At 40.3% G+C, this 118,681-nt stretch overlaps 7 protein-coding genes across 7 annotated transcripts; 3 read left to right on the top strand and 4 right to left on the bottom strand.

Annotated features, from left to right (window-relative positions):
- Positions 1–12,121: 12,121 nt before the first annotated feature.
- LOC121160254 (olfactory receptor 2Y1-like) lies at positions 12,122–13,051 on the top strand. The gene has a single exon (XM_040985903.1). The coding sequence runs from the start codon at positions 12,122–12,124 to the stop codon at positions 13,049–13,051; it is 930 nt and encodes a 309-aa protein (XP_040841837.1).
- Positions 13,052–16,986: 3,935 nt separating this feature from the next.
- Positions 16,987–17,955, bottom strand: LOC121160225 (olfactory receptor 10-like). The gene has a single exon (XM_040985871.1). The coding sequence runs from the start codon at positions 17,953–17,955 to the stop codon at positions 16,987–16,989; it is 969 nt and encodes a 322-aa protein (XP_040841805.1).
- Positions 17,956–27,140: 9,185 nt separating this feature from the next.
- LOC121160224 (putative olfactory receptor 2W6) lies at positions 27,141–28,097 on the bottom strand. Its single transcript, XM_040985870.1, has one exon. The coding sequence runs from the start codon at positions 28,095–28,097 to the stop codon at positions 27,141–27,143; it is 957 nt and encodes a 318-aa protein (XP_040841804.1).
- Positions 28,098–40,141: 12,044 nt separating this feature from the next.
- On the top strand, positions 40,142–41,074 carry LOC121160253 (olfactory receptor 2Y1-like). Its single transcript, XM_040985902.1, has one exon. It carries the CDS (start codon positions 40,142–40,144, stop codon positions 41,072–41,074), a length of 933 nt encoding a protein of 310 aa, XP_040841836.1.
- Positions 41,075–50,487: 9,413 nt separating this feature from the next.
- Positions 50,488–51,420, top strand: LOC121160252 (olfactory receptor 2Y1-like). The gene has a single exon (XM_040985901.1). It carries the CDS (start codon positions 50,488–50,490, stop codon positions 51,418–51,420), a length of 933 nt encoding a protein of 310 aa, XP_040841835.1.
- Positions 51,421–65,699: 14,279 nt separating this feature from the next.
- WDR36 (WD repeat domain 36) lies at positions 65,700–97,716 on the bottom strand. Its single transcript, XM_040986143.1, has 23 exons — positions 97,507–97,716; positions 94,636–94,663; positions 93,075–93,175; positions 91,636–91,753; positions 89,909–90,041; positions 88,121–88,175; positions 86,795–86,927; positions 86,393–86,568; positions 85,953–86,073; positions 85,513–85,578; positions 83,774–83,860; positions 82,508–82,653; positions 81,249–81,363; positions 79,962–80,127; positions 79,644–79,752; positions 78,983–79,062; positions 74,492–74,599; positions 73,861–73,958; positions 72,752–72,897; positions 71,174–71,293; positions 70,943–71,024; positions 68,990–69,177; positions 65,700–68,017 (listed from the first exon to the last, which is right to left on the bottom strand). Exons 1-23 carry the CDS (start codon positions 97,666–97,668, stop codon positions 67,868–67,870), a joined length of 2,688 nt encoding a protein of 895 aa, XP_040842077.1. The 5' UTR covers positions 97,669–97,716; the 3' UTR covers positions 65,700–67,867.
- A 16,346-nt stretch (positions 97,717–114,062) lies between these two features.
- On the bottom strand, positions 114,063–118,182 carry LOC121160223 (thymic stromal lymphopoietin). The gene is made up of 5 exons (XM_040985869.1): positions 118,088–118,182; positions 117,323–117,494; positions 116,695–116,739; positions 116,002–116,136; positions 114,063–114,173 (listed from the first exon to the last, which is right to left on the bottom strand). Exons 1-5 carry the CDS (start codon positions 118,180–118,182, stop codon positions 114,063–114,065), a joined length of 558 nt encoding a protein of 185 aa, XP_040841803.1.
- Positions 118,183–118,681: the final 499 nt, after the last annotated feature.

Raw genomic sequence — 118,681 nt, 5'->3', positions numbered from 1 at the left:
TACTCAGGCATTAAATGCAATTAAGAGTTAGAATTTTCACTGTCTTTTACCAAAGTCTACTAATCTAGACGCTACATAAAGATCTATTAGATAAATTAACTATCAAACCACCTGCACAGAAAAAATTTGTTTTGACTTTTGCGTCATTGTATAAGACTGAGTTGAAACATGTATTCAATGAAATAATAAAGAGCTTTGTAATGATTTTAAAATCATTTATCCCGGTGTAGTAGCCTAGTGGCTAAAACCTTGCCCTGCACATGCTGAGATCCCATATGAGCACTGGCTGGTGTCACAGCGGCCCCAATCCCCAGCCATCTCTTGCTGTGATCTGGGAAAGCAGTTGAGCACGGTGCAAAGCCTTGGAACCCTGCAAGCATGGGAGACCCAGAAGAAGCTCCTGGCTCCTGGCTTCGGATTGGTTGAGCTTTGGCTTTTGGGGCCAGTTGGGGAGTGAACCAGCAGATGAAAGATCTTTCTCTCCTTTTCTCCGCTCTGTATATCTGCCTTTCCAATAAAAATAAATAAAATATTAAAAAATATATTCAGTAGTTTCTCTATGCTATCTTCATCAGTTAATTCTGAGATTGAAATAGTCTTTTGCTGCTTTCTGGGGGAGGTGTTTGTAACCTCATTCATTATGCCTGTGCCTCTTTTGCTCTTGGCTGTTGCAATTCAGATTAGTGAATTTTTCTTCTGAGGGCCCATAGTTTTAAACTATGCCATCCACAGGTCTACAGGTTGACTTTATCGATCCCATTCAGTGCCCAGGCCTTGGCTCCTGCTTCATGCTTCTGCCATGACCTCGGCAGCCGATTCTCCCAGGTCTCCACTGTCTGTCCACTGTGAGCACATGTTGTAGCTGCCTGTTCAGCCTTTCTTCCGCTGGCAATTCCAGCAGAACAAGGATGACAGTGGACCCAGCTGTGACTTTAAACTAGATCACATAGTTGTCAGTGACAGCTGTCTACAGATTTTTTTTTCTTTCCTTTTCTTGCCAGAACCTTTTGGCAGTTAGGTCTGGGGGCACCCTGGATCCATATTGGATGGAGCCCATGGGATGCCAAGTTATTGTTTTTCTGGTTGGACCAGTGCAATAGAGTCTCCTCCAGCCTTCAGGTGCAGTAGTTGCTTGTCACATCTCTGCTACTACATTTACATTGCCTGCCCTGCCCCATGGCATCACTCTCCTTTCTGTGGAATTTTTACTGCAAACTTTTCCCCAACTATGCCCTAGGAATGTAATTGTTCTGCCTTTCTTCTGTTACTAAAATTAGTGCATCTTTTCCCTATTCAGCTATCTTAGAATTTTTGGAGCTTATTGCATTTCATTGTTTGTTTGTCTGCTTTTATGCTGGTGCTACAGCAGTTTGAGAAATCACTTACTGTTACATAGCACAAGTGTTGCCTACTCCCCTACCTTTTTTTGGCTTGGGTGTGACACAACCTGAGGCAGCATAGTCAAAGTTTTGCCAGCTCTGATGTAGGGTCCTTTGGTGATAAGTATGGCAAATATATAATGACAAAACCTACTGTAAATCACTTTTTGTTATATGGCCATTCTGATATTAATTCTACCAACTCAAGAACACAGAAGTGCTTTTTAAAAATTGGGGGGGGGGGGCCCAGTGAGATAGCGTAGTGGTTAAAGTTCTTGCCTTGAATGCATTGGGATCCCATATGGGTGCCAGTTCTAATCCTGGCGGTCCTGCTACCCATCCAGCTCCCTGCTTGTGGCCTGGGAAAGCAGTTGAGGACGGCCCAAAGCCTTGGGACCCTGCACCCACGTGGGAAATCTGGAAGAGGTTTCTGGAAAGAACTTGTGTATCGATAATAAAACATACAGATCAGATATGTGGCAACTCCTGGGGCCTCAAGAACTTCTAGCCAATTATGATTTTCTATAATTCCCTCAGCAATCTTCTGGTTAAGTATTTTATTAAGGGAACATCTTTATACTTCCTTAGCTAACTGTGAAAGATGCAATAAGGAATACTTCGTGAGAATAATGAGGTAAGACAGTGCTTCTCAGAATGCTCGCTGTGAGCGGCAATGTCTCAACGGTCCCAACCATCAACATCAGCATCTCCTGGGAACTTATTAAAAGTGCAAGATTCCTAAAGCTCCACTGAGACTTACTAAAACAGAGGCTGTGGAGGGGGAGATACCAGTCTGTGCCTTAACAAGCTTTTCTGGTGATTGCAAGACACCCAAGTGGAATTATTGGCATCAGATGTGTTTTTCTCCAACTCTTGGTTTGCTTCTAAAATATGCGTTATGAGGATTGAATGAGATCACCATGTGAAGTCTCTAAAGTATAAAGTACCATGCATTTTTAAAACATATTTTCTCTTCTATCAAAGAATAAATTGAGATGGGAGTATACGAGCATCAACTTTATGATTAACGCAATTTGAGTAGGTAGTCATGAACTGGCAATGACACCATCAATATCCCATCCCGCTTGTTACCCATTATGCAAACTGCTTACTAAACTTGAACATGAGTTTCCTTTGTTACATGGATTGAAAGAAAATCCAAACAGCACTATCCTACTGACTTTTATTTATGCACACTTAAGAATAAAACAAATAGCAGTGTAGTTGTGAAGTCCTCAGAAGGCGTAATGAAAGCAAAGAGGGAAGTGATGATCTGATGCTATTGCACCAGGGGGAGTATTTGTCAACACGTTGTGCCACTTCTTCTCCTTACATGGTTAGTTCCTTAGTTCCATCATCTTCCAATGGCCCAACTTTCTCTCCTTATGGAGCCTTGACACGATTACTCTGTCTTAGATAACTTTCTATCTTTAGTGTGAGTGGTTTTATTTATTTTCACATTAGTTGGTTAATGCTTTACTTGATTCTTAATCACACTTGGTTATGGGTGCCAGGGATACACAACAAGTAAGTTAGGATGGATAGATGATGATCTTATGAAGGTTAAGGTAATAAAGAACTCTAGATATTTCCACAGAAAAATCCCCCCAAAGAGACAAAGTTCTTAGAGAAAAGCAGGGAAGCAGAATTGTGCCACGTAATCAAGGTCACTTCCAGAACAGCTTGGTTACTTTCCCCTTTGGTGCCATTTTCAGTGACTGCTTAGATGTTTCCTAAATTGCCAGCTATTTTTAGTTTAAAAATGGACAGCTAAACCACTGAGAAGACATCTTACATTTTGGAGACCACCATGCCAGTGAAACAAGCCAGTCTCAAGAAGACAAACATGTTTTCTCTCACTTGTGGAAACTAATATACAAGATTCAGAAAAAATAATCTATAGAAGTGAAATTGACATCTTGAAATTTGATTATGGTCAGTACATTATGGTCAGTCCTAATTTAATGGAGAATTAAATTTGTAATTACAAATTGAAGAACATGCCATTGCTGAATGAAAAGATACATAAGAAAGGAAGGAGAAGACAGAATGAGAAGTATCATTGCTTTTTAAAAAATCATATATAAGAAACACATGAAATCTGTTCCATTTCTATAAATAACGTTGCTTTTATGCAGGATTCTCAAATGAGAACCAGAACACCATGTCAAGTGTTTTTGTTTTTCCTCTTACAGATCACTCAGAACGTGAAGGTAAGAGCGGATCTGAAACTAGGAGCTTTTTGCAGTTCTACATCGGCGCAGGGTTCCAAGGCTTTGGGCCATTCTGTGCTAGTCTCCCAGGTCACAGAGAGCTGGGACAGAAGAGGAGCAGCCAGAACATGAACTGGCGGTACAAGGCAGAAGTTAGCCTATGTGTCACTGTGACGGCTACCATCTGTCCGCCTGGATCCCATGTGGGCACCGGTTCTAATCCTGGCGGCCCCACTTCCCATCCAGCTCCCTGCTTGTGGCCTGGGAAAGCAGTCGAGGATGGCCCAAAGCCTTGGGTTCCTGCACCTACATGGGAGACCCGGAAGAGCTCCTGGCTCCTGGCTTCGGATTGGCTCAGCTCCAGCCTTTGTGGCCACTTGCGGAGTGAATCATTGGACAGATCTTCCTCTCCGTCTCTCCTCCTCTCTGTATATCTGCCTTTCCAATAAAAAAATAAATAAATAAAATCTTTTTTTTTTAAAAAAGGATCGTTTATTTCTTCTTTTCTGTTTTTGTTAAAAGATTCGTATTCTTGTAGATCTTAGGCATAAGACCATTGTCTAATGTAGGATTTGCAAGCATTTTGCCTGTGGTGTAAATTTTTACTTCAGATTTTCATTATTCCTTTGCCATACAGAAACATTGTAGTTTGATGCAATCCTATCTGCGTGTTTTATCTTATATCTGCAATGTAGGTTGTATACTAGAAATCACTATCTAAAGTAATGTGACGGATCTTTTTCTTCATTTTCTTCTACTTTTTCATGTATTGTCTTACACTGCTAATCCATTTTTTTTATTTAATTCTTGCATAATAGGTGAGATGAGTCTAATTTCATAGGCAGTTGTTTAGCACTATTTATTTGTGTGTGTTTTTTGATGGTTTTTGGCAAAACAAATGCAACCATGACCTTTTTAGACTTGTTCTTGTATCTATCTGAAAAATTTCCCAATGAATACCTCTAAGATGAAATTCAGGATGACAAAAGATGATCAGAGTCTTAACACATGGCTATCCCATAATTTACTCATTCTGTGTTACTCTCCTTGTCTGTTTATTAGAAATTGCCCAGAGCATATTGTGTGTGTATGCTTGATTTAAATGATGACTTACAAATTAATTGTATTGCTTCACATTCCTGCAGAGAAAAACATGGTGAATAAATATTTTACTCATCCTCCACATCCTGAACAAGGATACTGCATGATTTGCACTTCTTCTAAACCAAATGGATCTTTGTATAAATGTTGAATTAATCAACATTTCATCCAACTGCATATAGTGTAGAACTGGCATTCCAAAGAAGTAGGGTAAAATGGCACATCTCAGAATTTATGACTTGCTTCATTTTAAACTAACTAATTTAGAGTTTATAAATTATACTCAGTAAATCCAAGAAAATAATTAAAATTTAAAAATTTAGATTATTTTTCTAAGCTTGTTTTCATTTAGATTATTTAATTTTACACTTTCTTTTATTCTTAATATAGATGGTCACAGCTGTAATTCAGTTTTGATCACTGTTTTTGTTGAGTTCCTTGTGCTGTACTTAGTTTTATTTTTCTTAATATAGTTTATCTTTTGTTCATCTTTTTTAAAGTGTTATTTATTTATTTATTACCAGAAAGGAGGCAGATCTACAGAGAGAAAGAGAATATAGAGAGAAAACCTCTGTCCAGTGGCCACTCCCCAAGAGTCTATAAAGGCTAAAGCCAAGGCAATCTTAAACCAGGAGCCAGGAGCATCTCCTAGGCCTCCTACGAAGGCGCAGGGTCCGAAGGCCTTTGGCCATCCTCCAACGGTCTCCGAGGGCACACACAGGGAACTGGTTGGAAAATGGAGCAGTCAGAACATGAACCAGTGCCCAAATGGGATCCTGGCGCCTACAAAGCAAGGGCCTAGCCACTAGGTCACTACACAGGGCCCTTGGTTCATCTTTTTATACAATTATGTTGCCCACTTTTCCAAGTGTCTGCCAGTGTAATCTCTGTACTCAGAAATTCTCAATTTTTGCTTTCTTTGTAAGTTAGTCTCTTTAGTTTCATTGAAATAATTTCTTTGCAATTATAAACATCAATAAATGCATGCAAAATTATTTAATAAATATATATCAACATTATTCATAATAACCAAGCTATAGAAAAAACTCAAGTGCACATCAATAAATTAATGCATGGAGTAAATAAAGTATATCTATAAAATAAAATATTATCTAGTCATGAAACAGAATATGCTGAAACATATTGCTACATAAGTGTGGAAAGTGTTGAAAGAAAAACATACAAAAAAATATACCTTATTTTAAAGATCCAAGTACATAAAATTTCCAGAAGAGGCAAAACTATTCAGACAGAGTCTTTGGAATTGAGAATGAGAAAGATGAGTGACTGCAAACGAATGGGAGATGTCTTTTTGTGGTAATGAACATATTCTTGAATTCTGGACTCATAATTATTAGAGGCCATTGAATTATGCAGATTAAATTATGAATTATGTGATATTTGATATATGCATTATATTTCTAATAACATTTAAACATTTTATTTATTTGAAAAATTGAGTTGCAGAGAGGAAAAGTCAGAGGCAGAAAGATCTTTCATCCACTGGTTCACTACCCAAATAGTGACAACAGCAAGGGCTGGGCGAGATCAAAACCAGGATATTCATCCCAGTCTCCCATAAGAGAGGCACGTTAGCCTTAGCTTTGTCAGAAGTATAGCAGCTGGGACTCGAACTGGTGCCTATCTGGGATGCTTGTCCAGCAGGTGGTACCAGCTATATCATAGCTCTGACCTCTAATAAAAACATATAGAAGAAATACATAACAAATGAAACTTAATTGTAAAAATTCACTCACCACTTCCCTATCTTTACCATATTCATCACTCCTCATCTGCTGAGCATCACAAATATGAAAAATTAGAGGCGTGTGCATACTTTTAAAGCTTCTGTGATCATGAAAATGGATCTCTGCAGATTCTCACAGAATCTCCCTTCCCTTCCCTTCCCTTCCCTTCCCTTCCCTTCCCTTCCCTTCCCTTCCCTTCCCTTCCCTTCCCTTCCCTTCCCTTCCCTTCCCTTCCCTTCCCTTCCCTTCCCTTCCCTTCCCTTCCCTTCCCTTCCCTCCTTCCCTTCCCTTCCCTTCCCTTCCCTTCCCTTCCCTTCCCTTCCTTCCCTTCCCTTCCCTTCCTCCCTTCCCTTCCCTTCCCTCCCTTCCCTTCCCTTCCCTTCCCTTCCCTTCCCTTCCCTTCCCTTCCCTTCCCTTCCCTTCCCTTCCCCAGTTGCTAGTAATTGTCATGCTGGGAACCTGAGGTCTCCAGGCTGAACTTGGTAAACAATTATTTTGCTTTTCCAAAACAGACCTTGGCAATGTCCCCAGAGCAGAATTGAGGAATTCTGCCTCAGTGTCAGAGATGTTTTGATTATATAACATACCACGAGCTGATTAGAGTGAGCTAAACATTGTAGTGAGAAGGGTTTTCTACTTTTTAGGATATGAACCTCAGCAAAGGGAACTAGACATAAGCATGGAACTCCACAGTAATTAATCACCAATCCAAGTGCTTCACCCTGTGGAAGAAGTCAGAACCAAAGAGGAGAATGTTTTTCAGACTCCTGCAGGTGTGATAAAGTCTACTCATCCCAGTTTTGAAGCAAGAACTGAGGGAGGTCAACATTGCTTTGTTTCTTTGCATTCTGGGTGAGAACTTACTGGATGTTCTTTTATGGCTTCACATTTAAAATTCAGAAAACTAAAAATACTTGGTTAAGTAGTTAGAACTCAGTTACTCTGTTGTAAGTCCTAGATCTGCTTTCTTTCTTTTTTTGTTTTTTTTTTTCAGCACAAGTGCCTTTATCTCTTTCTGCTCTACCCAAACATTTATCTACCAACTCAATGGCACACAGCGTATCAAGACACATCTTTTCCTGTATCTGTTGCTCTTGAACAGCACAAACTTAAATACCTTCATGTAAGATGTAAGTTAAAATAGTTTGAGCTCCTCCATAAAGCTCAAGTTTTATCATGCTAAGGATTTACTGTGCAACATAAATTGTGGGCATCACAGTCGGAGTCAAAGAAGGGAAATCAGGAGCAGACAACAGAAGGGCATTTATTCTACTTAAACACACTGTTTTGTGTGAGGAGTTAGAGTTAAGACAAGTACTCTGCTACTTCGCATTGTTTTGTATCGATTACTCCGAATGAGCACAGATAGTATTTCTGTAATCATACAATACAACATTTGGATGAGTTACTATCGTTATTTTATAGCAGAGTCCTCCTGATCACTCTAAAGAAATGCAAAATTGGATTCCTAATTTGAGAGATATGGAATTAAAAGGAGTAAATGAAACTGTGTATTTAAGGAATCTATGGGGGAGAACACATTTCTCTACTGTTTTGTTGTCTGCTATGGTGTATTTGCTAGTTTGCATAAGAAGATGAACTAACAGGCAATTTTTTTGTTAATTCTAGGGAATGATAACCCTGAATTGGACCATCTCTCCAGTGTCATAAAATTCCCCAAGTATCAAAGCATCAGAATGTGAATATAAAAGGCATCCTAACATATAAACTCATGTTGAAATTTAATCACTATGAGGTACTGAGAGGTGAGCTAATGTGGGATCATAAAGAGATAAACTAGGTTCCTCTTTCGTGAAAAGATTAATGTATTCATACAATTACTGGATTACTGAGTTAATCTATCATAGAAGTCATTTGGATAAATGTTTTCTTTTTAAAGCTTTACTTATTGTAATTTGAAAGACTGATTTTACACATACAGGGAAGATAAAGAAGGTCTTTCATCATCTGGTTTATTCTCTAAAATGCCACAATGACCAGAACTTAGCCGATCTCAAACTAAGAGATAGGAGACTTTTCTGTGTCCTAAGACTTGGGCCATTCTCTGCTGTTTTTCCAGGCCATTATTAGAGAGTTGAGTTGGAAGTGGAGGAGCCAGGAAACTAACTGGTGCCCAAATGGGATACTGCTGCCACAGGGTGGAAGATTATGTTGCTGCATCATCACACTGGCCCCAGGTTAGATGCCTTATGTGCTGTCATTTTCTCACTGTTGAATTGCCTTTGGTCTGTGTAAGCAAGAAGGTTATCATCAGATATGGACCCATGGAATAATGATCCTAGGGTCATCTGACAAAGTAATACTTTTTTTCTTTATGATTTATTTATTGTGTGGTGTTGTGCTATTACCAACATCAAATTTACTAAGATACATGAGTTATTGAAGTCTGGAGGTCAGCTGTAAGGAGGAGTCATAACACAAATGAAATCCGCGTTGAAAGAGAAGTACCCAACAAACACAGAAGGATGGCCAGAGAAGAAGGATGACAGAAGGATAAAGGAAGATGTTTTAGCCAACAGTAAAATACTCAACACATAGAAAGTTGCGACAAAAACGAGAATTAATCCCACAGTAGTTTTCATGACAACAATTGAGAATAAAATTCATACAGCATTTAATGGATTGAAGAGTGGGAGGTAGCTGAAACATTGAACAAAATTCTTTTTATACATTTTCCTATTATGGGCAAGAAAAAAAAGTATCTAAAAGGGGAATAGGGTGAAAAGATACTCCTTTTCTTCCGAAAACTTATACATAGAATGTTTTTTTTTTTTTCTGAATAAAGTCAGCAGAGATGAGAATGGCCAATAGATAATAGCAATGCTATGAATATTTAATATTTAATCACAGTAAATTAGACAATGGGTTATTTTTTTTTTCAAAAATAAGAATTGAGAGAGGGAGAATAGCAAGAACCAGAATGGAAATGAGAGCAAGACAGAGAAAGATGTTTTTCAACCGATAATTCATTTTCCAAATGTCTATAACAGCTGGGACGAGAATCTACGAACTCCTATCAGGGTTTCGGGTCCAAACTGTCCGAACCATTGCCTTATGTTTTCCAGAGTGCGAATTTGTAGGAAGGTGTAATCAAAAACAGAATTGGAATTTAAACCCTGACAACCAGTGACTTGTATTATATTTTCAGAAATGGGTACAAGGAACAATGTGATATAATTAAGGAATAGGTGTTAGCAAGAAAATGTTTGGCATCATGGTTTGGGGAATAAATGACACATTAAAATGAAAGTATGTTGCTGATATAGAGAGGCGAGAGTGTAGGTGAAGAATTGAGATAGAGCCTCTGTAAAAAAAAAAAGCTCATGTTTGAGATTTTTGTGAATGAAGATTTGTGTATCAGATAAGCTATGAAGAAATGATATTTCAGTTTCCCTCAAACTTGAGAAGTTAGTATCTTGTGTTTTTAATGTATTTAGAGATAGTATTTGTTGATGTTCAATAGTGAACAGACAATATCGGTTTGCGTTTAGTTTTCGGTCAGCACAATTGCAGCTCATCTTTGTCTTCTTTTTAATAGCTGCCAAATGAGCAATTTGATTACTTCATTCTAAACTTATCTAACTGAGATTTTGGAAGTAAATTCATTTTTCCCTATTCAACTTCTTAATCTACTATGGTATTCCTGTGTTGGCTTGAAGTTCCTTATTCCATCATATTGAAATCATTGGGACTACTATTCCAGTATTAATAGTGTTTCTATGTTTTTAAAACTAAAATGTTGCTTAACAGCAGATTTATATGCACTATAAAGAAAACAAATACAGATGAAGAAAGTTAGTAAATATTTAATGAAGTAGTATGGATGTATAAATTATTTCCTATTTCACATGAAAGAATTGTTGAGATATTTACATTCACCAATCCCGGCTCCTGCCTCAGGAGTGCACTCACCTAACTCATTCAGACCCTATTTAGAATTTAACACAAAACAAATTCAACCTGAAGAGCTAGCAAGTTTTTATCCTTATCCTACTGTCACAATTTATGATTTATTTATTTAGACTGGAAAGTTAGATTTACAGAGAAAATGAGAGACAGAGAGAAAGATTTTCTGCCCGCTAATTCACTCCCCAAGTGGCTGCAACGGCTGGAGCTGAGCCAATCTGAAGCCAGGAGCCTCTTCCTGGTCTCTCACATGGGTGCAGGATCCCGCCTTTGGGCCATCCTCGACCGCTTTCTCAGACTACAAGCAGGGATCTGGATGGGAAGTGGAGCTGTTAGGACAGGAACCAGTGCCCATATTTGGTCCTAGTGCATGCAAGGTGAGGACTTTAGCCACTAGGCTACCACATTGAGCCCTTACTTCAGAAATTTATCAAATTGTGTGAGTAGCTATTCCGAAGGTTTAATAGAAGAAATGACTCTTCATGAGACTGAAACATAATCAAATATTTCACTCAGCTTTATGTATCCTGAATGATATTAACTTTAATATAAACCCATTCTGTGTTATAAAATGCATTACACTATGTATTTTTATATTCAGCATGCTTTCTTGTACTGAGGTACTGATTTTTCAGAGATTAATAAAGATGTGTGATTCAGCAACTGTGCTAAGTGCTAGTGACAAATTCCATAAAGTCCAATAAAGAGGGAACAACTATTTCAGGGGAGATGGCAAAGGGGCATTTTTTAGGGGAATAAATATGAAAGGTTATTCTAGGCCTCATGACTCCTCACAAAAAAATTATTCATTGTTAATTACTTTTTAATTTGCGAGGAAATTGATGTATACTCTTCAATGCTGTCATGGTCATAAACAGCATTTCCAGACAGTTTCAATTGAGTAGAAAGAAACAGATGAGTATACAGAGTTGAAACTTAAGAAATATCTGATAGGTAGATAGTAATTTCCTAAATAGTTGCTTAATCGAGCACAAAAAGGAGCAACTAGCAACAATCAATATTAGCATCGCTAACTCTCCATCCTTTAGGCTCTCTTAGGGGTTTTCACAAGAATGAGTTTGGTGCTGATATGTGTGCTTTGAGGGAGGGACTATTCAATATCTTTTCAGGCAAGGATATATCAGATATAAGGCTTGCCTAAAGTTGTGGAAGAAATTGACAGCCAGATTACCACGCAAGCAACATGACAGTATTGATAACCCAGTGATTTCCAGTCTATAGAAGAGTAAGAATAGACAAAATGAAACTGGATAGCAACGTAAGTAATAAAATGGCTGATTTAGTAGTATTTGAGGAATATTGCAAAAATGTTTTAAATTGTATTTATTTGAGTGACAGAGTCACAGAGGAAGAGGCAGAGAGAGAGAGAAAGAAGAGAGAAAAAGGGTCAAAGAAAGAGAGAAAGAGATCTTTCATTTACTGGTTCACTCCCCGGACTGAAACAATGGCAGAAATCAGTTCCGTTAGGACCCAGGGGCTTCCTGTGGGTCTCCCCTATGAATGTTGCAGTCCAAGTATTCAGGCTAGCTTCTGCTGCTTTCCCAGGCCATTAACAAGGAGTTGGATCAGAAGTGGAGCAGCCAGACTCCAACTGGTACCCATATAGGATACTGCTGTTGCAAATGGGGCTTAGCGTGCCATAGCATGCCACCAGCTCCACAAAATGGTATCCGAATCTATGTTTTCCGTAATTCTTCAATTGTCTTTTGCTTTTTTGGATAGGCAAAAGGCAATGGCAAATCTCAACACCAGTTTTAAGGAAGGCTTCATTTTGGTGGGCTTCTCAGACTGGCCTCAACTGGAAGTTTTCCTTTTTGTCTTTATTTTGATTTTCTACTTTCTTACTCTTTTTGGTAACACATCCATCATAGCGCTTTACCAACTGGACATGCGATTACACGTGCCCATGTACTTTTTCCTCTGTCATCTCTCTTTCTTGGACCTCTGTTACATCACCAGCACTGTGCCCCAGCTTCTAATCAACCTGCATAAACTTGACCGGACCATCAGCTATGGAAGATGTGTGGCCCAGCTTTTCATCTTCCTTGGCCTGGCCTCCACTGAGTGTTTGCTTCTGGTGGTGATGGCATTTGACCGCTATGCTGCTGTATGCCATCCACTTCAATATGCAACCATTATGCACCCTCGTCTCTGTCAGACATTGGCTATTATATCCTGGATGGTAGGCTTTATAAATTCTTTGATTCAAACAGGTCTCATGATGGCTTTGCCACTCTGTGGCCACCAGCTGAACCATTTCTTCTGTGAGATGCCTGCCTTTCTGAAGTTGGCTTGTGAGGACACAGAAGGAACGGAAGCCAAGATGTTTGTGGCTCGTGGCATAATCTTGGTTGTTCCTGCTGTACTCATTTTAGGTTCCTATGTATGCATTGCTCAGGCAGTCATGCGGGTTAAGTCAATGTCTAGACGCAAAAAGGCTTTTGGAACTTGTGGGTCTCACCTTTTAGTAGTTTCGTTTTTTTATGGCTCAGCCATATATACATACCTCCAACCCATCCACAGTTATTCTGAAGGTGAGGGAAAATTTGTTGCCCTTTTCTATACAATCATTACCCCCATTCTCAATCCTTTGATTTATACATTAAGGAACAAGGATGTGAAGGGAGCTCTGAGCAAGGTATTAGGAAAAGGAAGAGATTAGAGGTTCCCTAATATTTTCATACTCCCCAAATGGCTACAATGGCTGGGGCTGGGTCGGCCTGAAACCAGGAGCCAGAATGGTTGTCTTATGCAGGTGGTTAGTGTCCACACTCTTCTATTATGCGCCGCTGCTTTTTCCAAACCATGAGCAGGCAGCTATATCAGAAGTGAAGCCTGAGAGTCAAAACAGTTCCCATGTGAGATACTGGCAGCACAGGCAGCAGCTTTACCTGCTATGCCAACAGTTCTGATACTCCCTATTTATACACAGTAAGGCTCATGTTATAAAGATTTAAATCACACAACCAGGTTCACGGAACAAATATAATGTTAAGGTGATATCTGAAGTTTTCTATATTCTTAAATCTAAATTTAGTGAGCTACTGATACACACATAACAGTCTTTTTTTCTTGCAAGTATGTTTTCATGGTAGATAGGTCATCCATGTAGGGCCCTATACTCTGTGTCTTCCTTGGATTTTCTCATGTCAATGGTGGCTACATGATCATTGCAGGTAGTATGTGCCTTTAGTCTTTCAGTATCAGTGGAGTATTTCCAAATTCTCAGTTGCCCATCTAAGAGAGCAAGTTAGACTTGCTATGTGAATTAGCATTTAAACTCTCGGCACCTATGTCCTTTGTGTTTTAAAGCCCCATTAGCTGCTACTTGAAACCTGGATGCTGTATGTCCTTTACCTGCTAAACCACCTACATGAGATTTGGGTTAAGAAATAAGGATTGATAGAATACTTGAAGGGAAAGATGTGGGGGACTTAGGATAAAATGTTTCATCCTAGACTGGCTTTTCATATGAAAAGTGAAGGGATAATTTAACAAAGCAGAAATAATATATGCTTAGAGCATTTTTATTACTACAGGCTCTAAACACTGTTGGGTTAGTGTTTTTTAAAATGAAAATATCAGAAGACAAAATACTACTTGTACATTTATGTGTATTTCATGGTATTTAAGTGTATTTCAATAAAATTATTTTTTGTTTTTATTTATTTTTAAATGTGTTATTTTCCATGGTACATTTCCCCTTTGCTCTCTATTTTCTCGTCCTACCACTTTGCTCATGTTATTGCAGAAACACAGTCCTTGAGTAACATTTACAAGTTCAACAGTTTGCTATTTAAGTACATTATGGAATTGCAGGTATAGACAAAGACAAGAAATAAAATTATTTTGAAAAGTTAATGAAAGATATGTATTGTGAAAACATTGTGTTGCTTGCAAAATATTGGCGTCAAAATTAAAAAATGAATAAAGATTTCATTAATATTACTTTCATCATGTGTACTTAAAATTTGCAAGATTATCTCAGAGATAATTGTCCACTTTTGCTGCATTTACTCAACATGAATGGAGGTAATCACTACATCACCGAGACACAACTCAGAAATAAAAGATATTACAGTTGGAAAGAGGAAATGGAATTTCTCTACTTGAAGATGATACACTCTCACATTTTACAGATACCATTCAAATGATCAAAGCAAGCAAATACATTCAGTAAAGTTACAGGACTGAAAATCACCATGCTGAAATGATATATATTTTTATAAATTAAACAAACTATCCTAAAAATAAATCTGGAGGCAAATTCTATTTTCAGGAAAATGAAAAAGGAAAATCTGTAGGAATAAATGTAACTGAGGAGGTGAAACATGTTTAACATTAAAAAATGAAATAATGGTGAAATAATTTTTTGTAGAAACAGATATTCTTTTTTACTTTTGATGATGTTTACATAGCTGATGGGCGTGGGAGAAGTCCTGGCTCCTGGCTTCAGATTGGCTCAGCACTGGCCATTGTGACCACTTGTCCTATTACTAGGATGATGCACAAGCAAGATATCTTTTCATTGATCACACAATTTGCAAAGCAGTGACTGTCATACTTGTTCAATGATTATCTTTGACGAGAAAGGGTAAAAACTTCAAATAAATGACTAAAAGTTTCTTTCTGAATTTCAGTTTCTCAGAACATTACGTATTCTGACATCATCCTTCCTTATGTCAAAACTGACACTGTTGAACAGTGGAGGGTCCAAATGTGTTGTGTTCTCCTGCCCTTAATGATTTCTCATTGCATAATTTTAGATGTATCTGAAATATGCCCCTTTTGAAATACAAAATAAAACAATGGAGTCTTTATTCCACACCATAGAGTTAAAAATACATACATTAACTATCCAAGTGAACAGGACCAATATGTTCTTTTTATATCTCATGGAAGTGGAATATTCCACATTGAAATTCTTATGTTTCATTACTATTATCTAAAGCAATTTACTATAAATTTTAATGAATCCACTCTATAGGACCTTATGCTTTATGTGAGTGCTGCCATCACAATAATGAATGCAAAGCTGTTTAAGAAAAGTACAAAAACCCAATCCCCACTTGTCAATACATAACTAAAAATAGCAAATTATTATAGCTTGTCAGGCAGTAGGGCAGTACTACACACTATTACGTATATAACACGTAACTATGCAGGGTGTAAGTTCCTGTTATTATCTAAAATACGATATATTTCCTTGAAACAAAATAAGAATATGCTTTGAGAAAATACATTTATGCATACATTTCATATATTACATATCATTTATATTTTTTGTTCAGTGGAACTTTTAGTGAAAGTAACTTGTGCCACTTTCACAATGAAATAAAAGTATTTCCAAAATTCCAGTTATTCAGATATTACTTTTCTCAAAAGATTACAACTCTAAAAATATAACATATTTTCAAAGGTTGTAAGCCATTTAATGATTGCTCAATATTAATTTCTAGAGGTATTTAATATGCAGGACAGTGAGGAATAATAGCACAATCTCACATTTTATTTCTTCTCCAATCACATTTTTTTTTCGAAATTGAATTTTTACCTATTAAGAAATAACTTCCAGATAAACAGAATAGAATGTGGTAGTAATGATTTAACATCAGGATATAGAAACATGGGCCGCACCTTAACTTCGTAACTATGACATAAAATTGCCTAAGTTACTTAACTCTTAGTTTCAGTATAAATTAGAAGAAATTATAACAGAACAATTCATAGGGAAGCTGTTCTTTGGCATGAATCAATCACGTGATTGGAGTGAAATGATAGTGGTAGTGGTAAAATTTCAAGAACCCACTTTATTAACATACTAAGTGTTTAACATGGTTTTTCACATTCTTCTGTCTCTTGAATTTGTCCCTGTGGGGGGGAAAAAATCTTACATTCTCTTTCTTGTTTGTTTCTGTCACCCTAAGTTTTAAAAAGATTTATTTATTTTAATTGGAAAGGCAGATAAACAGAGAGAAGGAGATACAGAGAGAAGGATCTTCCATCCGCTGGTTCACTCCTAAATATCTACTATATGACAGTGAGAATCAGTGAAGCTCATTGATGTTGGTTCCTCTCAGTGCTGTCTTAATGATTGTGATGCGTTTTTCAAGTAATAAATGTCATTAATCAGTGAAACATGACACAATTGATGAAGTACTAACCTTTATAAAATTGTTGTTTGTTTCAGGTACCATAGAGGTTTTGCACAACATGTGACCCTCAGAATAGATTAATTAGAAAATTGGTATTGAGCCCTGGTGTCTACAACTGGTACAGTACCATCTGTAGAGAATCATGTAAAAAGCTTTTACATTCCAAATGAAGTCTTCCACCCCACTCACACTGCCATCTTTCCTATTTGGCCACACATAATCTTGTCAGTGACATTCCTTTGGAACATTTATAATACAAATAAACACTCCCTCGGCCACAGTATCTATAGATATTCAACCAAAAATCATTTATAAGAGATTTTAACATCTGATAACAAAAGCAATGAAACCTGCAAGCATAATCCTTACTATTTTCTATGTTAACAATGGCACCTTAAAGAATAGGGTAGATTTCAAAATATCAGTGATCACACAAAACATTCTATGAGTCCTCTTTTTTCTTCCCATTCCAAGTTTTGGCTCTCCCTAGTGCCTTCCGCAAAGCTCCCTTCACATCCTTGTTCCTCAGAGTATAAATCAGAGGGTTAAGCATGGGAGTTACTATAGTATAGAAAAGAGCAACAAACTTCCCCTCACTCCCAGAGTAAGTTTTCACAGGTTGGAGATAAGTGTAGATAGCTGAGCCATAAAAAAGGACAACAACCAAGAGGTGGGACCCACAGGTCCCAAAAGCCTTTCTGCGTCCAGACATCGACTTGATCTTCAGCACTGCCTGAAAAATGTGTACATAGGAGGTTAGAATTAATGCTACAGGGACAATCAACACTGTGGCTCGAGCCACGAACATCCTGGCCTCTGTTCTTTCTGTGTCCTCACAAGCCAGCTTAAGCAGTGCAGGCATCTCACAGAAGAAGTGGTTTAGGTGATGGAGGCCACAGAGTGGTATGGTCATCATGAGGCTTGTCTGAATCAGAGAGTTCATGAAGCCTCCCACCCAGGAGGCAATACCCATTAGCTGGCATAACCGAGGGTGCATAACGGCAGTGTAGTGGAGTGGCCGACACACAGCAGCATAGCGGTCAAAGGCCATCACCACCAACAGCACACACTCAGTGGATCCCAGAGCCAGAGACACAAAGAGCTGTGTCATACAGCCACCATAGGTGATGGTCCGGTCAAGTCCATGCAGGTTGACCAGAAGCTGTGGCACAGTGCTGGTAGTATAGCAGAGGTCCAGGAAGGAGAGGTGGGACAAGAAGAAGTACATGGGCGTGTGCAGACGAAGGTCTAGTCGGGAGAGAGCAATGATGGTGCTATTGCCAAACAGAGTTAGAGAGTAGAAAATTGAGATACAGACCAAAAGGAGGAGTTCTAGTTGAGGCCAATCTGAGAAACCCACCAAAATGAAGTCTTCTCTGAGACTGCTGTTGACATTCCCATTGCCTTTCATCTGTCCAAACACCGGAAGGCAATTGAATGCTTCCTATAAGAAACGTGAATGAAACTATTATTTCACAGACACTCCACAAACACTTATAACTCGTAGGTGCTATTTTCCATTTTTCTATGCAGTTCTTTCCTGTCTAGTCTTCTGCACTTACCCTTTTTAAAGTAGATACCAATTTATTTAGGATAGTATGTCCTTCTTTCGAGCCATGATTCTGTTTGTTTCATGCCTTTATCTAATGTTCCCTTGTAGAATTTAGAGACAATCGATTACCTTTTCCTCATCATCAAGAGTATAATATGATGCGGACAAACTGCATGTATTATAGCTGTCTATTTGGAAACAAACAAAAAACAAGGTTGATATGGAGGTGTAACTAACACAAATTCAACGCATAAGCAGTGATCACTTGATTGTTGAATTTTACCAAATACAAGCTAAGACCGGATAAAAGTTTCAATACTTGTCCTCAAAAGCTAAGAAGAAAATTAAATATATCTCCTCACCATCTTTACACTGATTCACCGTTCCATTGCACAGAATCTCAAACTGTTTAATGAAGCCCTGGTCTCATTTCTTATTGGTAGTAATATGTGCTTCTATTGTCTCCTGCCTGTAGTATCTGGATTTCCATTTTTATATGTCTGGAATCCTTAATCCATTACGTCCACGGTTTTCTTGCTGATATTCTTAGCTGTTATCATTCTGCTCCTCACACCCAACTTGGGAAGAATGCAATATTATACAATTTCCATAACTAAATCTAGTAAATAAACTGACTTATCATTTCTGTTATTGCATTTTAATACCTAAAGTGCACTCTGTATTTTTATTTGACTGGTACAAAAAAAGATATTCACAGTGAAATCTCTAGAAGCCCGAACTCTGAAAGAGGCTGAATCTCATTGTAGTTAAGTTTAGTTTCAAAAGTTACATGTGGTGATAGTATTGATTCCTTTGGATTAGTGCCTTTTTGTGATGTGTCAACAGAGTGTCACAATATGGACATATCCTTTCAAAGTGTTTTTCTTAGTCCCTGTTCTATCATATTGACCTTTTGATAACTGAAACAGATAACTCCCTTCTCTTTTAAGTCATTCTCCTTGTAAAAACTCCAACTGTTACCAGTTGATTTAAACTTACAAAAGCCAGATTGTGCTTCAATATTAAGAACATTTAAATTAAAAAAGTATTAGTCAAAAAATAGGCAACTTAAATACTATAGTGACAATCCTTGATAAACATCTATTTGACAACAGGTGCCATGGCATAGCTGATTAAGTCTCTGCCTATAGCATTCTATAGGGGCACTGCTGGGTGTCCTAGCTGCTCCACATCTGATCCAGCTCCCTGCTTATGGCAAGGGAGAGCAGTGGAGGATGGGCCTTGACACCTATATAGGAACATGAGATACCCAGAAGCTCCTGGCTCCGGGCTCAGCCTGAAAAGCTCTGGTTGTTGCAACCATTTGAGAAGTGAGTCAATGAATGGGAGATTCTCTCTACTTCATTTTATGCAAATCAGCCTTTCAAATAAAAATAATCTTTAAAAATGTGTTTGAATGGTACAGTTATAAACAGAAGAGGAGATTGAGAAAGAGAGAATTTGCTATCTGCTGAGTCTATATCCAAATGGCCACAAGAATCAGAGCAGCACTTACATTCTAGAATATTACTCAGCCATAAGAAAATTGAAAAGCCAATGAAGTAGTCACAGGATGTGGTTAAGAACTTGCATTTTCTAACATATTGGTCACTCAATACCATGTCAATTAACTCCATAATGTTGCAAATTGTTGTTGATGTTATGTTGTGGCTTTTCATTGGACGGGATGATATTCTGCCAGCTCTACTTTCAGACCAGGGATGGTCTTCCAAGGAAACTGTTGAATTTATCTGGACAATAAGATGCTGGACTCTATGCATGGTACATGCCCACAATGAAGGAATCATGACTGAATATGAACTGTAATACTGCAACAATGTGGAGGAATCCAACATGGGGGGAGGGCATGGGGAGGAGTTGGGGGAATCCCAGAGCCTATGAAACTGTTTCATAAAACCAAATAAAAAGTGCTCCTTTGGCAGCACATATACTAAAACCAAATAAAAAAATGTAAAGGTAAAGAAAAAAAAAAGCAAAAAGCAACATCTTTAGTGACAAAATGGACATAATTGGAAATAGCTATTTTCATCTAAAGTAAACAATCTGAAAGGCAAATATGTATTTTCTCTGATATATGGCAGGTAATATGGAATACAAACTGTGCAGGGATGAAATGGTCACTTTGGAATAGGATTGTGTATTCTCCAGTGGAAGTATGGTCTTGTACTCCTTTTGCTAGTTGAATATTATGATGAGTGACAAATTAAGCCTGAAAATGCCGCTGAGGAGTGCGAAGGGAAGAAGGAGCATTGAGAGGGAATGGTGTGGCAGGAAAACTGGGAAAAGGGGAATCAGGACAATCTTCCTGAACTGTGCGTATGAAACCCACAAAATCTGCTCTTCTACATTCCTAATACTCTTTAACAAATTATAAAAATCACAAGCTTCTATGCTTTGATGCTAGGCTCTGATGGATACAGTTTATTTGAATATCGTATCTTAGAGTGTTAGGACTTGAAATTTAGAAAAGGATTTTAAAATTGTTTTCGAGCATAACACAGCAAATGCACTCCCCAGTGTTTACACACGTGGAGGCAAAGAGGTGCAAGGGTGATATCTGTGAACATAAGTGTGAAATGTCAGGGTGGGTGACTGACCAACACAGGAAGAGACACTTTCATTGATAATTTGTCTTTATATAAATTCAGCATCTCTCTTTCCTTAAACCAGGTACCCAACACAATGGACTGCAGTAATAATTCAAAAGTGGGATAATTTTAATTCTGAATTTGAATTGTGAAGGGAGAGCAGCTTACCCAATAAGGACCCACTAGGAGTTTAAGGGAAAAAAAAAAAAACAATTCTATTTACCTCTTTCAATTCTATTGATTTCCAAGTGCTGTGAAACTCACCAGAGTCTGGTCAAATCTAGAGACACTGTTGCTCCTCGGTTCTAACTTCTGTTGGGTGAGGAGCTTGATTCGAAGCTTTCATCTTGGGGAACCGTGATTGCGTGCGTACGCTTTCTCCCATTATTGGCAAACGAGACTGCCATGGCTTAAAAGGTAGCAAATGGGAACTTAGCCATTGTCCTTTTCTTACTCTCTGTAACAAATTAAACTCAGCAAGAACTTGGGGTTTTATCAAATCACCACTGAACCTAATGCTGACTATGCAGCTCTCCCCAGGGACATTTTCCAGGGACTCTACTTGAGAGTAGGGAAAGAAAGAGTATGTGTGTGTGGCCTTGGAGATCTCTGGGCCCTGATGTGCCAATTAAAAGCAACTGGCCAGCATTCCAAGATCTGTCTTGCAGCCTTCATATATTTCTATTCCCCATACCCTAGACAAATTAAACTAATGTATTCAGTTTCTGCATAACACACCCTCTCATGTGGCTCAGAATATCAAAATTGGAAATTATTTCTTGCAGCAATGGGGAAACAATTAAAATCTGTAAGTGGAGCTGGGTCAAGCCAACAAAAGTGTTCAAGAATGAAGGGAAACTATTAAAAGGTCAAATATAAAGGTTATTGAAGTTTCAGAAGGTGCAAAAATAAAAGTTGAGTTAAAAATATATTTAAAAACATAATAGGGCCCAGTGCAATAGTGTAGTGGTTAAAGTCCTCACCTTGCATGCGCTTGGATTCCACATGGTCGCTGGTTCTAATCCCGGCTGCCCTGCTTCCCATCCAGATCCCTGCTTGTGGCCTGGGAAAGCAGTCGAGGATGGCCCAAAGCCTTGGGACCCTGCACCCGCGTGGGAGACCCGGAAGAGCTCTTGGCTCTTGGCTTCAGATCGGCGCAGTACTGGCCATTGTGGTCACTTGGGGAGTGAACCATCGGAAAGAAGATCTTCTTCTCTGTCTCTCCTCCTCTGTGTATATCTGTCTTTCCAATAAAAATAAACAAGTTAAAAATAATAATAATAAAAATATATTCAATGGAATAATAAATGAAAACTTTCCTTCCAGATTCTAAAAGGCAAAAAAAAAAATTATCAGTCCAGAATAATGTATCACTCTTAAACGAAAAGCCACAATACAAAATCAACAACAGGAAGTAAAAATAGAAATTTACAATGTCACAGATTTCTCAAGAGGTTTGGATAGTTCAATAGTCCTGAATTGCTGACGATCCTTCCACTCCAATAGTGTTGAAATCTCTTCCGAATCCACTGGTTGCTATAGTCCAACTTAGTGTCTCCGTCTGCCCACATATTCACTGCCAACGACTGGCTGGGGTAATTCGTTCTGTCCTCCATCCTCTATCATGGTGCCAGGTGTCCTCTGGAGGCTCCAATGTACTTCCATATCCTCCATGTACATTTGAATATGCTGTCCACTGCTCTGTCTGAGCAACTGAGCAACTGAGGAGGCCCAGCTCTGACACATGCACTCCAGGATCAGACCATGGAAACTGAAACTCTCTTCATGGTTAGGGTTCTGAGTCCAGTGGTTCAGTTAGTAGGGAGTCGCCAAAGAAACCTCATGTGAGGCCATCCCAGACCTGATTCTTGTCTGTTTGCCAATACAGGGTCCGGTACAGTTTGTCACCCAAATCAGCCTACGCACACACTGGTAGTTGGAATTGCTTGATCAGTTCTGTCTTCAGTCCCATGTTTTACATAACCCAGTGGGTGTTGGAGCCCAGCCTGATCATGTCCACCACATACTCGGCCTTTATGCAAACCGGTGGGAGCTGCAGTCTAGTGGGAACAACCCACAAAACCCCCACCAGGCCCGCCTCTGCTCTACATACACTTGCCAGTGTGTACAGCAGACTGGTCCCGTCTGTCCTACATCCATTCAGCTCTCATACATGTTGATAGGCATTGAAGCCCAGTTCGTCCCAACCAGCCCCACTATCCAGTTCACACTGGTACCAGTGGGGGCCACCATCTATCTAGGCAATGCCTGTGCCTGAAGTATTTGGCCCCTGTGCCAGCATCTGCCATCTGATGCTGCAGCAAAGCCCAAGCAATCCACATCCAAACTGGCTTATGCATGTACCAGAAGGCACAGTCAGCCCAGCCTGGCTTTTCCCTGATCCAGCTCACATGTGGGCCATCAGATGTTGTAGCCCTGCCCGGCCTGGTCTGCCCCAATCCCAACTCTCATGCTCACCAGTGGAAGTGGTGGCCCAGTAGTGGAGTCCTCACAGCCCTCACTGGGGCCATCTCCACCACCCCACATGTGCTGGTTGGGCGTTGCAGCCCAGTCTGGCACAGCCCGCCTCACCTCAGCATTTTCCAGTGGGTGCTGTAGCCTGGCCAGGCCCACCCCCAATTCCAACTCACGCTGGTGGGGACTACAGCCTAGCCCAGCCCTGACAGCCCCCAGTCTAGGCCTTCATGTGGACTGGCTGTTTTTGTGGCCTGATGCTGCCTGACCCATACTCCATTGTGGCACTTGGATTTGCCAGTTGGTGATATAGACTGGCCCAGCCTGGCCTGCTCCCAACCTGTGCCAAATGTATGCCAGTGAGTACCGTATATTTTGGCCTGGTCTGGACTGCTCCCCATCTTGGTTCTTGCATTCACCTGCAGGGAGCGTGTTCCAACAGAGGAGTTACCCAAGCTACTCCATCAGGATCTCTCCCAGTGCCAGATCTTGTGCACACTGGTCAGTCCATGGGCCAGCCCTACTTAGTCCACCTCCTGTCCTAGCAGGAACAGTGGCCTTTCTTCACCAGCCTTCACCCATTCCAGTTCTTATTGTTGCACGCTACAGCCCAGCCACGCCTGGCCTGCAGCCAGACACAGCTTACACATGGCTCAGCCGAGGCAGAGACCTGGCCTAGCCTATCCTATACTTAACTTGATTCTCTTGAGCACCAGTGGGTGCTAGATTCTAGTCCAGTCTGGCACATCCCAGGCCCAAGCCACACCCATGCTGAGGGATTCTGCAGCTCTGTCCAGACCAGTTCACAGCCTAGTACCTGTGAGTGTTGGCAGGTTACATGTTCACACCTAGTTCAGCCAGTCCCCACCCCAACTCCTAAGCTAACCAGCAGGACTTATATTTCCATAGGGTTGGGCCCACCTATCTCCCACAGAATCTACTCCTTGGAGCTGGTTCTCTAGTGTGCTGGTTAGTGTCATGGCCCTGCCATTCCCAACAGGGGAATACCTGTCCCCTGTTTCGATATTCAATCAGATACTGGGACTAGCTCTGCGCTGTGATCTATGAAAAAAAAAAAAGCTATGATCTAGATCCATAGCTTTTGTGTGGTCTGGCGTGTGGTTGTACCACAAGCCCATCTCAGGACTCCTATGTTGGCTGGCAAATCAGTCTCACCATTCAGATCTTCCATTCTCTCCCCTCCAACCACCAGGTCTCAGTACCTCACTTCCCAGCAAGTACAGTGGCCCTGTTGTTAGGTGTCCCTCAGGATTCATTCCTCACTTATATGTATGCTGTACATAATCATGGACGTCCCTAGGCAATATTTCATCACCCTAATCCCCCAGAGCCCATCAGCAGGTGGCCAGTGGGCAAAGTCAGGTGCCCGATGAGTGCATTGGCCACCTGAAAAAAGATGGTGTCAGCTGCTTAAAAAAGTAGCTGGGGGCAGGCTGTGCCCTCTGCTCACCAACCAAAACTGGCTCCTTTTAATTTTAAGAGCAGTAAACAGTTAAGCCTTGGAGCTGGCATGGTAGCCTAGTGGCTAAAGTCCTCACATTGCATGTGCTGGGATCCCACACAGATGCCAGTTCTAATCCTGGCTGCCCTGCTTGTCATCTAGCTCCCTGCTTGTGGCCTGGGAAAGCAGTCGAGGACGGCCCAAAGCCTTGGGACCCTGCACCTGTGTGGGAGACCTGGAAGAGGCTCCTGGCTCCTGACTTCAGGTTGGCTCAACTCCAGCCATTGTGGCCACTTGGGGAATGAATCAGTGGATGGAATATTTTCCTCTCTGTCTCTTCTCCTCTCTGTACATCTGACTTTACAATAAAATAAAATAAATCTTTTTTTTTTTTTAAGTTAAGCCTTAATGAGAAACACGGGACAAAATCTTGGATTTTCCTCTGGTTCCTTATTGGCTTGTGTTTTCATCATTGGAAGCAATTTGAGAAAGAATTAGAACAAGATTAACTAATTTTCCTCAGCAATACTCTCTGCCTACAATATAAACTAGAAGGCAAGAAAAAATTTTCAAGGAATACTTTCTTTTTTTTTTAAAGATTTATTTTTATTATTTTTTTTATTGGAAAGGCGGATATACAGAGAGGAGAGACAGAGAGGAAGATCTTCCGTCCGATGATTCACTCCCCAAGTGAGCGCAACGGGCCGATACTATGCCGAACCGAAGCCAGGAGCCTCTTCTGGGTCTCCCATGCGGGTGCAGGGTCCCAAAGCTTTGGGCTGTCCTCGACTGCTTTCCCAGGCCACAGGCAGGGAGCTGGAAGGGAAGCAGGGCTGCCGGGATTAGAACCGGCGCCCATATGGGATCCCGGGCGTGCAAGGCGAGGACCTTAACCACTGCGTTACCGCGCCAGGCCCAAGGAATACTTTCTTAAAGTAGAATATAGTACTACAATTGTACCTCTTTTGAAAATGGAGAAGCAATGGGGAGAAGTCCCTTAAGGATACTTCCCAAATGTGCACAATGACAAAAAAATGGATATTCCATGTCCAAGTCTCCAAAATGGAGGGTCTCAATCTATCTATTCCTGAAAGTTCTAAAAGTTGTAAGCTGAGGAGGAATTGAAAATTAAAGAGCTGTTAGATGAGCCTGAGAGTAGATGGCACAATTTACATTTGAAATTACAGTATCTGTGTCTTTCACTCTTTCTACAATTCTGAATTTCAACTAAAAAGATTTGAATAAAAAGATATGGGACAGAATTTTGTTGCATTGGGTAAAGCACTGCCTGTGATGTCATCATCTCATATAAGTACAAGTCTAAACATTGACTGTTAAGCAGGTGGCCTCTTGCTTTTCAGAGTTTTTAAAGTTAAAATTAAGTATCACTCATGACTTACTTGTACTAAAGTCCAAGAATCCAGTGACACCTGGTCAAGCACTAACCAGCCCTGCAGTGGAGCCAGAACCCAGGAATAGTTTAGCACTGGGTTTTAGCCATACTCTAAGAGTGGAGGAACCAGTGCTTTAGATGGCTGTACAGGTATAACACAGGAATCTTACGGAGTTATGTTTTTGCCTACCTTTCTATACTCTCCTTAGGTCTCTTAGAGACCTTTACAACCATATCTGACTACCTGACTATATCCATTTCCACGGCCTCATGTTCAAAATGGTTCATTTTGTTGTTTTTTTCCCCCCACTTCTCTCTTTCTTTAAAAGTCAGTGAGAAATTCTGCTTGGAGACTTGTTGAGATGGATTACTTTTTGTGTACTAAATTCACAGTTCTCTTTGTTATAACTCTCATTATCATGGAATTTATAATCCTTGTTACACTCCCAGCAAATATATCCATCCCTTTAACTAAAATAGTTCCTCAGGAGATAAGTTCAAAACTCGATAAAATTTGGGATATTTTACAGCTTTGAACTGAATAGTCACAATATTCTTTTCAGCTTAAAAAAATCAGGAATCTATGATATCATATAGAGTCTCTGCGTATTAATTATTTTTCATCCTTTGTGTTTGTTTTCCCAGTGTTTCTCTATGGTGGATGAGTATTCTTTTGTGTATTATAGACTATACCTTCTAAGTTAACAATGCTTTGTCACTCTATTGGTGGAGAGATGAAGAAAATGGAGGTCATATAGAATCTGCTATGGTCAGTACAATACTTACGAATGTAACAAAAATATTACCAGCATTATTGTAACATCTAGATATATTTTATGGCATTTAAATAAGTTATTATTTATTGAGATTAAAAAGGAAATAGCAATAGGATGAAGATTTGCTGGTGAGAATTTCCCTGGACAAAAAAATTTCTTTAAGAGATGGTTAAATTTCTTATGGTAAACTCTGTTCCTTGAAATATCCCAGAATTAGCCAGAGGACATAGAGGTTTGACAATTCTATCCAGTGGAGAAAGGAAACAAGTGCAGGTATTCTGCATGGTGTCTCCAGATCGCTTCACTTGGCCTTACAGTTCTTGATCTTCCTAAACTTGCTCCTTCCCCATAACTTTCCTAATTGCTTTCTTCACATCTTTGTTTCTCAATGTGTAGATCAAGGGGTTGAGAGTAGGGGCCAGAATCATGTATAGTACCGCCAGTGCTTTGCTTTGGTCTTGCGAGTAGTTGTCTTTTGGTTGTAAGTACAAAAACATAATGGTACCATAAAAAAGTGAAACCACCATCAGATGGGAAGCACAGGTTCCAAATGCTTTTTTCCTGCCCTCTGCTGAACGCATCTTCACTACTGCCCTGCCAATGCACACATAAGACGTCAGGATGATGGAGACGGGCATGGCCAGGATGATAAGCCGAGCAATAAACATTTTAGACTCTGTTGGGCCAGTATCCACACAGGACAGTTTAACAATGACCAGCAGCTCACAAAAGAAATGGTCCACACGCCGATTTCCACATCGAGGCAGTACGATAGCCATTGAGGACTGCAGAAAAGAGTTGGCAAAGCCAGAGGACCATGAAGCTGCTGCCAAGAAGTAGCATAGCCTCGGGTGCATGATGCAGGCATAACGCAGAGGCCAGCAAACTGCAACGTAGCGGTCAACTGCCATCACCGCAAGCAGCACACATTCAGTGGATCCAAGTGCCAAGGCCACCCAGTACTGGACCATACAGCCAGCATAGCTGATCTTCTTGCTGCCTCCCCACATGTTCACCAGCATCTGGGGGACAATGCTGGTTGTAAAGCAGAGGTCGAGCACAGAGAGGTTTCTGAGGAAGAAGTACATGGGTGTATGCAGTCGAACATCCAGGATAGAAAGTAAGATGATGGCAATGTTACCCACAAGGGTTATGCTGTAGAATGTCAGGACGAAGAGGGAGAGGACCAGCTCCAACTCAGGCCGGTCAGAGAAGCCCACCAAGATGAAATCTCCACCAGCACTGTCATTGGATATTTCCACTTCCATCACTGAGGATGATCCCATTCCATCTGCAACAAGATTGACGATGCTATGTGGGCAATGAATATATGTAATGAACAATCATGGACCCTAGATATGGTCTATGTTCTGTGGTTTTTTCCTTTTGTTCAATTGACTTCCCCTTGCCATTGGATAAAAACATTAAAGGGCTTATTGCCTTCATTGTCATAAAATATTTCAACCACTTTCAGGTGCAAAAGAATCTAAATCAACTAATATGAAAGGTGACTGCACAGATACTAAAATCTCAGAATCTCATTTATACTCATTGTTGCCCTCTTCCCAAACAGATCTCCTTTCAGGTAATCCCTGTGCTTTAGATGGACCATGAACAACCTGTGTATCTGCCTGCCCCTTCTTTGCCAGTGTTTCAACAGTGATACAAGGTCCTCCTGTTTGGGCCTTGCACAAGGATGAGAAAGGAAGTCCCAGCAAGCTCTTAATCTCCCAAAACAGATTCTTGATTTTCAAGCCTGGAGATGTGTAGTGAGATGATTACTCCTTTAGAGAAAATGTGTGGGTTCTTCAGAAACCCCTTTAATGGTCTAGAGGACATGAAAACCCCTAACCTGAGTTGATGTGTCCCCTTATGACGCTGTTTCCAACACCTTTTGTAACTTATGAGAATGCTAGGTCCTCTTCCAGAATCCTCTTAGTGATTCATTTGTTCCCATGGTTGCTTCTGTAACCCTCCTCTGATACACAGCGACCCCTTTTCATCTTTTGTCTTAAAATTACAGCAGCAACCCCAGTTTGTTAAGCTTTACCGCTGTGGCAGATATTGCCATTTTCTCCTTAAACATCCTGTGCAAAAAGACAGACTGGCTTACAGTGCCTCCTGAGACTACAAAACACATTTACTGAGAATCAAGATGGTGAAATGGATAAGAACACACTTAAACACAGAGAGAATCATTAGCCAGGGTGAAGCAGAGAGTGCCTATGCCAGCAAAAAGGACAGGCCAGGCCAGTGACAAGAGGAGTTCCCAGAGACTGATAGACAACAGTGTGGTGTTGCAGTGACAAAATACCCCAGCAGCAGCCAGTGGTTGTTGATCTGAGCTCTACCAGTGGCCAGAGCTCCACAGGCACCCAGGCGGGAAAGGGAGTTCACCAGGAGCTCAGGAGGTTAACTCAGGCACAGACCTGCCCATTCTGCTGATTTCTTTGATCCAACCAGGAGCAGAGCAGCAGTGCAAGACCAGGGTGAGTGTCACAGTCCAGATGCCCACCAATGTTACATTGGGTACCATTGTGTGTACTGAGGTTCCTAGCTCCTGGCTCCTGTCTCCCAGCTCCTGGTTTTTGACCTGCCCATTTCCCGTCGTTTCAGCCTTTTGGGGCAGTGAACCTTTAGATGGGAGATATCTCTATATCTTCTTCTCTCTCTATAATTCTATCTTTACAATCAATAAAAATAAATCTTTAAAAGATATTCTGGCAATAGGATGCCGGACTCTCTGCCACTGTACATGCCCACGATGGACTTATGACTGTTTATGAAGAACTATACTATTGTAATAATATAGGACCGGGGGGGGGGGATGTGAGGAGGAAGTAAGGGAAATTCTAGGGTCTGTGGAACTGTATCAAAAAATGATAATAATAAGTGGAAAAAATTCTGGCTCAACTTGGAATGATCTTTGATCCTATGGGTCTTTTTCACCTACAGTTTTAGAATTGTAATAGCATAAATTATTCTTTTCATGATTATCTTAAAATGCAAAATATCATACCTGTAAAAGTCAATGTGAAATGTTATTCTCTCAATAATTACCATTTGTGTAGTAAGAATGGTGATCACATTTCTCAAATGCACATTCCAGGCTTAGAAATGTACTTTGAGTGCATTATCTCAATTGATATTTCTATGTAACACTGTTAATATTAAAGTTTCATTTTATAGAGTAGAGGAATAAAGCTTTCAGTGACTTAGTCCTAAAACCAAGGTCACATTTTCGCAATATGGTAGAACTAGCACTCACAGTCAACTCTGATTAATTCCCAAACACATAATCACTAATACGCTACAACAGTGCCTGCATTATTTTAGGTAAATGTGCGTATAACCTCTTTGTAGTTATATGTTTAAGTGCCCTGCACCTAAAAAACAGATACTTTATAAATGTTTGCTGGGGTAATATAGAATTAGATCTGCCAGAGTATATGGCATTCAATGAAACAACTGTCATTGCTCAGAACTGTAACAAGTGACAATCTTGTGTACGCACACACACACACACACACACACAAATTATATATAAAGTGGGATTTTTTTTTTAATTAAAAGGACCTTCAGGATATATACCTTTTAATTTAAAAATCCAACTTTCTAGAACCTTGAAAGGATTCATGGTCCAGTTTTATGTTTATGTAGGGTCTAAATTTGCCACTTCAAGTAAAAGCACAACTTGGCTTTTCAGACCTTCCCAGCATCCAGAGAGATTGAAAACAAAGACACACACTCACCTTCACAGACATTTGTCAGTCTGACATGTTGAGGACCATATTCTAGTCATGGTCTCCTTTCACATGGAGAAAGAAAAAGTGAGGCTATGTTAGAGCCGTGCAGGACACATGGATCTCACCATGCAAGCAGGCAACAACAGAGCTTTTATCCAAGACTGTTTATCATCTTTCACACAGCGCAAAAGCTGTCTGCCACAGCAAAATAGGATCAGGGAAATGAATTGGGATTTTGCAATTCCACTAGAGCACCCCTTTGCTTTTTCGTTCTATTATTCTTCCTGCTTCTTTCTACAAACCATTTTGCTTTGCACCTTTCTCAGAAACGTTAGCCATCAAATCATGTCCTCATCCCATCACACACATCCCATGGTGTGAGAACCAGGTGTTATACTGATATCTTTTGTAAAACACTGACGGATCTCAGGGGTTTGTACAGCTTATGCACCCAGGGTTTGCAGTGGCTCAGGCAGTTATTGGCAGCTCTTAGCAGAGTCTGGCTACTGTGCCCAAAGACCCTCAAAATTGATCTAATGTAGCAGCTGGGATTTCTTTCTTTCCCAAAGATTTACCTTAGCATTGCAAGGACTTTTTATACCAAGTTCCCAGAGAACTGCGAAAAGGGAAATTACCCCGCCCACCGAGCCCACAAGCAACCTACTTGTTTACTCAGAAGTAACAAGTACTTTCCAGTTCCTCTGAAGTTTCATCTGAATGAAGCAACCCAAAGTGACCAATTAGTACAGAAAAGTCAAAGACCCTGGAGAGACACAGGTAGCAGGGAGGGTGAAGTACCAAGGGGATTAAAGCTAGCTTGTATGCAATATTCACTTTTCAAGTTTTACTTTTAAAAATTACTAAAACTATGTTTTTTAAGTGTTAAATAGTATTTACATGACCATAAGGATCTTATTAATTCAACCAGAAGGAACACTAATATATAAGGCATTTAGGTGACAGAAGAAAGAAGAGGCAAAAATAAAAGAAGGCCAATTTTAATGATATACTAATTTTCTAAATCATTACAATAATAACTGATATTGTTATGTAGTATATGTGATAATGATTCTTGGTTAATTTATGCAAACATATTCATAAAAACATGAAAGCAAAGTTAGATTGCAAAAGTATATACTTTATCTGGAACAACCTTTACTTTAGCCAATTGAAATCACGTATTTGTCATTTTCATACAGATTTCCTAGGTTAAGATTAAGGAGATACTGTTTGCTAAATTATGCTCATATCTAATTTTTAAAAGGTCACTTGAATTTAAAAAATAAATACTTAACAATATTATGTGAGGCAATAATCAGCAATCACATATTTCTCAACTGATAGAAAAATCTATTTGTACACAAATACCTACATATGAACTTTTCTAGACAAAGCAATGTTATCAATGGTTTTCTCCAATGAATTAAGGATTAAAAACAATTGTACATTCAAATTAAGAAATTCACATGTTTTTTTTCTTGGTTAGCATTTTTTTTTATTATATTTTGACAATCTTAACATAGTTAATTAGGGTAAAAAGTTCAAGGGCTACAGGAAAGTGGGTAAGACTATTATTTTTTCCATATTGTTTCCTTCATGTTTAAAGGGGGGTATTAAGGGAGAAGGCCCACCCAATTTCCCACCCTCCCCAGGTCCCGGATGTAGGGCATGCTCTGAGGTTCTTGCTGAAGTGGTTTTGATAAGGAAATTCACATGTTATAAAGTGATTTTTTTTTTTAATAAAAGACAGGCTTTAGGTCAGGCAAAGACCTAGATGAATGTTGTCGATTACCAGCAGGTACATGAAAAGATGCTCAGGACCATTCGCCATCTGGGAAGTGCAAATGAAATTTTTTTAAGATTTATTTTCTATTGGAAAAATCAGATATAACAGAGAGGAGGAGAGACAGAGAAGAACATCTTCTGTCCATTGATTCATTCCTTAAGAAATGGCTGGTGCTGAGCCAATCCGAAGCCAGGAGCCCAGAGCCTCTTCCAGGTCTCCCACGCAGGTTAAGTGTCCCAAGGCATTGGACTGTCCCCACCTGCTTTCCCAGGGAGCTGGATGAGAAGCAGGGCTCCAGGATATGAACAAGTGACCATATGGGATCCCAAAGTGTGCAAGGCTAGGACTTTAGCTGCTAAGCTACTGTGCTGGGCCCAGAAATGCAAATAAATTTAATAAGATTTCACTTCACTTAATAACAAATGATGACAAAGATGTTGGCAAAAGGTATCCTAATGCATTGGCTGTGGTAACGTAAACTTAGCGTACAACCATTTTGGGAGATAGTATGGAGATTCCTCAGAAAATTTGAAAATAGATCTACTATATTACCAAGCCGTTTCACTCCTAGTAATTTAGCCAAAGGAAATATTGGCTTTTGAATGGGTTATCTTCACCCTCATGTTTATAACAATTCATTTTACAATAGCTGAGATATGGAATCAACCCAAAAGTCCAACAACTGATGTCTGGATAAAAACATTATGGTATACAGGACCTGGCACCGTGGACTGGCAGCTAAAGTCCTCGCCTTGAACACGCCGGGAGGTTCTGGTTCTGGCAGTTAATAAATGATACATCACATAAGCAGAACTAAGCAGAAAATTTATATGATTATCTCAGTAGATATAGATAAAGATATAGATAGGATATATAAAGATATATGTAGGATGACAAAAGACGTTGCATTATGACAATAAAACTTTTAAAAACACAATGAAGGCAACATATAAATAGCAGACAGTCAACATGAATGACAAAAAGCTGTAAGCATTTCCAATAGGAAACGGAACCACAAAATCGTGCCAGCTCTTAGCATTTATTCAGTGTAGTTCGGCAAGTTTTAGAGTCATTAGGCAAGACTAAGAAATGAAGATTTCAAATAATCTCTGTTTGCCGATGACACGATTCTGCTTATTACGGAAGTAAAGCAATCTACTAAGAGGATATTAGAACTTTAGGAGAAACATTGCAGGAAACAAAGTCAACACACAAAAGCTAATAGCATTAGCATATACCAACATGTATATATGTATGTATGCTTACCGTACCTGAGTGGGAGACCCAGAAGCAGCTCATGGCTCCTGGTTTCAGATAAGCTCAGCTCCTCTGGGCATTGTGTTCATTGTGTGGAATAAACAAGCAGATGGATGGATGTTTGTCTTTGTCTTCTCTCTATACATCTGTTCTGCCTTTCCAATAAAAATAAATAAATCCTTAAAAAAAAATCCCCAGATGCTTGGGTAGTTTGAAAACAAAGAGAGGTCCTTTCCGCCCCATTCCCTCCACACACAAAGGAGAAAAAACCCCTGAATCATATGTCCCACTCTTATTACTCGGCATCTGAACCTATCACCCTAATCAGAGGTCCACATGGGTATGCATTCTTCTCAACTATGTAAACAATATTAAAAGAAAATAATATTTTAAGAAGTTGTCTATCATTAAAAACCCAGATGTTCATCAAAAAAGGAACAGATGGGCCCGGCACGACAACTAAAGTCCTCGCCTTGAACGCGCCAGGATCTCATATGGGTGCCGGTTCTAGTCCCAGCGGCTCCACTTCCCATCCAGCTCCCTGCTTGTGGCCTGGGAAAGCAGTCGAGGACGGCCCAAAGCCTTGGGACCCTGCACCAGCGTGAGAGACCCAGAAGAGCTCCTGGCTCCTGGCTTTGGATCGGCACAGCACCGGCCGTTGTGGTCACTTGGGGAGTGACTCATCATCAGATGGAAGATTTTCCTTTCTGTCTCTCCTCCTCTCTGTATATCCACCTTTCCAATAAAAATGTAAATCTTAAAAAAACAAAAAAAAGAGGAATGATGAACTGTGTGTGGTACATCTATTCCATGAAATACCACTCAGGCATGAAAAAGAATGATACTTTTCCGATATCAGAAAATGGTCCAACTAGAGAGTATTATGCTACGTAAAACAAGTCAATCCCAAAAGGACAAATATCTTTTGTTTTCTCTGATATAATGCAACCTTCATGCAAAATACAAGATCAATAGTCATATAGGCAACATGAATGCACACATATTTATTTAGAAAAACTATATAATGGAGGCGAGTATACAGTGCAGTGGAAATACCCAGCAGTGTGCATCTCTGCTTCTGAATTAAAAGACAGACTCCCAATATAATAGTTTAATATATTTTGACACTAGAATAATGAATTTTTTGCCATTGTCTATACCTACAATGTCATGATATAGTTAAATAATGATGGATGGTGAAGGGCTACTTTATTGTTAAAATATAGGAAAAAACTGAAGAGGGCAGAGAAGAAAGAGGGAGACTGGAAGAGGGAATCCCCAAGTCTAAAAAACTGCATCATAAAAGATTTTTTTAAAAGCACTTGAATTTGAATATCAAATTATTATCAACTAAGATAATCTGTGAGACAAATATACAGTATCAAACTTGCTATGTAATAAATTACTATTTTCTTGGTATTGGTGATCCAAACAGAAACAAATATATAGAATTTTATGAGGAGTACAGAAAAGGAGTCAATTTGATATGCAGTGGCCATGGTAGATTTTAAATGAGAAATGAAATTTGCTTAAGACATGGAATAGTGTAGGTCAAAGTTCTAGGTGTATGATGGACCCCTGGCTGAAGAGTCCCCTGAATCAAATGAGAAGTAGATATTAAATACTTTAGTTTGGGCAGAGTATGAGGAACATGAAGAACCGAGGTCTTCTGGGCAGATCTTGGAATGCCAGTGAGTGATTTTAATTGCCACATTGGGACCCAGAGGTCTCCACGGCCTCAGCTGACGATCGGCTCTCTCTTCACTGCCAGTGTCCCCAGGGCAGAGTTGGTGAGCTCACCCTTGGTCAGAGATGGTTTGAGAATGAATCAGCTCTTTCTTGGTTTCAACCAATTAGGTAGGGTATGTAAAAGGTGTACCTGGGAGGCTGCTTCCACTTCCTAGGTTATGAGCCTCAGCATCTGTTCTGAGGGACAGATGTCACCCTGGGATCTCCAGGACAGAAGCTCTGGTCCAAGCCCTCCACCATCCTAAGAGGAAGTCGGGAACCACGGGTTGTATGTCTATTTTTCTGATTTCTCTACACTCTTTAAGTAGCCAACAGATCTTCCATTTCCTTCAAAGCTGGTAGAACTGAAGAAGGTAATGACGGTGTTTGTTTCTGATGTGAGTGAGACTTGACTGGATGGGTTACTCTGCCTTCAAAGTAAAAATTCTAGCTCTCAAAGATACTCCATTGGGAAATTAATGTTGGATTCTGCTCTCATTTGACCCTGATCTGAAGACACAGGAAAGCCTGACCCATCAAGAGAGTGTTTTGTGGAGTGTTTAATGGAAGTTCTTCTCTTCCTCCACTCACCCAAATGGAGACAGCATGTCAGAAAATACTGTATGCACAATTCTTTCTCTAACTGAACAAATTGGGGAACTCAATTTTGATTTGTAAAATGTGAGAATTTTTGTTATTTTTAAGTTTTGTTTCAAAACAAAATTCTATGAAGCCAATATTTTAGCTTACAAAATAAAGTGTGTAATATCAGAGCCAGGAATGAAAGATTAAGGGCATAGTCAGAGTTGTCCAAAATAAATCAAGAAAAGTGTTTTGGAGTGGCCAACAATAAGGATTCTGTCTTATTTGGAAACACTCATTTGTGGCAGGAGCAGGAGCCAGGGTTCAAACAAGCAATTTGCTAATTTTTTTTTTTTTCTGGGTGTGCATTATTCTGAATCAAATGATAGTTCGATGGCCTTACATTGCACTATTCAGATGTGTTACTATTAAACAGATCACCTACATAAAATGTGGAATTAGGTGAGCTATTTTGTGATTACTGAGATAGGAAGGGAGTAGACTGAGAGAACGACTGATTCTAAGTAAAATCTGTAATTGAAGAATGGATAGAAGAGTGTGCTCTTGCCTGGCAAGATTTTCAGAGTAAATCTCCACAAACCAGGATGAGGGCTACACAAGCTGACTTATTAGCAAGAAGGAGCATTTTAAAGTTGCCAAGACATGATCATTGGTCACGTGTGTTTGGTAGAACAAGTTTTACAGGGGATGGGAGTGAAGGAAGTATCATTCTAAGAGGTTTATGTATAATCTACATTAAGTCTGTCCCTTTCATATTAATATGGCAATAGTTTTTTCCAAAGGGAATGAATTTGTGCAAAGTATAATTATTTTGACAACCTAATAAATTTCACAAAAGTATCTTAGGGAAATCTTACATGTAAAAATCTAATTAATAATGTATTGTATTTACTTGTTACATGACACACAAGCATTCTTTTTACAATTTCTCTAGTTTTATGTTACTATTTGTCACCTGAGTAATAATAATGCTAAAGGGAAAAAAAAGTACTTTCGCCAGACTATGAATATTTAATAGTGTTGTTTGAATTATTTTTTAGAGGAATTTACCAACCTGATATAAGTCATGGAGAATATAGAGAATTGCATATTTTCACAGTAGAATATATGAAACAGAGCAGTACGTGAATGTGATTAGCAAGAAAATGTTTGACATGATAAACCAAAGAATAAGAGATGTATAAAAGTAGAAGTTGGGAATTGAAAAATAAATCTGTGGATGACAAATATAAGCAAGAAGTTTCATGAAAAATCATCATTTTGATTTTAGATTCTGTGTACTGACAACATCTATCAGACCATATGACAGTTCTGTGAAGAAATGACATTTAAGTTTCCCTCTGTGTTCGGGAAGCCACAAATCACAATAGGATGCGACATGCAGACTTTTATTGAGTCTGAACTAGCATTTATCAAAATTAAGCAGTCAATGTGCTTTGTCCAAGAAAATACCAAGACATTTCTCTTCTTATAGCTTTAAAAATTGTATTCAGGTTTACAACTATCTTGAAAACCTATTGTGCATTTTTTTAGTGGCTTGAAAGTAAGTTCCGTTTTCCCTGCTTAAAGATATCTTATTCTCTTCTCTGCTACAGTGGGTTTTTTTTTTTTCCAGATTTAAGACATTAAATCACATTAACCTTTGGCATAATTATTCCAGCATTTATCATATTCATTATATTATTAAGTTACCTGCATTTACAAATGTACATTACTGTAACATCATCAGTAGATGTTTAGAAAAGAAATTGATGATTAAATGGCACTAAATTAGAACTATTGCATATGTCCTCATTACTGCAAGTTATACATGAAAAAAAAAATTGGTAACATTTATGGGTACTAGCATGGTGCCACCTTCTGAGATGCACTCCTTAAGCAATTATTTAAAACATATTCACCGAAGACTTCTTATTGCCTTATATTACATGGAGCGATGAAATTACAGTGACAAATAAATGTAGACCTAATTTTAAGAAACTTAAAGTTCAATGATATAGAGACTGATAAGTATTTAAAATTCATATATTATTTTTACAGTAATGTTAGATTATGTAATCCAGATAATAATATAAAATATGTCATGTTTCTGTTCTTTAATTAAATATACTGAGATTCATTATTTTTCAATAGTAAGGATTTTTGGAATAATTGAACATGTTTAAGGGATACATGTGACATTTGAATACAAGTATCCAGTGTATGCAGATGCATTCAGATAACTAGCATGTCCATTTGTGTCATTTCTGATTGGAATCTTTGAGATGTTCTCTTTTATTTGTTTAAAATAGATATGTTATGCTAGGTCACGTTTGGGCTAAATTCTCCCGTTTAACTGTATTGATTATCCAACTTCCCTCGATGTACTCTTCTAACTCATCCTAGACTGCATTTGTGTCTGACTTATATTCAGATGCACATTTCTGATGTTTCACATACGAGGGAAAAAAGGAGACATTGGCTTTTCTGTATCTGACTTCATAAAATCCTCCAGATTTATCTCTTGTGCTGCAAACTCTAGGATTTTATTCCTTTATATGGAAAATGACAGTCTAACGTGTTTGTACAGCATGTTTTGTTTAGTCATCAATTAGTAGAAATGTTGGCTTATTATGAGATGTTGGTTTATTATGAAATGTTGGTTTATTATGGTCATTGTGGATAGTGCTGAATGAGGGCGACACAGCTGTCTCATTGATACAATGATTTCACCTCTTTTTAATATATACAACGAGTGGGATTGCTGCATCATATGTCAGTTCAGTTATGCGGGTTTTTCCAGAGACTTTGCATACTATTTTCTATGGGAAACATATTAGCTTATAGTCCTATAAATGGTGCAAAAGAGTTCTCCTTTCTCTGCACCCTCTCAACATTTCTTGGAAACACTGGTCTCATTGAGAATAGCTCTTCTGACAGGAAAAAGATGCTATTTCATTGTGGATTTGGTTTGAATTTATCTAAATACTAGATGCTGAGGGTTTTTCTTATACTCTTGTATTTCTTTTTTGAGAAATTACTTGTATCTTTTCTGAGTTCTTAATAGATTCCTTACTGTTATTGAATTTTTGAAGTTCTCAAAGTCTAGATATTAATCCTTTGTCAGATAAATACATTTAAAGGTCGTTTTGCTCTTCGGACCATTGTCTTTGTTAGGAAAAATGTCTTGTTTAAGTAAGATATTCATCAAATTTCCCTTTTATCGTTGGTGATTTTATGTTCTAACCCCAAAATGTCTTGTTCTGCTGCGTGTTTTTTGGGCGATTTGATACCTTCAGGTCTTCTTTTCAGCACTTGGATTCATCTGGAATTGCTTTTTATATATAATGACAGGTTGAAACCTAATTTTATTTTTCTTCGTAAATCTGTAAATTTTGGCAGCTAAATTTATTCATTTGAAATTTCTAGAACTGTATATTTGACTTTATAGTGTTTCAAATTTGGGATAGTAATTTCTGTAAGTTTAAAAAATAATTTATTGCTTGACTATTCTGCATACTTTTTAATAATGACATTCAGATTTTTCTCAAAAGGAATATCAACTTCATATGATGACAACATTTTATGTCTATCTCTCTTGGTCCTAGGGTTTCTTACAGATATGGAAGTCTGTGAGATATAAAATATGAATTAAATAATTCGAACTCTCCTCAATCCTTTATTGATCTTAAGCCGGGTTTCCAGAATTGATTCTGTGGCCACATTTATTTCATAGAAAAAAGCAGTATATGCAGAACTCAAATATGTGATCTTATGGATTTGTTGATTAACTGGTTGGAAAGCCGGCTTAATAGACCAAGGAAAGAGAAACTTCTAAAAAAATTGAAAAATTGCTTTTACTTACTTGCACGGCTATTGTAAATAATAGTTTCTACAATAGAATCTTGCCGTCAGTAATAATGCATGAAGTAGGTAGTGTATTAGGTCTATTTATGATAAAGAAGCATTAGGCTCAAAGAGTGACCTAAGTCATGAGACAAAAGGACAGTAGGACTCTTGTTCAAACAAAATTGACATCAGTCCTAATCCACCAATTTCCAGTAAAGAAGAAGAGGTAAGAAGTTAAAGTAAAAGAAAATAGGGTAAAGGCATAATATATAATAAAATGACTGATACGCCAGTAGTTGCAAATGCTGTAGGAACAAAGTTTCAATCCTTGTTCTTCATGAGAGATGTAATTGTCTTCTGGTACTTCCACAGGCTGAAGGCTATGAGACATGGTAACACCAGTTTCATAGAAGACTTTGTTTTGGTGGGCTTCTCAGATTGGCCACAACTGGAAGTTTTCCTTTTAGTCTTTATTTCAATTTTCTATTCCCTTACACTCTTGGGCAACATCACCATCATCACGCTGTACCAACTGGATCTTCGGCTGCACAAGCCCATGTACTTCTTCCTCTGTCACCTCTCATTTGTGGACCTCTGCTACACCACCACTACCGTGCCCCAACTTCTGGTCAATCTTCAGGGACATGACCGGACCATTACCTATGGAGGATGTGTGGCCCAGCTCTTCATCTTCCTCACTGTAGGCTCCGCTGAGAGTGTCATCCTGGTGGTGATGGCTTTTGACCGCTATGCGGCTGTCTGTCGTCCACTCCACTACACAAACATTATGCACCCTTTTCTCTGCCACACAATGGCTCTGTCCTCCTGGGTGATGGGCTTCATGAATGCTCTGATTCAAACAGGTCTCATGATGGCCATGCCTCTCTGCAGCCATACACTGAACCACTTCTTCTGTGAGATGCCGGCATTCTTAAAGCTAGCTTGTGAAGACATAGAAGGAACAGAGGCAAAGATGTTTGTGGCTCGAATCATAATCCTGGCTGTTCCAGCAGCATTAATTCTCATCTCCTATGTACACATTGCTCAGGCAGTGCTCAGAGTCAAGTCAATGGCCGGACGTAGAAAAGCCTTTGGTACTTGTGGATCCCACCTTCTCGTGGTCTCCCTCTTTTATGGTTCAGGTATCTACACATACCTCCAACCCAAACACCATTACTCAGAGAGTAAGGGGAAATTTGTTGCTCTCTTCTATACTATAATTGTCCCCATTCTCAATCCTCTAATTTATACTTTAAGGAACAAGGATATAAGTGGGGCTTTCTGGAAGGTGATAGGGAGAGGTAGAAACTCATGATAGGAAAAGACAAAGTGGGCCAACAGAATTTTGTAATTTTTGTGTTATAACACACATTCAAAATAGCGTTTCAGTAGAAAACAGCTCTCCACCATTTTTTCCGCTTACCTCAATCTGAGGTAGGAAGTAGCGATCTATTAATGATCTCTTACCTAGTAGTACTTCTGAATATTATACAATAGAGAACATCGATTTATATGGTAGCTCTGAATGAATAAAATTATGAAGATGTATTTTAACCACATATGCAAGGCATATATTGTATTTAAGGTGAATCTGGAAGTGATGGAAGACAATAATCAACGTTGATCCAAAGTCAATGGCATAGGGCCATATTTCAGACTGTGTCCAATGATAAATGGTAGAAGTTCTCCATTTTGGTTCTCATCGGCATTGTCTTGGTCATGCCTTCATATGTTGTAGGGCCTTTTACTAATGTATTTCCCAGTAGTTGCCATTCTCTTATACTTAGGCAAATAAGAAGGACATGTGTAAAAGCATTTAGACCATCAGGTATGAATGTCATGCACTCATCGAAGAAGAAAGAGAAAGTAGAGTACAGCACCAAGATTAACACACATCAAAATCCCATTAGCTGCATGAGCAGCCATACTGCTTGGTGTCTTGTGAAAATTTATTTTAGTGCAAATAAGAAGAGAAAAAAAGAATGAGGCATGCAAATAATGAGTTAACTCATACCGATATGCAACATAGTCAGTGAGGAAAAGGTAGCAGAAAATGAGGAGTGAAGTTTAAGGAAACCCAGATGTCAGGGAGATACAAAGGAAAACCACATTGAAGTTCCATCTAATTCTGGTGAGATTGGTCTCTATTCAGAACTCTGCTAACAACACCTGCTGGTATGCATGTGGGAGGAAAGGTACCCTCCTTCACTGTTGTTAGGAATGTAGGCTAATACAACCACTATGGAATTCAATAAGGAGAGTGCTAAGAAACCTGAAAATTGATATGCAGGATCACCTAGCTATCCCACTTCTGAAAATATATTCAAAGGAAATGAAATATGTATATGAGAAAGGGATCTGTACCCCTACATTTACAATAGCACAATCTACAATAGAAAAGATATGGAAACAACCCAGATGCCCATCCAAAGGAGTACATAAAGAAATCATGGTAATCTACTCCATGGAATACTACTCAGCCATTAAAAGGAATGAAATTCTACCATATGCAACAAAATGGTCCCAATTAAAGACCATTATGTTCAGTGAAAGAAGTCAATCCCAAAAGGAAAAATATCAAGTTCTCTCTGATATCAGGCGACCTTCATGCAAAATACAAGATCAACAGCCCTTCAGTACTGTTTTTCCTACATTTCATGGTTTCTGATAGTATTGATTTTATTGTCATTAATTCAAAAAAAGTTTTTGCTTTTCTTACTAATCTCCTCCTTGACTCATTGGTCGCACAATAGCATTGCTTGCTTCAGATTTTTTAGATTTTCTGTTTTGTTTGTTCAGTGACATATTGATCATTCAGTAGCATTGTTTTTTAACTTCATGCTGTTGTTAACTTTCTATTTTCCTCTGTGTTATTGATTTTGTTTTATGAGTTTCATTTATAGGGATGTATATTAACTGTGTAGTAGAGACTATCAGATACAGATGTAAAGGTACAATACAGTATGCATCTCTACACATAAATCAAATATGGATTCCCAATGAAACTGTTGAATGTATCTTGACAGAAGGATGCTGGATTCTTTGCCATTGTTCATGCCTGCAATACTGGGATACAATTAAAAATAGCAGAATGATGGACTTATGACTGCTTGTGAAGGACTACACTATTTTAATGTCATGGGGGAAATCAGTGTGCTGGATGGGGTTTTGAGGAAGGGGGAAGGGAAATCTCAGAGTCTATACAACTGTGTCATGGAATACAATAAATTTAAAATTTTTTTAATGTAAAGAAGGCAGTTATATTATTGTTGTTTGCAGATGACACGATTCTTTGTACAAAGGAAACTGCCACAAAATAACGTATCTAGGAAAGAATCTGCCAAGAGGACTTTAGAGAATTCATCAAAACTGCAGGACATAAGATCAACTCAGAGGCTGGCATGCTGGTGCAACAGGCTAATCTTCCACCTGTAAGTGCTGGCATTCCATATGGGCACTGTTGCTAGTCCCAGATACTCCACTTTTGATTAGCTCCCTGTGTGCAGCCTGGGAAAGCAGTGAAGGTTGGCGCAAGTCCTTGGGACCTATATGTAAGTCGGAGACATGAAGGAAGTTTCTGGATTCAGCCTTCGGATCTGTTCAAAACCCGTGGCCATTTGCTGAATTAACCAATAGTTGAAAGATATTTTGGTCTCTCCCTTTGTCTGTAAATTTACCTTTCAAAAAAAAATGAATCTTTAAAAAAAAAAGTCAGTGCTCACACTACCAATACCAATTTACAGATTCATCACAATCCCCACCAAAATCCTCCAAATGTGCACAAAAACAGAAAAATTATAAAATTTTATATGTACCAAAAAGGCTGAATATCCACAGCAATCCTAAGCAACAAAAAGAAAACCAGAGATACCACAATATCCAATTTCAGAATGGACACTGAATTCAATATTTTAAATGTATGGGTAATATGATACATAAATTATGTATCAGTCAAGCTCTTAGAAAAGCACATGTCAAATAAAACTATTATTTTAAAAAATATGTATCACTCTCTGAACTCCTTGTTTATATCCAAAAATCTGTATGCAAAGTACACCAGAATTACACTTTAGGTTCTGTCTTTCCATATAGATCCACATATACACTTGTATACAAATAAAAATTTCCATTAGTTAAGTTTCTCTCCCCATTTTTTGTTTTGTCCAGAAATAGGAGAGCAGTGTCAATTTAGCCCTCTATTTGCTCACATTGGCTAGAATTTGACACTGGATAACTTTGTAACTGCAAATTTAATAACCCCGTGGTTCACAGTGCTCTGCTCTGTGCAATGATAATATCAAGGCTAATTACCATGCAAGGTTATTTTGAGATGAGTTGGTTTAATATGCACAGAGTCCTTAAACTAGTGTCTGGCACAAGATACGCACTATAAATTTCATGCATTGTTTTTCTCTAACAGACAGTTAATTTTGGAAGATTTTCCTATCCATTTGGGAAGTAAAATTATCTATTGTGATTGTAATAAAATTTTGTGGCACTGTATTAGTTAAAATAAGACCCTATTTTAATATTTCACCTGGTGGTTTTAAACTCTTTGAAGGAATGGATGTGTGAAATGCCTACTCTGACTGCAACTATTTTAGGTAATGTCTGTTTCAATAGAATGAACTTTCATGGAGCAAAGTATATTTATTTATTTCATTTATTTAGGTAAAGAAAGGTGCCAAATAAGTTGCTGTGCCACAGTAACAATGCTGCAAGCTAAAGTCACACTGGCCAGGCCTCTGTTTGAATGTACTGTGTCATTAACCTGCTAAGCATCAGACAGACATCAGCATCATCTTACTATAGGAAACGGAGTCTCTACAAGGTCTAGAAAATTTCTCTAGATTGCAAATACAGTAGCTTCAGAGCTCTTTCCTGTATAGCTTATTGTCTACTATGTGTAGATAACATTAAATGTTGATTTTTATTGTATTTCATAGTGTGTGCCACAATGCCCATTGTTCAATAAATATGAATTTTTTGTATGCTTTAATTTTGCCACAAATGGGATAAAAGACAAAGGAAATCATAACACATTAAGGTCTTATGAAAAATAAAACATGTGAGAAATTAATATTTTGTTGGTGTCACTGACACAAATAAATACAGATATATAGTATTACACAAGAAGTCTAGAGAAAGAATAAATCTGATATGTGGTGACCCTGGTAGACTTCAAATGAGACATGGAATTTCCTTTGATGAGTGAAGAGATAAGAGGATTCAGATCACAGTTTGGATTACCAAAGTATGATGGACCCAGGCTGGCACATTCCTTGAATCAAATGAAAAGGTGGACATTAAACATATCAGTTTGGTTTAGGAAGAGTATGGGGAATACAAAGAATGAGATCTTCAGGGCAGATATTGTAATGTCACTCAGTTGATTTTAATTACCACACTGGAGTCCCAAAGTCCCCATGGCCTCACCTGATGAACACTTCTCCCCTTGTTGCTCAGAAGGGGGCCCTAACCAGTGTCCCCAGGGCAGAGTTAGTGAGCTCACCCTTGGTCAGAGATGATTTGAGAATGAATCAGCTCTTTCTTGGTTTCAACCAATTAGGTAGGGTATGTAAAAGGTGTACCTGGGAGGCTGCTTCCACTTCCTAGGTTATGAGCCTCAGCATCTGTTCTGAGGGACAGATGTCACCCTGGGATCTCCAGGACAGCAGCTCTGGTCCAAGCCCTCCACCATCCTAAGAGGAAGTCAGGAACCACAAGATATAAGCTTATTTTTCTGATTTCTCTACATTCCATGTGTCCAACCAATGTCACATTTTTTTTTCAGCAGGGGAATTGAAGAAGGTAATTGCAATTTTTATTTCTAATATGGGTGAAACCTAACTGAATGGGCTACTCTGTCTAAAAAATTAAAATTAGTCCAATAAGTAATTGGTACTGGGTTGTTTTATGCTGTGTCCCTAATTTAAGTGCATAGAAAAGCTAAATCCCTGGGAGAGAATGTTTTATCAAGTAGAAGAGTTTCTCTCTTTTCCTCCATGCTTCCATATCCACCTACCCTCTCAGTTGCAGATACCGTTCCAGAAATATTTTCGTGCACATCTTCTTTGCTTTAACTGTACAAACGTAAGAAAATTAATGTCTTTATGTAAGTGTGAGGATTAACATCATTTGGAAGTTTTTTGCAAAATTCAAATCATATGAAACACAGGCTTGAAAGTTCAAAAAGAGTATAGATATCAAAATCAGAAATGAAAGAACAAAGGCATGATTAGAATTGCTGAAGGTAAATCTATTTTGAGTGAAAAACAGCAAAGATTCCATATTATTTTTGGAGATACTGGTCTGTTCCAAGAGTCAGGGTTCATATAAGCAACTTGTTAATTCATCTTATAGGTGTGAATTACTCAGACTGGACTCAAACTGTAGTTCTCTTACCATACAATACAATGATTAGGTCAATTAATATTAAATATTTTATAAAAGAGTTTATAGATGATGTTAAGGAAGTATGGAATTTGGATGAGGTAGGATGTGATTTCTAACACGACAGAAAGAGTAGATTAAGAGTTAACGATTCTGTATAAGTAAATTGTAATTGGAGAATGGGTGTGTTGTTGCCTGATTAACTTTTGCAAAGTTGAAATCTACAAATCAGTAAGAGAGCTACACTACTGATTTCTTAGCAAGAAGAAGACATTAGGCCACTTCTGTTTGGTGGAACCAGGATTGAAGAGAGGAAAGTATCATTCTATGCCTAGAACTGGAATTTTGAGCTACATTAAATCCTTTTTCTTTATATTAAATGACCTTTAAAAAATCAATTTGCAAAAAGTATATACATTTTTATGATCTAAGTAAAGTTTCACAATGCTGAAATTTACTAATGTGACATTGGGAGACTATAAAAAATTGAGTATTTCCAGAAGAGCAATGGCACAATATGATAATAAGTAAAGGTTATTAATAAGAAATTGAATAACTGAATAAATCAAGGGACAAATGGTATGTAAAAGTAGAAGTTGGGAGCTGAAATAAATAAAAGAGTGAAAGTTCATGGATGAGAAATGCTGGTAGGGGAAGGAAGAAGGAAGGAAGGAAGAAAAGAAAAAAGCCTTTCTAAGAAACAGTGTTAAGGCTTATAATTATCTTTCAGATTCATCGTACATTTGTTTAGTTGAAGTTTGGGAAGTGAGCACAGTTTTTCCTGCTTACCATTATATTAGTCTCTTACCTACTATAATGGCTTTTATTGGTTTATGGTTTATCTATCAGTCATATTAAAATCCTGCATAATTATTCTGCATTTATCATAGTCATATTTATTTTTAAATTATAAAATAATCATTAGAACATCATCAACCAATATACAGAGAAGAAATTTTTAATGACTGCAAACCACTAAATGAGAAATATTGCAAATATATTGGTTCCTACGTTGCTATACCTGAATCAGTTTTGTTACATATATGGGCAATTGATATGGTTCCACCTTTTCAAATGCAGTGATTAATTAATTAAAAATATGAATTGAAAATTCTGTACTGTTCCCTCACTGTATTTTGTGACAAACTTATGGTGGTGAATAAAGGCAGACCTAGTTGCATGGAACTTAAAGATTAGTGAAACATAGAGATAGATAAATATTTAAAATATACATACAATATTCTCTTTGTTTTACAAAGTATGTCAGATTATTTCATTTCAGGCAAAACTCTTGAAATATTTCATTTTTCTATTTTATGTTAAATACAGACACATTTGTTAATGATGAGAAATTATGTAAAGAATTTCTTTATTATTGGATCCTTGGAGCTTTGCTCTTTTGCTTGTTCAGGAAACACATATTGTGTTGGGTTACATTAGGACTTTTTCCTCCTATTTAACAATGCTTTGATTTCTGTTTTCCAATTTCTCTCTACTACTCCAAACTTCTCTTAGTCTGTATTATTATAATATCTTCCAGTTGCATCTATTTTGCTGGGAAGTATAGGATTTTACTCCTTTGTGGCTAAATAATAGTCTATTATGCATATGTAGCACATTTTATTCATTCATCAATCAATAGGAGTATTGGTTGATTCCATATTTTCAAGATTTATTTGAAAGGCAGTGTGAGAGAGAAGGAGAGAAGGAATGATAGAATCATAGGTCTTCCATCTGCTGGATCACTCCAAATGGCTACAAGCCAAGAGCCAAGAGCTTCATCTATGCTTACCATGTGGGTGTGAGGCCCCAAGCCTTACCATCTTCTGCTGCTTTCTCAGGCACATTAGCAGGGAGCTATGTAAGAAGCAGAGCAACTGGAACTCCCACCACCGTCCATGTAGGATCCAGAATTGCAGTTGGTGATTTTTATCATTAAGCTACAATGCTGACTCAATTCCATTATCTGGCTATTGTATCAAGAATACAGTCCTGGCTATTGTATTGCAACAATGAGCATGATGTACATATGTCATTGATACTGTCATTTCTTTTTGATACATACCAATAGTGCAACTGCAGGATTATGTGTCGGTTCACTCTGTGTGGTTTTGCTTGTTTTTGCTTTTTGAGAATCTACATATATACTCTTATCTATAGTGGCTGTATTAATTTATATTCCCATAAACCATAAGAATACACCCTCTCCAGCATTTGTTACTTTTGGTTTTTTTCAAAATAGCCATGCTAACTGGGCACAGATGATGACTCACTGTACTTTTGATTTGAAATTCTCTAATGACTACTTAGGTTGTGTTTTCAAAATATATTTGTTGGTTATTTGTATTTCTTTCATAAGAAATGACTTTTCTGAGTCTTTGCTCATTTTTAACTAGCTTTCTAACTTTTAAGTTACTGACGTTTTGTTTTTACTAAAGATTTATTTATTTTTATTGGAAAGGCTGATCAGATACACAGAGAGGAGGAGAGACAGAAAGAAAAGTCTTCCATCCACTGGTTCCCTCCCCAAGTGGCGCCAATTGCCAGAGCTAAGCTGATCTAAAATCAGGAGCCAGGAGTCTCTCCTGGGTCTCCCAAGCAAATTCAGAGTCCGAAGGCTTTGGGCCACTCTCTATTGCTTTCCCAGGCCACAAACAGAGAGCTGGATGAGAAGTAGAGCAGCCAGGACATGAAACAGCGCCCATACGAGATCCAGTGCTTGCAAGGTGAGATTTAGTCATTGAACCATCACGCCAGATCTTGCTGAGCCTTCTTAATGTATTTTATATTCTGGATATTAACCCCTTGTCATGTAGATGAATTTAGATGCCTTTTTACTCTGTTGGTTATGGTCTTGGCTTAGTAGAAAGTGTTACTTTCATAAATCCACCCACCAAATTTGGCTTTTGTTGATTACATTTTTGTGATCTAATCCAAAGATATTTGCCTACATTATGTCTTGAGGTGTTCCCTTATGTTTTCCTCAGCAATTTTATAGTTTACTGTCTTCCTTTTGTAGTGTTGATTCATCTTGAGGTGTTTTTATATATATAACAGATTGGGATCTAATTTCATTCTTCTAGTTTTATCTGCATTCCATTTTACAAGCACTATCTATTGAATTGACCATTCTTTCTCCAACAGACATTAATCTATTAATATTTTATGTCATTCAAATTTATTATATATTTTACATAGTATTTTCTTATTAGTTTATTTTTAATGATTTTATCATTTTTCTATTTTTTATACACTTTGCTTTGAAAATGTTTAGATTTCCGTTTCAAATAATACAAACTAACAAGAGAGAAATCTTTTAGACCAATCCCTCTTTGGTAGTTTATCAGTGTATTAACAATTACTCTGCTGGGTTCTTTAAAGAAATGGGATTCCTGGGGAGGCATTGTGGCATTGCAAGTTAAGTTTATCCTGCCTTGCCAGCATCCCATAATGCCAATTCACATTCCAGTTCTGTGTTTTCAATCCAGCTCCCTGCTAATGTGCCAGGGAAAGCAGAAGGCCGACCCAGTCTGTGGACTTCTGGACCAACATGGAAGATCTAGAAGCTGTGGGCTCATCGTTCAGGCCATTTGAGCTCTGTATATTAAGAAGTAAAACAACAGACAAAAGATTCTTTTCTCTCTGTCTCTCGTCCTCTATGTAACTTGTATCTCAAGTAAATTAAAAATTAATAAATCTGATTTTGAAAAAAGAAAGAAAAGAAGCAAGATTCTTTGGTGCCTAAACAGAGTTAAATGTTTCACATTTGTCTAACTCTTTCGCTGTACATGAGTATGACTTGCTAGATGGATGTATAAACCATATTCATTGATCAAAAGGACGCAGAGAACTAACAGGTCCAAAACAAGTGACAACATTTGTAGTCCTGTTTAATAGCTGGATGAAGTGAATGCCTAACAGACTAACAAAACATAAACCAAAAAAAAAAAAAAGAGAAAAACATAGAATATTAATAATACCTACTTATGTTCCAGGTTTTTAGAAATAGTTCCAATGACAGGTCAAGACTTTAAGGGAGACAGCATACCAGCCCTTCCTTTTGAAAAGAAACATTAGGCTCAAAGAGTGACCCAAGTCATGAGACAAAAGGACGGTAGGACTCTTGTTCAAACAAAATTGACATCAGTCCTAATCCACCAATTTCCAGTAAAGAATAAGAGGTAAGAAGTTAAAGAAAATAGGGGAAAGGCATAAAATACATTGTAAAATGACTGATATGGGAGTAGTTGCAAATGCTGTAGGAACAAAAAGTTTCAATCCTTGTTCTTCATGAGAGATGTAATTGTCTTCTGGTACTTCCACAGGCTGAAGGCTATGAGACATGGTAACACCAGTTTCATAGAAGACTTTGTTTTGGTGGGCTTCTCAGATTGGCCACAACTGGAAGTTTTCCTTTTAGTCTTTATTTCAATTTTCTATTCGCTTACACTCTTGGGCAACATCACCATCATCACGCTGTACCAACTGGATCTTCGCCTGCACAAGCCCATGTACTTCTTCCTCTGTCACCTCTCATTTGTGGACCTCTGCTACACCACCACTACCGTGCCCCAACTTCTGGTCAATCTTCAGGGACATGACCGGACCATTACCTATGGAGGATGTGTGGCCCAGCTCTTCATCTTCCTCACTCTGGCGTCCACTGAGTGTGTCCTCCTTGTGATGATGGCTTTTGACCGCTATGCGGCTGTCTGTCGTCCACTCCACTACACAAACATTATGCACCCTTTTCTCTGCCACACAATGGCTCTGTCCTCCTGGGCAGTGGGCTTTGTGAATTCTCTGATTCAAACAGGTCTCATGATGGCCATGCCTCTCTGCAGCCATACACTGAACCACTTCTTCTGTGAGATGCCGGCATTCTTAAAGCTAGCTTGTGAAGACATAGAAGGAACAGAAGTCAAGATGTTTTTGTTTCGAATCATAATCCTGATTGTTCCTGCAGCATTAATTCTCATCTCCTATGTACACATTGCTCAGGCAGTGCTTAGAGTCAAGTCAATGGCCGGACGTAGAAAAGCCTTTGGTACTTGTGGATCCCACCTTCTCGTGGTCTCCCTCTTTTATGGTTCAGGTATCTACACATACCTCCAACCCAAACACCATTACTCAGAGAGTAAGGGGAAATTTGTTGCTCTCTTCTACACTATAATTGCTCCCATTCTCAATCCTCTAATTTATACTTTAAGGAACAAGGATATAAGTGGGGCTTTCTGGAAGGTGATAGGGAGAGGTAGAAACTCATGATAGGAAAGAAAAGATCAGGAGAAACCACACATATTCTATTGTTCATGTTATAAAATCCATCTTTTATTTTTTCCTTGCAGAGTAGTTGATTAAGGGAATCAGTGCTCAATAGTCTTCAACATTTTATTGTTCCCTTTAACTTGGGTGTGTCTCTTAGTACTCTATATCATTGAGTGTTCATGACTCCTATGCAGTAACATACTGATTGTTACAGCTTTCTGAATAAATAAGATTAAAAAGAAGGTTTATATAGTCACACGTGGAGTCTATATTACATTTGAGCTGAGTCTGAAAATTATGAAAGACAATTTAAATTAGCCATTGTTATTCCAAAGTCAGTGACTCCCAGCATAGTGCTACATCTGGTGTCAACCAGAAGATGGAAAATCTTTGTCTCTGTCTCCTTCTCTCTGTAAATATATCTTTCCAAGAAAATTAAGCAAATATTTAAAAAATATATATAAATACTTGAGAGTGAATAACACAAGAGAAAGAAGTGTTGGGGATAAGGGTTAATGAGCCAGGCACAAGAGCCCAGAGAAACTCCCTGAGTCCATCTTTATTATATGTGTGAAAATCAAGCATGGTGTAAATCTGAGGGTCTGAGATTACTTGCAAGTCACAACAACAATTATTAGCCAACACATTCATTGATTAATTATTTTAGTCGGTGTCCCCCTAAGTGCCAGGCAGTCTGGTGCTAAGTGAAGGACCCCCTCATTAACACAAGCCTATGATCCCCTACCTCCATGGTCTTTATGGCAATCAGGCCTCAATGCCAGCATTCCAAACATCTATCCCTTTCCATGATATGCACCTGAGCAGAAGAAAGCGTGCCTCCACCCTGATCTTATGCCCATAAATAATTATGAGAGTTAGGTACCTGGTTTCCATTAATAAGGTGAGGTCAGCTATCATGCATATTGTAGCTACTCAACTCAGGCCTTACTGAAGCTTGAACCAAACTGGGACTACAGTAAAAATCCCTACAAAGAGTAACAGGGAATGAGGAAAATGTTGATGGTAGAAAAATGGTGCCAGAATGCAATAGCTTCTAAGAACAAGTGTCAACGCACTGGAAGTTTGAGATGTTACCACTGTCATTCCATTCCACTCACTTCATATTTACATGTCAATGTTCAATAAACCCTATCAATTCTTACTCTATCAAAAACACTTTATAGTCAAATATTCATATTTTGGTACAAAAAATATTTGTCTTGGGAAAATTTCTTGTAGAATTTACCATTTATCCTTACAATAGCATTTTGAAACTTTGTGATGTTATGTTTACTATCTATTCACGATGAAACTGACATTCAATGTAATATTTTCCTTATCCAAGTTTACATGGCGAATGTGTGGTTAGGCTTTGATTTGACTTTCTGTATTCCTAAATCTAATCTTCAGTACAAGATTTTGCCAATTCCGTGTTTCTGAGAATGAATTTTTAATCAAGAGAAAATTCAGTTTGGAAAGAAAGTTGTGGCCACAATGACCATCCCAATTGTTTTTTTGGATGATTCCATCCAGAGTAGTAAACATTCTTGAGTAAAATATTATTTCATTACAGGATATACTTTCTTCCTAGCACAAAGCTAATTCCTGTTATAGCAGTTCCTGCACATCAAATCCTTGTTTTAGGAGTACTAAGCATACCAGACACTAGCTCTCTTTATTTCCTTTGATATGAAATGTGGGTATTATTCTAATTCTCTCTTATTGGATTAGTAGTCAAGATTCCAACAATTTGTAAATTGTTGTTGATGTTATGCTGGAGCTTTTAATGGATCGGAATGATATTCTGCCAGCTCTACCTTCAGACCAGAGATGGTCTCCCCAAGAAACCGATGAATTCATCTGGAGAGTGAGATGCTGAACTCTATGCTTGGTATATGCTTGCAAGATAAGAATCTTGACTGAACTTGAACTACAATACTGCAACAAGGTGGAGGAATCCACTATGTGAGGAGGGCACGGGCAGAGAATAGGGGAATCCCAGGGCCTATGAAACTGTGTCACATAATGCAATGCAATTAATAATAATAATAATAATAATAATAATAATAATAATAAAAGAACCTCAGGGTTAGATCAAAGGAACTTTTATTCTACATGAACAACATATTATGGTATAAAAATTAATGAATATTCATCAACCTAATGGAAAAATGATAATGTTGGCATAAACAGCATGGAGTATAATTATTTTTAATAATGTTTTATGCTTACCTTTATAATGTAGAGAATGTAGGCATCCTGTTACATTAAATGGAATATATTCTTAAAACCCTGGTTCAATTAAACATACACAACCAGTTTTGGGGGAGTTTGTTTATTTATTTATTTTTTTTGCAATATCTGGGCTGCAAATGCCATCTCCAAGGGAATCCATGCTGCCTGCACTGCTTTGACTTTATAATTCATGTCACTGGCTAACTGATCATCTGAGAGAGTGACTGCTCAAATCCCTTCAAATTGAGTTATTTCCAGCCTCTCAATTATTTACCCTGGCATGGAAAAGTTGACTCCTTGTGTAGGTAGAACTATTTTTGTTAAGAGTAGAATAGTAACACCTTGATGCCCATTTCCTATCTCCCAGGCTGGACTAAACAACCAAATCTGCTGGTGCATGCATGAAAGTGTAAGTGCAGGCTGGTTGAACTTTGGTTGAGCTTTAGTCCTGTCAGGCTAGATGGTAGGACCACATGAAAAGTACAAGATCCAGAGCTGGGAGGGGATCCAGTAGGGAAATTGTGGGCACTTCTCTAATGGGCTGTAGCTCCCACTGGTAAACATGAGAACCAGTGCTTGGGGTGGGCCTGGCTAGACAGCAGTGGCAACCACTGGCATGAGTGTGGGCTGGATAATGGAGCTGATTGGGTTGAGCCTTGTTTCAATGCTCACTGATGTATACTAGATATGAGATAGAGTGGACCAATCTGCTGCACATACCAGCATGCACAAAAACCAGGCAGGTCTGGCAGAAGGAATTGGAGGGTTGATCTAACTATACTGCAGTTCCTGCTAATGTACATAAGGGCAGAGTGTGTGGTGGACAGGGTTAGGCTAGGCCTCAGTATTTATTGGTTTGTGTATAAGATGGGACTAGGGTCAAAACTGACCAGAGGACTGTAACCACCAGTGTGTGTATAGGCTGGTATGAGTGACAGACTGAGCCAGATCCTACATTGGCTGGCACACATAGAAATCTGGCAAGGTTTCCTTGGAGACCTCCATAACTGGACCACTGGACTCAGAACTCCAACCATGGTGAAAATTATAGCTCCTATGGTCTGACCGTGGAGTTCATGTGACAGAACTGGATCTCTACATTTGCTGAGGCCTGTGCAATGGATAGCATGCCCAGATCAGATACTGAAGGAGGACATGACAACCAGTTCATTGGGGCCTGCAGAGGACGTCTAGTACCATGGATAGCAGAACACATTGGACAACTCTCCCTGTTCAGCTTCCTGTCCCACCCATCCCGTCTGTCTTCTCGTCTGTCTTCCCTTCCCTTTCCTTCCTCTTCCCCACCATGTTCCCATCCCTCCCCTTAAGGCTGCCTGTCTGTTTTCCTTTCCTTTCCCTTCTGTCTTCCCATCTGTCTTCCCTTCCCTACCCTTCCCTTCCCTTCCCTCCTTTCCCTTCAGTCCTCTCGTCTGTCTTCCCTTCACTTCCCTTCATCTTACCCACCGTGTTCCCTTCCTCTCCCTTCCAGCTTCCGTCTCTCTTCCGTTCCGTTCCCTTCTGTCTTAACTTCCATTCAGGCTTCCCATCCGGTTGAACCTTCCCTTCTCTTCCAGCTACCTTCCCTTCCAGCTTCCCGTCCATCTGCCCTTCCCTACTCTTCCGGGTTCCCATCTGTCTGCCCTTCCCTTCCCTTCCGACTTCCAGCCCTTCCCTTCTGTCTTTAAGTCTGTCTTCTCTTCCATTCCTCTTCCCCACCGTCTGCCATTCCCTGCTCTTTCGGCTGCCCATCCTTTCCTTTCCATTTCAAAACACGTCCCTCTGCCCTTCGCTTTCCTTCTAGCTTCCCGTCCGTCTGCCTTTCTCTTCCCGTCCAGCTTCCTGTCATTCTCCCCTTCCATTCCGTCTTACCGTCCCTCACTTCCCTTATGTCTTTTCATCTGTCTTCCCTTCCCATCGCTTCCTCTTCCATACTCTGTTCCCTTCCCTGCCCTTAATACTGCCCGTCATTCTTCCTTTCCTTACGGCATCCTCTCTCAGCTCTTCCCTGCTCTTGGGGCTTCCGGTCCGTCTGCCCTTCCCTTCCATTCCAGCTTCCCGTCCGTCTGACCTTCCCTTCCCGTCCCGCTTTCCGTGCATCTGCCCTTCCCTCCCCTTCCGACGTCCAGTCCCTCTGCCCTCCCCTTCCCGTCCGGCTTTCCATCCATCTGCCCTTCCCTTCCCTTCCGTCTTCCAGTCCGTTTGCCCTTCCCTTCCCTCCCGGGTTACCATTCAGCTGCCACTCCCTTCCATTCCCGTGTGGCTTCCTATACTTCTCACCTTCTGTCTTCCTAAGCATTTCTTCCCTTCTTCCCTTCTGGCTTCCCTTCCTCTTCCCTGCCCTTAAGGGGCCCGTCTGTTTGCCTTTCCTTTCCCTTCCAGCATCCTGTCTCTCTGCACTTCCCTTCCTGTCCTGCTACCCGTCCCTTTGCCCTTCCCTTCCTACTTCCAGTCCGTTTGCCCTTCCCTTCCTTTCCGAATTCCCGTCCGTCTAACCTTCCCTTCCATTCCAGCTTCCCGTCCCTTTGCCCTTCTCTTTCAATCCGGCTTCCCGTACGTCTGCCCTTCCCTTCCTTTCCGGCTTCCATTCCGTCTGCCCTTTCCTTCTATTCGGCTTACCATCCGTCTTACCTTCCGTACCTTTCTGACCTCCAGTCCGTTTGCCCTTCCCTTCCTGATTCCAGTACCTCTGCCCATCCCTTCAATTCTGGCTTCCCGTCCGACTGACCTTCCCTTCCCTTCCGACTCCCAGTCCGTCTGCCCTTCCCTTCCCTTCCGAATTCCCATCCGGCTGACCTTCCCTTCCTTTCCAACTTCCAGTCACTCTGCCCTTCCCTTCCTACTTCCAGTCCGTCTTGCCCTTCCCTTCCTTTCCGAATTCCCGTCCGTCTGACCTTCCCTTCCATTCCAGCTTCCCGTCCATCTGCCCTTCCCTTTCAATCTGGCTTCCCGTACGTCTGCCCTTCCCTTCCTTTCCGACTTCCCGTCCATCTGACCTTCCCTTCCCTTCCTGCTTCCATTCCGGCTCTGCCCTTCCCTTCCCTTCCGACTTCCAGTACCTCTGCTCTTCCCTTCCAGTCCTGCTTCCGGTCCATCTTCCCTTCCCTTCCTACTTCCAGTCTGTTTGCCCTTCCCTTCCCTTCCAACTTCCCGTCCATCTGCCCTTCCCTTCCATTGTGGCTTCCAGTCTGTCTGACCTTCCCTTCCCTTCGGACTTACAGTACGTTTGCCCTTCCCTTCCTTTCTGGCTTCCTGTCCATCTGCTCTTCCCTTCCCTTCCAACTTCCCGTCCCTCTGCCCTTCCCTTCCATTCCGACTTCCATTCCCTCTGCCCTTCCCGTTTCCTGTCCATCTGCCCTTCCCTTCCTGTCCAGCTTCTTGTCCTTCTCCCCTTCCATTCCACCTTCCCATCCCTCTCTTCCATTCTGTCTTTTTGTCTGTCTTGCCTTCCCATCCCTTCCTCTTCCCTACTGTGTTCCCTTCACTGCCATTAAGGCAGCCTGTCTGTCTGCCTTTTTTTCTGTTCTAGCATCCTGTCTCTCTGCCCTTCCCTTCCCATCCCTTTGCCCTGCCTTTCCCTTCCCTTTACCCTTCCTATCCCTTTACCCTTCCCATCCCTTTACCCTTCCCATCCCTTTACCCTGCCCTGCCTTGCCCTGCCCTACCCACTTTCCTGTAGCCCTTGAACCTTTTTACCCTAATTAACTATGTAAAGATTGTCAAAATATAATAAAAATAATAAAAAGATTTGCTGCTTAAGCCCTAGCTCAGGAAAACTGCATGAGTGTTTCTTCATTAAGAATCAGGCATTAGGGCCCAGTGCCATAGCCTAGCAGCTAAATCCTCTCACCTTGCGTCTGTCAGGATTCCACACGGGCACTGGTTCACATCCCAGCTGCTCTACTTCCCATCCAGTCCCATACTTGTTGCCTCGGGAAAACAGAGAAGGATGGCCCAAAGCCTTGGGACCCTACACCCATGTGGGAGGTCCAGAAGAAGTTCCTAGCTTCTGGTTTTGGATCGCTCAGCTTTGGCTGTTGCAGTCACATGGGGACTAAATCAGCAGATGTAAGATCCTTCTCTCTGTATCTCCTTCTCTCTGTAAATCTGACTTTCCAGTAAATAATAATAATAATAATAAATAAATCAGCCACTAATTTTGTGAAATGCCCAGGTAATGCCAATGTCTAGTCAGTACTGAAGACTGCCACCCTCAGACTTTGCAATCTCAACAGTTAAATTCCTTAATTTTCACTGATTTCTTCACCATATAGTTGGTCACCTGGGAAGTTTTGCTCAGTTATGTCATTGGCACTGCCCTGAGCACTTTCCTGTGACAGTAATTGTCACTAATGAAAAAATTAATATACAGCCAAATTATCATTTTGAATGTAAATTATTAAACATGCTTCATTCTGAACTTTTAATCAACTGATAAAAGTCCAACATGATACATTTCCGAGCGCTACTGTTACTTCATCACAGTTGAAAATTAAGGATTTGGGTTAGTCTTTATGCGTTAGATGCTGTCTCCATCTGCTGGCATAATGTGATATGGCAGGTCTGTCATTTGATTACTTTTTAACTTTTATGTATTTATTTTACTTGAAAGAGAGACAAGAGGTGGACTTCAGACAGAAAGACTTCAAACTTCAGTTTCCATATACCTCTAGTAGTGAGATTTGTCTCTTGTAGGTAACAGATAAATGGCTTTTGTTTTATGATCCAGTCCACTAGTCTATGTCATTTGATTGATGGGTTGAAACCATTTACTTTCAGGGTTAACATCTATGATTTGGTCCTGTCATTTTCACAAAAGGTAGCCCATTGTTTAAGGTTACAACACCTGCTGGTAAATGTCAAGGTGAGGTAGAGCATGCCGGACCCGGCTGCAGCACCTACCAGTCCACGTGATTCAAGGGGGTACTGGAGCAAATCAAGTGGTGGGGCAGCATGGGCTCCCCAACTGTGTCATTACTCCCCCTGGCAAGCGTGAGAACTGGGCTCAGAAGTAGACCAGTCTGGGCAAGGCTACGGTGCCTTTTGGCCTGCAAGTGGGTTGGGTTGAGGGGAGAGCCAGGCTGGGCTAACCAATTGTATCCATTGGTGCAGGCATGGGCCAGAGTAAGTGAGGCTGGTTGGGCTTTGTCACAGCATCAACTGGCAAGTGCTGGACTGGAGCTAAATCCTGTCAATTTGGACTGCACCTGGTGAACATAAAATCTGGGACTGGGAGTGGGCCTGGTAGGGAAACCGTGGTCACCTCTCTGATGGATTGTAGCTCTTACTGGTGAGCATGAAAACCAGGGCTGGAGGCAGAACTGGCTTGACAGGTGGTTGCACCCACCAGCATGAGTGTGGGCTGGATAGTGGGATCGAATGGGTTGAAGTAGGCTCTAACACCCATTGACGTGTATGAGAGCTGAAAGGGATATGGGATAAACTGGAACACTCTGCTGCACATACTGATAAGCCTAGGAACCAGGGCTAGGGGTGGGCCTGGTGGGTTTTTTTTGGCCACAGCTCCCACTGGTGTATGTGAGGACCGAGTGAGTGATGGGTAGGGATGGGTTGTGCCGCAGCATCCATTGGTTTACGTAAGAGATGAGGCAGGAGACAACCCTCTAGGTACTGAGGCGATTAGGAGGCTGGGTGCGGCTTCTCCCCTTATCTTCCTTCTTCCCCCAGATAGGGGAACAAGAAAAAGAAAAGTTGGAAACAATGGTCTCACACACTTCCCCCTAATCCTCAACCCTCCCCTCCTTGATCAATTATGTAAACATCATCAAAAGTAAAAATTTAAACAAGCAAACAAGTAAAAAAAGACAGCTTCATGGTTACTGTATTTGAGGCAGGAAAAGGTATGTTTTTAAGTTGCTGTAGTGGATTTAGTGAGAAAAACATGGAGAAAATACAGCCTTTGCATCCTGTGGCTATTTTCTTCAGAATTCCTATAAATGTGTAGCAGTGGTTGTCTGTGATATTATATGTTTTTGTAAAATATGTCCTTATCTGTTTAGTTACTGTTTCTTTCAGGGAAAATTACATTAATCAATGCTTTTACTGTTAGGCACAATTTCTGATGAATGTAGCACTTTTGCATAAGTATAATAATATTAGAGTGAGCTTACATTCAGTATAAATGCCAGTAACATATTTGAAAACTTCCCCCAAACATCTTTGTACTATTTGACATTTTCAAGTAAAATATGAAGCAACTATTTGCCATCACTCTAGAGAAAACTCAACTAATCCTTAACTTTCATGGGCTCCTGTTACTGATAGGAAAGGCACCAAGAAAACTAATTCATCAGTACTTTGCCCAGACAACCTGTGCCATTGAAGATTTAAGACTTTAATTTTTCTTGTTGAATGGAGATTGGTCAATAGAGGGCACTCTAACCCCAAGCAATCCATTCATAGGTTACAATGCCCATAGGTTAATGGAGTCGGGGCCGGAGGAGGAGCCCCAGAGGGGGGCAGTCGCGGGCAGGGAGAACATCTGATTACTAGCCCTGAAGTGGAGGAATCCTGACAATGGGGCTGATGCTGAAAAGCAAAATCACGAACGAAAGCAATCGGGGTTTGTTGCAAATGTCACCTCCCAGCTTCTAAGAACCATAACTCTGCCAGCTCCACAAGCCTTGCTCATCGCGCACAGCTATTTCTGAGATGGCGCACCTGGCTTAAAAGCACAAAAATTAGACTCTTTGGATCATTTTTCATCTCTTCATACCAAGGCAAATACATTTGACCCTAAAATGTTTTACTGTTGATAAAGTATATACTAAATTTCGTTCCTGTAATTCGTAGTCAACCCATAACTCGCATAAAAACAATCTCCAAAATGATGAATGGAGTGGGAGTTGGAGGCGTTTTGGACCAAGACACTTTTTCCATGACATTTCCAGTGTATCCTCATACTCCTGTATGCCAGCGCCTGTTAATGAGCACAGTTGTTTAATCAACAAAGCAGAGCAGTGTTTCTCAGCATTTTTTTTTTTAAAATCTCAGGATTACTCATGCTTTCAAAAATTAAGGAACCGATCAAAGCTTTGCTTCGACGGTTTGTACTTCTGCGTTTTGTGGAGCGCATGCAAAGGGCTTTAAGGATCCTGACTGTAACAGTACTCAGAAAACCACCAGACCGGGGAAATATCGAACACCTGCTACGTGTGCATTGCAATCCTGGAGGCTGAGCTGAAGGCCAGAGCGCAGGCAGAGGAAGAGGTTGGAATGACTCTGCCAGCAGGGCACAGGGGGACATGGGTCAGGCATGCACTCCACACACAGGACTCAGTCAGACGCTTTCTCTGCTCATCCCACTTTACCCTCAGTACTTGCAGGCAGTGCTGTTCAGGAGTTTTGCAACCAAAAATGAAACCATATGGTATTTTTGCTTGAAAAACAAATAATATTTTTAAGATCAGTATGTGTAAAGATAAAATTAGTTTTGAGTGTCCTGGAGTGCATTTGCTAACTTCCTGTCACGTCTCAGCAAGTATTGCCACTTTCCTCCTCTGAGCGCTGGTAAAGGTTAAAGAGTCAGAGTGAGATTGTGTTTCATCACCATTCGGTACTTGCAGCATCAGTAGATTCTGGTGATTGTCAACGCGTGAAACGTTCCTCACAGTGTTTCTCATGCTTCCCAGGAATTCTCAGCACTAGCCTAGTGAGGATCTCTTCTGCCAAGAGCCTTTCTTCCCACAATCTCCTGGAGGAGCTCCTGGCTCTCCACGCCATGGATGACTCAGGCTGCTCTCCCGCGCCTCCCAGCTCAAGCCAGCTGGGTACAGACTCAGAGCTGACTTGGAGACTATCCGTCTTAAATAGCCAACGCCAGAGGCTTGCATCCAAGTCATCCCAGTTGGAGCAAGTGGTAGCCAGGAGCTTTGCTAAAGATCCAACAACTGTGACAGCAAGCATGACTGTGGAGTTTCAGGATTAACCTTCTGGGAAAAAAAAAAAAGAAATCTGTTTGGCCACACAAAATATGTAATATGATGGCCAGCTGGCTGGATGCATTGATAAATGGCTAAATATACGTACATAAAGTTTATTTGAAAAACTAAACTGAAAGGTCAAAAAAAAAAAAAATAAATCCTCCACTAAATATAGAGTGGTAAAATGTATAGGCCTGATGCCATGGCTTTGTGGCTGAATCCTCACCTTGCAAAGTGCACCTGTTCAAGTCCCAGCTGCTCCACTTCCCATCCATCTCCCTGCTTGTGACCTGGGCAAGCAATAGAGGATAACCAAACGCTTGCGACCCTGCACCCACGTGGGAGACCTGGAAGAAGTTCCTGGCTCCTGGCTTTGGATCAGCTCAGCTCTGGCTATTGCAGCCACTGGGAAGTGAACCAACAGACAGCGAATCTTTCTCTTTGTCTCTCCTCTCTGTATATCTGCCTCTCTCTCTCTTTAAGATTTATTTATTTTCATTGAAAAGGCAGATCAGATTTATGGACAATTCTTCACACATTGCCCAAAGGTAACAGGATCTATGCATTTGATCAGCCTGACTCCTTCCGTTTTTCCCTTCCTCCCTTTCTTCTTTCTTTTGCTCTCTCTCTCTGTCTTTGAGATTTATTTGAAAGCAAAATAACAGAGAAGGAAAGAAACAGAGATCTTCCATTCACTGCTTCATTCGTCAGATGGCCTGTTAGAAGCATATGTGGGTCAGGATGTAGCCAGGAGGCAGGAACTTCACCGTGGTCTCCCACTCGAGTGGCAGGGCCTTAAAATCTTAGGCCATTTTTCACTGCCTTCTCAGGTGCATCGGCAGGAAGCTGGATCCAGAGTTGGGCATCTAGGGCTCAAACTGGTCCTGTGACATGGGATTCTACTATGTCTTATCTACTCGTCTTCTGGAGTGGAAGGTCCAGGACCAGATCTCATTTGCTTTGCAATCTCCAGGTTCCCGAGCGAACTGTTGTGGAGAAGGAATGGAATGCCCACCTACAAAGCAACTTGACCTCAATCCCTTGTCACTGCAGTGATGGAAATGAACCATGCATCTCTGTTGCTGCTGCACTTTCCTACAGTGTGCCAAGAGCTAAAACGCACACCCACAATGGGGGATGAGCCCGACAGTTCCACGAGCCATGCCACAAGTAGTAAAGCTGATTTCCGGGCTCTGCTCCCCCAATCTGGCCACAGAGATCCTTTCCTCTCCTTACTTTTTTCTTCAGGTTGCTCTTCTAAGTTATCAAAGCCTGTGCTCAAACAAAGATAGTAGCAAAACAGGTTTTTATTAAATGCTGCTTTTTGTTCTATGAATGAAAATGGGTATACAAGGATATTTTGAAATCACTTGAAAGTAACACACACGCACACACACCTTATACAACTCAAAAATAAAAGAAGTTCCTGGAAGACATTTTTTTTGGAAGGCTTAGAAACAATCTTTCCTTTGTCTTTACTCTAAAACAGAGCAAGGCAAAAGGCTATATCAAATGTAAGAACTGCCAGAGCCGAAAGGTAAGCTGCATAAGGCCCAGGGTCTTTGCACATTCCAAGGCCGTAGAGCAGCACATTGGAAACAGTGGGTATTCAGTATTTGCTTAGTATCCAGAGTAACAGCCTGCTAGCTAAAGTCCTCGCCTTGTGTGCACTGGGATCCCATAGGGGTGCCGGTTCATATCTCAGCTGGTTCATCTCCCCTCCAGCTTCCTACTTCTGGTCTCGAAAAATAGTAGAGGCCTCCCGCGGGCCCTTGCACCCATGTGGGAGACCCTGAAAAAGTTTCTGGATCCTGACTTTGGATCAGCTCAGTCCCAATCATTGCAGCCACTTGGGGAATGAACCAGCGGATGGAAGATGTTTCTCCTCTTCTTTCTGTAAACCTGGCTTTCCAATAAAAAGCAATTAGATCGTTAAAAAATAAAGGAAAACTTGATAAAAGAAGAATGGGCTGGAGGGAGGGACCGAGCGAGTGAAGGGGCAGAGATAGAAGGAGGGAGGAAGGAGCAAGCCCGTTTGTGAGCTGCATGGAAGAGCTGAATATTTGGAGATGCTGAACCTTTTGGAGATTCAATCCAAAGGTGAGTTCAATCTTCCATATTGCACTCACTTCAATCACCCACCCACCAGGCTTGCAAAATATTTGCTCTGCACAAGAGCGTGTGGCCAAGAATGAGGAAATGAGCCATGGTGGTGAGCCACAGGCCAGACTTGGACTCGAAAAGATCAGACTGGGAAAAGAACCAAATGAATGAGTTGTAAAAACTAAATTTAGTCAGAAATGGCAGAAAAAAAAAATTTAAATGGTAACCAAAAAAAAAAAAAAAAAAAAAAAAAGCCAGGGAAAACGCAAAACAAAACCAAACCCTGCCTTCTTTGAAATATTCAAGATGTGGTAGCAAATAAATGATATTGTTAAACATTAATGTTAAGCATTAACGCCAATCTTATTTAAGTGAACACTGAGTCACTGCCTTCTACAACTCATTTTAAAATGAGATGTATATCCTGGGCACATGCCAACGGCGGGCAGCAGCCATGTGGGTTGGCTGCCCTCAGGCTGCAAGGAGCTTGGCCCTGTGCTCCTGGGAGCCTGGGGGTGTGGGCTTGTGGAGGGACAGGGGATGGTGCTGGCGGGGCACCAAGGGAGAGCTGGGATTTCATGTCAAGGGAGGTCGGAGCAAGCCTGAGGACCATGGGTTGATCAGGGAGGGGAGTAAGATGTGTGGGAGGAAAGACCACTGAGCGAATATGTGGCAGGCGAGGATTGCCCTCTGAGGGCCTATTTTGACAAAGCCACTGTACTTGCACATAAACGAGGGGGCTGAGACGGAGCGGTTTGGAGGGCGGAAGCTGCAGGACTTTCACGGATCAGGTGCCCATCGCCCATCCCCAGGTAACGAGGCGAGCGGGAGGCTGGATGGATGTGCCTTCTTCCCGTATCGTCCTCTTCAGTACAGGAAGAAGAAACATGAAGATGTGGAAACAATGGTCTCACCCACTTTCTCCTAACCCTCGACCCTTCCCACCCTAATCAACTATGTAAACATCATCAAAGATAGAGTTAAAATTTTAAAAAGCACAAGTATAGAAATCAAATACTGCTGTATATTTTATGGATCTTTTAAGAAACATTTAGTAGACTCAGGTGGAACTGGGAATTTGACAGTACAGACACCATCCCTACTGCATTCTCCAGATGACGGCTTACACACAGTCATGTGGTCTCATACCACTGGTTTTGGGGCAAACAAAATCACCAATTAAGCATAATTCCAGCCTTGTTTATATCAGCTAGGCTCTTTTAGACAAATGCTGTGTATTTTTTTAAAAAAAGATTTATTTTATTTTTATTACAAAGTCAGATATGCAGAGAGGAAGAGAGACAGAGAGGAAGATCTTCCATCCCCAAGTGACCACAACGGCCGGTGCTGTGCTAATTTGAAGCCAGGAGCCAGGAACCCTTCTGGGTATCCCATACAGGTGCAGGGTCCCAAGGCTTTGGGCTGTCCTCGACTGCTTTCCCAGGTCACAAGCAGGAAGCTGGATGGGGAGTGGAGCTGCCGGGATTAGAACCAGCACCCATATGGGATCCTGGCACACTCAAGATGAGGAATTTAGCCACTAGGCCATGGCGCCAGGCCCAAATGCTGTGCACTTTTATGTTCAGGTTGCATATTGATCTGTTTCTTTCTCTGGTATCAGAAATACCTTCATATTTAAAAGATATATACACTCCAGTGGTAGTGTCACGGCCAGGAGAGAAGGAGCCAGTAGCTGGCAGGCATTCTGGGCCTTGTTAATGCAAGATTTGCATAAACTAAATACCGCTATGCCAATATAGTTACTTATTCTTTTTATTGATTTATCTGTTTTTAAGATAGGTGGGAAAGGCAGGCAACAACCAGGCTGGGACATGCCACCTGAGTTCCCTGGATTTTTAAAAATGTCACGACAGACTGGCATGACACACACAGTTCTTGAATAGCAATATTTGATGTTGTAATTTTCTCCAATGTTAAGATAATGTAATCCAAATCAATTCTTCAAGGAGGTAAAGTTCACTGGTAGCCAAAAAATTTTGGAAAAACCTTCAAAGTTTTATTCTGCTAAATTTAAATATGCTTTGATACAAAGTATAATCAAAACAATACATATTTATTTAGACATATCAAACAGCTCAAAGAAAGAATTTAGCACGTGAAAATATGAATTTTTCAATCAGAGACCGACTTCTTTTTACAAATGAACTTTGGGCATTTGAATAAAAAGTTATACTCCTTACTTAGACTCTTCGTAAACATCACTCCGAGATAAGGATCTGAACATCTACTGACTCAGAGGCCAATCTTACCATATATATGACAGATGTGAAATGAACACATGTAATATACAATCAGAAAAGAGCACTTACATCCTATTTAAATCCCATTGCTTCATGTACTCAATAGGAGTTATGAAATATAACCTACTCAGATAAAATCAAGTTAAAAATAAGTAAATGCCAACAGAGAAGTATCTGTAGACAGAAAGCTATGAACATTTCCAACAAATCCATCAAGTTGAAAGATAAGTTTTAAGAGTAGGAAAAAGAGCAGAGTATGTCCTTCCAAAGATGTATGAATGCTCTAGAATTAAGCCCATCCTCAGTACCAGGAGGAATTTTTGATAAAATTATTATTATTTTCACTCATTAGTTCATAAAAATTAAAAAAAAAAAAAACCCTTTTATCATAGATTCTTGATCTCACGAGGCAGGCACTCATTTTTTGTTGGGGGAAACTGTAAATTGATAGTCGTTTTGGAAGCTAGCTGGATGTATTTCTTGAAATAAATGCACAAGCTGAGAAAAAATACACTAAGAAAAAATATTTACACATAAACTTACACTTCATACTTCTTTCTCCCACCTCTGCTTTGATGAAACTAAAGTAAAAACTGGAAGATCAACTACCGAAATAATGCTGTCATACTACATAAAATAAGGCCAATAAAAACAACATACTTATACTTTCATTTGAAAAAAGAGCTGAAAATTCAGTTCACGGTTTATAAAAAGAATACAACTTCAACTCACAATCCTTATCATTTTAAGATATTATCTTCAAAAAGCTTATGATTTGATAGTGGGCTGTTTCTGTATCTTTGGATTGTAGTACTTAGAACAGAGAAATAGTTTTGCTTTTTTAAAGATTTAGTTATTTTTATTGGAAAGGCAGGTATGCAGAGCGTATTAGAAAGATCTTCCATCTGCTAATTCGCTCCCCAAGTGGCTGTAACAGCTGAAGCGAAGCCAGGAGCCAGGAACTTCCTCTGGGTCTCCCACGTGGGTGAAGGGTCTGAAGTCTTTGGGCCATCCTCTACTGCTTTCCCAGGCCACAGGCAGTGAGCTGAATGGGACGCAGAGCAGCTAGGACACCAACTGGTGCCCAAATGGGATCCTGGTGTATGTGAGGCGAGAATTCAGCCACGAGGCTGTTGTGCCAGGCCTGACTCACTGACTCTTAAAGCGAGAAGATACACTGAACCTGTCCTAGCACAACCCTCTCGCAGGGGAGGGACCAGGGTAAAGCTGGCTGATACCCAGGGGCAAACCCACATGTCCTGTACCCGTCCTGTACCCGCCTAGAGCGTTCTCCTCCTCCACATGCTTTCTAAAGGAAGCTGTTTTCAGATCAACAATGTGAGAGGCACTTGCGGAAGACAAACTGCTATAGAAAGTTGAACACATACGCAGCATGGGAAATTCCTCATTCCGTTAAAGGTTGTCCTTCACTTTGCTTTTTCCTTGATGAACTTTTCGTTTAGGAAGAAACACGAGCCACGTTTTCATCAAAACCAGCAACGAGAGGAGCGCCGTCACGTCCTTCATTATCAGAGGGGTATTTTTATAATTATTTTACATATTGCTCTCATTTGACATCATCAGCTTCGTGCAGCAATACTTTACTCTAAATATGCAGTGTCTTGTATAGAGAGCAGATACACAACAAACATTGGTTGGCAATAGAAACGCAGTGAGTCTCACAGCGGACGTAAGGAGACTGAGCTCATGAGGCATCTGGGTGCGCCTTCAGCTCTTCACAACAAAGTGGAAATGGAATTATATTCCAAGAATGTATCCAGCATTTAATATGGAGAATCAGCAGTGCTAGCAACTTTTTTTTTTCCATAATGAAACTAGGAGAACACAAGTTAAAATGAAACCATTTAATATATTTTGATTTGCATCCTTATTTAAGCTTATTTTTTTTTATAACAAAGCACTTTTGATATAATTTAAAACACACATGCTTTGATTGAAGAGTGACTGCAAATGAACCCAATTTTCTTCCACCTGTGAAGACAACCTTGTCATCTCTTCTAGCAGCAGTGGCTCTGAAGGAAGCATTGTAAGGTGTAACTGAAAATAATAACAAATAGTCACATATTACTTAAATTTTATCTAAATTCTAGGGCCCTTTTCTATTAAAAAAAAAAAAAAACAGCACCACAAAATACTGGCTTATCACAAAAAAAAATCAAACTGTTTCTATCATGAATTTCTTGACTGTACTCTCACTCTCCGAGCACCACTCGTCTCACTGATGACAATCCTGGGACAGATCGGGAACCAACGACTGGTTCTGACACGGATCTCAATTTCTACGTGTAACTCCTCTCAATAGATCCCATCAGTAAATAAAGGGAGGGGGCCCCTTTGCTCTATTTTCTAAAAATGCAAGTAAACACTAGTTATATCATTTTTAAACATCTGAATCAGCTGAAAACTCATTCTGAATGGGGTACAAGCAGAATCATTGGCTTATCACTGATTATCAGCATCATCTACTTCCTTCAAGACGTCCTTCAGCTATTGCAGAGCCTTAAAACACGACTTCTATATACTAACCTTTAAGTCCAATGTTGTATGTTCAACCCTTCAACGATGATACAGGTAAACATTTTAAGTTCAACAGTAGAAAAAATAACCATAAAACCCGACTTTCTCATTATGACCAGAGCAAAACCATAGAACACAGCTACTTTTAAAGAGAAGTCAACGGATCAACATACTAGATAAACTGAAAACACAGAGTAACTAGGGAGAGTCAACATTTTACTGTTTGGTTAAAGAATGTCTACTGAGAGGTGTGGTCCAGTGGTCACTTGCCAATTTGGAGGTATTTGAATGTAAATTTTCATAAAATTACAAATTCAGTTTCTTAGTCACACCAGCTGCATTTCAAATATCCAACAGACACAGAAGGGCAATGGCTAAACTACTGGACAGCACAGACAGCAGATACAGAAAATGTTGCCTCAGCACCAAGCTTCACTGGACAGCACTGCTACAGACACAGCAAGACCAAAAGCACTCTTCCATGACACTTACCTTTAGAAACAACGCAAGGTATGCCTGGGCTAACTCGAAGTCACGCTTTCTGTCCAACATGACTCCAATCATCTTTAAGAAGCTCTGCATAACTTCCACAGACCCTCCACCATCTACAGATAAGCTTCGCAGCTCTGTTTCAATTCCTGATGGGCCCATTTCTTTCAAAAGGCTGATAGCAGCTTCATCTACGTTAAGTTTGAAAAAGAACTCAGTTATTGCCTGCAATCACTTCACTTAGGAAATTATTTTACCTCTCATATCCCAAACAAGATATATTTAAGGGGTGTTTAGCTTTTTCATGTTGAGTAACAAAAAGAACCCTAAAGTCAGTGAAAATTAGTCCATAACAGAACAACACAAGAATAAAGCACTGCTATTTTAAACCACCTTCTTGCTTTTAAAACAATACAGAGATGTACGAGAATGAGAGGGAAATACTCCACTCCTTTTAAAAAGATTTTAAAAGAGATAATGAAGGGGCTGGAACTGTGGCATAATAGGCTAGGCGCTGACATCTCATATGGGAACCAGTTCATGTCTTGGATACCCAACTTCCCCGCTCGTGGCTTGGCAAAAGCAATAGAGGATGGTTCAGGTTCTTGGGCTCCGGCGCCAACGTGGGTGTCCAGAGGTAGCATCTGGCTCCTGGCTTTGGTTTGGCTTAACTCCAGCTGTTGTGGACATCTGGGTAGTGAGCCAGTGGATGAAGAATCTCTCTCTCTCCTTCTAATAAAATAAATACTTAATCTTCCAAATATTCCATCATCCCCCTAAGTGCCAACAACAGCCGGGGTTGGCCAGGCCAAAGCCAGGATCTAGAAACTCTATCTGGGTCTTCCACGGGGTGGCTTGACTCCACCTCTAGCATTCCATATGGATGCCAGGACTGTTAGCTCATTAGAAGGAAGCTTGACTGGAAGTACAGAACAGCCATGATGGACCAGTCACTCCAATATGGGATGTGGGAGTCCCAAACAGTGAATATAACTGTACTGCTTGCCCTATTTCCCTTATTCTTATAAAAAATAAACACTGTTGTTTTATATGCATCCTAAAAAAAAAAGAAAAAAGTCAAGAAGAACATGAAACAGATGATGTTTATCAAGTTCCCATGCATTTTGCCCATGCCCCTTATCTTTGTGCTCCGACATCTCCATCTATGGTAAGTGGTGTCATGGCAACCAACAGGTCCACCTGCTTAGCTGGCCACCCACAAGTCTGTTATGCAACAGTTAGGTTCTGGACCTAAGAGTTAGGCTCTTATGAACTAGGGGACACGGCAGCCTGTGGTGACTTGGGGGTGTTTTGGATGTGTAGCTGTATGTGGTTATGTGTCCAAGGGCTTGTACGGGTGTGTATCCAACTGCTGTCACAACATAAAAGCAGGAATCTCCTCTGGCCCATCGTAAATGGCGGCAGGCTTCTTGTGTGTTTCTCACTGTTCATCATTGTAAGCTACAGGCTGCAATCTTTAAGGTCTAAATACATTAAGATATTCAACAAATACACTTAAATATTTCTTTATAAGACATTTTATATAAAATTATATTATCTCTGCTATAATGTAAAATATATTGAAAATAAGGATAAAAGGCTTGAAATTAAATTACCAGATAACAATTACTAAATTAAATTATCAAATTTTTATTTAATTCATGTAAGTCACATAAATGTTGCCAATAAACATGTTCATCTCCAAACTACATTTTCCCATACAGAAAATAAAAGGTTTTAAAGTTTTTGTCACATCAACACTGATTGAGTTTAGTGTTACTCATTTAACATGAACGCTAAAATTACTAACGCAAGACCTCAGACCTGTCAGCTTTTACTATCTTCTTTTAGTTACTGATAAATCTGTTTTTCTTTAATTTTATCGACAAAACAGATCAAGATATACATTATAACAAAATCAAGATATACATTAGAATTTTTTACAACTTGACTTACATTTATTATTTGCCAGTCCTTCTTCAAGTCTCAAGCAGAAATCTGACTTTTGAGCCAAAACTCCAAGATTTACCACTTTAGACTTAAACAGAAAACAAATACACATTAGTCAAAAAATGTAAAGGTCTGTATTAAAAACTATCATTAATTTAACCTGTACCTTTAAAACCGGGTCTTGGTGAAGGACAGACATATGCTTCATACACCTCTATGATCTGCCTTAGTTCTTACCTGCTGGGTATCATGACTTTGTTCAAGTGCAGCATATTTAGGTACAAGGCCAGGAACTGTTGGGATAAAAAATGGTGCTGATGTGGGTACTTTGGGTGGTTCTTTAGGTTTGTTCTTTTTCTGATTAAGAGAAAAGGAAGAAAGGAAAAGGAATGGTTAAGCAATTGTTCTAATATCAGTGCCCATTTTTTAATTCCAAATCAATTTTGAAGCATATTAAAAAGTAAGAAAAGGAATAAACCTTTCCAGAATGACATTAAAATCACATCTCATCGGACCAATACCACCGATTCCTTAGCCAGGGCTGGCCAGTGCAGATGTAGCCACCCAGCATCCTTGCCGAAGGACGGAAGGAAACAACAGGGACAGCAAAAGCCCCAAGGAAGACAGCTCATGGTTCATCTGCCTGAGAAACAATGCTTAGGTAAAAACAAAACTTCAAATTTCTTTTGTAAGAAATACAACTTCAAACAAAATAGCATTTTTGTTTGCACAACTGTTTGATGTAGGGCGGCTTATAAGTAATTTTTCTCTAAAGAAAATGTGCAGCCAGAAACAATCTGGAGCCAGAAGTAATTGGTGTTTTCTCTTTGCAAAGCATGGACCCAATTTTTCCTTTTTACTGGAATTTTTATTTTATTTTTGCAAGGCAGGAAGACAGACAGATTCCATTGCTGGTCACTCCCCACACGCCAGCGCCAAGTCAGGTCAAAGCCAAGAGCCCGTAGTTCTCCCACGTGGGTTGCAGGGACCTGACTACAGCCAGGAGTAAAATCTAGGAACTGCAAAATGGGCTACAACCTTCTCAAATGGAATTCTTAACAACTGGACCAAATGTTGTACCCTTCGTGCTTAAAAAAAGCAACAATTTCAAATAATAGTGAAATTCTATTAAGACAATTCCCATTTGTCCAAATTTAATTGCTATGAATGTATGTACCACCATCTCTGCAGCATTTGATAAAAGTCATTTCATAAGGGAGTCTTACAATTTTCGAGATTTTCTATTGGGAAGAACGCCTGGGGTATTTCTGGCCTTATGGTGCCACATTATAAATCTACCCAAAGAAAATGGCAAGGAGCAAACACAGTCCTTTTATTACAAAAGTCGCAGCTGTTTCCTAACTTACTGTTCTTGAATTAGTAGGGGCAAACAACAGTGCCCTACAAATTACTCAGATAAAACCGCAAAATGTTAAGTACTGTACTATCAGAAGTTAATCTGAAATTTTCTATGATAATCTCCCTCTTTCTTTCAATTGTTTCGGAAATTAAAGAAGTAAATTAATAGGTTGGGTAGTAAAACTCCTACGATTTTTAGAGTCATAGATTACACTTTCGCTACAACTAAATGTCTGCTGAATGATCTCAAAGATGACATACAGATAATTTTTGCGAAATCATATTAGATGAAATACCTTTCAACTAAGTGGAATTGGCTTTGATATTTTGGACATTAATTTTCACTCCTAATATCTTCAAAGTAGAGGAATCTATCTCAATTAGAAACAAAACAAAACAGAACAGTGCTTTCAGAGTAAGTTCATAGGGCCAATATTAAGTGTACTATGGTATTACCTTAATAATATCAAGATTCAGAAGGTTTTTCCAGCGTGACTCAGGGAGAAGTGATAATGTCACCAGCTGCTCATTCAACTGCTCTGGTGACTCATACTCTATCATTTCATCACTTGCCTGTATCGTTTCTTCCGATACTTCCAAATCTTAAAAAAAAAAAAATTTCAGAAAAGCAAGTGAGGTATTTCATAATACACACGAACTTTGTAAACTCTACCCATTTTTTCATAATACACATAACTTTGTAAACTTTTTCCCTGTTTTCCGTTATTCCTCACACTAATGCTAAGCCCCACACCCAGGCTCAAAACAAGTTCTTCACTCATACACTATTTGGTATCTTACACTTACAACATCAGCTCTGTTTTTGTAAAAACTGAAAATATTTCATATCAGTGAAAGAGTACTTTAATTAGGGACTGGTGTTGTGATGTAACAAGCAGAGCTTTAATCTACAACACTAATAGCCCTTACGGGCCTGGTATTGCATCCTGTCTAGCTTGCTGCTAACGGCCAAGAAGTGCAGCAGATGGCCTAAGTGTTTGGGCTCCTTCCACCCATGTGGGAGACCTGGATGAAGCTCCTGGCTCCTGCCTTAGTCTTGCAAATCCCTGGCTGTTACAGCCATCTTGGAGGTGAATCAATGGATGGAAAGCTTCCCTCTCTCTCTGTCAACTTAGTAAGTTTTGGGGGGGCCTGGTGTAATGGATAATTGGCTAACCCTCCCTCTTAAAGCACCAGGATCCCATGAGGGTGCTGATTTGTGTCCCAGCTGTTCCACTTCCCATCCAGTTCCCAGACTGTGGCCTGGAGAAGCAGTGGAAGATGGACCAAAGCCTTGGGCTCCTGCACCTGCATGGGAAACTTGGAAGAAACTCCTAGCTTTGGATTGGCTCAGCTCTGGCTGTTGCAGGCACTTGGGGAATGAACCAGTATATGAAAGATCTTTCTGTCCCTCCTTCTTTTTGTAAATCTGACTTTCCAATAAAAAGAAATGAATCTTTAAAAAATAATTACTCTAACTGAATGCACTAATCTTGCTTTTAGTAGCAATACCTCTCTTACGTTCACAACATTATATGTCAAAATGTTTGCTATGCTGTATTTACCTTGGGTTTGACAAGTACCAGGAAGCATCACTACTGAAGGAATATAATCATTAGGAAGTGGCCGTAACGAAACAACTGAGTACAGAGAAATATTGGACCTGGGAAATAAAAGTAAAAGTTGTGAAAAACAATTTCTTCAGTGAAATTTTCACACTTATTACAATCTTGAATTTGCACGTGTACTACAGTCTCTTTTTAAGAACTTGAAAATGTCTTATTTCATGGATGCCATAACAAGGTGCATTAAAAATAAAATGGCACTTCTATTTTTTTATGCAGTTCAAAAAGATATTTATTCAAGAGAGATTACCAGTGAAGAAATAAACAAACATACTGATTTGACAAAAAACAACTTTCACTTTATAGAAGGACTATTTTTCTAACCTTTTCAATCCACTCACCCTTTTTACAAATGAAGACAAGGAAACAGATAAAATCCATCATGTGGTTACAATGTAGAAGCACAAGCTGATGTCATTCACAGACTTACAGTGAATTAACTAGCTAGGTTAATTAACTATGTACATTTCCATTTTATAAATTAAAACAACAAGTCTAGCTAGTATGATTCTCTGACAACAGTCACGCTCTTTCAGACCTCCAAACAGAAGAAGTGGACAACAGAACTTACCACAGATAAATTCCAAGATGGTCCACATGGGAAGTTGCTAGAAAGTCTCCAGTGGGAGACATAGTAACATTGAGCGGGGCAGAGTCCAACAAAAAGCAGTCTATAAGGCTGGAAAAATAATTAACATGTTGTACCACGCGAAACATATACGTACACACATTTACATGTATTTTATGTGTGTATATATTTTGTCCTTCTACTGCACTTGGAAAAACACACATAAGAGCAGAGCTCTGCTTTACACAAACTCAGTCACTCTTTCATCATAAATAAATAGAGACAGTACCTAAGCAAGAAACACAAACCAATGTTCAAACATTCAAATGCTTCTCATGTAAATGGCTCCTCAGAAAGTCAGAGTAGGTGAGCAGAATAGAACAAAATGTAAAATCCTATTAAAACCATTTAATTTACAGTCATCATTCTCCAAAAAATTCAATTTGAATTTTCAGTAAATCAAAACCAACTAGAATCAAAAGTTAGTAATGGTGGAAAATGACAGATAAATCCAAAAATGACAATTTCAACCCTGTTTTTCTGAGAATTCTATGACTATAAAAACAATTTTCAGTACCTTGGAAAAAACCTTTTTAGGAAACAGTTCAGAGCCTACGCAATTAACTCAGGAGCAATTCCAGATGGACACCCCTTGCATGTTACTGCACTCAAAGATTTATTCATAGACAGATGTACTACATAATAAGTACTTCTTTAAATATTTAACATGCCATATAATGATGAACTGCTTATTGAAGAAATGGACACGACAAAGGCTGTCACACTACACTTCAAAGACAAATCAGGTGACCTAGGATTGTAGGATAAAATCCTAGCTCTAACTTCCTTAGCACCCATCTCCCAATCTTAGGAAAGTCTATTCCTCTTTAGAAGATACGATAAACCGTAAACAATGGTGACTACCACAGTTCCTGAGGAAACTCCTGGTTCCTGACTCTGGATTGGAGAAGCTCTGGGGCAACGTTGTGGCCATGTGGGGAGTGAACCAGCAGATGGAAGATCTTTCTCTCTGTAATCTGACTTTCCAATAAAAATAAATCTTTTTTTTTTTTTTAAATAGCAAAAGTCCAAGAATGAACAGACTACTAATATTTCTAATAGTGTCACTTGAAAAGTTTGTATTTAAGGATGTAACAACTTTAGGTGAACTTCCTGAAGCTAAAACTAAACTTTGCTTTATTCTTATTTTAAATGAAAAAGACTGACACATGTAGACAAATGTCCCTAACTGTTACAGCCAGTCTCATTAGTGTCAATCTTTTAGCTGTACTTATTCCAAAACTGGCCTAGGAGGTGAATATCTGGGTACACCTCATGCCCACGATCAGCACGAAAGGAAGTGAGGCCACTATGGGGTTTCCCTTGTAAAGTTCAAACTATTTCACATATGGGTTTATCCAATTCCTGAGAAAGGGCTAATTAGTAGCAAGTTGCAACCTACCTAACAGCTTTCTGATCACTGTTGGGTTTTACCCAAACCATAAATATGTATTTTCACAACTGTAAGGTATTTAAAATAGCTTCTAGAAGAAAGGTTGGCTGATAGGCACTAGATTGCAGCTACAGAAGTAAGTTCTGGGTCTCTAAAACACAACAGAGTGCCTTTAGGTAATGCCTTATGCTGCATTACACACATATTCTATTAACACAAAAATGAGGGGCAGGGTGGGGTGGAGGGGATGTTCAAAAAACAAAAAAACCCTGCCTGGCACAATAGCCTAGTGGCTAAAATCCTCACCTTATATGTGCCAGGACCCCATATGGGCACTGTTCAAGTCCTGGCTGCTCCATTTCCCATCCAGCTCCCTGCTTGTGGCCTGGGAAAGCAGTGTGGAGAATGGCCCAAAGCCTTGGGACCTGCATCCGCTGGGAGACCCAGAGGAAGTTCACATTAGCTTAGTTCTGGTGTTGTTGCCACTTAGAGAGTGAACTAGCAGATGGAAGATCTTTCTCTTTGTAAATCTGCCTTTCCAATACATAAGTAAATCTTAAAAACAAAACAAAAAAACCTGGCAAATTGGATTTTGGACGTCTTCATGGCAGCTCCTTTTTTTGCCCTACTGAGACTGAGCTGTCTGCTCTTTGTTCTCTTGCTCTAGCTCTGGGGTCTCAGGGGGTCTCGTACCAGGAGCTGTTAAAGTGGGCCTGGGGAATCATCCATGCAATTTCAGCCCCAAGAGTGTGTGGGTGGTGGGGAGGGAGGAGGGAAAGACCCAATGCAGGTGTGGTATGCAGGTGCACTGGGCCTGGGGTCTCACATACCTGCTTGTGTCCCAGGCCAGGACCCTTCTTACCAGAGGACCCATCTGTGAGCTTGTGTCCCTGGTGGGCAGGCAGAGCTGCAGGCTGGCATGCCACCCCTCAGAAGACTAGGTTTGGGAAGATCAGACTGGGGAATGAAAGCATTCCTGGGCATAGGGACTGTAGGATTCTCAGAGAAGTGGGTATGGTGATGTGTGGGAGGGAGGATCACCGAGGGAGTATAAGGCCACTGTACTTGCAGGGAAGTGAGGCGGCCGAGACGAGTGGTCTGGAGGGAAGCTGGAGGACCTTTCTGGGTCAGACTGATACACTAGACCATGTGGGAGAGCCGAGCTGGGCTAGTTAGCATTGACCACCGCTGACTACCAGTTCATAACACCTACTGGCAGACATGAGAACCAGGAAGAGTGCAGGCCAGGCCAGGCTGGACTGCACCATCAGCTAGTTCAAATTATGGCTGGGACTAGGGGTAGTCTAGCCTGTGCCAGGTTGTAGCACCATGAGCAGGGTCTAGTTCAGGTGAAGTGGGCCATGCAGTCTGGGCTCCAGCATCCAGCAGTCCATGTAAGACCCACTTAGGGGGAAGAGGAGAGCCCAGTAGGGGGCAGCAGGGGCTCCCCACTTGGGCCACTGCCCAAGTGAGAATTGGGACTGGGGGCAGGCCAAGCTGGGAAGGGATACATCCTCCACTGGCCTACATGTAAGCTGCATTGGGGAGAGTCAGGGCAACTAAACCACTGTATCTACTGGTGCAGATACGAGCTAGAATAGGTGCTGGCTGGTTGAGCTTTGCGGAAGCATCCACTGCCAAGTGTTGGGAATGGGGGCAAGTCCTGTCAAGCTAGACCACACCTGGAAAGTACAAGAGCTCAGGCTAAGAGTTGGCCTAGAAGGGAAACTATGGAAACTCTGATGGGATGCACAAAATCAGGGCTGGGGGTAGACCTGGCCGGACAGGAAGTAGTCCCCATCAGCATAAGTATGGGTTGGACAGTGGAGTCGGCTGGGCTGAGCTGGGATCTAATACCCACTGGTGTCTACAAAAGCCAAATGAGATGCAGGACAGACTGTACCATCTGCTGTACATAAGCTGGCATGTACAGGAACCAGGGCTGGGGAGGGGTCTGCTGGGGGTTATTGGGGAGGTCACTCCTACTGGGCCATAGCTCCTACTGGTATATGTGAGGGTCAAGTGTGTGGTGGGCAGGGATGGGCTGGACCATAGCACCAATTGGGTTACCTGGCAGATGGGGCTGGGGACAGAACTGATTTAACAACTGCAACCACCAGTGTGTGTGCTGGCTGATGTGGGTGACAGATTGAGCTGGACCCTGCATAGGCTGCATACATGAGTCAAGTCTGGGGTCACCTCTGGCAAGGTTTCTTTGGAGACCCCTCCAACTGAACCATTTGGCTCAGAACCCCAATCATGGGGAAAATCACAGCCATCTGTGGACTGACTGTGGAATACATAGTCAGAACGCACAGGGCCGCCTCAGTTGCTGAGACAGTGCAGTGGATGGCATGCCCAGATGCACTTGGAGGATTCGGCAGTTAATTGGGGCCTACAGAGGACATTTAGTACCATAGCAGAGGATGGAGGGCAAAACAAATTGGACAGCTCTCCTGGCCAAGCTCTGACAGCAAGTATCCAGGTGAATGGAGACTCTAAGGCGGACTATGTCAGGCAACAGACCTTGGAAGGATTTCCTTTCTTGAGCAACAAAATCAACAGGATTTCAGAACTATCAATACCGCTTGAGCAGTGCCCTCATAATATGCTCCCATCAGGAATTCTGGGATGACACAGGGTCACTGTCCCCTATCTCTAAGTACTGATGCAATTAGGATGCTGGGAGCGACTTCTCCCTTACTCTCCCTCTCCCCGCAGATAGAGGAAGAAAAACAGAAAATTGGAAACAATGATCTCGTCCACTTTCCCCTATTCCTTGGCCCTTGCCACCCAATCAGTGATTCACATGGGCATGCACGCTTCTAAAGTATGCAATCAAAAATAAACATAAAAAAGGGAAGTAGTTAGGCCTTTTTTCCTTTGTTAATTATATTTCACACAAACAAAAGCAAGTTCAAAATAGAAGTCCATAGTCTTTAAAAGTCAGCGCATAATCCATTCCTACAGTTGAAAAAGTCATACGCATTAAGATAATGAGAAAGTCATGCTGCGGGTTCCTAACTCAAAAGCACACTCACCATCCAGATGGAAGATCCCAAGTCCGGATAGAGCAATCCATGGAAGCAGTTATTAACCAACGGCCATCAGGACTGAAAGCCTTGAATCAGAAAACAGATATGGTTATGTATGAGTGGATATATCTGAATGGTGTGTTTATCTGTATTTAACACTTTAATAAAGAATGCAAAGCATGAAGACTGATTTAGGAAACATGAAAAAAACATGTTCAAAATAAATTTAAATAATGAAGTACTTTTATCATCTAAAACAAATTATCTATTTAAGCACTAAGAAAAGATTAAATAATAACTCTTCTTGCTTGTAGGACATAAACGTGAGGATAAAAATCAAACCATGTTGAGAAACTTGGATCCCTGCCCCTCACACACACGGGACCTGAGATGAGTTCCTGGCTGCTGGCTTTGGCCTGGTGGTGACGCAACCCCAGACGCTGCAGGTATCTGAGGACTGAACTACCACGTGAGATCTCTCTCTCCCTAGCCTTCAGACAAGGAATTAAGAACACAATCTTGAATAAATATTTTGAAAATTAGACTTCCAACTGTTTATTTTGAAAAATCTCCTATGACAATCTTATGAATAATAAATTACTTGAAAACTTTTAACCCAAACAAGTACCACTGAATCCAGTTTTCAAAAAGCTAGAATTTATTTTACCATGTCATTTATTTGACCTTGGTGTCCAGAAAACTCTCTGACCATCTTCCTGGTTTCTATGTCCAGCACACTGATGGAGAAGTCATCCAATGCGAGACCAAGAATACCACTAGCAAGAGAAATGCACTAATTTTAACAAACAAAAAATATTTTAAAACTCAAAATCTTTGTCAATCCCAGATACACTTATAGAGAAATTAAGTCAACTGTTTTACTTTATACAGTCGGATTTTTTTCCCCCAATTTGGTAAGACTTTAATCAAAACACACACACACACACATGCATGGAAATGCATTATCAATAAAGCAAAAAGTTACCTGTCCCTATGTAGTAGCATTATATTTGGAGATGAATCAAGCTTCATAGAATGGATTAAATTTTTATTTTTAAAGTTCCAGAATTTGAGTAATCCTTCACTGCCAGCTGTTACTGTCACCTGGTTTAGTCCATCCACCGCAATGCCTCTAACAGATCCCTCGTGAGCTGTAAACACGTGATGAAAGAAGATTTCAGAATGAACACGGCCTAGCTGAACAGCATACAGGCTGGATCCTTCATTCAAATACCTAAATTTCTACCATTTCTATCCCCTGAGATACTGAAATGAACCAGGATTTCAAAAGTTACGAATTCTTCACTATTTTAATTCCTAATTATTTTATCGCTCAGGTACAACAGAGAAATAAGGTGACACCATGAAGAACGTTTCAGAAAACAGCTAAGATTTTCCTGTTTAAAGCAAGGAAGAATACAAAAATTTAATTGGTAGTCTATATATTTTTCCCTTATATATCCATCATTTTCTTCTGAGTTTTTTTTTTTAAAGATTTATTTTTTTATTATTTTTTCATTAGAAAGGCGGATATACAGAGAGGAGAGACAGAGAGGAAGATCTTCCATCCGATGATTCACTCCCCAAGTGAGCGCAACGGGCCGATACTATGCCGATCCGAAGCCAGGAGCCTCTTCCGGGTCTCCCACGCGGGTGCAGGGTCCCAAAGCTTTGGGCCGTCCTCGACTGCTTTCCCAGGCCACAAGCAGGGAGCTGGAAGGGAAGCGGGGCTGCCGGGATTAGAACCGGCGCCCATATGGGATCCCGGGCGTGCAAGGCGAGGACTTAACCACTTGCGCCACCGCGCCGGGCCCTCTTCTGAGTTTTTAAATATGATATTAATAAAAGATGTAACAACATCTGTGCCACATGGAGATAAATAATAGCCCAACTAGAGTTGAATTTTCTAGAAAGAGCAAGAAGGGAAGCATCATGGAGCTGTAAGTTGGGCAGCTTCCCACGATGTCAGTATCCACATCAGAGAACTAGTTTTGAAAAAGTAACCAAGCTGCTTTGCTTCCAGTCCAGCTCCCTGAATGCACCTAGAAACAATGTACAGATGGTCCAGGCACTGGGGAACCTGCTACCAAACTGGGAGACATTAACCAGAGCTGCAGGAACCTGTCCCAGCCCTGGCCACTGCCGGCACGCAACAGTCAGCCAGCAGGTGGAAGCTCTCTCAACGCCCTCAACTTCTTCCTCTCGCTGACACTCTTGCTACCAAATAATAAGCCTAACAAAAAACAAAAGAACAAAAATAAAATTTCAATACCTTGGTCCTTGCCAAAACTACCTCGATGTAAACCAGACTGCATGTTATACACATCGACAGCTCCTGATGACAGACCAATCACAGCAAAGTTTCCACAGGAAGTTATATCCACTGCCTTTGGGGAGAGAAAATTAAACACATGTGATACAGAAAGTAACATTTTGTTGTACTTTTTACTTCCCGAAGTATTTTTTTTTGAATTTCTAAAATTTATTCTCATTTATTTTAAAGGCAGAAAAACAGGCAAATTATGAATAAGACATTGCATAAAAAACATCTGAGGCACATGGAGCCTCTATATAATAAAACGTTAATCATCAAAATAGTAGCATTCTAACAAAAAGTGTCAGTAGGATGCCACCTACAAAAAAATCCGAAGACTGCCCTAAAAATAGAAAATATCTAATTTTTTTACATAAAGTTGCTACCTCACTGTTAAGAAATATTCACTCGGCATTACAAGTATATTTCAGATGAATATACTTTTCTTAACAACTGAAGCTTATTCCTTCAAAGCCAATTTCATAGGAATTTATGCCCTGTATTTTTCACTGAGCCAGTGTTGTGACACAGGGGGTTATGACATCATTTACACCAACTAGCTCAGCATTGGTTCAAGTCCCAGCTACCAAATACATAGGCCTTAGAGAGAACACAGGCAGTATTAGTGGAAAAAAGCATCCCTTGGACTTTATGGAAAGAAAAAGCTCACACACTAAAAATATTACTAACAAGAACAGTCCTAAATCACACCCTGATGAGGGACATGGATCCGAAACATACAGAGTTACCACAACTCAATAATACTAGGGAGTAACTTCAAAAAACAAGTTCACTCAACCAGCATTAGCATCAGTGAATTTAGATGTTAGCAAGAATATCATAGAATAGCTCTGGGTTTTTGTTTGCTTTTAAAGATTTATTTGAAGGGCAGAGTTAGAGAAAGGAAGCAAGAGAGAGGTCTTGCATCTGCTGGCTCACTCCCACATGGCAGCAGCAGTCAGCTGGGCCAGGCCCAAACCAGGAGTTTTGTCTGGGTCTCTTAGGTGAGTTTAGGGAACCACGGACTTGGGCCATCCTCTTCTCTTTCCCAGCTGCATTAGCAGGGAACTGGATTGGAAGAGGAGCAGCCGGGACTAGAGCCCCAGAACCCATGTGGTTGGCCAGCATTGCAAGTGGTGGCTTAACCAGTTGTCACAATGCCAGCTCCCATAGAACAGTTTAAAGGAGAAAAATACACTAATAACAAACCTACTTACTGTTGCAGTAATGTCATTTGTCTTCAACTCTTTTGGCTTGAGAAAGTAAGCACCTATTGTAGATCTTTGATAATTCCAGGTTGAGCAAGATAGCTTACCTTGATGGCAAGCTATGATACCATCCCAGTCACTTTCACGGGCTTCCTCTAAAACATAATCAAAATCATAAATTAAACTGCTTCCTATTCTCTCATTCATTCATCTACTATTTATTGACCTAATATTGCAAATTATCATTAGGCGTGAGATATAAATGATAATTTTTAACAGCAACAAGTTTTTTTTATATTAACAAAAATTATATATACACATATGCATAAATAGTGTCTAGCATGCTTTCACACACGCATGCATTGTAGAATGGCCTAGCCAAGCTAATGAACACATCTAACAAGAGACTAATTAGAGATTATAATAAAGTATGAAGTATGACAGTGTCTTAAAACAACACTATCATCAACAGCTTTACTAAGGCATTTGGGAATTTTACGAAGACATTTGATTTCCTCGGAAGAATGATTAAAACAAGTACAAAATGCAAGGAGCTTTACATAATAAGCCCAAAAACAACTGGGCATAACTGAATACAGTAAGAATGTTTTCTCAGGAGTTGGCAGCAAAGCAAAGCAACTGGGGCCGTGTTACAAAAGGCTGGGAAGTCATGTTACAGTCTTAAAGATAAGCGTCCAACCTGGAGAAAACAAGGAGTCGCTAGAAGACGTCAAGCACTTAGACAAATGACAATGACGCAGATAAACCGGGGACTTGTCAGATCACTCAGGCTCTAAAGAACAGAGATGGGGCAGTCAACATGATCAGGCTGTTGTGAAAACCAACCTTGACGAAATGGTGCTCGCACTTGTTTCCTGTGACAGTCACCCAACAATCTCCCCGTCTACGTGCATTTCTGAGTGCAGCACTCCAATGACAGAGCACTCAGTCTCAAGTGTACTCAGATCTTGTCTAGCCAGAGCCCTACTGTCCCCGGCTAAGGCTGGCTCCAGGCTTATTCTTCTACATTAGCCACCCTTCATTATATGAGGCACAAACAGAATAAATATAGGGCACAGGAAGTCAAATTATTCATAATCAGCTATTACACAGAAGAGCAAATCCTGAATCTAATAATCTCTCTCTTACATGATCTTCACCCAAGATGAGCATGTACTTGAGGTTATCTTCTGAACATGCATTAATATCAGCAAACACATTTTTTAAAAAGGAGGAAATTAAAATGTGCAGAATGAGAAAAGGGAAGTAGTTTACCAGCTGCGAACTTTGTGATGGGCGGAAGCCTCACTGACATGGTATTCTGAAGTCCTTTACGTTTGACTCTCTTTTTATTAATTAACCCTGGGATTGGTGACAAAAAAACATAGTATCCTTCTTGGTGAAAAATGTACATAAAACATATCAAACAACCAGCATTCACTGACATGTAACTAAAAGTTCAAGATATTCCCATTTTAGACGGGAGGAAATCAATGGTGTTACTATCTAGAAACTATAATTTAATATTATGTAATACTTTCTAAAGTTCTTGGCCTATGTTACTACATAATAAATGTAAGGTATAAATAATCAAAAACAGGAAACAAAACAATAATTGAAGATGATATAATGCTTATATACTAACATGAATCAAAACATTTAATTATTAGAATTAACAACAATCTCACACACACACACATAAGTAATGTAACTGAAAATAATCATAAGACAAACTGAAGGAGAACTTGGGAGACTCCACTGAGGTATATAAAGCACAGCTCAGTGAGCATTATTGTATTCTGAGATATGATGATTCTTCAAATCAAATCTCTCCAATTCAATTCCAAAATTAATTATTTTAGAAGCTGATTTTAAAAATTATCCTTACATTCATCTGAAGGCACAATACCTTCACAATCAGGACATTTACATAAAAAGCACATCATCTTTAATGACCACAAAAGGCTTGTTCAAAAATATTCAATCAGATATTTAAAAAAAAAAAATGCCTCAATTGCCTAATTGGCCTGCCAAACACCAGGATCCCATATGGGCACTGGTTCGTGCCCTGGCTGCTCCACTTCTCATCCAGCTCCCTGCTTGTAGAATGGGAAAGTGCAGAGGACAGCCAAAGTCTTGGGACCCTGCACCTGCGTGGGAGACCTGGAAGAAGCTCCTGGTTCATCTACAGGTTGAGCTCGTCATTGCAGCCATTTGGGAGAGTGAACCAACAGATAAGCTTTCTGCATCTGTTTCTGTAAACCAGCCTTTCAAATCAAAACAAGCAAATCTTAGAAAAAATATATACACATTCTAAAGCTGGAAACAATGAGATGGTCAGAGAGACTCCAACAAGCTCACCAAAGCAAAACTATGGTCGTCTGCTTCCTCTGATACTTTGTAAGCCAGCTGGCTTGGACCTTTAAATCTGCACCCTATACATGGATCAAGCAGCATAATGCCTTTTTTTTTTAATTTTTTTTTAAAGATTTATTTTTATTATTTTTTTTTATTGGAAAGGCGGATATACAGAGAGGAGAGACAGAGAGGAAGATCTTCCGTCCAATGATTCACTCCCCAAGTGAGCACAACGGGCCGATACTATGCTGATCCGAAGCCAGGAGCCTCTTCCGGGTCTCCCACGCGGGTGCAGGGTCCCAAAGCTTTGGGCCGTCCTCGACTGCTCTCCCAGGCCACAGGCAGGGAGCTGGAAGGGAAGCGGGGCTGCCGGGATTAGAACCAGCGCCCATATGGGATCCCGGGCGTGCTAGGCGAGGACCTAACCACTTGCGCCACCGCGCCGGGCCCCATAATGCCTTTTGGTTGGCAACAGTGCTACAAAAAAAAAATCAACCACTTCTATAGGAATCCTACTAGTATCTCCTTTGGAGCACATTATTTTGGGTTTGTACAAAAGAAGAAATATATCAATGACATTTCCTTCAACTGTCAAATAATTCTGAAATGTTTCTCTTGTGACAGGGAGCTAATTTTCTATCTTGCAAATAACCCACCATGTCCCAAGCTCTTGTTGAATTTTTCATGTACCGTGGAAAATGACTGAAGAGTTCCATCTTGACCTGTAGACACAGAAAATTTCAAACTGGGTTTCAAAACAATGTACTGTGTGAACCACAGACCCTATAGAGCGTATAAAATGCTAAAGTTATAATTTGAGACACTGTACACAGAATGCCAATGAATAAGAACAAAAGCCAAATGCAAATGGTATTAGCACTTTTGAGTAAATAAACAGAATGGTCACATTTTCAGAATTTGTGGATTAGTAAATTAGACATGCCAACTGAAGATAATATTGTGCCTCCTACAATAGTTGAAACAATATCCTTAGTTGAAACACAATTCCAAGTCACCCAGAGAAAAATCAAACATAATGAGCACTCAGTTCTTAATGCTTGCTGAAATAATTTAATTGTATAAAGGAGAAACTCACTTGCACTTAGAATTTGTTGTCCGTTTTGCCCATAATATCGAATCTTGGTAAGAGGAGCACTGTGTCCCATTCTGAATTTCAAAAGTCGGCCCTCACCTGTAGGACCATCAAATATCCATATCTGCCAAGAAATAGAATAGTAAGGTTCTCCTTGTGTTTGCTACATAATCTGTAAGCAGTCAGAGCCTGGCACTGGACAGAGAGCAAGGTAGTGATTCTGGACGTCTGGAGGATGAGAGTAGAGGTTGGGCAAGAAATACATTACTTTTTTTCTCAATTCATCGCAATTATGTCACCTGCTGTGCTTCTGTGTCATAATCCCATTATGTCATCCCACATTTTTCATCTTCTAGGCTCAAGGTTGCCACACAACACAAGCTTGTCATAACCCAAAGCATGGATCAGAGAGTGCAGGAAGATGGCAACAATAATCTTAGTACCCTGAGAGCGTTGTCAGCACCATTTGTGATCAACAGTGGCTCTCTATGAAGAAACGTCAGTCCAGCAATCGCTGTAGAATGTGCATTCCTCATTTGATTGATTAATTTTTTGTCTTCTAGATCCCACAGTCCAATATGGCCACATGGGCTTCCAGCTGCCATCACTGGATGACCATCTGTTATTGAAAGAAGACACAAAGAAAAACACTTGAAACGAAAAATCCTGCTACCCTTTAAATATATAAATACAAAATTATGAATGATATATCAATAATCCATCCATGTTCTTTAACCTTCTTCTATAGCAGCATCTTACAAAAAACATTTAATAAATTTCCATTGCCTTCAATACTTAGTGCCTTTTAAGAATACCTAACTTCCCATAAGTGAGTTAAAAATTACCTGTGCGGAATGAAATTGAAGTGATGGGTCCCCAGTCCTGACGAAACTTCATTAATGTTTCATCAAACTTAATGTTGTGAATGATAACCTGACCCGACATAAGACCAATTGCAATAACATCCACAGCTGGTGCCTGAAAATTAAATTATTCCATTTTTAATTCTCTTAAAAACAAACCAAAAAAAACACCTAGCTTCCATAACCCTGACCGTTTACCTTATTATGAATTACCAAAATACAGTCTTACTAAGGTTGGTAAAATAAAATAAAATAAAACCAAAAGCTACTGAGCACTAAAGCACAGAAGGACCTTTTCTAAATGACTTCCCAGGTTCACTGCCAGGCCACACCCTCTCCTAACTCCTGAAGCATTGCTAATAGTAAGAATGTTCAACCGAAACTAAAGCTCACTTGGGAACTCACTAGAGATCACTGACTACACGCAAATAAAATAAGAATTATCAGAACACAAAAAGGCTTAACATGTGCCTGATAGCATAAAAGGTCAACTCCAAAGGAAGTAAAAAAGTATTTTCCAAGGGAAAACAAACAAACAAAACAGACTAGGTTAAAAGAGAAAGTTTTACTGTTAGTCTGTTTCAGCTCTAATATTGTGGTTATTATGATTATTCTCATAATTAAAATGTTCCATAATATAAATGTTTTTTACATACAGGCTCTGAATTTCGTTATCTTCACAGATGGAATCTGAATAAATATCTTATTAATACACCACTAAGGCACCGTGGTGGAAACCACTATGTCCTTCCTGCTTGACTGAACAAGCAAGGTTAAGGCTGACGGCTGTCAAAGGCCACGACAGAATGGCAATGTATATTAAGCATGAATATACAGCCAACAGCCGCGCCAGGTCCTTTATAGACATACGTTCACACATGCTTTGTTGGCTCAAAAATAAAAAGCAGCCATTCCTATAACAGTCACTACTGACTGGTTCCAATTTATTTCAATCCACGACTCTCGATATACCGACAGATTTCTCTGTATGGCCTACAATATCCTCTGCCTCAATGAACAACTCCCGCTCTGCACGAGGCAACAGACTGTACGCTGGAAAGAGTCAAGTTCCACAGCGATCAGTTCTAGAGCCGAACTCCACGCAAAAAGGATCCCACAGCAGGTACAAAGCTGCCGTCACTTGCTTTCAACCACATTTCCAAATATTATTTCCTCACGGTAACTGTTATAAAGGTAAATCAGGCTACATTTTCTAGCCTAAACACACAGTCAAGTCCCTGAAATTAAAACTATCTTCCCACTGTTTCTTCTCTTAAAAAAATATATATACATAAATAAAATACGAACCTGCTGAAGAGCTGTCACACCAACTTTCCATCCTGGAAATGTATACAGAAGTTTACTACATGAAGAAAAATCATTGAAAGATTTTAATTTTTTGAGGAAAACAAAATCAAGATTATTGTTCCAAATGAAATAGCAAGTTATGTTTATTTATTCAATTCTTAGTCTGTCACACTCTAAGAACAATTACTAGCTTACTTAATAGCAAAATAGTCCCATTCGATAATTACCACTAAAATATTTGAGAAAATTACGTTAAATAATTAAACTAATTACATGCTCAATAATAATGGAAGCCAAATTGTAGTTTCCAAGTCATCTCTGTAACAAATAGCTAAGAAGCGAAAGATGAATAACAACTATTATATACTATAGACAATAAAAAAAAAAATCTTAGAATACAGGCATAGCTCATTTTTCTCTGCAAGTTTCCAGAAACATCATCACTAAAGGAAATACACTAGATTTTAACAAGATTCTTGTAGCATATTGTACAACTGCAGTAGGAAAACAGTGATGCTGCTCTCAATTTCCGACTGCAGCATAAATGATATATAAAATATAGCAAATATATATATTTACTTATATAGAAAATACATATATAGCAAAAATAGCTGAAATCATTATAAAAATAAGGTATTAAGTCACATCGAATTTGCTTATCTATTTTGGAGAGGTGGACAGAGGTATCTTTCATCCGCTGGTATATTTCCTTATTTATTTATATTACTTGGAAGTCAGAGTTACAGAGATCTTCCCTCTGTTGGTGTACTCCCCAAATGACTACAATAGCCAGAGCTAGGCTGGTGTAAAGCCAGGAGCCAGGAGCTTCCTCTGGCTCTCCCACTCAGGCACAGGGACCCAAGGCCTTGGGCCATCCCTTGTGCCTTCCCAGGCCATCACCAATGAACTGTATCAGAAGTGGAACATCCTGGACTTCATGCGGCGCCCACATGGGATGCTGGCACTGCAGGCTGAGAATTAGTTAGCCTGCTGTGCCACAGCACTGGTCCCTAGTTAGTTCCTTAAACGCCCACAACAGGCAGGACCGGGCCAGGCCAAAGCCAAGAACCTCAATCTCAACTGGATATTGTACCTGAGCCGATCTGAAGCCAGGAGCCTGGAGCCTCTTTGAGGTTCCCAGGTGGGTGCTTTGAGGTTCCCAGTCAAGGCTTTGAGCGGCCCTTGACTGCTTTCCCAGGCCACATGAAGGGAGCTGGATGGGAAGCGGGGCTGCTGGGACAAGAACCGTACCCATATGGGATCCCTGCATATATAAGGCAAGGACTTTAGCGGCTAGGTTACTGCACTGGGCCCAGAATGTGCCTTTTTTTTTTTTTTAATTAATTTTTATTGGAAAAGCAGACTTACAGAGGAGAGACACAGACAGAAAGATCTCCCATGTGCTGGCACTAATACAATAGTCTAGTTTTGCTTAACTTCTCTCACCTCTCCTCAACTTCACAGAAAACAGCTGCTACCTATGACAATCTCAGCATTACGTCACCGCAGCCTTCTCTGAAGCTACTGGGTTCTTTCCAGTTACCGGGCCATTAACACGTATTTTTCAATAAGCGTTTATGAGAGTGCTGACCATGTGCCAAGACTACATGCCAGTGTGAACCGGTGTGATGTCATGAACAACAACTTCCAAAGCACTCAGGTTTATTAACAACTGTTCACAGAATCATCAGAGCAGGGAAAACACAAGATGTAGTGGTATGTATTAGGAAGCAGTAGATGAGGATAAGGTGAAAATTACTTAAGCAATTATCTAAAGAGAGTACTTACTTTGATTTGACATTCCACAGCTGAAGGCTTCCTTGCTCACTGCCCAGAAGTATTTTATTTAAGTAGGTACTTGGATGCAATATTGCAGAAATTTTAAATACTGAGTTATCAAAAGTCAACTGCAGGTATTCTTCTATAAAAGGGAAAGTTATAAATAACATTAGATTTTTCTTTATAAAATTGTTTAAAATATTTCACACACCATGTCGGCTTATCAAAAAGCATTGCGCTAACATATTTCAAAAATCTACGCGCTGATCTAGAAACATTCCTTGAGAAATAAACCTCATAAGGAGAAACTTGTAATTTACACCACTAAAAAATTTCTCAATATTCTAAAACACTCTAATATTCTGAAACATTCTAAATTTTTTTTGTTAATTGGTTTATAGAAAAAGTAAAAGATTCTAGGGATCAGTACTAAAAATTTTATAATCAACAAATAATAAATATATTTATAATCAACAATCAATGAATGTTCCAAGTAAAACTCTTCCAGAGTGAAAACGCAAGCATCTAAAAAGCTAGGTAGGCCACACAAAAGCAGCAGAGGCACGCCTCAGTGAAGCTAAGCGGGTCTCAGTTTCCTAGAACTCCCACTACAAGAAAATAATGTCTAATAACTGAGTAGTCGATGGGTTAGCCAGACATACACAAGCATTTTTTGAAATCTTATGTTTAAAATTACTATGCTTCAATTTTTTTCCTTCACAATTCATCCACGAATCAAATAATTTCTCACTAACTTTTGCAGTGAATAATCATCAAAGAAGATATCTCATTTTACTTTCACATACCACCTGGCACACTGATGGACCCTCCCTAGGATGTGTGTGCCCCAGCTCTGGAAACACACATGTAACAGAAAGTGCATCAACTTTAAGTGTAAACAGCTGTTTTACTTAAAAGTCACAAAACAGGGTTCCCTGAAGACCCTTCTTCAATTTGCTCTTTTACATCAACAAAAACAACCAGGGCATCAGCATTAAGAGAGTGTTGTTAGTCATACCATTTAATTTTATAAAACGCCTTTAACATCTAACTACATGGAGGATAATTCTGAAATTCTGTTCCCTCTCCGGGCAAGGAAGAAGGCTACTAATTTAAACAACGTGGGAAAAAATTGCCAAGAAGACAACTGCTAGACTATTTACTAAAAATAAACATACTGTATCAATGGCACAGTTAAGAGGCAATACAAGCTCAAAATGTGATTAAAGAACTTAAGATATTCAGTTCCAGTGGACACAAACTTTTACTGCGGAAAATGTAGTCAGGTGATAAATTCTTCATGATTAAAGAATCACAGTCCCCAAAACAAAGCTCAGTGCCACTGTATACCACAGTCTTCTTTACTGAAAGGCGAATTACTTGAACATAAATTAAAATCCACTCCACAGGGATAATGTAACAAATCACTACAATTAGAGAACTGAAACGGAAAAGTGCAAGTTACACACATTAAATAAACTATAAGTAACTAACTAGCTGACCCAAATTGTCTATTTCTTAAAACTGCTCTTACACAAGGATTCCTCAAAGTTTGTGGGAAAATGGAATTAAAACCCAAGTTTTAAAACCTTTTAAAATCCTCACAGTCTTCTCAGGATTTATTCTTAAGCCATTCTGACAAAAGATCTCTGGCATGAAAGTTACATGTACACAGATTTTTAATTTTAACTTACACAGTACAAAACAAACTAATAAATAAATTAGTTAATTCTTACCTTCTGAATATATGTGCCAAATAATAAGAACGCTGTCAGTATCGACCGAGATAATGTGATCTCCAAAGGGTTGCAAAAGATGGATTTCTGCCTTATGACCCTTAAAGGTATGTACTATCTACAAGATCAAATACAGAACAATTTCTTATTATTCATTGCTCATGTAGAAGTGTTCACATCATCCAAAGAAACTTCTAAACCTGAATGGTAGTCCAACTTTTGCTTACCCAGGTGAGATGAACAGACAGACAAGACGCAGAGCTCATCTCCCCTCAACCATGTCAGTAAGCAAAGCAGAGAATTCAGACCCAAGGGAGGCTGGAGACAAGGCAGGCACACACCTGGGGCTCACCCAGTTAGACCAGCACAACTCCGAGTGCCTTGGGACAGAGCTATGCTTCAGCAGGCTGAGCTCTCTGGGCCATCACTGGCTGGCTGCAGGATGAGGGGAATGTAGTCTGACCCGACCAGGGGACGCTCTGCTTTGACAGAAATCATCTCATGGAGGCCGATCCTCATACGACCCTCTTCCATGCTCTTCATTTTCACCAGGTTCCAGGAACACAATTTCCTCGGCCTGGGCCTTTTCGTCCTTGGTGTGGTAATAGCCTCCCACAGCTAACAGCCCCATGCTGGCTCTGTTCTCCTCACCCCGACCTACAGTTCCTTTATTAAAGTCTCTTAGAAACAACTGCACATCACCCCGCTCTCCGCCCCTCAGAGACATTCCAGCGAAAACTAACTACGACATAAAAATCAGAAAACATCTTTTCCACTTCCCTGAAAATCCAGATTTTTATGAAAGAGTAAGTTTTCCTTCACCACCTGCACTGATGGAGGGCTGTGCAAACAACCTTTGCTCCAAGCAGTGATGCTGCGTCTGGCCAGCTAGGAATTCCCACTCCCGCCTTCCCTTTCAGTCCGCACCACTAAAGCCAGGCCACCTCTCAAGCTCACTGTCCCAAGGCAAGCTTATAAATGATTAGCATGTTTCCATTAGGGAAAAAAAGAAAATCATTGCTTAGCTCTAAGCAGAAAATGAGCACTTAGCTCTTAAAAGTTACAGCTGAGCCATTCATGAAGTCAATCTATATAAATCAGCAGCATAAATAGCAATGTCTCGAGTACACATTTTCAATATACATCATCCTACCATACTAAATATATAAAATAGAAAGTTCTGGAAACAGAACCTGATAGGACGGAAATATTTGGAAGCTGCCTACATATTCTGACATTTATTCCTCTTAAAGAAAAGTCAAGTCTTCTGAGAATCTAAAATCAGTTTTATTTTTTTCTCCAGAAAACCAAGTAAACACTAGAAGGGAAAAAAAATACCACTCTACGAGAGTGCCCCAGGTAGACTGGTAGCACTGAAGGTTCCTCCACTATAACTACCGACTAGAGAGAGCAAGCGTGAGCAGCTCAACAATACAAACCTCTTTATTACGGGCAAACGCAGAGAACACATTCCCGTAGGCCGCAAACACCAGCCTCTCGTCGGCTGCCAGACAGCAGATGTCCTGCGGGACCGAGTTGCCTGCGAGAAAACAGGAAAAATAAGGCTATCTAAGACCACGGAACTCGCAGAACCCTCCACTGGTCATTTCTCAGAATGTGTGGGGGACTGGTTCCAGAACCCTGACCCCATGAAATATTAAAATTTGAGGATGCTTATATAATCTCTAGGTTATTTGTAATACTGGATACAATGTAAATAAGTATTATACTACATTAAGAAAGAGTATACATGCTCAACAAGGTTTTTTGAGGGGGAGGGGCTGGCTTATTTTAAATGTCCAGTTGATTGAGTGTGCAATGTGGAACTCAAGCATGAGGGCCAGCCAGAGGTTGACTAGGGAGAGTTATCACTTAATATACAAAATTCTCACAAATGGCCCTCTATGTTTCATGGAAAAGCTTTCAAAACCATCAAGTTCACGATTAATTTCAGGGATGTTTTAAAAGCAAATCAGAACTTAGAATTCCTAGCTCTACACTTTGGGCAAACCCCCAAAACTCTACACAGGATTCCACAGGCCAGTTTTGAATAACTGAAGACAACAGAGTTTCTACGCAACCTTCTACAAGACAAACAAGCTTATCTGGAGCCATTTCCCACATAACATGACCTCTGGATTCCTAGCAAGACCCCAAACACCCTTCTCCTCTCATTTCTTCCTTTGGAGCCAGGACAATTGACCTTAAATCTTTCATGTTACATATTATATTCTGAGATTTCCTTTTCATAATGCTATTTTCTTAGGTTCATCATCTGTTTCTGTGTTTGAGTCTTAGTATCTTTTCACTATGAACAAAACTTCACAAAAATGTAATTGTCAGACATATCATTTGATTTATTTTAGACTGTCCCTGTTCAAGGACTGTATTTCAAGGTGACGCTAATTACCCCTCCACCCTGATTAACCCTTTATCCTGTTTCACTAGCACAAACACCTATGTTCCTTTGGGAGAAATGATCAAACTAAAAGAAAAGGAAAACTTTCTTACAGTACATGGAATGGATAAAATCATTACTTGGTAACTATCAAACCGTTACCACTGTCCGTATGTGCTTCGTTAGAGCTCAGAGAGCTCGCAACCGTTTCTTTGCTATTCCCACGAAGGTGCAGGTCCTAAATCTACTTCACAAGCAAATAACGGAAAAATTCAAATTGAAGGAGATTCTAGAAAAAAGCTACCTTATAATCTTCAACAATGCTGATGCTATGAGATACAAAGAACGCTCAAGTAAATATTTCAGATTAACAAAACAGCTAAAAACAAAACACGATCCTGGGCCGGACTTTACTGTTATTGCTATACAAGTTTGTCAGACACATACTGGACTGGTTCTACTTTTTATAAGTCTTCAATTTATATCTATCTATCTATCTATCTACCTACCTACCTATCTATCTACCTTCCTACCTACCTACCTATCTAAAGGACAGTAAGAATACACGGAATGCACGAACTCCAAAGACAGTCCATACTTACTCACGGCAACCAGTTTGAGTTTCTGGACCTGTTGACAAAGAAAAAATACATACATAAATTTTCATGGTAAACAGTAAGAGAAAGCTCCCAAATACGTTTGTCAGGCTTCCTTAAAGACACTCATTGATTTGACTTTCATTATTAGAAAAGCTTCTATTTTCATCTACTGTACCAAGCTCAGTGATGGAAGGGACACACACCTCCTGTAATGGGCCAATGAGTAAATCTTTTAGGCTTGGTAGTAAACGTAGTCTCTCCTGTAATTATTCAGCTCTGCCATTAGGGTGACACGTTAAATAAAAACGCCACATACATTAAACAAATATGCAGAGTTGTATTCCCAATATCTTTCATCTATGGATACCGAAATGATACTTTCATAAAGTTTCCATATGCTCTGACCTTTTTTCCAAGAAACTCTCGAAAGGTCAAATCCTGGGGCTGCCACCATGTGGTATCAGGCTAACCCCCTGCCTGTGGTGCTGACACCCCATATGGACTCCAGTTCAAGTCCTGGATGCTTCAGTTCAACCCAGGTTGCGCTATGGGAAAACAGCAGAGTCCCTGGGCCCTGCACCCACATGGGAGACTCAGAAGATGCTCCTGGCCCTCAGCTCCAGACTGGCCCAGCTCTGGCCACAGCAGCCATCTAGGGAGTGAACCAGCAAGTGGAAAATTCTTTGTCTCTATCTCTTTCCCTCCTCTCTCAATTCTGACTTTCAAATAAATAAAATTTTTCTTCAAAATAGATAAAAATCCTTTTTTTTTTTTTAAAAAAAAAAAGTCAAATCCATCTACAAATTCTGGTCACCACTGGTACATTATAATTTTCTAACCCCAATCTATGGTTACTAATCCAGTAGCCATATTGCATAGGGAGTGTTAATTTCAACTTTCTGTCTCAAATTCCTCATCTGTTAAAAAAAAAGGAGGGGACTGAAATAGGTACCTAATTTATGAAATGCTTTATAATAATTCAATGAGTACATTGGTATCAAGTAATTAAAATGGAGCCAGACCTTTTAAGTGTTCAGGAATCCTAACTGGTTTACAGTGAGACAGTCATGGTCATAGCAAAGACCATGTGAAGACCAAATTAATGACCATGGCGCACGAGTGGCTTGCACCTGGTTTCAGAAGCCATGGCCCAATGCATTGGTTGGTCTCAGCAGTGTACAAAATCAGAGAACACAGTATTCCAACCTATGATAGAATGATTACAGCTTTTTAATTTTATCTTTTATAATGATTAGATGGTTGATCAGGGTAGGAAGGATAGAGGTTTAGGAAAAATTGGGTGAATTCATTGTTTCCAAATTGGCTATTTCTCCTTGTTTCTGAGGGAAGGAGGGACACAAAGGGGTAAACCACTCATGACTTCCCACACATCTCAGCACCCAGGGATGAGGAACCGTCACCTCACATCAACCCAGAGTCTCATGTGAACATGTGCCCTAGTGGTTTGGACAGTTCTTAAGTGGTGTCCATTTCCCCAGTCCATGGATGACGTCACCTCCCAGTGTCTACTGGCTGACACAGTAAGCCTCAACCCTCCCTTCACTGCGATTTTTCGCTGTCGTCATTTGACAGTGACGTCTGATTAAATCTTAGAAATATTACCAGTACTCAAGTTACAGAAGGCCTTAAAAAACAGTTTTATGATAACTGAATGTGAATTCATATCAGAAAACTCTCAAATTCTATATTATTATTTTTTAACTTTATTTTTGGACGATGTTTACAGAGTGATCAAGGTGGTAAAGATTCAGGGTTAAGGAAAAGTGGGTGTGGTCACTGTTCTCAAATTAAGAAAATTTCTTAAATTGCTCTAAAATGTGCAAACACACTCAGTGCTAACCAAAGGCTTGCCTGCATGCACAACACAGGGACTCTGTGTGTGTGTGGGGGGGAGGGGGATATACAGAGTCAGGAAAAGCAGGATTAAGACACCAAGAGCTCTATAAACACGAAGCAGTAGGGATACACTTCAGGCCAGAAACGTTAAAGAGCAAAACCAGAAAAGCCAGAACAAATGTGGGGAATGGTTAACGCCACCCTACAAAACCAGTGATGTGAGTCTAACCATGCTTTCCTCATTCCCCAATTTCTCGCCACGGTGACTGACCCTTCCTTTCTGTCTAACCGGCTGCCAATCTGCAACTCTCCTTGTTAATCATGCATTTTATTTTCATAGTCCTTGCAAGGCAGGTGAGCCAACAGCATGCTTCCCAGGGGGAAAAAAAAAAAGCTGCATGAATTAACATTAGCTATTCTCACCCTCCTCTTTTTCAAAGGTCGCTGCCCTCACTAAAAGCCTAATTAGTGCTCTGCAGACAAGCAAACGGCGTGATCAACAAAAGATCCCTCCAGCTGACGAGATAGTAAAAGAAAAATACCATCACGGACCCGGAAGCGAGTTAACTTTTCTGAGATTCACTCTGCTAGTTTATCAGGGAAACAGGGGGGCTACAGAAAGATCACACCGCGCTTGCAAAGCAACTGCTGCCAGGATTGAAGAACACGCGGTCCCCGTGCAGGAAGCTCGAGCCTGGAAAACGAGCAAAAAAAGCAGCAGAATCCTGTTGATAATCTTATCTGCTCTGGCTCTCCCAACGTGGTTTTTTTTAGTTTGCCTGTCTACCTCGGCTTCGATGCAGAGGGGCGCCGTAACAGCCAGGGCAAGGCTCGTCTCTCCTGCTAAGCTGAACGCGGCACGTGCACAGAGCCAGGAGGGATGGACAGAGCCAGGAGGGATGCACAGAGCCAGGACGGATGGACAAACCCAGCACTCTCCCCAGCCCGGCCAGGCTTTCCCGGCCGGCCGGCGGGGCTCGGGCAGCACGTGGACGGCACGGGAGAGGCGGCACTCACTTCGTACGTGTGGAAGCTCTTGCCCACGCAGGTCGTCACGTAGAAACGGCGCTTCAGGGAGTTGAACCGCACCACGTGCGCTATGTCGCTGCTGAACAGCCCCAAGGCCCGGAAGCCCGCGAAGAGCGCGCTGGCCGTGCGGCCCTCGGCGCCACGCTCCATGGCCGCGGACACCGCGATCCGACCCGCAAGCTCCCCGCGCCGCACGCGCCCCGCGCCGAACCGCCGGCTCCGCGCACTTCCGGCGTCGGCGGCCGAGGGGGAACTTCCCTCGGTGCAACCAAAAAAAGGACTCCCCCCGGAACGCTCAGGGAAGGCGCGATTTGCGTTCCGCCGGTTCCTTTCTCCCACCCGTGACCTGCAGGGACTGTGAGCTGAAGATGCTGAAGATGCTGAAGAACGCTCCAGGGAGTTTCTGACCGAACCCTGGATGCAGATAGCCGCTGGAGACACCGGCTAGCCAAGTCCTGATTTTTGCAGCCCTTTGCGGAGTGAAGGAGTAGATGGAATATCTCTCCCTGTCTGTAACTCTGCTGTTAAAATGAGTAAAATAAAATAATAATGGGTCACATCTCCTAAGTAGGACTACAAAATGTGTAAAAATAGGAGACTAAAAGTTGGCAATAGTCAGAAGTTATGATTAACTTTTATGTAATCGTATTTTTAATGACCCTTATCTTTTGGAAATAGATACTAACCTTGTTACACATAAAATTGTATATTTGGATATTCGTATAAAAAAGTTGGGAATGAATAGGTGTTTAGCTTTTGCTTGGGACACCAGCATAACATATCGAAATTGATTGAAATATGTTTTGGCTTGGACATAAGGCGTAATTATAGATGCAACAAGATTGATAATTGTTGAAGCTAGAGAACTGATGAGAAAGACTAAAAATATCAGTAAGACATTGAGTGATTTTTCACTGAGTTTTTTTTAATAAAAGTAATTGGAATATTGTTGAAGTGTTCACTCTTACCGCTAAGCCTCAAAATAAGGGCAAATGATTCTGATGACCAGAGTTTAGTATTTTTAAAAGCTTCCCAAATTATAGGTAATGAAATTGTCGTGTACACAATCTAAAACAAATAGTTTGGAATATGTCAGTGGTTCGGGGGGTGAGGGGGAATCAGTAAAGATTCCAAAGCAGGGTTTTAGAATTTACAAAGTAATTGACACCATTATCTTAAAATAACCTTCAGAATGAAGTGGAGATTACGTAAAGCAAAAATTGTATTGCTGTTTCATTAACGAGAAAACTGTTTCATGAAGGTCAAGTGATTTTTATCCACTGTTTCAAATTATTTGTTGTGAAGACGTTGATGAGCCAAAGACTTACAAAAAGGGCAGCTTTCCAGGGGAATAAGTATTCTGCAATTATATTTTCAAGACCAAAAGTTGGGTCTCATGGTGTCTAAGAATTCACAGAAATTCTTAGAATTCTAGAAACTGGATCTGAAACTGGATCTAGAAATTCTAGAAACTGGACCTGAGATTACCTAAAGTCCCCTAACTTGCCTACGATCACTTAAATAACAGAAATATAGCAATTTGAATTCAGATGTATCTAACTATTAGAGCTATTTTCCTTGGCCTACTCCTGGACAGTGAGAGATACGTTGAGAAGTAGAACTATCATTGAAAATGTGCTAATAGGGAAGTAGTTGATATGTATGCCAGTTGTTGTGCTGGGCACTGTCTTTAGGAGGGAGGGTGTTTGATGCAAACTACCTGCTTTCTTGTTTAGTAGTTGCTTCTCTGAGCTACCCACTGTTCAGCTGACAGCAGCGTGTGAGTGTGTGGTGGGAAGAAAGAAGCCAGTATAGCTGCCAGCAGTGGCATGGATAAGATTGGAGAAGGAGGCAATGTGCAATCAAGATTAACAGAGAGAAAGCCACCCTTCTCTGAGGAAGGGAGATCCACTCACTATGGCCTTTTTATGTGTCCTGTGAATTAAAAGAACGATTGGCCTCAGGAACCTCTGGTTCTGGGGCATCACGAGTTGGATTCTTAGGACTATAAAATTTGAGGCTTCTGGATGATATCCATAATGGGTTGTTTTCTCCTATTCGAAAGCCACACCCAAGTCCTCTGCCCATTGTTAATAAAGGATCTGGAGCTCTCCATTGTCTGGTCTTTGGGTCCTTCCATCTTATCATAACCTCAGGTCTAACTTCTTGAGTGGATCAATGCCTTTGAAAATGGGTTACCGGTTCATTTTTGAAAAAAATCTAATATGTTTAATGTAAATAATGCCAGGCCTAACTGCTGATGGGGACTAACTCCCCCTTTTTTGTTTTTGTAATTGAGTTTTTAGATCTTGATGGAATCTAATAGCTTGTCCTTGGGAGTTATAAAGGATTCCAGTAATTTTGCTAATCTTCCAACATTTAAGGAATTCTCTTAAATTTTTACTAACAAAACATGCTCAATTATCAGTCTTAGTCTGTTGTGGCAGGCCTAAGATAGCAAAGCAATATAAAAAATGACTCTGAGCATGTCTGCCTCATTCTCTGGAATGAGCTATAGCCCAGGCTGCATGAGAATAAGTGTCTACAGTTACAAAAACATATTTTAATTTACCAACTGGTGTATAGTGAGTAACATCTTTTTGCCACAAGGCATTAGCCCTTATCCCTCGGGGGTTTACCCCAGGAGATTGTAGGGTGGCACCTGGATAAAAGGCATGCATGATATACGGGTATGGACAATCCTTTTGAGATCTTTAATCGGCACATTTGGAAACTGATTACAGAAGCCTGTCCAATTAACATGGGTATGATCATGTAGATCTTGGGCATCTTGTAAAGAATTAATAAGGACTCTTTGAGAGGCTAACTGATCAGCCATAGAGTTTCCTCGTGTAAGAAAGCTAGGGATATTTTGGTGGCCACTAAGATGTGTTACATACAGGGGATGGGCCCGCCCTCGCAGCAACATTTGGGCCTGTATCAATGAGGGGTGATAGGATTATCATCCAACCTTATGTATGCTTGAGCCAATCCTGGGAGCAAATTTACAACATAAACAGATTAAGGGGTTCTTCAACTTTTGAATGAAGTTTTGCTAAAACTACAGCAAATAGTTCCTTATACTGTGCTGATCCTTGACATAGTTCAAAATAGGTCTTATAGACATGATCAGGCAGAAAAACCTCTGCTGCGGCCCCTTCTCTTCCTCCATCCGTAAAGACATTACAAGCATGGCATAATGGTTTGTTGGTAAAAAGAGCAGGGTTTTCCCAATCCAAGCGATTGAAGGACGTGGTCCTCTTATATGGCCCATAATGGCAGTCAATGGTGCTGAGATAACCTTCAAGGGAGACTGCCAGCGTGTCGCTATTTATTCGAACCCGTTCTAAATCACTCATTCAATAAGGGACAACAAGCTTTGCTGGTCATTGCCATAATACCTACAGGCTAGCTCCCTGCCTTTCTGAATCAGATCTGCCAGCTGATCGGGGCAAGTATAAACTCTAAGCGCCCCTCAAAAGGACAAATGGACCCACTGGAGGGGACCACCCTCCTGGACAAGGGTAGCTGTAAGCACTGAGGAATGATTCTCTCACGTGCTGGTCAATGTTATGGCCCTGCCTAATGTGGCACATCCCCTGTTCCAACATTCTGTCAGGTACTTGGATCTAGTCTTGCTAGACAGGGCCCAGCCCTAGCTTTTACATGGACTGGTGAGTGGTAATCAACAATGTTCAATGCTAACAAGCCCAACTCGGGACTCCCCGTGTGGGACAGGTATCAGTCTGACCCATAAAGATCTTCCAGTCTCTACCCTCCAAATCACTGGGTCTCAGTCCCCTTGCTTACCTGCAAGTACAGTGGCTTTGTCATTGAGTGTCCCTCAGGATGCATTCCTCACCTACACATACTGTGGCCTTATCCATGGATGTCCCTAGGCAGTAATTCCAGACTCCCAAGACCCCAGAAGTCACGGTCAGGTGGCCAGTGGGCTAAGCCCATTTCCACTGTAGCTCTGTCCACTCATAAGCCCAAGATTCTCCCAAGATTCAGACACCCACACCTCTGAGCAGAAATCAAACTAGATGGATTCATCTGCTGTACCACAGTGTTGGTCTCAATAGTATATTTTGATGTAAAGAACAATGTATCGCTTATAAACAAGACTACTGTGCAATGCCTTTGATACAATGACCACCTAACCAATTTTATGTTGGCATGTCTTTGGCTAGAATTTTTGACCACCGCTGACTACCAGTTCATAATACCCACTGGCAGACATGAGAACCAGGAAGAGTGCAGGCCAGGCCAGGTTGGACTGCACCATCAGCTAGTTCAAATTATGGCTGGGACTAGAGGTAGTCTTTGGCTAGAACTTCTGAACATTAAAAAGAACTTGACTACTCCATCATTTGTGTGCTGAATCTTCTTAACAAACCATCCTACTGCATGGTCAAAGAGTAGGGATGGCTGAAAACCAGCTCAAAATATGCCGGTAAAATTGATAGGTTTGACAAGGGAATGTTGTTGGCAATTATTGCTACAAAATATTTTTTAAATCAATATGAAAAAAGATTTTGTGCATTCCAAAGGTACAGTTCTAATATCACCATTCACTCATCCCCCTGCTTCTTTTTAAATCCTTTCTTTCATCCCTTCTCTTCATCACCTTTTTCATAGACAATAATCTTCATCCAGTCTAGAGTCACAGGATTCATTCATCACTAATTATGATATTCAACAAGAAAATGTAGGCAGACTACAGTTCCACTAGAGCATAAGTATGAAATATTAGTATTTATGAAAAGTAATGAATCAATATGACACCACTTGATGTACCCCAAATGTATTCACTTTAATAGTTTGACTCATTCCAGCATTCTTTAAAGGGACCTACAAAGAAATCATGTCACATCACAACAAAAATGAACATGGAGTTAGGAAAGAAAAAGCTACACAGAAGATGAGAGAATAAAATGGGGACAGGATTAAATAAATAAGTGCACAGGGCTCTGCTTTCATCACACTAACACTGAATTTTGAGAACAGGTTTTTGTTCTTAAGATTTACTTTATCTAAGTTGGCTATCTTAGCAAGAAGCTAACAAGTTAGGAGTCAAGTCTGCCTGTTTAATCCTGTCTGGAAATCCATTTCCTGAACTTAAACAGAGTGTCTCCAGACAGTAGGAAAGAAAAACACCCAGAACAACACCCCCAAACATAACTCTGAGTCATGGACTGCTACTTCAAAACACTCATTTGCAAAAAAAAAGTTGTTACATTCCTGCACATCCTTGGAATGTGTTAAAAATGTATGAGTTGGGCCCAGTGCAGTAGCCTAGCAGCTAAAGTCCTCGCCTTGCATGCACCAGGATCCCATATGGGCATTGGTTCTAATCCCAGCAGCCCCACTTCCCATCCAGCTCTGAGAAAGCAGTCGAGGATGGCCCAAAGCTTTGGGACCCTGCACCTGTGTGGGAGACCTGGAAGAGGCTCCTGGCTCTTGACTTTGCATTGGCTCAGCTCCCGTCATTGTGGTTGCTTGGGGAATGAATCAACAAACGGAAGATCTTCCGCTCAGTCTCTCCTCCTATCTGTATATCTGACTTTAAAATTAAAAACAAAAAAATCTTTTAAAAGAATGTATTAGTCAGCTTTGTTCTAGTTGTCAATTTCTACTCTTTTTTTTTATTCACAAAAATGTATTTCTGTTTTGCTTTTAGCTAAATATTTTTGTATGATAAAATAGGTACATAAAAGACACCAAATTGCCAGATTTTCTGTTTTATTTCACCACGTAAAATTTAATAGTGTTGTTTTTGTTAAAATTTGTTTCTGACCTGGGAAAATTGGTGATGTGGCATCAGAATTAATCAAATATGTTTCTGTTTGGTCTAGAATAAGTAACTGATGGTCCCAGTTCTCTGAGTGGCATAGTATGTGGAACATACAACTGGAAACAAACTTATGAGGCCCAGAAGTTATAGTCATATTCAGTAAGAGAGAAAAGTATGTGAGTGGTACAAAAAATCCCCATCAGGCTTACACTTACACATACTCCTATTAACAAGACAGTAATGAGCATTTGGCATAGCAGCTAAGATGCCAGTTGGGATACTTGAATCACATTCCAAAGGACCTAGATTCGATTCCCAGCTTGAACTAGATCATAGAATCAGAGACCCTAGGCTTGGAGAAGGCCTGGTAGGGGAACTTGAGGAACATCATAACTAGTCTACGGTTTTTACTGGGGAGCATATGTACCAGTTCCTCAGTTGTTGATGCCTTTGCAATGGACAGGGTGTCCAGAACACATAGGAGATGAATCAGCCAGCTCAATTAGGTCAGAGGAGGATGTAGACTGCCTCGTCACAGGATGGAAAACAGAACATGTTGTACAATTCTCCTGGCCAAGCTTTGCAGCAGGTTCTTGGGTCTGTGAATGCACTAACATGGACTTTATGAGCCAATAGACTTTGTAAAGATTTTCTAAGCCCTAGAGCAATGAAACCAACAACATGCAGGAACCATCAAACCATTCATGTAACACCATTGGGACACTCTTCCCCACATCAAGGCCTTTATGGTGTCCTCAAAGAAACCTCCTCCGTCTCTGGGTGCTGATGTAGTTTGCAGCAAGGAGTGGCTGCCCTTTCCATCCTCCACCATTCCTTCCGCTACCTTGCCACATAGATAGAGTAGAAAAAACCCTGAAACATGTATCCCACCCTCCTTCTTCCATACCTGACCTATCCCACCCCAATCGGAGGCCCAATAGGCTTGCATCCCTCTCAACCATGTCAACAATATTAAAAAATAAAACTAACAAGTTAATGTGAAAAAAGAACGCTTACTCTAATTCAGTGGATATTGGAGGCTACGCTTTGCAGCAACCAGCTGTCCTAACAAGAAGTGGGTTTGGGGAACAACCTCAGAGAATTTTTTCCCTTGTTTCATTCATTGATGCATAACAAGCACCCCAAAACAGTGCCTGGAATGAAGAAGTGCTTGAAAAATGTTTGTCTAACAGAAAAGTCCCTTTTAAATTAAGTGCTGAGAATGTAGCATATTCTCTGTTTTTATGTATTATTATTCATTTCCTCCCAGCCTAAGGAGTCATGTCCTTCAGCATTGCCAATAACTGCCTGTCTTCTTATAAGATTTATATCCTTGCTATTTGTAGCATATGATTAGCATGTATTTCATAATGGGTTGGGTGAGATGTACTTAATTTGCTTAATTGATGGGCGTGAGTAAACATGACTCCAAGCGTGGCCAGCAGAAGTCTGAAGAGTCACCACATGTTTTAATCAACTCTGGCTCTCTTCCTCTCCCACAGAGAAAGCCAAATCTCACGCAGGAGCTGCTTTTTTCAAAAACTAGGTTTGGGAATGAAGAGGTATTTGGAAAGATGTGGAGCTGAGCTATAGTTGCCAAGTATGTTATTTGTCATCTTGCTAAATTTGTAACTTGAGAGGCAATTATTGTTGCCAGCCATTGCGACCTGCAAGTATGTGTATTCTGGAAAAGTATGTGAGAGTTGCATATAAATGTGACTTTTTAAATTAGCAATTTTAAACGGCATTATTAAAATTGCATTATAGAGTGAGGATTGGATCATAGGTCTGCAAAGGATAAATCCCTTTGCTATGATTTTAACACTTCCCCACTTCAAATAGGGGTTTAGTTTCAATATGAAATTTGGAGAGACACACGTTCAAACCACAGAAGAAAGTAATGTGAAATGTGCCATGACAGAGATAAGTAAATGGAGGACGTGAGATTGTGCAGAACTGAATTTTTTTTTTTATTATTGTAGTAGGTTGTTCATCATCTTGCAGAATGACGCATAGAGACAAAGAAAGTGAGGGTTTTTATACTTTTACAAAAAATAGTGCAAGTAGTGGGAAAGCATGTGTGTGGGAGTACAGATTAGCCGAATCTCCAAAAGGTCAGAATAGCCCATACCATTTCCAAGCACAGGGTAGATGAGTAGCTCTACTGTGGGAAGAAAAGGAGTAAGCAACATTCCAAGGGACTACGAAACCTCAGACACTGGTGCCAGGTTTCCTTTCAGTACAATCCGGGTCATGAAGCTGATGCCAATTTCCATAGTTGAGTCTGCTCAGGATATAAGATACTGTTGTGAATCAAGCAAGGATGAATAGCAGATACACCTCCCTCATGCCTGGCCATTACTCCATGTATTTTATAGTGCCAATGATAGTATTTACTCCAGGAGGGAGAAATTAAATAATTATGCAGAGTACGATTACAATTCTCACAATTATATGAAAATTTATCATGTGGTCCCCAACTGATGTAAGAATACTTCCATAGCTCTACAGTTACTTCAATGGGTAGGTTGGTATTTCTATATATTTCTAGATATTTCTGAAATAGCAGTACAAGGAAGATTAGATTTTCCTATATTGGTATAGTTTCTATCAGTTACATTGAAAGACAAAGTTTGGCTGAGGTCAAAAATGGTGTGTGTGTGTGTGTGTGTGTGTGTGTGTGTGTGTGTGTCTTTAAAATAAAATGCACATATACCCAGGGGACTATTGGGATAGAGCTTTGATTAACAGCTGTTATTTTGGAACCACACTTATAGAACTAAACTGTTTAAACAAAAACATAGATATTAAGAGAGACAAGTGGCCACCACACTCACACAGTTTAGAAATTTGATGGGTCATAACAATGTCTCATATGGACCCAGAATCATGAAGTTATGCTGCGTCCAGCCTTCCTGAATTCCAAATGAGTACTCAAAACAGAAACAGATTGGATGGTGAAATATTTACTTATGCAAATCCTACGAGCCAGAAAGATGGATAGGCTGCGGGGACCATTTTAATAATCACCGTGGTCCTTCCCGTAACACTGAGCTGATTTTTGGAGCTCAGGATGGACACTGCCCTTTGACTGGGGCCTCCAAAATGTGAAGAGGTGTGAAAGAGATCATGTCAGACAAGTTTAGGATGCACTGAGGCATCTTTGTTAACCAAGCTTGGTGCTAGTAGAAATCAGTACGTGAAAAAATCACCATGATGTTCAGTTTGAATCAAAACCCTGAGAGGAAAAAGCTGGTTATTACTGTGATATTCGTCCATTAAACTGAAGACCTATATGTTAGTATCTTTTAGTAATATAAAGTATTGTAAGAGATGTGTAGTGAACAATCTGGACACATTTACAAAATGGTAAGCTATCTTTTTTCCTGGCTTTTTGGCCTATATTTTACCATTATTAGGCATAATATGTTCTGAAACTCTTGAAAGTGCACAGAGTTGAATTAGACTTCCGTACTTTTTTTGGACATCTGTAATAGTAATATTTTGCTATAACAAAATTTTGCCCCCCTTGGCATTTGACAGTATTTTTATTATCATTTTAATAGTCTGATCAGTTGTTTCTGTAACATAAGAGATAAATTCCTTGATATTTCCTTGATATTTCTAGGAGGTCTCACTAGAAGTACCAGAGTCCCAAAGTTTGAAATTTAAAAATTTTTGGATGCCTGTCAAGGATGCCAAGAAGACTTACAATGTCTGACAGAAATAAATCCCTTTGATATGATATAGTATAGATGAGTTTTAATTATTGACATAAAGTGATTACTCAAATACTTTAAAAGTAAGAATATAACCTTTGTTGATTTTAAACAATGAAAACTTAATGAGCAGAGAACACAAAGATTACCTTAGCATAAAAAGTTGTAAGTAAGAATTAGCACATTTCTTTAACTCATAAGAATGGCTGTTTAGGGAAAAGAGATATATGAGTGGCATCCATTTGCTAGAATTAATTAGGATTTTGTCCTTGAGGATTTCCACCTGTAGGGTGAGGAGTGCAAGGTAAAGAGGCACAATAGGGATGGTGAAATTTTGAGAGATATCAACGTTTAATTAGCCCTCCCAGTAGTAGCAGGAATTAAGTGTGTTACTCTTCTATAGGCACAAACTGGATAGGATATTGGTGTCTTATAAACCTCTAATTGGCCATGCCAGTGGTTTTCTGGCTGCAGGTGACAGTCATCACAATTAATTTGGGTTAGCATTCTTTTGTCCAATATTGGCCTCTACGGCATTTAGAACATATTTAGAACTTATTTTAGGGAAGCGATTCTAATGCTACTTCTTTGTAGTATTAGTGCTGTATCTTTGAGTTAAGATAGGTGCTCAGCATTGTTTTTGAAGGTGTCTGGGCTTGTCACAATTAAAACATCTAGCACTCATTTGCTTTGGATAGCAAAAATTCTAAGCACTGCCAGGCTGGCAGAATGTTTGAAAATTCCAATGTTATGGCAAGCCTTAGGATAACTCATAACATGCTGAACAGATTTCTGGGTGTTTCCTTTCCGACATCTTTTCACATATGTCCCAATTTTCCACAATTATAACATTTAACTCTTCCTTGTTTTAACCCATTAGTTAATGCAGCAGCCAGTTAATTAGCTTTCTATCCCTCAGATCCAATAAGCTTGCATGTACGAAGATAAACAGTTAAAGTTTCTCCTGCAGCCTTAGTGGGGTGTAAAGCTCCTTGGAAATCAGCATTTGTATTTTCATAGACTAAAGTTTGGAGTATTAACTCCCTCATGACAGGTTGTGAAATGCCTCTCTGTAATGCTTCTTGTAGGTGAGCAATGAAAGCAGTGTAAAGCCCTGGAACCATTTTGACAAAGGAATTTGGTGGTTGTTTTTTTCCTTCCCCATGCTTACAGACCCTTAAAGCATGATGTCTAATCTCATCCGTGGACTGTGATTGCTCCTCCACTCCCAACTCGTGTCCTTGTCCAATTTCCTATTCAAAAGAAATTAGCATAGGGGACTCGTTTTGTTCATTTTTCCGACCTTGTTGTTTAGCCTCATCTTCCCATCATGTTTTGAATTTTATATAAGCACCACTTTCTAAAGTAATCTTTGTCAAATTCTCCCAGTCCACTAGAATTATTCTAACTTGCTGTCCAGATTATCTTAATAGTTCTTTTACATATGTGGACTGCATCCAATATGTGGATATTGACTTTTAAAATCCTTTGTAAATATCCACAGATAGGGTTTGATATTCAGAAGTATGAGCCTGTTTAGGATAATCAGCTCTTTGATCTTCCAGAACATTTTCTGGTGGAATAAAAATGAACAGTCACCAAAGTAAAGGTGCTTTTTGTTTGTGGTGGTGGAGGAGAAGGTGCTAACAGCAGAGGAGCCTTAGAAGTCAGTGTCGCCAAGGGAGTCAGATGCTCCTTCTCCAGGTGGGTGTTATCCAGTTCTTGAGATACTCTTCGGACTCCTCCCAGCAATAATCGACATTCTGATTTTGTTGTGGGAATTTCGGTTGTTGTCTGATGACTCTGCATCATTGTCTGATGAACTTTCTATCTCGGGGGGGGGGGATAGATTTTTGATGTTTTTCTGGACTCCTTTACCTCCCCTTCTTTTGTATTGGCAAGTGGGCTGTTAGAAACTGGCAAAGGAGGCAGAGAGCAACAGGTGACTCATCTGCTGACTGATATTTCCTGCTTGGTTGCTTTGCTGAACCCTTTTCTCTTTCAGAGGCAATTTCCCTGGGATATCAGATTCAGATCGTAAAGAATTTTCATTCATGCTGCTTGTGGAGCAAAAAGTCCAAATTTTAGCTGGAATCATTTCCGCCTCCTGATGAACCCTTCAGAGAGCATGCAATACCTGTTTCCACACTTTATGATTTAAAGCACTTTCCCACATGGGATGAAACAGACGATAATGTTTATTTATTAACTCGAAAAGCTCTTCTGCTTTCTTTTGTTTCCCATTATTATTCATATTATTGTTATGTTATGATGCAGTTCCATAGGCGCTGAGATTTACCTCACTTCCTCCTCAAATCTAGTCTCCATTACAGTTACTATACATCCCCTTAAATGAAAAGCCACAAAACAACATCAACAACATAAAGAAAAGCAGAAATTTATGATGCCATGAAAGTAAATAATGTTCTACCATATGACTAATGCGCTGTTGAAGAAATGTAACAGAGGGCCCGGCACAATAGTGTAGTGGTTGAAGTCCTTACCTTGCATGCGCCGGGATCCCATATGGTCTCTGGTTCTAATCCCGGCAGCCCCTGCTTCCCATCCAACTTCCTGCCTGTGGTGTGGGAAAACAATTGAGGATGGGCCAAAACCTTGGAACCCTGCACCCATGTGGGAAACCCAGAAGAGCTCCTGGCTCCGGGCTTCAGATTGGCTCAGCTTCAGCCGTTACGACCGCTTGGGGAGTGAACCATCGGACCGAAGATCTTCTTCTCTGTTTTTCCTCTCCTCTGTATATCCACCTTTCCAATAAAAAATAAATAAATCTTAAAAAAAAAAGAAATGCAAAAGAAAATCAAGAACCTTCTTGTAGAAAATGATGTTGCTTATGACTTATGAGTCAGTGAAGAACTTAATATGTGAAAAAATGTTTTGATGAAGTGAAAATAAAAACCAAAAAATCAAAATCAATGAGATATAGTTTCTGCTGATTTTTGTTGATAAGATGCGTCTCCCGTAGGCAACGGATGATTGATGGTTTTTGTTTTTCAATTCATTCCACTAATTATGACATTTCATTGATGAGCTTAAGTCGTTTCCATTCAGGGTTAGTGTGGTAATTTGGACCTGCCATTTTAGCAATGGGTTGTTCATTGTTTGATTTAGTCTTCTGTTGTTTTACTGGGATATTTTTCACATTTGCTTTTGGTTTTGGTGGATGCTATTACATTTCTGTCAAGAGAGTGTTTTGATAAGTATGATTTGTATGGCAGGTGTGGAAGAGGCATATTCTTTGAGCTTTTCTTTACTGTGGAAGAATTTCATTGCATTTTCGAAGAGAAAGGAAAGCTTTGCTGGCACATTATGCTGGACCAACAATTGTTTTCTTCTTAGAATCTGGAAGATGCTCCAGTCTCTTCTGGCTCCAGTCTCTTCTGGCCTCTTTTCTGTGGTAGGTCAGCTGTCAGTCTGATTGCCGTTCTGCTATCTGTCAATTGATTTTTTTCCCTCCTGCATATATAAGGATCTTTTCCTTATATTCAATTGAAGAGCTTGATTATCATGTGTAATGGTGAAAATTGGCTTTGTTTTGCCCTGTTGGGAGTTTTATGCTTTTCCTCTATGATTTTCCTCAACTCTTTCTCCAGATTAGGGAAGTTTTCCTTTATTAGTTCATTGAATACAGCTTCAAACCCAGCTTCTCTGTCTGTGCCTTCTGGAACTCCCATTACTCTTATATTTGGTCTTTCAATAGTGTCTCTTAATTCTTGAATACTTTGTTCTAATTTGACATAGCTCTGCTTTGAGCTTTTTGATTGTTTCCCCATTATGACAAGAAATATCTTCCAAGTCTGAGATTATTTCTTCTGCTTCCTTCAATCATTGAGACTTTCCAATGAATTTTTAATTTGCTCTGTTGTGTTCTTCATTTCCAATAATTTGGCTTCATTTCATTTCAATGTTGGTATTTTCTGTGTATCATATTCCCTAAAATCCTTGAACTCCTATATGTGCATCTTGTTGTTGATAAGAAGTTTTATAATGAGTTTTCTAAATTCTGTATCTGCCATTTCCTTGATGTATTTCTCAGTTAACACAGATTAGCAAAGGCTTTTACTCCTTTGCAGGGGAGTCTTCAATAATATTCATTATGCCTTTGTCTCTTATTTTGCTCTTGGTTGTTGTACTTCTGGTTAGCAGATTCTTCTCCTTAGGGCAGGTTTCTAAGCTGTGTCACTCACAGGTCTACAGTTTGATTTTACAGATTGTGCTTGGTACCCTGGTATTTGTTTGTAGTCTTTTTTTTTAAAAGATGTATTTATTTTTAATGGAAAGTCAGATATACAGAGAGGAGGAGACAGAGGAAGATCTTCTGTCCGATGTTTAACTCTCCATGCAGCTGAAACAACCAAAGCTGTGCCAATCTGAAGCCAGGAGCCAGGAGCTTATTCCAGGTCTCTCACGTGGGTGCAGGGTCCCAAAGCTTTGGCCTGTGCTCCACTGCTTTCCCAGGCCAAAGCTTTGGCAGGGAGTTGGATGGGAAGCAGGGGCTGCTAGCATTAGAACCGGCACCCGTATAGAATCCCAGCACATGCAAGGTGAGGACTTTAATAACCACTACACTATTGTGCCGGGTGCTGTTTGCAGTCTTGTGCCACTCATTGCAGAGAGTTTCATGTCTCAGCTTCTACCATGGTCTCCATAGCCCCAGCTCCTGGCTCACCACTCTCCACCTCCTGGTGTGCAGTTGCTCCATGGTGTGCAGTTGCTCCATTGTCTGTATAGCCATCTCCCACTCCCGGTGTGAGCAGTTCCCTTAAACAGTTAGAAATAGAGCAGTTATATGATCCAGCAATCCCACTGCTGGCTACATATTCAAAAGACCTTAAATCAGTGTACCATTTTTATTGCAGCACTATTCATAGTAGCCAAGATATGGAATCAACCACAGTGTCCACCAATAGATAAGTGAATCCAGAATTTGTTGTATATATATTTAACCACAAAAAGAAAACTCTAGGCCTGGCACTGTGGAATAGAAGGCTAAGCCTCCACCTGCAGTGACAGCGTGCTCATATGGATTCTGGTTTAGGTTCTAATTGCTCCGCTTCTGATTTAGCCCCTGGCTTATGACCTGAAACAAGCAGAAAATGGCTAAAGTCCTTGGGTTCCTGCACCTAGAAGAAGACCCTGGCACTTGACTTCACATAGCCCTGGCCTTTGCGGTCACTGGGGGGATATGGTCAATCAGTAGATGGATGATCTGCTAAGAAAATGAAGCCAGGATCCAGGAGCTTCTGCTGGGCCTCCTATGCGGGGCAGGGTCCCAAGGGTTTGGGCTATCAAGCCACAAACAGGAAGCTGGAGGAGAAATAGAGCAATGAGGGCATGAACTGGTTGGGATACTGCAGCTTGCAGGTACAGGATTAGCCAGTGGAGTTACTGCACTCGGTTCTGATTTTTTTTTTTTTAAGAATGAAATTCAGTCATTTGGAGCAACATAGGCAGAACTTGAGAACATCATATTTCATGAAATGAACCAGCAGGGAAACACACACACACACACACACACACACACACACACACACACATACACACAGCTCCATCTTTACACAGAATGGTTGTTATCAGAGAATGAGAGTGGCAGGAATATATAAAGGGAGTTTTGATGATAGGTGCCAAATCAGAGTTGGATCAAATGGATAAGTTTCTAGGGCTACTCAGCATGGTAACTATAGATCATTATACCCTAGCGCATGTTTCATGTGATAGAAGAAATAGGCTCCAACACTTCAACCATAAATTAGTGTCAAAAAAGTAGATATACCATTTCCATGATTTGATCAGTACACATTGTGTACATGTATTGAATGTATTGAAGCATCACACTGTGATTCACAAATAATTACTATTATTTTAGCAAGGAATTTACATTTTCCCCTTTCTTTTCTTTTTGTTCTTTATTTTAGTAGCAGCATTTTTAAAAAAATTTATTTTTATTGGAAAGACAGATGTACAGAGAAGAGAGACAGAGAGGAAGATCTTTCATCTGATGATTCACTCCCCAAGTGACTGTAATGGCCGGTGCTGCACTGATCTGAAGCCAGGAGCCAGGAGCTTCTTTCCAGGCCTCCCACGCAGTTGTAGGGTCCCAAGGCTTTGGGACATCCTCTACTGCTCTCCCAGGCCACAAGCAGGGAGCTGGTTGGGAAGTGGAGCAGCCGGGATTAGAACTGGTGTCCATATAAGATCCTGGTGTTTTCAAGGCAAGGACCTTAACTGCTACACTATCACACCGGGCCCTAGTAGCAGCATTTTAAAGAAGAAAGAGATCTATTGACTAGATGTGAAAAATCACTCATAAAAGCCATCTCAAGAATAATTTTATTAAGAAATAGATAGTGTTAATTATATAGTAACATGTACATTTTCAAAAGTGATTGAACATGATTTAAAAACACATTCTGTAATCTTACAATATGCCTTATAATTATAATAAAGGTATTTCTTCAGGATATTTTTAATAAAGCACTTATCTGCTGCACAATTTTTCAAAGCTGGCTTAAAATACTTTCACAATATTTCACTTAAAATTCTTTCAAATTTCTTTGCTACATTTTTCTTACATTGTCTTATTTTGTAAATTTTCTTAGAAAAACACAAAATGTATCATCACAAATAGAAATGCCTTTCTTTTAAATTGAAGTTTGAGTGCTCTCATTGAGTTAAAATTTTCCCTTATCCAAATGAAAATGTTCTTATATTACACTTTCAGAGTTTTCCCTGAGTGAGGCTTCTGCAGTCCTAGCTGAAAATTACTTCCAGAAAGCCAGTCATCAATATGATATTTTTCCTGGACTTTTGTTAGAAAGCACTTGTCCTGAATTTAAAACTCTATATTAAGCAATAAAAAATTTATAAAAAATAAATTAATATATCTCTGCAATTAAAAATAACTATTGAGTGGTCTTTGAAACATCACAGTTAACGGTGACATTTAATACATTTAATAGAGATGATTTCAGTTCTGTGAAATATGACTATGAGAAAGATGGTTTATTTGCTTAAAATCGGCTAAACCGACGCCACAATCCTAGTAAATGCGCAGCTTTTTCCAGACACTTCCAGGTGATGACTTCTTTTTCCTTTGTCTTCATTTTCTGGGCACTGTTTGTCTGCGGAATGAGAGAATAAATGGTCAAAATTAATGTTCTCTATGTTTACCGATGGTCGAATAGGAGGTTATGTCCCCTTTCCTATTCAAATCTATCTTAGCAGGTCCCACCTTGGGAGGTGCCCACTGCTCTGAGCGTGTGTCTCCTCCCGACGAGGAGTCTCATGCATTCTCCACGCACTCACTTTTGCTTTAAGGCCAAACACTATCTCCTTCTGAAAGCCTTTGCTAACAGTTGGATCTTTATTTTTGGAAACTTTGCCAGTGCTTAAGGGTGTGTGTCACTTCACTTGCCCCTCCCTTACACGCTGCTTTGCTTGCATCATAGATGTGCCCTATGTTGCTGACTGCGTATTGCCTTCTCTACAGGAAACACTGAACATTTATTGAATAATAAAATGAGTAAGTTGATGACTTCGTGATTTCCCGGAAATTTTTCAAAGGCAGAACTCACATCATGTCTGTTAATACATAAAATTTCAGAAACCTATCCTATTACTTGAACTCAAAAATTTATCTTTTCCCCATGCCTGCATCACCCTGACACACCCTGAAACAACTCAAGGAATTCTGGTGTATTCCATCACTTGAATCAACCCTCAGTCAATGCACATTGAATCTTACGGTGACAAAGTAGTTTGGTTGATGAAGTTCACTGAACTACTAAGAGAAATCTTACAGTGTAAAACCTAGCATATCATAGTCAAGGATTGCTGGTGTTAAGCATTTCTTGAAGTTGTGAGAGAGCTGGAATCACCTTCTCCCGACTCCCTTCCTCATGTGCTTGTTTCCAAGGACGCGATCTGGAGTGTGACTGTGCTTTTCTTAAAGAAGGTTGCTTTATTGAAGCCGTCCACAGAATCCTAGGGTATTGAGTTCCTAACTCAAAATTCAACTCACATCTGTCCCATGGCTTCAACACCCAACCCCTAAAAACTAAGAGTTGATCAACTACTCAAATCACATTCGCCTCCTTGTGTCTGAAAACTTCTACAAGGGACACAAATTTACTGCTGTACATGTCAACTGAAACGTTTATTGAATACATTTTCTAAGCTAGGCATTATTCCAAATACTTTTACACATACTGACTCATTTAATCCCCTAAATACACTATTTGAAACTTACAAATATGACACTCACTTGACCCATAAACCAAGACGCACAGAAGCCATGCATTTATCCAAGTCTACTCAGAAGTTAAAGGACTAGGATCGAAAGTCAGGCGGGCTTTGTGCTGGGTTCCTACTGGCAACTGCACCACACTGCGTCGCCATTTAAAGCTACACACCCACCCAAATGCATGCTACTACATCAGCAAGCGCGTCTGTGTAGCGCATCTATCACCCAGGCGAGCAATTAAGCACATCTAAGGTAGAAATTTAATGTACAATGTAACATTTAAAGAAAGAAGCATGCTATCTTTAAGAGCTAGATCTGAGCTAATATGCTCAAATTTTGGAATGAAAAGAATTTCTCTAAAATATTTCCAGACCCAGAGGTTTTGTTCTGGGGAGTCTGGGTTAGGCACCTGGGTCTCCCTGCAAGAGCGGCCGCAGCCAGGACATTTTGAATGACGAAACTCCCTCGTTCTACTAGAAACACTGACCTAAGATCTACAGACATAACTGAAACCAAAGAGAATCGAAAATGTAGAAATAGGCGGGTTTGGGTCTGGATGTCACCACACAGTTTGATCTGATTTACTGCTCTTGAAACGACAAAACCTCAACACAGACCACGGAGCGTGCTCTGCGCTTCAATCGTTGCGCATTTGGAGGGCGGCTCCGAGTTAGGGAACCGGCCTGGCGAGCGAGCTTTGGGCTTACCTGAGTTCTGGAGTAGCCAGGGCACTGGGAAGCAAGAGTGGCCCTGGTTTGCTCGGAGAAGTCTTCGGTGGGAAAGGACTCACAGCCGTGGGTGGGAGTGAAAGTGTCGCGATCGATAATAGTCAGACACTCTGACTGCTCCCGAGTGGTCAAGTTCGCCAGAAAAGGAAAAAAATGGGAGAGGAGGGAGGGAGGGACGGCAGGAAGGGAGGGAGACAGAGAGAAAGTTAGAGTTCAGTGAAAGGGGAACCCACGAAGGCGGGGAAGGAGATAGTCACTGCAACCCTTTAGAGGAAAGCCGTGGAGGTCCCATGCATGGGCAGGGGGACGTCGCTCGCAGCCAGGGCGCGTAGCGGGTAGGTCGGCCAGCTCCACCGGCTCCGCCCCGGACTCCCACCCACGTAGCGAAAGCCTGAAAGCTTGGGGGTGGTGCCCTGGACGTGCTCCCCATCCTAGCTTCCAATCAGTCTCTCCTGTCAGGAGAGGAAAGCGCAGTCTCCCGGAATGCCAAGCAGGCCTGATAGAACCCCTTTCTCCAAGCTGTGCAAGGCTCCGCGCAGCGCAGGCTGCCTGCTGAGGGGTCCCTGTCCCCGCCGGCGTCGCCCCGGGAGCCAGCACAGCTCGGGGCGCAGCACACTGCAGAACATGGAAGGATGCCCGGTTCTCGCATGAATTACTGGCTACTTTACTCACCGGATTATAACAGGACACGGTGGGGTTGAACTGGGTACTTTTGGTCTAGATGGGGGGAAAAAACAAATCCAGCAAAACCGGTAAAGGGAAAACCATTCTCTCTGCCCTCCTCGCTCCCTGACTCTGAAGATGTTCTGAAAGCTGTGTCCCCTTGGGCACTTATTTCCTCCGTCGTTGTCAAGCAAATGACATATTCCGTTTTTACATGGAGCTGGCTAGAACTTGGACTTGGGCACGCGGAAACACCCAGAACGCTCGAAAGCTGGGGAGCGCGCAGCTCCCAAGAATGCTCTCCCCTTTTACCCCCTCCTGTCACGCTCTGTCACCGCTGTCTTTGCACTGTCAGAGCTGCAAGTTAGCAGAGGGTAGACACTCTTGAGACATGGTGTAACCTGTCAGTAGTCGTCCCTCCTCATAACACAATGTGCCAATTTCTACATCGTCATTTTAGATGCCAAGGCATTTGAATACTGCTTATAAATGTTCCTCTACCCAAATCTGGGTCAGGATTTTTTCAAGTTATATTTATTTCCAGTGCAAGTTACACTGTAGTGTGTGAATGTGACTCTCTGTGTGTGTCCAGCCTGATGAGCATAACATTTGTTTAGGCAGATGTTTCTTTACTTACCCCCTTCATATATCTCTTCAGCCCAAAATAAATGATATTCTCATATGTGTCTCTAATCTTCCCAAAGTCACAGTTAGTGAAGCTGTCAGTTAGCACCAGCCCTACTAGTTGCATGATGATGATCTTCCTGAAAAAAACTGACAGAACAAATAGTATGGCATATGTCAATCCACTCAGAAACCCATTTCTTGCCTACTTTCACACCAAGTTCCCCCCACGAAGGTTTCATTGCTGCTAGGTCTGCTGGGCCTGCCTTTGGGGGTCAAGGGCTTAGACACCAGCCTCAGCCTCTTGTTCCCAGTCCCCAGAACCCCTATTCACCCATGTTGTTGCCTGAGGTTGGAGTCTCCCTGCTACTGCAAAGCATGCTGCCTCCATATATATAACACCTAAACGCCTACGGGCTCTTTTCTTGTAGGCCAATGATTTTCTTTGATGTCATCCTTTATAGAAAAGACTGATGCTGTGAAAGGAAGAAAAAAAAAAAAGCAGGACTAGCCAAATTTATGGAGTTTTAGCATTAGCAAAATTGTCGGGACTTTCCCATACCTTCTTCCTTCCATCTATGTGCTAAACTTTTGGTATGTGGCTGAATGTGCTTTAAGAAAAGGATGCCCACATTTGTCTCCCACAGGGTGTTTCCATGTCAAACCTGATCTTTTCTCCTTAGAAATAACACCTTGGGGACCATTAGCTACTCTGTGGACATGATATGGCTGCTGGGGCATCCTGTACACCTCTGGGTCTTCTGGTCAACTTCTATACCGTTTTCCCTTTTCCTCAGCAGCTGAGAAGTTCTCAGGATGAATGTAGCCTTGGACTTGGGCTGTGCTTCCATGTGAAGTCAGCAACTGTGCCATCATGTCCAGAACTCACCAAAAGAGTTTCAAATAAATGTGGCAACTTCTGATCTCATACTCAGAAACCCTTCTTTCCAAAGCACCTGCGTCAGTAGCAGGAGAAGCAGCTTCTCTTGGTGACGGGGGAGATTCTGGGGTTGAAATCTGCTATAGCACATTCTAGCAGATGTCAAGAACTTCTAAAAACACAAAATCCTGCACGCAGCCACTTTCCTAGCCTCTTCCAGGAGGGCAGAGGGAGAGGGAGGACCACGAGCCAGTGCTGCCTCTAGCGGGGCAGCTGTCCAGCACTAGCATTCCTGCAGCGGCACAGGTTGCTGTGAGCACCCCGTTCCTCAGCGCTCAACGCAATCAGGCTAACCTGTTTCACCTGACTCTGGGCACGGACTCCACGGATAAAAGAATCAGCAAGATAGTAAGCTCTGCTAGGTGCTTGCAAATCTTTGTTGACCCACAAACAGATCACGCACCACATAAGTTAGAAAGCATTTCGGAGAGA

The sequence above is a fragment of the Ochotona curzoniae genome, unplaced genomic scaffold (assembly GCF_017591425.1).
Source record: "Ochotona curzoniae isolate NIBS_2020 unplaced genomic scaffold, NIBS_Ocur_1.0 contig_4501, whole genome shotgun sequence".
In the NCBI taxonomy this organism is placed as follows: domain Eukaryota; kingdom Metazoa; phylum Chordata; class Mammalia; order Lagomorpha; family Ochotonidae; genus Ochotona; species Ochotona curzoniae.
This window is presented reverse-complemented; position numbering and strand designations above follow the sequence as displayed.

Excerpts from the sequence above, each read along its gene's own strand:
- LOC121160253 (XM_040985902.1), top strand. The coding sequence starts at position 40,142 with ATGAGACATGGTAACACCAGTTTCATAGAAGACTTTGTTTTGGTGGGC.
- LOC121160252 (XM_040985901.1), top strand. The coding sequence starts at position 50,488 with ATGAGACATGGTAACACCAGTTTCATAGAAGACTTTGTTTTGGTGGGC.
- LOC121160223 (XM_040985869.1), bottom strand. The coding sequence starts at position 118,182 with ATGGCACAGTTGCTGACTTCACATGGAAGCACAGCCCAAGTCCAAGGC. Across the intron at positions 116,740-117,322 it reads TGAAGAGATATATGAAGGGG|ACCAAAAGTACCCAGTTCAA; the intron begins GTAAGTAAAGAA and ends CCCCCCATCTAG. Across the intron at positions 116,137-116,694 it reads CCGTGTCCTGTTATAATCCG|TCAGAGTGTCTGACTATTAT; the intron begins GTGAGTAAAGTA and ends ACTCGGGAGCAG.
- WDR36 (XM_040986143.1), bottom strand. The coding sequence starts at position 97,668 with ATGGAGCGTGGCGCCGAGGGCCGCACGGCCAGCGCGCTCTTCGCGGGC. Across the intron at positions 86,074-86,392 it reads GTGCTGACAACGCTCTCAGG|ATATGGATATTTGATGGTCC; the intron begins GTACTAAGATTA and ends ATTTCTTGGCAG. Across the intron at positions 68,018-68,989 it reads ACCTTGCGTTGTTTCTAAAG|TTACACCTTACAATGCTTCC; the intron begins GTAAGTGTCATG and ends TATTATTTTCAG.
- LOC121160224 (XM_040985870.1), bottom strand. The coding sequence starts at position 28,097 with ATGGGATCATCCTCAGTGATGGAAGTGGAAATATCCAATGACAGTGCT.
- LOC121160225 (XM_040985871.1), bottom strand. The coding sequence starts at position 17,955 with ATGAAAGGCAATGGGAATGTCAACAGCAGTCTCAGAGAAGACTTCATT.
- LOC121160254 (XM_040985903.1), top strand. The coding sequence starts at position 12,122 with ATGGCAAATCTCAACACCAGTTTTAAGGAAGGCTTCATTTTGGTGGGC.